This window comes from Hippopotamus amphibius, chromosome 4, assembly GCF_030028045.1.
Source record: "Hippopotamus amphibius kiboko isolate mHipAmp2 chromosome 4, mHipAmp2.hap2, whole genome shotgun sequence".
Classification (NCBI taxonomy): Eukaryota; Metazoa; Chordata; class Mammalia; order Artiodactyla; family Hippopotamidae; genus Hippopotamus; species Hippopotamus amphibius.
In genome coordinates, this window is record NC_080189.1 from 155,682,254 (window position 1) to 155,817,279 (window position 135,026).

A 135,026-nucleotide genomic window follows, 5' to 3' on the forward strand; every position below is an offset into this window, starting at 1 on the left:
TCCACATATAAGTGATATCTTACATTGTCTTTCTCTGACTTATTTCACTAAGCATAATACTCTCCAAGTCTATCCACGTTGTTGCAAATGGAAAAATTTCATTCTTTTCTATGGCTGAGAAGGAATCCATTGTGTATAAATAGCACATCTTCTTAAAGGATCAAGAGGTACAAACTTCTAATTATAAAATAAGTATGTCATGAGAATATAATGTACAGCATGGTGACTTTAGTTAATAATATTGTATTACATATTTTAAAGTTCTAAGAGAGTAAATCTTAAAAGTTCTCATCACAAGAAAAAAAATGTAACTTTGGTGACAAATGGTAATTAGACTTATTGTGATGACCATTTTGCAGTGTATACAAATATCAAATCATGTTGCACACCTGAAACTAATTTGTTATATGTCAATTACACTTCAATAAAAAAAAATCTCTAAAAAAAAATACATCTTCTTTATTCATTCATCTGCTGAGGGATACTCAGGCTGCTTCCATATCTTGGCTATTATAAATTTATGCTGATCTGAACATTGGGATGCATGTATCTTTTCAAATTAGTATTTTCTTTTTTTTTTTTTTTCAGATAAATACCCAGGAGTGGAATTGCTGGGCCATATGGTAGTTCTATTTTGTTTTTTGAGAAGCCTCCATACTGTTTTCCATAATGGCTGCACCAATTTACATTCTGCCAAACTTATCATTTATTTCATTTTACATACCTAATTTAATTTTTATTAAAGGCTGCGTGTAACAACTGACTCACAAAAATCTTGGGAATTTTACAGTTGGTTCAGAGACAGTTGTTTACAAAGACAGCATGAGCAGACACTGGCACAACACTGCAGGTAACTGGCTCTGGTCTCCCTTGAAAAAACCACATTTGTTTCCTGCAGTGCAAATTGCAGTTGTATTCTGTAAGAGGTAAGCAGGCTGGGTCCTGCTACTTAGTAACTGTGGCCTTGGCCTTATCTTTAACCTCTCCGTGCCTCAATTTCCTTCTACAAAATGGAGATAATAGTATTAATACCGACTTCACAGGTTGCTGCAAGGATTAAAAGAAATCACGTATGTAAAGTCGTTAGCATAGTGTCTGGCAGACAGTATGGTGTACTTAGTAAATCCGCACTGGCTGCCAGAGCTTCATAGCCTTGCCTCTGCCTCCCTGGACAGTCTGAAGAAGGGGGCCACTCAGTGCCTCATCCACCTGCAGTCAGAGGTAGCAGAGCCTGTCACACAACCTGCCTTCCCACCATTAAATCACTTGAAAACAACCCATCAGGGCAGCCTTGAGAAAGAAGGGGGATGGGTGTCAAATGACCTCGAGCAGCATGGGTGGGGGCTGTGGGCTGGTAGTGTCTGGAAGGGCCTCAGGCCACCACTGCCTCCAGGGCCTTCCTCCTTCCCAGCTGACTGCCTCCCAGAGCCACTGCCCAGCCCTCAGGGCAAAGGCCAGCGAGAAGAAGCAGGAAATCAGGCTGGCTGGCACCTGTGGAGGGGGCAGCTGGGCAGTTCTCATCTGAAGACACAGCAGGTAGACGCTCTCCTTGCTGCCTTGGCGTATCTTGAGTGTAAGATAGGGCTGATACTTTTACCCTGCTTACCTGGTCTGTGTTAGAGATAAAGATGTCATCAAAGAGTTGTCAGTGCTCCAGAACAGCAGGGGGGTGGGCAGGGAATCATGGTTGCCACACTATAAAGCCCTGCTCTGACCTCTGACCTCTGTACCACCCCCTCTCCCCCGTCCCCCAGATCGGTGGCCAGCAGGGACTGGGCCACCAAGCCTGACTCTCACAGGTTCCTGACGTGTTGGAGCAGAGGTGCCACGGTTGATGCACAACCACCTGAGCTCAGGGTCTTCCTCCCCAGGAGTGGGAACTGACTGTCAGCTCCAAGTGCCCTGCCCTGCCCGGCTCACCCACCTTGGATTCTGACTTTCTGTGGTGATGATGGCTTGAATACCTCCACCTCCCCTGGGGTCAAGTGGGTTTACTTGTTTACTTTCACTGGGCTTTGAAGCCTGCCTAGGGAATCTCGAATCAAAACAAGAAACCCCATGCTAACTCCCATCTCAGGTTAGGCAAGCCACAGTCTGCTGGACGCCTCGACTTCCTTACAGGTAAAACCAGAGGATAATAATGTCTCACTCTCTGGGGAGGTTGTGCAGATAAAATGAGCTGGTGTGCAAGAAAGTTCTTTCAAAAAGATCAAGAAATATGTAAGGACCATTTGTGTCATTATTTACTCTTTTTAAAAATTGGGGACAGGAGAAGCCATATGATTTATTTGAAAAAGGGTGACTTTTGGAACAAATAGGAATGATTTCTGGTTTTGCAGTGCTATGTAGTTTTTTTTTTTAAGATTTATTTATTATTTTATTTATCTATTTATTTTTGGCTATACTGGGTCTTCGTTGCTGTGTGCAGGCTTTCTCTAGTTGTGGCGAATGGGAGCTACTCTTTGTTGGGTGCACGGGCTTCTCAATGCTGTGGCTTCCCTTATTGCAGAGCACAGGCTCTAGGCGCTCAGGCTTCAGTAGTTGCGGCACATGGGCTCAGTAGTTGTGGTACACGGACTTAGTTGCTCTGCAGCATGTGGGATCTTCCTGGACCGGGGATCAAACCAGTGACCCCTGCATTGGCAGGCAGATTCTTAACCACTGCACCACCACGGAAGTCCCCTGCCAAGGGCTTTATCATGTAGATTGCCTCTTCTTCCTCTGGAGACTGGAGAGGGTCCATGTGACAGCACCTCACTGGTGCTGACCAGAAGATTCCAAACTGGTTAGGGTTATATTTACGGTGAAGGTCAAAACTGCAATTAGGTTAGGTATTAAATCTAGGTTTGGTATCGTGGGCATTAGCACAAGTGACGCCATTTTGGGCCTATGGGTTTTCTCCTTAACAGGGCTCAAGGAGGAAAGAAGGCAGAACAAGGACAGGCTTATGGAAAAGGAAGCAGCAGCCACAGGTTCTGTGGGGCTCAGAACGGGAGGGTTCTCTTGGGATGGGTGTGTGTGCATGGCGGCGGGGCCGGAGGGGGGAGGGGCACGACACTCTGCTCGCTTTGTTTGAGCTACCTCAAAAATTCGATCTGTTAATTCACAGCACTTTTCCAGAGAACCTACTATAACTAGGCTAGGCGACAGGCCCTGAGAGGGTGTCCAAAGGACATCTGAAAGGAGAGCCTGCCTGACCCAAGCTGCAGCAGAGGCTGAAGTCTCTGGGTCCAAGCGCAGACTTTGGCACTAATTCTCAAGTAGGACCGCCTCAACATTAATTGAGCACCTCTGAGACAGGCTGTGCTCAAGGCCCTGGGGCACAAAGATAAAAAGTCAAACCCGTTGTCATTAAGAGGTCACAAGCCCTGTAAACACACACAGAGGACTTATCTCCTAGGGCCGCAGTGGGATCACCTATAGATTGCTGTAGCTATAAGGTACACAAACTGCTCGCATAGTCTATGTTGCGAAACAGCCCCAGGAGAGGCTCAGGATGGGAAATAAAGTGAAGCGTGTGGCGGGGTTCCAGCCCCGGCTCTGCCGGTCCTCACTCTGAACTTAAGTTTTCTGAACCTTGAGATCTGTCGCGTGGTTTCAGTGTGCTGAGGAATCCCTGAGTTACGCCTGTTAAAATAGATTCCAGAGTCCAGCCGTAGCTTTTTTGAATCAGAACGGCTGGATGCGGGACCTTAAATCTGCATTTTTACGCCCGCACCCCCAGGACGACTCTGAGGTTGGTGGGCTCGCAACATAGTTGGGGGAGTAACCGCTTAACAGGGAGACGTACCGCTTAGCGGCAGGTTTGGCGAGGGAGTCCTGCGCTAGGAAGAAAACAGGGATGAATGCGCCTCGCCCACCGGAGAGCAAACCAATGATTTGCAAATAATAGTAATCCGATAGTCCAAATAAAATCCGAATAACCCAAATAAGAATCATACAAGTAACAACGGTAAAAGAACTGGAGAGCGCAGCACAAACAGGTCGCAGTCTCAGTCTGTAGCACCGCCGGGTCCACGCCAAGAGTCGGAGTGACGGCCCCTTTAAGAACCCCACCCCCACCCCACGTCTCACCTCCCGCGGGGCGTGCGGGCCGCCCGGCGGCGCGTGCGTGCTGGCAGCCGTCTACCGGCAGGGCCTCCCAGCGGGGCGGTCGCAGCGGCGCGGTAGCGGCGCGACGCCGGCGCTTGTTGCGTGCGCGCCTGGCCCCGCCCCTCGCCCGCCCCTTCCCCTCCCCCTCCGCGGGCCGACCCCGCCCGCGAGGTACAGCTGGACGAGTGACGCGCGCACTGCTGCCGCCGCCGCGTCTGACGCGTTCCATCCTCCTAAGCCGGCGACAGCCCCGTCCCCTGCCTCCCGCCTCCTCCTCCCGAAGCGCCGGCCAGTGCCAGCCAGCCAGGGGCACGTGGGGTCTCTTCCAGACGCGAGAGAGCTGCGGGCGCGCGCAGGCGGCGGAGCGGATCCCAGCGCCGCGGGAGCTGCGAGCGCCCCCCTCCCGGAGGTGGCCGCGCCGTCCCCCCGGTGAGTTGTCACCGCGGCCGGGGGGGGGGCGGCGGGGTCAGGCTTTGTGTCCCTGGCGCACCCGGCCTGCTCGTCAGGGGCGCGGGGCTGGCGCGGGACGCCGGGGAGCCCGGACGGCCGCTCCGCGTCTGCCGCGCTCCGCGCTGCCTGCGCCGGCCGCGCTGTCCCCCAGACGCGCGGAGGCGCTCCGGGGGCCGGCGTGGGCCGGGAGGGCGGCGGGAAGGCCGGCCGGCTGGTGGCCGGGAGCTGGGTGGCCAGGGTCGGGGCGCGCCGCCCGGGCCTCGTCGGGCGTGCGGGGTAGCGCTCCGGCCCGGAGTTCAGGGCGGCGACCACACTGTGCAGGTCGCTGGAAAGGACGTAGGCAGAGGCTGGCTGTCTTTATTGCTGTTACTGGGTTCCCGTCAAGCCGACTGAAGCTGCGGGTCCCGCGCTTGGGGCAGGGTTGGCTTAACGGTGGTGGACGTCCGAGGACACCTTGGAGCCCGGCTGTGCGAGCGCCGGAGCTTTCTGGAGCCCCCGCGCCTCGTCAGGTCTGTAATCGCAAAAACTTTTCTTATTATCCGGGCTGAGACGCATCGAAACCACTTCCTGTTTGTATGTAGACTTTCTTTTTTCACTTCTGGTTTTTAGAGATTTCAGATATTGGTGAGCGTCTGACCCTGCCATAGGGTTGTTTGTGACTGTGGGGCTGCCAAAGTGGGAAAAGTTACCTGTAACGAGATCAGGAGGGGGAGGTGGTCTTGGGGACCGTAAGACCCAGGAGAAAAAAGGCGTCGAAAACAAATCTTTAGCCGGTTCGAGGGAAGTTCAGCAGAGAGGCCCGATGCTGCTGTTGCCATAGAATGTCCCCTGGTGGCAGGCGGCTCGCTGGGCTCAACTGCTCTTGCTAACTGGGCTTGTGTGTGCTCTGTGCAGAGGTGCAGTAAAACTACCCAGTTCAATTAAACTGTAGGCATTTACTCCCTTTCTAGGTGCTTCCTCCCTTTCTAGATCTACCGAGGTGGCAAGTGTGTCTTTCCATCCTTTGCACTGGTTAATTCACTTCTTGTTCTTTTCATTGCTCTCATTTAAAAAACGTGTATGAATGGGGTAAATGTATAATAAACCTTTTCTGTTATGGGAATTCCACAGCCAAATTGTCACTGTCTAGTGGAGGCTAGTAGAGACATGTGCTTGGCATCAAGTTTTGAATTTTCTTTTTTATCTAGATGCATATTCAATCAAATGAAAATTTGCATAGTTTCGGGGGGGGTTCTGCCTTCTACTCAGTAGAGGAGGTGTTTAATAAGGCAAAAATAATAACAATAACGGTAAAGTTCTTGAGGATTTACTGTGAACTGAGCTTTGTGCCAAGAACTTTACTTTCTTGACCTCATTTAAGAAACAGCAAACTTTTGTGGTAGATTTTGTCATTATTCTCGTTTTTTGAGATGAGAGCAAGGCCAAACAAATAACTTGCCCAAGGTCACAAAGGTAGCTCATAGTAGAGCCCTCACTCTCAACTACTAAATTATACTGATAATTTCCAGTTTGCTTACCATTTGGTAAAATTGAAACTGGAGTCTTTCTAGAATCTTTCCAAAGCACTGCTTCCTCAGGCAGTTTGTCAGATCGTGCACATCCTTATCTCTTTCTCCAAGGTGCACACTTATGGTATGGTTTGCACAACATTTGTGTGTTCATTCATTTTTTCTTTTATTTAGTATAAAAGTATTTTAGACATATATTTTTTACATATTTTTACACACATTTATATACATATATCTTGTACATATTTTTATACATATAGTCTATATCGTAAGTATTGTGACACAGAATATATGCCAGGCACTGTGCTAGGTATTGGGGCTACTGCAGTGAACAAGACAGAACCTTGCCAATTCTTATGGAGTTCATGGTTTTTGAGTCCATTTATTTTGGCTTGTGTTGTTAATTTTCATTGGTGGCCGTTTGCTGCTTAAGGAAATTCTGCCCAGTGCGTTAAATAGAGGATAATACTGGTACAAGCCCTGATAAATAGAATTCCCGTCCACAGGGTGGCCTTTTAGATATTGTAGTAGAAATGGCATATGAAGCCAAACCTTACCTACAGCTAGACAGGGACAGGTCCTTGGGTGCTCAGAGTAGGACCTGCCTCTCTACCCTGCAGTGCTTAAACCCTGAGAGCAAACCCATTGTCAAATGGCAGAGTTCAGCTTATTTGCTGAGACTTGCCTTCTCAAAGCCCAGAATTTGGGCAGATAGAAAGAAGAGGAAGAAAGGTGGAGTGAGGTGTTACAGATGCAGGCTGGCAGATGCAGAGACCTCAGCACTTTGTCTAGTTTCCTGGCAGGTCTCCATTATGTGGTGATTGAACTTGTCCTCTTATGTAATGGTACATCTCCTGGCAGGGGATTTCCTCCCTTGCCATTGCCAGGGCAGCAATTCCTATAGCTACCCTCCCCCTCCACACACACACACATGCACCCTCCAAAGGGAATAATTCACCTGGCTTCTTGGAAGTAAGAACTTATTTCAACATTACTGCTACTCAGCATTGTTTCACTTCCTCTGTGTTTTTCCCACCTCCAGAAAAAAACTTGCCTTATATTTTAAATCTTTCCTTGTACTCTTTTTCCACATTCTTAGCTCTTTTGACAACCAGGTAACTACTGCTATCTGTCTGTGGGCTCAGAGAATTACAGTATTTTTAAAAAAATTAGTTATGTAATCTTCTGTACCAAAACAAGTGAAGTGGGGAGGATATCTTTAGCAGACCTCTTTCAGGCAGAGAAGAAAGGCCAGAGAGAGCACATGTACTTGTCTTCCCCTCTAGTTCCCCATCCCCCCCCCCCCCCCTCCCGCCGGGACGATTCACCAGAGAGGCAAGCAGCAGGGATGTGATGCCTGCTTACAGGCCTGAAATGCCTACTTGGGGGCCCGAATATCTGCAGACCCACTAGGCCCAGCTGTGTAATTGCCACGTATGAAGCATTTTACTGAGCTCCTAAAGTGACATGTGATCTCCTAGTGAAAGCTGACAAGCAGGATTCGTTTTTCCTCTTTCGTCCACCTAAACGGAAGGGAGGTCTTGTGTAGAGGGCAGTCCCTCAAGCAGTAGGAGAAAGATGAGAAGGAACAAGGAGAGGAGGAAGCCCAGTGCCTTTACTTTTTTTATTTATTTAATTTTTTTTTAAACTTTGAAAGCAGATACTGCTTTGGTGCAGACTTGAGTTTTGAGGTTTAGGACACTTGGGTTAAGGGTAAGCATTGGGACAAATACTTGTATGATAATAGAGACTCTTTCCCCTGGTTTCTCCTCAAGATGGCTTCAGTCTAGGCGTCACCCACATATCCCACTGTGGTGAGGCCTCGCTTAATGGAATGGTTTTTAAAAAATTAGTATTCTTAAGTTATGTTGCTGCATTGCAGGAAACTTGGAAACCAGAGCAGTGAGAAATGATACCTGTAATGTGGTAGGGCTTTTTCCCCATTGATGGGAATGAAGGATGTGGCTCAAGGTTGGGGCTGGGGGGTTTGCGATGAGTATTTGAAGCTGCTGACAGCTGTGAATCTGAGACCAGTGAAGCAGTTTCAGGACAGCACAGGGGCGGGGTGGGGGGGGGGCGGTGGGTGACCGTCCTTGAGCATCAAGATGTGCTCACTCGTGCCCGGGCTGGGATTCAAGGCAGCAGCTATTGTTCCCTTAGATGGCTGTAAGTTCCAGTGTCTCTGTGTAAATGAAACCTTTATCTGAAAAAGTAGAGGTATTGGGGAAAGAGGCACCTCTTACAAGGGTTAGATTTTAGCCATCGAGCCTGTTGGGCACCTGTGGATGTTTCCTTTTTCTTGTGCTCACCTCTGTCTGTGAAGCTGTCCTTTTTCTTTCCCTTTTAGTTCTTTGGCCTAGAAACCAGCAGGATTCCTCTATTTGCTCTCTCATCCTCTGGTTCTTACCTGAGTATGAAAGTCTTCACTCTGTTGGTAGACCTCGCAGTGGTGCTGAGCTGGGTCATTTCAGCTGTGAAAGGCCACCCATGCCGCTGTCAGGGTTAGGAGACAGTTGAGTCTCCGTGAAGGTACTGGTACAGCAATAGCAGAAAATGCAGCAACTGTGGTGAAAACTGAACAGGTTTCACAGACTCTGGTGTTGCCAGTGATGTATTCTCCCTCTCTGGCTCTTCTATCTCGAAAAAGGAAAATAGCCACCCTTGAAGCATCTGAAGCCCTGTGCCAAGAATTCATGCAGTACTCCAGAAACAGGATGTTATTGAAGCATTTTTCTCAAGCAGAAACAGATGTAGTTCCCTGGTACTGTCGCCAGTGTTAGTGGATCCTTAAAATTATCTGATAGCAGTGTGCCCTTAAATGTACTCCCCCTTCCCACACACATATACAGTTATTATAATTTTTCTGGCAGAACCCCGTTGCTTGATTTGGGGAAAGTGAGCCTGGGATTCCTGATGATAGTAATAGGTTCCCAGTGGGTTTGCAGACGGCAGAGGTGGTGACTGACAGTTCTTTATTACTCAGAAGAGGATCTTCTGTGGTGAAAGATTAAATGACTCAGGATTCTTTCCTCCTGTGGTTGGAGATTGGACACAAAGTCTGAGACGAGGCACAAATAGGGGCTTTTCCCCAGCTTCGCCTTTCTTGCTATCCGTTTTTAAGGAGGGGGAAAGTCTAATCTTTCCAAATCCAGCCTCCTGCCAGCAGTGACTTGCCTTCACCCACAGAAGTTTAAGAATAGAGCATGAATTGCCCTGTGTGTAGACTCTCCTTGCTGCAATTTTGGCTGGACTGCAGGCTTCGGTTTCTGACAAAGCCAGGAAAATGAAACTAGCTTCTGGGAATAGGAAAGGAGGAGTGTTTATCCTATTCTTCCTTCTTTGGGTTGTTCTTAGTTTGGGTTGTTCTTAGTTGATCTCAATAAACTAAAGTGGATGGAAGTTTAAAAAAGGGAACTTGAAAAAGAGAACAAGGTGGTTTTGCTTATTTTGCATTTTAAGTTGTAGTCAGGGCAAACTGAGGGAAGACAGGGTTTTGTTTTTTGTGTGTATGTGTGTTTTAATTGTCAATACACTGGGAGAAGATTACAGAAAGCTTGGAAAGTGGTAGTGGTGGGGGGACCACTATGGTTCTACCACCCTAACACAAACATCATTTCCATGCATCCTACTTTTTCTTTTAGTTAGTAGTTCCTGTACATTCAATTTTGTATTTCATTTTTTCATTTAATGTTATAGCATAAACATTTTCCTATAATAACATATAACCTTTATATTATTTTTAGTGGCTTTATAAAATTCCATCAAATAGATCAGCTGTGATTTAAATACCCTCTCTTATACATCTAGATTATTTCTAAGTTTGCTCAAGGAGATTTTTTTTTTTGGAGGGGTGATTTTATTTTGTCATATGATTTTTTTTAAAAACAGCTTTATTGAGACATAATTTATATATCATAAAGGTCATCCATTTAAAGTGTACAAGCATTGGGGGCTTCCCTGGTGGCACAGTGCTTAAAAATCCGCCTGCCAGTGCAGGGGTTGGGTTCAATCTCTGGGCCGGGAAGATCCCACATGCCACGGAGCAACTAAGCCCGTCTGTCATAACTACTGAGCCTGTGCTCTGGAGCCCGCGAGCCACAACTACTGAGCCCATGTGCCACAGATACTGAACCCCGTGCGCCTAGAGCCCGTGCTCCACAGCAAGAGAAGCCACCACAATGAGAAGCCCACACATCGCAACAGAGTAGCCCCTGCTTGCTGCAAGCAGAGAAAGCCCACACGCAGTAACGAAGGCCCAACACAGCCAAAAATAAATTAAAAAAAATTTTTTTAAATGTACAAGCAATGGATTTTAGTATATTTACAGAGTTGTCAAACAATCACCACAATCTAATCTAATTAATTTTAGAACATCTGCATCACCCCAAAAGAAATTCCATTAGTAGTCACTCCCTGTTCCTCTACAATCCCCCAGCCCAGGGGCACCACTGATCCACTCTCTGTAGTTTACCTGTTTGGACATTTCATCTGACTAGAATCATTCAGTATGCAGTCTTTAATGAGTGCTTTTAACTTAGCATAGTGTTGCTGAGGTTTATCCATGTTGTAGCATGTATTACTCCTTCATTCTGCTTTACTGCTGAATAATCTGTTGTATAGATATACGGTGGTTTGTTTATCCATTCATCAGCTGATGAACATTTGGGTTGTTTGTTTTTTTGGTTATTGTTGATAATGTTGCTGTGAACCCATGGGTTTTGTGTAGACATGTGTTTTCAGTTCTCAGGGAGATATTTTAAAAGTTGCATCCATATTTCTATTTTTTTAGAACATTTATATTTATTTATTTATTTATTTATTTATTTATTTATTTTTGGCTAAGTTGGGTCTTCATTGCTTCACACGGGCTTTCTCTAGTTGTGGTGAGCGGGGGCTGCTCTTAATTGCGGTGCATGGGCTTCTCAGTGTGGTGGCTTCTCTTGTTGCAGTACAGGCTCCACGTGCAGTCTCAGTAGTTGTGGCACACAGGCCTAGTTGCTGTGTGGCATGTGGGATCTTCCCCGCCCAGGGACCGAACGCATGTCCCCTGCATTGGCAGGTGGGTTCTTAACCACTGTGCCACCAGGGAAGTCCCCATATTTCTGTTTTAGAGTTAACGTTCTACTTGGTTATGTAGTTTGGGCAAGAACAGTATAGCAGAATCTCTTGGTCCTTGGTGTTGAAGGTATTGCCCTGAATTAAGAAAAAAGTGATGTGTGTGTGTGTATACATATATATAGTGTGTGTGTGTTTAAGAAGTTATAACTCTGCAGTAGCATTGCTTCCAAATCTTCGGTGCAGAACTTTAAACAGTAGTGAGACTTAACAGATGCATTAGTGCCTAAATTCAGTGCACATGTACTGCTACTTTAAAAAAAGGTTGGGGAGAGTGGTTTCAGCATGAAGCCTCAGCTCTAAATTGCATCATTGTGTCTTTTGGAGAGAGTGTTAGCATGAACCCCACAGAGCCTTCCTTATCAATGTAATTTATAGTTTTCAGAAGTTCTTCCTTTCCTTATGAAAAATTTCATGCAGGAGTTCTGTGCGCTTGCTTGGAGGTGGCTGCTAGGTTGGGGAGTGACATGTTTACTGAATAGAGAGCCAGCTGGTGAGGTGGGGAGGGAGAGGGGCTGTGAGTGTGGTTTAAACACAGGTGTGAGAAAGAATGTTCTTTAGAACAGCTCTTATAGGCTCTTCCTGGTGGACCTTAGTTGCACCCGAGGTTTAAAATATAGATCATGCCAGACACAAAGAGGAACAGATGGTGCTGCTGGGAGTGTCATTTCCTCTACAGAATCTACCCTGGGTGGTTTTGCATCATAGCAGCCTCCATACTGAAATAGTGCAATGCCTCCTTTTGCCCTTGTCCTAATTGGAACTCCTAGCATTTGTGATCAATAGCTGGTCTTGCTTTTTCCTGCTCCTGGATCCTACCAGAAGCTCTTGAAAGTGTGCATGTGTAGGCCACCTAAGGGTCAGAGGGGCGAGATGGTTCTACCTCAGAAACGTGGGACACAGGGCACCATGCCCTTTGTTCAACAAGCCAGACAAAAGCTAGGAAGTTGAATTATCTTCCCTTGCACCTGTTTCAGGTTCCTTTATCTGGAGCCAAGTCCAAGTACCAGTTCTTCCAGAAAGTTCCCGTGTGTGTGTGTGTAAATTTATATGAATGCAGCCATAACTTCCCTGCCGCTCTTCACTGCCAAAAGTTTTAGATTTGGAGTGGGCTCTACCTATTAATACAAGTTCTGTTCCCAAGTACTAGGACTCTCAAAAGGCTGAGTGAGGAGACAGGACTCTTATCTGCAGATTCGAATGCTTGACTGTAGTATCCAGATGTTACCAAAACTTCTTGCACAGCAAGCCGAGCGTGTGACCAGAGAGAGCTCATGAAATATTAGAGTTGGAAGGATGGGACTTGGAGGATGGTCTCATTTTACCACTCACCTTACTTTATAAAATAAAATAGAAAAATGGGAAATGGTTGCTCAGAACTCATTTCCCTGAGTGATGACAGGGCCAGGGGAGAAGCCAGGGCTGCAGATTCCTAGTCTGGTGCTTTTAATATCCTGGTGCGATCAACTTCTTTTCTCTGGGCCTGTTCCAGGAAGGGGGATTGGAGCCCAGAAGGGTGTATGTTTCATATTGTTAGGAGCAAACTCCTGTCCTGTCTGTGATTGTGGTTTTGAGTCTAATAGTGAAATTACAAAAGGGAATGAGTCTTTATAAATTCAGTTCTTCTTAAGAACAACTGTACTTAAAATGGGAGTTGTGCTTAGGCTGGGCCTGCTTGACTCTTTAATCTCTGTACTGTGCTTTCTTACAATTGAGAGAACACCCCCTGACTCCAGGGCCGTGGGATGTGTTTGTTCTCTGAGTCATTTTCCCCTTTGGGTCTCACTTGCCCAAGTGGGACAGTGGCAGGTGCTGGTGGCATCCTAGATGTAGTAGGACCACCCAATATTTGAGAACATGCTGTCTGGGAGGGCTGATGGCCCCTCCCTCCTACCCCATTAGCAGACTGAAACTCTTCACAACTGTGTTCTGATTTCCTCAGGTTTATTATATGGGTCAGCCACGCATCCAAATGCAGTGTGAACACTCGTCTCAGTGTCTCTAACCAGCCAGGAAGGAAACAGACTTCTTGGGTTGAGGTGTCGTATATGCTAGCTTTCTCCATCTCAGAAAGCCAGTGAGCAGTTTTGTGTTCAGTAGGTGTTGTTCTTTCAGTTGGCATGCTCAGGGCATTTCTAGAGAATCAATAAATGTCATGTTGGCTGTCCACATCTTTATCAATCCTTGATTCTCATCCACCCCCAAGTAGAAATTTTGCCATGGGAAGGCCATCTACCTCCTCATTTCAGTCCTGTGGGGATTTTGCTTGTTACACAGCAGGATGGCAAGAAAAACAGGCTCTGGGTTTCATAAGATTTCATTGGTTCATCTTATTTTCCCCTTTACATGCACCTTCAAGTCTCATGATTTGTGAGCTGAAAATCAGGTTGGGCTGTGACATCATGCTGGTGGGAGGAGGGTAGAGGGTTGCTGCAGAAGCCAAGAGGAAGGAAGGAAGTCTAGTCATTTGTGTGGCAGGTGTTTAGTGAGTGCCTGTGGTTGTTCACACTGCTAGGTATGCAATTGTAGACAAACAACAAAATGGATACAGCACTTGCCCTCATGAAGTTAAGAGTCCGGGAGAATATCCACAGGTTATTTAATCTGACGGTAGTGTTGGAGGAATCTGTTGTGTAAAGCAGGCTTTCAACTTGGCTACTCTGAAGGAGTGGCTCTGGCTTTTTCAGGGACGTTTGTAATCACCCAGGAAGGGGAGGAGGGCTTGAAAAAATACCCTTGGAGAATTTTTCCTGGCCTCCCTAGCAAGAGAGCAAATTGCCTTTCTCTGCATAGCAAGCTCGGTCTAGGATTTTGGAGTTTGGTCTGGTGTGAGGATTCCCGTTTTCCAGCTGTACTTAACCAATCAGTTTTTTTTTTTTAAACCAGTCAGTTTTTAATATGGGAATGTTTTCTGACCCTGAAATATCTTTTTTTTCCCCTTTCTTTTTTCAGTTTAGAGAGAGAGGCGGGTGTGAGTTCAACAGTGAGAAATTGGGAGAAGGGAAAGAAAGAGGGTCAGCGGTGTGAATTCCTTAGGGAATCTTTTTTTCTCCATTTCTTTCGCACCTCAATTTTAGATACGTTATCTTGTGGTGTCTCTTCCTGAATATATCTGGCTTTGTAACCTGCTGGGGGCGGTAAAGGACCTAGTACACTACTGGCACAAATAAGGGTCCCAATAAACGCACGTCCCTGTATGTTTTACCTCTGTGGGTAAGCCGTCTCCTTGTAGGCTCAGGTTCTAGGCTGAGATTGAAAGTTCCCTGAGGTCAGTGGCTGTCTCGTTCACTTCTTTATACTCCGCTTCTGGATTAATTGATTGGTTGCAAAGGATTGACTAAGTATAGAGGATTAAAATAAAAAAGGTGAGAGGGCAAGATGACTGAGGCCGTGAGCCTTGATGACAAGGAATGAAAGAGTGGCATTATTGATGAAATTCTAAAAAGAAACATTTGGAGGGAGGCCTGGTTGGAGTGAAAAACAAATATAAACAAGGTGATAAAAAGCTGTTAACATTCAACCAAGTTCACTCAGACTGGTGGCAGGAAGAGAACCATGGCTCAGGAACCATGGAGGTGGGAGGAGAAGGAAAGAGAAGGTGTTGGCTGTTGTCCAAAATATTTTAGCAAGGCCAGTCAAAAACAAACTATAGGAACCCTTACTGATTTTGATCTGAGACCAGAGAGTCACACCTTCTAATTTTCAGGTGCAGGTCTTTTTTTCTGGAAAATTCTGTCATTCTTTTATTTTTTTTATTTTTTTATTTTTTAATTAATTATTTTTTGGCTGCATTGGGTCTTCATTGCTGCACATGGGCTTTCTCTAGTTGCGGAGAGTGGGGGCTACTCTTCGTTGCAGCGCCCGGGCCTCTCATTGCGGTAGCTTCTCTTGTTGCAGAGCACGGGCTATAGGCACGCAGGGTTCAGTATTTGTGGCACATGGGCTCAGTAGTTGTGACGCACAGGCTTAGTTGCTTCGCAGCATGTGGGATCTTTCTGGACCAGAGTTCAAACCCCTGTCCCCGGCATTGGCAGGCAGTTTCTTAACCACTGCGCCACCAGGGAAGCCCCTGTCATTCTTTTAAAAGCCTCAGGAGGCATCAGTCATACCCTAAATCCAATTTACACATGTGCATCTACTGGTTTGCCCTTTTTTACATATATGTGTGGCATCCGCTGTGAATCTGGTTGCAGGCAAGGAAGTAGTTAACACAGGATGGCTTATTTCTGTTTGTTCTCCAGAACTGAGCTCTACTGGGGGCGGTTCTTCTGCCACTGGAATTATAAAATATAATTGTGTGGGTCATCTCCATTGAAGGTCTGTGCATGCTTTTAAAAAATCACATCTTTGAAAGAAGGGCTGCTCTCTGCAAATGCTGACTGCTTTTCTTGGGATGTATGTGAGTGACAGTGAACAAACAGATTTCAGAGCCTTTGGTGTTGGTAAAACTTTCTGAGGATGGTAGCGAGTAGATGTTTGTCCAGCCGTACTCTGAACTCACTTATTAATTGAACAGGTATTGGATGCTCTTTCCCATATAATCATCTCCCCACAGGGATTCTTTGAAGCACAGTATAACCAAGGTTTTGAATTGTTCTGCAGTGTTTTGGTTAGTCTTTTCCCCTCATAGATTTCAAACCCTTTGAGGAGGAGAGGGGTAATTTAAGTTTTCTCTTCGTTTACTTATGTGGGCTGGGCATTCATATTAATAGCAATAAAGATTTATTTTACAAAGTGTTTTCACGTAAGAAATCAGATAATTACTGTGAGGAAGGTTTCAGTCCCATTTTACAAATGGGAAAGCCAAGGCCTTTGGTAACCAGCGGCCATTTAGCATCCACTGTGCTTGTAAATAGCGAAGCTGAGTCAGCTGGGGTTGGGGCTGAATCAAACATTAGAATCCTGCTGGGAAATAGGAAAACTCCTGAATTGCAGACTGGATAAATTTTAACTTGTGCAGGAAAAGCAGTGTGACAACCCGTTTCCTCGTCCCTACCCCCATCTCAGCATAGGTACTCTCAAAGGTTGGTATGTTTTTGTGTACTGATGGGACAGAGATGTGAAAGTATGTGTAATTCGAAAGGGCAAATTTCATCTCGTAACGAAGGAAAAAAGCATTCCCATATAGTCTGATAAGATTTTTAGTTTAATTTTTTGGAGGAGCAGGGAGGCCACAGGGGCAAAACTCTGGTATCTAGAAACCCATGCGGTTTTCAGGTTATTAGAGGGTCGATTTGGGGGTGAGCCAGAGCAGAAATTCCAAATTCCTTGGGTTCTGAGGGCTCTGTGATGGGGATTTTGAGGGCTCTGCAATCTGTATCAGGGTTGTTGCTGTCTTGTTCTGTCTTTCTGCAGGTGTGTTCTGATTCTAGGCACCAGCTGTGGGTCAGGGCCTCCCTGAGATGCCCCTGCAACTGTTTGTGTAAGGGGGACTGTCTTCACTTCAGAACTCCTAAGGGCTCCTGAAGAGTTGTCTGTTTTTGCTCACAGAGGGATCCAAGGTCTCCTGTAGGCCTGGCTTGACTTCCTCTTCCCCATTGTCCTGTCCTTACTTTCAGAGGCAGAAGGTGAGCCTGTGTGGGCAGTGAGAAGGTTGGAGGTGAAGGTTCTGCCTCAGCCAGGACAACTTAGATATGAAAAACATAAAGCATAACCCAGCGCTGTGCTAGTGTTCCTGGGGCAGGGTGTGCTGGGACAGCCTGTCTGTTTTTTCCATTTGGTTGGGAAAGTGGAGAAGTGAGCCTGGCTGTGGGCCAGACAGAGTTTCCCCCTTTCCAAAGGGATGATTGTTTCGAGAAGTGGGTACTGAGTGGGAGGCAGTGGAGGAGAGCGGGCCTTGGAATCAGACTTGCCCTGCTTCCCGTCTCCGCTCAGCCACTTTCCAGCTGAGACCTTGAGCAAATTTAACCTCTCAGACGCTCAGTTTTATCACTTGTAAAATGGGGATGATAATATTATTACTACCTATCTCTGGAGGGTTAGCTACAGAATATTAATGATTACCTGGAGTGGGAAATTCTGGGGTGATAAAGGGTAATCGGAAACTGTGACTTTTTTTTTTTCTTTGATACATACAGATCTTCATGGCTCTTTTATTCCAGCTCGGTGGTTCCATTGTATAATGTCTGAAACTTTCTTTTTGTTTCATTTGAATTTTCACTATTGGCATGTATAACTTAAATAATTGAAATTATTTTGAGAAGTAACCCCTCATGGGGTTGTTATGAAAATCAAGTAAAATGGGGTAGTTACAACACTAGGTACAGTGTCTGACAACTAAAAGATACTAATGGCAGTTTATTTGGGGAAGAAACGGTATTAATTAGTAGTTGACTCACTTTTTGTAGTGTTAGATTTTCTGTCTGGCTTGTGTACTTTGGGTACGTCTCTTTGTTAAGCCCCAGTTCTTTAACTCAGAATGGGGGTTAACATTAGTATCTGCTACATATGGGGGTTTGGAGGAGACATTGAAAGCAGCTAGCCTGGTACCTGGCTCATAGTAAGTGCTCAGTAAATATTATCTGTTGTCGGCTGTTATCCTCTCAGTTACCCTGGAAGTGAGGTGAAAGTGATGCCCACTTTAGTTACAGAATGTGAGGCACAGAGTAGTTTAGGACAGGTGTCCTGTCTTGAGGCCAGGTGCTGAGTTAGCAGCAGAAATGGTGATGCTGATGCTCATGTGGCCTGTCCGTCCGGGTAGTAAACCAGGGAGGTCTCACCGGTGGGCAGACACGAAGCACCAGCCAGGGCTGTGGGCGCGGAACACGCTGCTGGTCTGGACGGCAGGGGTTATTGAGGGTCAGTTTGTCCGAGGAGGAGAGAGGCCAGTTTAGGACCACGTCCTTTTGCTACTTTCCAAAGTAGATGGACCACATCCAGATTGACAAAAGGGAGGGGCTTGTTTCCTCTTGCTTTTCTTTTACATCCTCCTGGCTTGTCAGGTGGTGGGCTTCTGACCACTGCCTTTGTTGTGGGTTCAGTCTTCTCAGCGCCTGCAGTCTGGCCTTCTCTGTTAAACTGCCCTGCTGCTGGAGCCCACGCCGGCAGCCTCCCAGCCCTTCTCCTTTTGTCCTGGAAGGCCAGCACAAAGACGCTTGGCCTCTCTTGGGGAGGCCTCTCTCCCCACCACTTTGGTACTGCCCATGACTTCCTACCTGCTTCTCAGCTAACTGCCTGTCTTTGCAGCTGTTTGGGTGAGTTGAAGCCAGGGTTCGTAGGAAGTCGCTTTTGAGCTTTGCTGTGGGCTTCTGTTCTGTGTATTCACATTTTGAGAGGAAAAAACCCTGAGTGATTTCTGCCCAGAGATCACTCAGGGTTTCCAGAGAATGAGAGATTCTCATCTCCAAACCAAGTGGTGGGGCCAGAGCTGATCATGCCCTAGTTTCTCACCTTGGGTTTGTACGGTATGCATCTCACCCTTGCCTTTTCAGTGCTCTCTTTATGTATGAGACTTTACCACATTTGCCTTGCTCCTGTATTCACAAGGGTCATGATATACTTACCAAAAATTGGTGAACAATACAGGCCATGCAGTGTTTAAAGTTTTACCAACCCGGGTTTGCCTAGTGGACTTGGAAGGAGTGTGCATATTTGTACAGACTCTTGTACTTGATGGTTTTTATCCTGTTTTCATGTGTTTCAAATACACCCTTTTCCATTTGCATTTAGTGGTGGCTGGTGAACCTTGTAGTCCATTTTTTCTTTGGAGTATATTCTTTCTGTAGGTGCTGGGTTCACATTTTAAGCTTAATTCCCCATCAGGATCTGAAGAGTAGGCCTGCTCTTGGCACCACCAGCCATCACTGCGCCTCGAGACAAGTCTGCTCTGACTCTCAGGCCGCTTTCTTTTCCTTATTTATGGTGGTCTGAGGCCTCTGTGAAGTGCATCACAGTGTTTCCTGTTGGCTTGGCAAAAGGAAGATATTTGGAGGAGCTTAAAGACCTCGTGGAGGGGACCCTCTTACTCCTAGCTAATCGCAAAATAAGACTCTTCAGTGGAGAAGCCGCCCTCCTACCCAGTTTATGAAAGCCCGTCTGAATCAAGTTGTTCCTGCTGTGTGTCATGTTTCTGTAGTATTTATCTAGTTTTTGAAGATAGACTTGCTTAAATTAATTCTAGTTATAAGGGTGTGCCTGGGAGTTTTGGAGGAGATACTTACAAAGCAGTCAAGCTCTGGGTTTCTTTCAGGCCTAATCGTGAACTGGCAGGAGCAGCCCTAGGGCTCCTGGCAGGGAGGAATGGCACACTGCCTTGGAGCTGTCATCTAGGATGCCACCTTTTGGGAGCCAAACTGCAGGCGGTTCCTGGCCTGTGTGAAGTTGTGCCTGGGTTTTATCAGAAATGAACCAGATGGTGTTTTTAGCAAAACTGGCAGATGTTCTTTCTGTCAGAATTAATTTAAAAATTTTACATGTGAATGTGGAATTATGGGAATTTTCCTTTTGGGGTTTTAGTTGCATGTGGAAATACTACCCTTACTTTACAGAGGCCTTTATTTATCTCCTGCTTCTGGCCAGAAGTGACTCTCAACTCTGTGTCCTCCCATCCCCTCTGGTTACTTTCCTCACCAAATGGGTCATTTGTGGTGGGAAGATAGAGATGACCAGTCCTCTTTTTAGTGTAATTTGAAGGTTGCTGATGGGGCCGTGTGCCCAGAATATGCCTGCTACACAGATAAAATCGGTGACTAACACGTTTGCCATTCGAGTCACTCCTTTGAGTTGAGACCTTTGGATATAGTAGGTATCATCTACAGAGTGAGTGTATCAGAGTCACAGAGCCCAGGAGAGAAGGAAGAAGAAAAGTCCTGTGGGGTGTGGGACAAGGCAGGAAGTGTTGAGTACACACTCTGTGCCAGGCCCTGTGCTAGATGCTCTACCTGGGTGGGCCCGTCTTCACCTTATAGATCAGAAAGCCAGGCTCTGAAAAGTTTACTGTTAGTTGCTGTGTGGAGCTCGAGCCGAGGTTGGAATGATTCTAAAGTCTGTGTTGTCCTCATAGCAGATATGTGGATTAGGAAGCTGGGGTGGAGGATGAGGTGGTGAGGGAGACAGAAAACAAATTCCTGGAGAGAAGAGGACAGGGCCAGGGGGAGCCGCTGTGGAGGGGTGCTGGGGAGTGGATGGTCCTGGGCGAAGGATGTGGAGAGGCTGGTTTGCAAAAATAATCTGAAGTGGAGAAAAAGAAGAAAAAAAAAAGGGCTGTGGTATCACTTGGAGGGAGTGTACCATTGGATGATGGCAGCTCTTCCCTGAAGGAAGCTCCGTGGAGTTTGTTCGGGGTCTGGAGGACCAGATAGCGTCTGTCTTTAGGCCGGTGGCAGTTGGGTGCCGCAGGAAGCCTGCTGGTCCCTGGGCATTTGTAGACTGGCCTATAACTCTACTCAGAAGCAACTCCCATTCCAGTTAGTGAAGGCAGCATGATCTGCCTTTGAACCACCACATTTCTTGATCCCACGTGGCCCAGCAGGAGGGGCTGGGTAGTGTGCCTCTGTTACCCTGATTCCCTGCTGCCTCAGAGGTTGTGCAGGGACAACCTGCCATTTCCCTCTAAGTGACCTCTGGCTGCTCCCTCTCCTGCAGCTGCTCCTTTTCCTCCTGGGAATGAGATGGGAGTCAGCACAGGGGAAGTTAGCCCTCCTGTCTCTGTGTTCAGGGTAGCCAGGAATTCTCTAGAACAATGATTCTGATTTGTTTCCCAGCTCCTCCTTGCCATAAGGCTGGGGTAGCTCTGTTTATAGCACAGCCAGCCCTTGCTGTAAACCTTCAGTCCAGTTCAGCCTTGATTTATTGACACCTGCTGGCATGTGTGTGGGGAGTGGTATCCAGAGATGACGGAGACGGGTCTCTGACCCGGTGCCTGGGACTGGTGAGCAAACCGCTCATGAGTAACAGGTCATGTCAGTTCCTTTTCCTTATAGCAGGAAGCATCCAGAAACTTTAAGCCCTAACTTAAATGGTTATTGTGAGGGCTGGTTGTAGTAATAATGAATTGAGACTGCTTCAAAAGTATAAAATCTGGATTCATGCAAAACCTTCTTAATATTACAAGGTGGAGTCATAATAAAAGGTAACACGTATTGAGTGCTTTCTGTGTACCAGGCACTGTTCTAAGTGCTTTATGTATATGTCTGTTTAATCTTCACAGCAGCTCCAAAGTAGGTTGCTTATATTATACCCATTTTACATTTGTGGGAATTGATGCCAAAAGAGGATAAAAAACACCTTTCTAGGGTGGCAAAGCTGGTAAGTAGCAGCAGAAGCAGACAATCTGAAGTCTTGGCTGTACTGTGCAGCCTCTGTGAAGACCCTGAGGAAATCAGAGAATAGAGGGGGTCCCACCTCAAGGGGTGGCAGCAGCCAGGACTTACCCTCAGAGACCAGAAAGGATCAGGGAAAGGTCAGCCTTGTTCCCGAGAAAGCATTAGCATTTCTGTACAACTTAATCAAATTACCAAAACCGTTTCCGAACTTGGAGCCATCCTTCTTGGATAGTAATGCAATTGACATAGATAATTTAAGCCAGAGAAGAAGGACTAAATTGGTGAGCTCACATATGTGGATGAACACTTACTAACTCTAAAACACAGAGAGGCAAAACCTTAAAGCGAGTGCATCTTTATTCAATTTACAAGTGAGTGCAAAGACCTAGGCAACATGCTTTGTGTTGGGACTTTTAAAAAACACACGTTTAAAAAAAGGTAACTCTTCCCCTCTCAGCCTTTTTGTGTTGAAGTTTCTATTAAGGATGTCTGAATTTGGTCATTAATATGCAGTGTAGGGGACTTCCCTGGCGGTCCTGTGGTTAAGACTCTGCCTTCCAAGGCAGGAGGTGCAGTTCGATCCCTGCTTGGGGAACTAAGATCCCACATACCAGTGGGGTACAGCCAAAAACTTGAAAAAAAAAAAAGCAATGTATCCATTGTTTGCAGTTATATTTCAGAGGAATCAAACTCATTTTGGGAGCAGCTTCTAGCCAGGTTATTTCAGATGTGGAAGATGAGGGGCAGATCACTTCCTCAGATGATGTGGGTCTGTAAAGAGAACGTTGGGAATTAAAGTCTCTGAATTCCTGCTTCCCTCTACGCCATTCTATCAACAGCTTTCTTGATGTGGGGTGCCTAGGACTGAAAGTGATTATCTGTTTCATTAGCAGTTCAGAGGAATTAGCCATCAACATCTAAGGACCTAGTTCTCCAGTCCCGCAGTGGCTTCAGAAGTTTCCTAGATACCCCAAAGCAGTGTTTCTCAAAGTGTGCTTTAGAATCACCGGATCCACCCTATACCTGAGGAGTTCTTGGGGCCCTAGAGTTGGTCTGCATGTTAAAACATTTCCCTCTGCTTAGGTTCTGAAATAGATCTGGGAAGCCAAGTCCAAGCCCACTCAAGAGGGTACAGTGCTGCAAGCAGCAGTGTGAACAATCTTCAAAGCTTCCTGTTTTCTTTTTATAGTGAGTGGGAATTTTACCTCTTATTCCATAATACATCCAGGATAATTTTATTATTTAAAATGAATTACATTATCTAACATGGGATTGATTTGAACCTCTACCAAGATTATATGCTTTGGGGTCAGACTGCTTAGTTTGGGATCTTGCTGTCATGAATTACTATCTCTGTGACCTTGGACAAGTTATTTAACCACTCTGTGTAGAAATGGAGGTAGTAATAGTACCTACCTTTGAAGGTTCTTGTGAAGATTAAATCAGATATTAGGTGGAAAATGCTTAGATTCATGTGCAGTGATTAGGCAGCCAGGTTGCTGGTAGTAATGTTGTTATTACCACCCCAGTTACAGAGTAGAGTCCTGCAAGGTGACAAAGCATCCCTCTCCCATTGACACAGCCAAGCCACTGGCATATAAAAAGGCCTTTTGCCATGCATAGGACGCCTAAACCAAGCACTGGGAAGATGCTTTGTGGTAACATATTCTCAGCTTTAGTTCTCTGAGCCCCTGTGTGAAGGGTGTGGGTGACTGTTCTCAGGCAGTCAGGATATGTCACAGGTGGGAGGGAAGCACTTGTTTAGAAAATGTCAGAGAATCCACCAAGTTGTTTTAACCAGCAACTGTTTGTTCTTCATTCAGTCTGCACTGTTTTTTCCCTCTTATTCTCGTTTAATGGTGAGGAAAGAGGGCTAATGTGCACTTTCTCTTTGTAATGGTACACGTCAAATTTATTTCCCCCATCAACTTACTTATTGTCACAGAATTTAAGAAATCGCAAGTTCTACTTGTTTCTTGGAGAAAGATTAGGAAATACAGGTGACTTGTAATCACGGAGGGAGAAAATCACCACTGTTTACCTGTTATTGTGCTGCTTCTGTCCAGGATGCTCAGAGATGGCAGTGGCCGGCAGAGTGTCAGGGTTCAGAGGAGGGGCCGCATTTCTGGGAGCCAGGCTGGCCCTCCTGTGGCTCAGAGCGTTACACTGGGCAGCTCTACTTTGGGACAAGTGCTTGGCAAGCCCTCAAGTGTCATCTCCCCTTGAGAGCAGTTCGTGTGGAAGGGCAGCTGCTTGTTTCCATTGTTGCTGTGTACTCGTGTTTTTGGCTTGGTTCATGTTGATCCTGCCCTCCTGATTGTGCGCTCATTTTCACACACCCACACAGGTAGGGTGGGGTCTTTTTTTCTCTGTGGGAACTGGTACTGGCTCTCAGGGTTGATAATTTTCCATCTCTTGCCTCTGCTTTGCTAAATGTCGTTGGGGAGGCTCTGCCTAGGAGGAAAATTCATTGGGTAAGGAGAACACTGCCTCAAGGTTTTATTTTATTTTATTTTATTTTTAATTTATTTTATTGGCTGTGTTGGGTCTTTTTTTGCTGTGCGCGGGCTTTCTTTTTAGTTGTGGTGAGTGGGGGCTACTCTTCGTTGTGGTGCACAGGCTCCTCATTGCTGTGGCTTCTCCTGTTGTAGAGCACGGGCTCTAGGCGCGTGGGCTTCAGTAGTTGCAGCACATGGGCTCAATAATTGTGGCTCATGGGCTCTAAAGCACAGGCTCAATAGTTGTGGTGCACGGGCTTGTTGCTCTGCGGCATGTGGGATCTTCCTGGAGCGGGGATCGAACTCATGTCCCCTGCATTGGCAGGCGGATTCTCAACCACTGCGCCACCTAGGAAGCCCCTCAAGACTTTTAAAATGTAAAGCCTCCTCCCCCTTTTCTCCTCTTCCCAGAATAAGAGCTGCCAGTAAAACTTTAGTGCAGGACTATTGAGATGTATTTATTACTGTTGTGATGAACCAAGGAATTGTCAGCTCCTTATTGATCTCCTTCACCCCCTTGCAGATGGGAATTACAGGAAATCACAACTAGCATAAAAAACTGTGGGTGGATGGGAAGGATGGAGTGTGTAACCCTCATTCCCAGAAATGGGCAGAATGGTGGAGCTGACTGACCTTAGCATTAGGCAGTCGTTGGGCCAAAGCATGGCCTGAAGATATGTCACCATCTGGGAACTGAAACCCGAGTCTTCCTGCTCCCTGACTTGGTTTCACTGTGATTCCCCTCTTCTGAGCCCCTCCTGTCTTAGTAACCAGCTCCTGCCAATTCGTTCTGTAGGTTTCTGTCACCACCACTCTGGCCCAGTCCTTATCATCCTGTCTGGCCTCCCAGGCTGCTTTAATCTCTCTTGCCAGGTTCATGTCCAGTGAACATTGTTATTATCTCAAGTGAGACTAGGTAAGAGAATGCAGTCCTGTGTGTGTGGAAGGTCACATTACCATCCCTTCTGGGCGGCGGTGCTTCTTGAGGGCGAGGACCGAGAATTCTGGTGCCTCTCACATAGTAGGCCTTTATAGTAAATGCTTGTTGAGTTGGATTAGGTCATGTTTCCTGCTCAAGAACATTCATTGGCTCCCCACTACCTTCTGATACAAAGCTGAATTTCTCTGCCTATTTTTCATAGCTGTATAATCTGGCCTTATTGTAAGTATTCGGTTGAATACTCATTCAGTACTTTGTGGAATGACAGAGTCTGCTATGTGATAGATACCAGGGAAACCATAAGAATTGTCCCTTGCCCTGAAGGATCTCAGATGGATTTTTTTTCTTTTCTTCCCTGATTCTTGACTTCTTTCCACACCCCTGCCTTCCCTATTTATCATGCTTACTTAAGCCTTCCAACCCCAGAAATTCCCTCTATCTCCACACTTATTCAGCACTCAAGGCTTTCAGGTCAGATCTCCCTTCCATCCTTTTTAAGGCCCTCTTGAATTGTCTTGGTACAAATCCATTTCTGTCTTTTTTTTTTTTTCATTATTTTTGCCATAACTCACAAGTAGTTGCTGCTTGTTCTCCCTTATTTTCTAAGATTCATACCTCATGATTTAGTGGGGGTTTTTTGTTTGTTTGGTTTTGGTTTTTGTTTGTTTGTTTTTGGCCTCACTGCAGCATGCGGGATCTGCAGTGAAGTGCGGAGTCTTAACCACTGGACCGTCAGGGAAGTCCCGATGTAATGTTTTATTGCACCCACATAGAATACTGAAATAGATACTCTTGCCTTATTGTGTGCCTCGATCGTTTGCTGTCAGGGTAGGCAGCTTCTCCAGTTCCATGGAAAGTTACTGGGTGGCTGGGGCCTGTGCTTTCTGTGCATTTTGCAAGCTTTATATAGAGTGGACAAAGGTGGAAGGTGGTCTGAGAATGCTCTGCAGCTCCTAGCAGGATTTTGGATGACCTGGAGCAGAGCAGGGGCTGGAGGCTGGAGACCATCAGGGAGTTTTAGAGCTCTGGAAGTCAAGACCTGAGAGAAAATGGAAAGGTCAGGAAGGATCAGGCTTGTCCCCCAAGAGTTTGTCCCACTCCAAGATTCTCTTGAAACCCTGGTTCATATGGAAAATAAAATGTGTTTATCCTAGAAGTTGGCCAGTGTTCTTGGGGAATTGTGGTGAGGCCAGGTGCATGTGTGACGAATCCTTTCAAAAGGAGGGTGTGAAAGGTATCTGGCATAGGGAAGCTTGTAGCTTAAGGGAACAGACCATTAGGGGCAACGGTGAGCAGACAGGATTTAATTTATTTGTATTAATGGTATTTGTATTGATTCCTCTGGGAAGGTTAGGGATTTAAATATATACTGTAAATACGTTTTTTTCTTTGCCTTGTCACTGATGGAGTTTATGGCTTCTGTTGCATTTTTCCTTCTAATAGAATCTTGCATGAAATTAAAAGCAGTGTCGTCCTCTTCTGACTTGGACAGAATTATAAGTGTAGCACTGACTCCCCGCCCTCCCTCTCCCACCCACCTTTTATTTCTCAGATCCAGCCACGACTGTGAAAACAGGTTAGTAACGTCTGTGGGCTGGGACCAGTTTCAGCCAGCTAAATTCCCTGTAATCCAGTCTAAATCTGAGGGGCACACCTAAACTTACTGGAATTCTAGGTAGGAAGTGTGGTTACGGAGGCAAAGCCATTTAATTTTAGCTTGCATGAAAATAAAACCAGCTTGAATTTTCTTCTCACAAACTTTCTCTGAAACACTTCTTTAGATCTTTTATTTTTTTGCAAATGGGTTTTGGGGTGCCAGCCTCATTACTTGTGATGGAGAGGTATAATAAGCCAGTGGGTGATTTCCCAGAATCCCAAGCCTTTGAAAACTGCTATTCCTTTTGGAAAGTAGTAAGTGCAGAAGCCAGACTGCCCATCTCAGATTTATACCCTCTTCCTATTCTCTTCTCAACTAGTAAATATGTGGCTTCAATCTGCCTAAAGACATAATGTCTTAAATTTGTTTCAGTGTCTGTAGCAGTTTGGTAATGAAGTTTAATGATTATGATGATGATCGTGGTTATAATAATAGACAGCAGGTAGATTGAGTTGTGAACTAGTTCTTTTAAGGTTCCCAGGGAGAAAATCACTAACTCACATTATATGTCAAGGTCTTAATGTCGAGTGGAGGCAGAAGCATCCGTGGAGTATAGAGAAATCATCTGCCCAAAGGTTACCCTTTAGACAAGTGCTTTGAAGGAAGTTGTGTTTTTTCTGTTTGGAATAGAGTATGTTGCTTCTTTTGAGAAGCCTTTTTACAATAGCATAATGGTTTCTCTGGAACTCCTAGCAGGACTCTTTTTCTGCCCTCTCCTGTATTTACAGCTGCTTTTTCCCTAGGGAAGCATTCATCTGTTTTAAAAAGCTAAGAGAGAAAACAAGAAGTTCCCTCAAACAGTGAGGTTTGGAAATCAGAACTGCATTTGCCTTTCAGGAGGGCAAGTTCTAAAGGGTTGTTGTTTGCATGGAAGAAAAGGAAGTCCGACTGTAGTGTCCCAATTCCCTACCCTTACCACACACGCCCCCAACACCCCTCCACCCAGAGCTTCCTTGTGGCGATGAGAAGGAGTTTGGGACACAAGCTGCCCATTATGGCCCTTTGTCGTACTAGACCAAACATTGCTTTTCAGCCCCTGAGTAAGTCACTTTTTGGCAGGCTACTTTTTGGCCCTGAATATCCATGTCCAGGGTTCTGGGCTGGTGTTGGCCCTGAAGGCCAGGATGAATCTAAGGGGATTGCACTCGAGACTGGAGTCAGAAGCGGCATCTGAGGGCATTTAGGACAGGAAAGATTTCTGATCATTAGGATGCTTTTGTTATACTGATGCTTCAAGGCCTTGGAGCTGGGGTTTGCTAGGCATTTTGATGAGGTTAGTAAATCAGCTTAACCTCAGTGCCCCTAGCCTCTTTCCACCCAGTTTCTAACCAGATAGCTGGTTGTGGACTTGGATCTTTGTTTTATGAGAAGAAGAGGAATTCTGCTTTGCAGTTGAATAACTGTGCCTTCTCTTTAGGTTCTGTAGAGGGTTACATTTGAAAAGCTAATATGTGTTTTCTTCCACTCTGCATGCGCACTGATCCAGAGTGGGTTGCAGGCTGGAGGTTGGGGGACCTTTATGGAGCAGGTGATGTTGAAGGGGATGTTGAGGTGACAGGACAGCTGGTGCCCTAAAGCTCCAGTGGCCTGGCCCCCTGGCTGATGGCCCAACCCCCAAGGCTAGGTCATCAGAGGGGGCTTAGGCTTCGCTGAAATGACTGCTTCTTACAGCTAGGTTAGTGTGACCAGGCAGAGGAGAGGGTGGGTTTCCTGGGGAAGAGGGTGGGAGTCTTAAGCCAGTCTGGTTTGGCAGTAACGGGAGACTTGCCTCCATTTCTGTGTCAGCTGCTAATTCCCATTAGCTCTCAGAACAGCCCTTTTTCATTTCCAAACACTCCCCCCCCAAAACAAAACAAAAGAAAACAAAACAACAAACTACAGCCGACCTTAATTGTTGCTGTGTGTGCCTTCTGCCTCCATTCTGGAAGAGGCAGGTACCTACTCTTGTGTCACGCCCGCCCCCCAGCTGCTCTGGCCGCATTGGAGTTCCTGGAGACTAATGCTGCTGGACTTTCTAATCTGGCAGAGGCCTGGGCGGGAACCGTTACTTGGGGGCTCAGAATGGACAGAGCACAGTGAACAGTGCTGGGGCTGGCACTCTGTCTGAGAAGGTTCAGTGGTTAGATTCTGATGAGCAGATATTTGGGGAACCTTGCTTAGTGAAGAGTTGGGAGACCTTAGTTTTGGTTCAGGGCACGTTATGATCCTCCCTAGGCCTCAGTTTCTCCCTCTTAACACGGATAGGTTGGACTTCAGGCTGTACTACGTTAGGATCCCAAGACAGCCCATGAGTCTGCTCCTGGTAAAGAAGGTGACCAGAGGCAACAAAGGTGGGTTCAAGAGAACCTTGGATAATGCTTGAGTTGTTTAAGAGGCTCTCATCTCATCTCTGCCGGCAGAGCACTGGGTGACATTGACCACCCTGCCCCTCAGGGTGCTCTTCCCAGGGGATGCTTCCACCTGGGTTGGGCCTGGACTTTGCCCTGCTCCTCTCCATCTTCCGCCCTGGGGGAGGGGCAGGCAGGCACGTGCAGATGGCTGTCTCTGCCAGCTGCCTGGGGCTGGGCCGTCTGCTGCTGCTGTCAGCGGGTGGGGTGAGGGGTGAGCAGCAGCCTAATCTCCTCCACCGCACTGACTGCTCAGCACAGTCCAGCCCCCTCCCCCCACATTCTGTCCTCTGTTATGCTACCCTTCATCATGGTCTTGCTTTGTTCCAGCTGCCCCCACCCCCAGGAGAACCCTTGCTGCGTTTTTGTTTACTCTGTGTGTGTGCTTTGCCCTTTAGCCCATGCCCCAAGAATCTTTCTATAAAGTAAGACAGCAGCAGCAGCAGCAAAAAAAACAAAAGAAACTTTAGAAATGAAACTTTGGACCCCTGTTGGTCTCTGTTGAGATGCAAATGATGAATCTCTTCCCATCAGAGCCTGTACCTTTGGGTTCACCATCCACTTTTCCATCCCTCCTCGTGGGGAATCTTTCAACGGCAGGGGTGGGCTGAATCACTCGCTCAGAAAAGCTCTGATTTGGCCTGTGCTTCAAGCCTTGCTTCTTTCTGGCCTTGTGTGGGTGTAGGAAAGAGGCAAGGAGAAAGGAATCTGTCCCTATAACTCTTGGTGACTCTGGATTTGAAAGTTCTGAACTGGTTGTGTGTGTGTGTGTGTGTGTACATGTGCACAGGCTATGCAAGAAGGTGGGTTAGGGTAGAATGTGGACACAGCCTTGAAAATCATCTTTATCAGGGAGGAGATGATAGAGCAGGGTGTGGAAGGGCACAGTGCCCTAAACCAGGACTTCTCAAACTTTAACCAGCATAGGAGCCACCTGGGGAATCTTATTAAAATGCAGATTCTCATTCAGTACCTCAGGGGTGAAGGCTGAGATTCAACGTCTCTGTTAAGCTCCCAAGTGATGCCAGTGCTGCTCTTCAATGGCCCTAGTCTCCCCCTTCTCCTCTTAACACTGATGAAAAGCATCGACCTGGGAAAGGCAGGAGGGAGGCTAGTAAGGACTTCTGCATTTTAAACGTGAGGGCCTGGCCTGGACTTTCAGCCAGTGTCTGTAGAGCCCTTTCTGGGTCGCTTGTACCTGAGCTCCTGGCTTCTCTGGAGCTCCCCCTTGGCCCGTTTGGTCTCCACAATAGAACAACCTCTGTCCTTTAGAGGGTGGATGTGTGTACTCACGACTAGGCTGGGTCCTTCCCCTTTCTCTTTGGCTCATGATAAAGCCAAAGCTAGCATTTCAAGTAGAATTTTAGAGTTGGAAGAACTCTTAAGTCATCTTTTCCAACCCCTCTATTTTACAGAGGAGGAAATAGGCCCAGAAAAGTTTTGTGACATGTCCAGGCAGTGTCAAACAGCTGGTGTCAGAGATGGGGTGAAAACCCAGAAGTCTGAACTCTTAAGCTCCTCTCTCGAGGGACGGTAAGCCTGAGTTAGGAACTACAGGAGGATCAGGGGACAGGTGGTAGGACAGGAGGTTTTCCAGTGGTGTGAGGGAATTTGCAAGACATGCACATCTACTGGCATCTGGTGCAGCTCAGTGCTGACCCACTCTGGCCAGGATTCTCAGCTGCAGCACGGTTGACATTTGGGGCCAAATTCTTCATTCTGGGGGATTGTGGGATGTCTTGTAGATTGTGGGATGTTGAGTGGCATCCCTGATCTCTACTCTCTAGATGCCAATAGCACCCCCCAAGTTATGACCATCAAAAATACATCCAGGGCTTCCTAGGTGGCGCAATGGTTAAGAATCCGCCTGCCAATGCAGGGAACATGGGTTCGATCCCTGCTCCAGGAAGATCCCACATGCCACGAAACAACTAAGCCCGTGTGCCACAACTGTTGAGCCCATGTGCTGCAACTACTGAAGCCCACATGCCTAGAGCCCGTACTCTGCAACAAAAGAAGCCACGGCAATGAGGAGCCTGCGCACCACAACAAAGAGGAGCCCCCACTCACCGCAACTAAAAGAAAGCCCATGCACAGCAAAAAAGACCCAACAGCCAAAAAAAAAAAAAAAAAATACATCCAAATGTTGCCAGAAACCCTGGGACTGGGGTGGAGTGTAACATTGCTCCCCGTTGAAAATCACTAGTTCAGGCAGTAAAGTATTTTGGGAAGGAGAGTCCCTCTTGGGCACCTATAGTGGTTTTTTTTGAGAGTGTGGTAGTCTCAGAGTTACAAAGAAAGCATAAAACACAGATGGGGCCCCAGCCTTCCTGGGACCTCATAGTTTAGTGGGGAGACCAGACCTACCAATGCCCGGAACAGATAAATTGACATTTTAATAGTCCCTCCAGGGTAGAGCCCCAAGCTGGACTCTGAAGAATGGGGTGCCAGCCCAGGGTACTTAATGAGGAGGACATTGTGCTACCCTGGGCTGGATTGCATAGCTAAGAATTGAGTAACTCTCATTCAACTCTTTTTTTTCTTTTTTTAATTTGGTTGCGCTGGGTCTTAGTTGCAGCAGGTGGGCCCCTTAGTTGTGGCATTCTAACTCTTAGTTGTGGCATGCATGTGAGCTCTAGTTCCCTGACCAGGGATCGAACCCGGGCCCCTTGCATTGGGAGTGTGGAGTCTTAACCACTGCACCACCAGGGAAGTCCCTCTCATTCAGCTCTTCAGTTACTCTTACCTACTTCTCAAGGAGCATTCTTCCATTCTGAAAAAAACATTTTATCTGAATCTGAAAAGGCCAGACACATTAACTAATAGATGTGTATACTTGAGGAGAGGGATGCCTCTACAGGCCTGATGCTGGTGAGGCTAATTCATTCCTTAATGAGATTTACTTTTATTCTTTTTTTATAAATTTATTTATTTATTGGCTGCGTTGGGTCTTTGTTGCTGTGTGTGGGCTTCCTCTAGTTGTGGTGAGCGGGGGCTACTCTTTGTTGTGGTGCGCTGGCTTCTCATTGCGGTGGCTTCTCTTGTTGAGGAGCACGGGCTGTAGGTGCATGGGCTTCAGTACTTGTGGCACATGGGCTCAGTAGTTGTGCTCTAGAACATAGGCTCAGTAGTTGTGGCACATGGGCTTAGTTGCTTCGCAACATGTGGGATCTTCCCAGACCAGGGCTCAAACCTGTGTCCCCTGCATTGGCAGGCAGATTCTTAATCACTGCACTACCAGGGAAGTTCTGAGATTTACTTTTTGTTTCTTGATTTTCTTCTGCTATTGGATGAATCCTCTGATAGACCGTTCTTGTCTCTTTTCCAGTGCATTAAGGAATTTGACTGCGTAAGAGCTGTAGACTGTTATGTTCTGAGTACATAGGTATAAAACATGGGTAAAACATGGCTCTGTATGAACCTAGGCAAGGGTCTTTACTCCTTTTTACTCTTCACAGGATACTGTACTTGCCACTGAGCTTCCATCTTGTGCTCAGCACAGGCCTCCCTGAAAAATATTACTGCAGAGCACAGAAGGCATTCGTGATGGGAGCTTCATAGTTCTTGTCAACCTTTCCTGAACCAGTATCAGACTGATTTTGTCCCAGTGCCTTGAACATGCTGGTCCATTGCCTCCTGGGTTGCATTGTTTATAACAATAGACTTGCTGTAATTCTTTGTTCCTCTGGCTCCATTGTCTCTCCTCCTACTCCCTCATGGATGCTTTTAATATTTTCTCTTTAATGCTAATTTTCATCATTTTGATTGTGATGTGCATTGTGTTTTCTTTTTGTGCTACTTCTTGGGGTTTGATGAGCTTCTTGAATCTGTGGGTTTATAGTTTTCATCAAATTCGGAAAATTTTCAGCCATTGTTAAAAAAATTTTTTGTGTGCCTACCCATGTGCCCTCCCTGCGCCCCAATCGTACATATGTTGTTAGGCTGCTTGATATTGCCACCCTTCTGACTGATGTTCTGTGTATATCACTTTGGATAGTTTCTATTGCTGTGCTTTCAAGTTCATTAATTTTTTTCTTCTAAAGTGTCTAATCTGCTAATCCCATCCTGTATGTTTTCCATTTCAGATATTTGCGTTTTTCCCTCTAGAAGGTCAGTTTGAATCTTGTTTATGTCTTCCATTCCTTTCCTCATCACGCTCATGCCCTCCTCTTCTTTCTTGAGCACACTGTGTGTTTGTAATAGATTTGAACATCATTGTCCACTAATTCTATCATCTGTGTCATTCCTACGTCTGTTTCTGCTGTTTGATTATTCTCCTCGTGTGACTGTATGTCATGGTTATAATTTTCTGCCTCCTTGCATGCCAGTTAATTTTTGATTTGAAGGTAGACGTAGTGAGTTGTGTGTTGTCAGGTGCTGGAAGTTTTTGTATCCTGTTAAAAACTTTTCAGCTGTGTTTTCAGAAGCAGTTCAGTTAGTGCTTAGAATTGGTTTGATCCTTTCAAGGCTTGCCTTTCAGCTTTGTTAGGGTGGGTCCAGAGCAGCCTTTAGTCTAGGGCTAGGATGGTCCCACTGCTGAGGCGAAAAACAAACCCTTGTGAAGAAGATTCCTTCCAGTGCCCTGTGGATTAGGAGATTTTCTCCACTTTGGCTGGTGGCAGCATGTAAATTTCGGGCTCTGTGTGAGCGCTGGGGGTTATACTGCCTATTTCTTGCCTCTGGTTCTTTCCTCAGCCTTGCTAGTTTCCTCAGAACTTGCACAGATCAGTATACTCAGCCTCTGCAGATCTCTGCAGTTTTTTCTCTTTGCAGCTCCCTCCTTTCAGTTACTTTTGCCCTGTACATTTTTTTTTTTTTAGTTTTTTTTTTTTTATTTTTTGGCACACGGGCTTAGTTGCTCCGTGGCATGTGGGATTTTCCTGGAGCTAGGATCGAACCCGTGACCTCTGCAGTGGCAGGCGGATTCTTAACCACTGCGCCACCTAGGAAGCCCTGCCCTGTACATTTTAGCCACCTTGGCATCCCCAAGTTCCCCACTCTGCCTCTTTAACTCAGTGAAATTGTTGAACTCTTTCAGGTTTTTTCTCCCTACTCTGTGGCCTGAAGATTCCTTTAGGGGATTAGCTGGGGCACGAGTAGGACTCGCTGCATTTCTTTCCCTTCTTTCAACGATCACTGCCCTGTGCTGCCTGTTGCTGAATGTTTGCTACCCTAATTTCATGTATGAGGAAACAGAGGCTCATAGCAGGTAAAGCAGTACACCTAGCACCCCTAAGAAGAAAGAGGCAGAATCAGGATTTGAACTCCCTTTTGTATGACTCTAAAACCCACATCGTGATTGATTCTGTAAGTGACTGTTTCATCTCCTCCTTCGGGCTCCAGCTTACTTCCCTGTTTTGTCTTTGACACTTTAGCTATATATCTCCCATGTGTTTTCACTTTTTACCTCATTGTAGTTACTTGTGTCTGTATCTTATCTCCTCCAGTAGACTGTGAACTCTTTAAAGGTAAGGGCTTTTCCCCATGTTTGTACCTTTCATGGAATCTAGTACAAGTAGGTACTCATTATGTGTGGTGAATGAAGTCAGTAAGCTCCTGAAGAAAGATGTATGTTGGGAATGAGGGAGATACCAGATTACCTTATTAATGTATGGTGTTTCTTTTTTATCTATGTTTATCACAGTCTCTCTTAACATCTTCTAAGATGATACCTGGACTTTATGAAGTTCTTCATTTGATACCTCTGCCTGAACTTTGACTAATTTGAGATAACTTTTGAGTCTGTATTTGGAGATTTAAGGAAATATTCCTTCTTGTGAGTTAATCAGATTCCTTTCTTCTCCGGTCCTGACTGAGAACCCCACATGGAGGGAACTGGACGTATGGTTGGAGATAGACTTAGAGCATGCAGGCCTTGGTGGAGGGGCTCTGCACAATGAGAGGGTCATGTAAGGGCAGAGGTGGGGCTGGGGCGTGGGACTAATCAAAGGGGAAGGAACAGGAGGCAAGTTCCTGCTTCTCATTTTTGCTTGGGGCCTTGCAGTCCAACCTTGACAACTCACAGGAAGTTTGGGTAATTTGTGAGGAGGAGGACAGGAAGAGTCATGGTTTGGTTGTAAATTAGGAGGTGTCTTGGAACTTACACAAGATGGAGAACATTTGGAGCCAGAGGACGGTGTCTTGTTTGGTCTAAAAGTATACCTCACTGGGGCTGTTAAGCTTCAGTAGATGGACGTGAAGAACATGCTCTTGGAATCCTGAACCTGAACCTCAGGGGAAGATACTCAGCTGACATTTGAGTAGAAAAGGAGGGAAATGGCCGAAACTGTGACCATATTTACGGAGAATCTTAAGACCTGAGAGACATTAGGGAAAGCTACTTCTCTGGCCCTGCCATTAGGTTGACTGTTTCTTCTCACTCATGAATGCTACAGAAGAGGTAGCAGTTTGGAAGAGGGGTGGTGAGGTGGAGAGGCATTTGTTGTTGTTGAGCTTTAAGGAAGCAGGCAGGTCTTAAATATTCATCCCCAGTGCCTCCCTAGCTTTGGCAACTGTAGTGTGTGGGTGTCAGGGACTCTTGATTAGGGTGGGGGTGGAGGGGTGTCTTCTGGGCAGTTCCGGAAGCTTTAACTGAAATCCTTCAGTTAACTGAGAAGGTGCAACTCTTAATATACAAACTCCCTCTAGCCATCATGCAGTTTTTCTTCTCCCTTCTTTTCCAATTCCACTCCTCCTTCGATTGTTTTGCTGTTACTGTGTCTACTTTCTCACTTTGAATTCATGTGAAGGTCAACATGATCTGTCCTCACCACTCTAATAAACTGCTCTTGAGGAGGTCACTAGTGAGATCCTAGTGGCCAGATCCAGGGGGTAGTTTTTAGTCTTTATTTACTGGACCTTTGCTGCATCTGCCACTTCCCCTCACATCCTCCTTGAATCACTCTGTCCCTCCCTTGACAGCTGTGATGCACAGGCTACTGGTTTCCTTGTGCTTTTTGGAGTGTCTTTCATGGTCTCTCTTTCCTTGATGTGCCGCTTTAAAAAGTTAGTGTTCTCCCCAGGATTCTGCCTTGACTGTCTTCTCACTCAACACTCTCACCTAGGTGAGCTTATCCTCTGTTTCGCATGGTCTCAGCCATCACTTTCAGGCTGATCACTCCAGGGCTATATCCCGAGTTCGGAGTACCTCGTAGAGTTCCACACCCAGAATTTGTCTGCTAGACCTTTCTACCTGGATATCCTTCAAGTACCTACAATTCAGCCCATCCGCGAATAGCCTGAACTACGTTCATCACATTCTTCACCACCTGCTTGTCCATCTGTGTTCTTTTCCACCCGTGGTAGCTTCTGCCATTTACCCAGTCACGGGCCAAAAACCTAGGTGTCATCCTTTATTGTTCTCACTCATCCCATCCTATTAGTTTTTGGCATCTTCTACAGCCTTTGGCACATTATGGACGCTGAATGAATAAAATAAAACGCTTATTAATTTTATCTGAATTTAATTACAGTTTAGCACTTTGGCCTTGATAAAGCCAAACACTTCTGATTACATTCTAACTTTCGGGGAAGGGCATTTGATTTTTGACCACATTCAAGTTATATTAAGGAGAAGGCACATTTTTGTTTAAAACGGAAATACTTTGTGGGGGATTAGTCATTATTAGAAACGGGTGAATTGGCCCCGTGCTATCATTTAGGGCTCCCAAAGTTGCTGCTCACAGTTAAAGATGAGGCGGATGAAGTCGGGTTGTGCTGCCCAGGAGGGCATTGTCCTTCATGAACATAGGAGTAGAGGCAGCAGTTGTGGGTGAACTCGCCACTTGCCATGTGCTGTGGCTTTTATAAAAAATTAATTTTTTATTGGCTGCATTGGGTCTTCATTGCTGCATGCAGGCTTTCTCTAGTGGCAGCGGGGGGGGGCTACTCTTTGTTGTGGTGCATGGGCTTCTCGTTGTGGTGGCTTCTCTTGTTGTGGAGCACGGGCTCTAGGCACGTGGGCTTCAGTAGTTGCGTCATGTGGGCTCAGTAGTTGTGACACACGGGCTTAGTTGCTTCGCATCATGTGGGATCTTCCCACATCAGGGACCAAACCCGTGTCCCTTTCATTGGCAGGAGGATTCTTAACCATTGCACCACCAGGGAAGTCCCAACCTGCAGTGGCTTTAATGTGAGTCATAGATAAGACTTTCCCCTGGGGAGGGTAACATGCCCCCTTCAGCTCATTGATGGATTTCCTTAATTGTATTCTAGTGTTTCTAACATAAACATTGAGGATGTGTTTGTAACTGTCATGCTTCTCCAAGTTGATCTCCCTTCTTTTCCATTAACCCCTTTAAAAAGAAAAAATAGAAAAGAAAATTAAAAAAAGAAAAAAGGAGAAAGTGACTTAAAGAATCATAGGACTTGGGGGACTTCCCTGGTGACGCAGTGGTTAAGAATCCACCTGCCAGTGCAGGGGACACGGGTTCTATCCCTAGTCCAGGAAGATCTCATGAGCCTCGGGGCACCTAAGCCCGTGTGCCACAGCTACTGAGCCCATGTGCTGCAGCTACTGAAGCCTGCTGGCCTAGAGCCCGTGCTGTGCAACAAGAGAAGCCACTGCAATAAGAAGCCCGCACACGGCAACGAGGAGTAGCCCCCGCTCGCCGCAACTAGAGAAAGCTTGCCCGTAGCAATGAACACGCAATGCTGCAAAAAAAAAAAAAAAACAACGAAAGAAAAAAAGAAAAAGAATCACAGGATTTTGGAGCCAGAGAAACTCTTCAAGTAGTGGTCATCTACCTCAGCCCTTCCATTTTCAGATGATGATGACAGTAATGACAGATGGTGATTGACTATAACACCTACCATTCTTGACAACTTACTGAGTGCCAGACACTCTGCTAAGTACTTGATATGTATTTCCCATAACAGTAGCCCTAGGAGGTAGCTGTTATCGATGCTATTTTGTAGATAAGGAAACTGAGGTCCAGAAAGATTGGATAACTATATTGAGGTTAAGAGGATGCTGAAGCAGCTATTGTGCAGACAGATTAAGCATCTTGCTTTTTCAAGGTCAGTTTTTCCAGTTAGAGGCAGAACATGAGTAGAATCCAAATCCCCTGACCTTGAACTCAGTAAGCTTATATTTTTGTTTTCACCTGAGAATTCATTCTCTGTGGTCATTTTTGCCTCATTTCTCGCTCAACGCCTTTTAAGTGCAGTGAAATTTAATGAAGTAGAGGAAAGAGTGGTTTAGAGTTGGGGTTTTGGGTGAGTTTTTACAGTTTATTTTTAAATAGGCAGCATTCCCAGACTGACTGGGAATGTAGCAGAAGGCCTGAGAACCAGGAAGTGACACAGACCTGTTTATACCCTCCCACTTGGGAGCCTTCGGAAAGTCATCCACAGAGATGGTAAAAAGTAAACACAACTGCTTTAGCCAGTTTTCTTGGGTTTGCTATTTTTGACCTGGAGGAGGTGTTTCCGCACAGCTATGAGTACATACTTTGAAAACCAAAATCTAGCACTGAAACATCCCCTTGAGTGAAGGTATATAGACAGATATTTATTTCCTGTTACCGGACAGCCAGCATTCAGTGACTCTTGGCAGACAAAATTATCACTGTTTATTTTTTCCACTCTCCCTCTGCCATCCTTTCGGTGAATTGTTCTTCCATTTTTTTTTTCTTTATAATTAGCGCCATGCATGCAAAACTGCCTTGAGAGCTCACTAAGTCTGTGCTTGATCTTCAAGGTTCAGCTCAAAGCTTTCTCTTTCATCTCCCCCTACTCCCAACCAGAAGCCTTTGTTCTTTTCTCCTCTGTGTTCTCAAAGCACTTTTTTAATTTAAAAAAAAAAGAAAACAAAAAACCCCCAAACACCAAAACCCCTAGTAACAGTTTCAGTGTTCTGTAGATAAACTTGTAATTCTTCTCAGGTAGATTGTGAATTCCTTGAGAGTCAGAACTATTACCCACTTCATCTCTGTGATCACCCAAGCCTTGCACTGAAGACAGCCAGTAAATATTTGCTGAATTGCAGTATAGGCACTGCAAACACAGAGCCCTAAGAAATCAGATTTAGCAGATCAGCTTCCCAGACTTTATTTGCCAAGTGGGTTTTGAAGCCTGCTCTACTCAGCTCTGATGGGAACCAAGCAGAGGGCTGTGATGACACATAGATGCATCTCTGGGTCCAGGAACCAACCACAGCCACTTCTGCTAAGCATCTGTTTTGCTACCTGGCAAAACTTGAGGATTTATATACCCTTTTCCCCTCCTGTTTTATATCTGCTGCTACTTTGCCATCTTGTATTTCCTATACTGATTATGGGTTTGGGGTTTATCTTTTTTTCCCGTTCGGTGAACAAATACATGTTGAGCACTTTGGGGCACAGAAGGAGGCAGAGTTGGTGCTCTGTAGGAATTTACTACCTGCAGTAAATGTAGGCTACAACAGTTAAGTAACTGTGGCTGGGCCCTGGGGAAGGATATGATTGGTTCTCCCAGTCTTCTAGGCAGTGATGCTAGAGGTTCAGAAGAGCCTTCCATGCTTGTGAGCTCAATTGATGAGTTTTCCCAGAGAAGATGCAAATAGGCTTGACCTTGTATTTGGAAAAAAAGAGCAGGGAGCCCTTTTGCAATAGGAAAGCAGGAGGAGCAATGACTTTTAGGCCCCTTTGATTCCATTTATCTGTGAAATATGCATAATGACACCTATATAATGAGGTAATGAGTGTGTGTGTGTGTGTGTGTGTGTGTGTGTATCTCAGACATGTAAGCTTTGTGCCCTTATCCTTTCCTGTAGCATGTTCAGGCTAGAAAACCTCCTTGGTCCCTCTAGACACAAATATCACTTCAGTATAGTCACATACATGATTATTTAATTTTGGGGGGAGGTAGTGTTAAGTTCCTTAAAAATGTATATATTTTGGAACTCCATGGGAGAGATCTTTGGAGGTTCAGCTCTTGGCTCTTTCATCTAAACCGTTTTGAGTCTGGTCTTAGGGCATGTGTTTTCAGCCCAGCTGAAACAGTGCCCTGTGGGAGTCTAGTGTGGGGCTCAGTAACATCCTCTTAGAGCTGGAAGGGGCCTTCCACAACACTAATCTGAGGGCCCCGTGTTCCAGACACTGCCCTGATCCTTCATGCTGATCTCATTTCCACCTCACAACAGCCCAGTGAGGTGGGTATTATTTATCCAGTTTATAGATGGGAACTGAAAATAACTTGCCCTAGACCACCTAACTAGTAATATGCAAGCAGACCAGAGATTCTGGCCCAATCTGCTGTAATCTTTCCAGGGATCCAGCCTCCCTGAGAGAGATGTGCTTGAACTGTTTCGTTTTACTGATGAGGAAACAGAGGCATCCAGAGGCGAACGGATTGGTCCTAGTTTAGCCCATAAGTCTAGTGAAGTGGTTTCCTGCCTTCAGGGTCGGAAATTTATGGCCTGAGCCAAGTTCCTGCCCACAGGCACTCTTGCCTTCTCTCTCCTTTTCTCTGTCCTGTCTTGAGTCTGTCTTATTTTGTTCTCTTGTGTCCTTCCCTCTGCATTTTCTCTTTCTCTCTGGGTCCCTACAGCTCTGCAGTGATCCTTGTGTGTGCGTGTGTGGAGGCTGGAGCTTTTTTTTGTTGTTAGATGTTTGTTATTTTTGGAAAGCACTTTAGGAACACTGTGTACAGATGGCCTGTACGAATGTGCTGATGGATTGATTAAGCTCTAAATGGAAAAGTGGAGTCTCCTGAGTTTGCTGCAGTGCAGAGGGAGATAGATGCTAGGATAGGTCTTGGGCGATGTAAGGGGAAAGGACTGCTCTGCAGAATAAAGAGGATGGATCTAACATTTCTTCCTTCTAGTCAGAGCTTTTGTTGACTTATGTTTTCAGAGGAACTTCTGGGCTCCTCCTTTTCCCTAGAAGACATTCCAGATTCCTTAGAACTCAAAGGGCATTTGGGGATCATTCAGGCCCACCCACTGAGGACTGGGAAGAATGATTGACTCACGTGAGGCCAATCCACAGTTGGTTGGTGGAGCTGGGACTGAAGGGCTTTCTCCTGCATTCAGGTCGATGCTGCAGTCATCCTGCTGCTAGGTTCTAGAAAAGAGATGTTGGAGACCATTGAGGAGAAGGTTTGGTGTGTCTGCTGGTGTCCCTGCTGTCTGAAGCCTGAACAGTAGCGTAGGGGGAAAAGTGGGACAACAGGAGGATGTAGTGAGCAGTTCTGGGAGAATACAATGAATATCGAAGCAATTCAAAAAAGCCTCAAGCACCTACCCAACCCTGGCCTCAGTGGTTTCTGAGAAAAGCTGAGGGTTATTTTTGTGATTTGTAGGAGGTAAAGTTTAAGGAGACTTTGATGTTTCTGTCCTTTGGGCTTTGGAGCTGGAGATGAAAAGGAAGTGAATAAAGTAACATTATGGCTCTCAAGGATCTCAGAGTCTGATCAACTTCATGCCTATTGAAGTGCTCAGCTGTTGGTGGCACAAAAGAAAGGGGAAGATACAGAGGTTAGCAAGATTGGAAGGAGCCATCCCCAGGAAGGGAAAAAGTGACATCTAGAAGTAATGTAATTTTGTGATTTTGTGGGGGAGGAGTGGGAGGCGTTAAGGTCTGATAAACATTTAGATGTCTTTTGCTGAGGTGGCCGAGCTCTTTCAGGGTGAGTGGGAGTGAAGAGGGGAGGCCTTGCAGGGAGAAAGGGAGAGGTAAGGGAGGGCCTCCTAGCAGGTTATTCCCTTCTCTAATCACACCCTGTGGGGAACTTTGGACCCCGAGGAATTATCTTATCTCCACAGTCTGAAATGTAGTGGTTAAATTCTGTTCCAACCTCATGAACCGTTCTTTGTCTTCACCCATCACATGGTAGTGTTGGGGTTGGTGGAGATGGTTAATCAAAGCAACAGTCTTATTCTAGATTATCCACCACCACCATCCCCTTTCCAGAATAGTCTTGAGGCAAGAAGAGGATTTACAGTGGTTTTACCTATCCAGTTCCCTCTCATAACTAATGGAGAGATGGCCATAGTTTAGGAAATAATCTGTCCTGAGTTTTAGGTGTAAACTGAGGCTGAGCTCACAGAGCTGTAGAGAAACCCACCCAGAACCTGGGAGCCAAGCGGGACTGAGTCAGGACCCTTTACTTCACAGAGGAGTGCTCGGTGGAGTGTGACATGGCTGCACCTCCAGCGGGCCTGGGACATGCTCCACCTGCAGGGCTAGGCCCGAGGGCAACCCGGCGCGTGGGCTGTGGAGATCTGGGCCCTGGGTGTCTAGGGGACTGGGTGCCCTGGCTGCTTCATGGCTCTCCACCTCCTCGCCGACTGCTGCTGCCTCCCTCGGCTGTGAGGCATTTTTCAAGGTGACTCTAAGGATACCTTTAATCTTAAGCAGGCTCTTTGGTTAATCTGGAAGCATCTGTGACAAGAAGTAAGCAAATTATGTGAACTTCGAGCTCATGTTAGAAGTTCTCAGCACCAGAAGCCGGCCATGCTCGTCAGCATCGTTTCTGTGAGCAGTTTGTCAGACCACCGCCTGCTGTTTTGGCTTTTAGGCTAAGACTGTAAATAGAAGGACCTGAGTCTTACCAGTTTGCAGAGCAAGCAGTCCCTCAGATCTTGTCTCTTTTGAGCCTCACTATAGACAGGTGAGATATTCAAAGCAAGCAGCAGCTCCATTTTACAGATGAGGAAACAGAAGCAGAGATGCGGGAAGGTTCTTCCCCAAGTTCAGAGCTGTGGCTTCAGGATAGTGTCCTTCCTCTTGGAGGATCATTCTGGGCAGGAAATGGGTGTTCATGACATCACATTCAGCAGAGCACAGTCACTCAGCTTTTGACGTTTTGGGTTCACAGAGTGGGGGAAGGCTCGATCTTGACCTTAAGGGGCTGGCAGTCTAGCTCATGGGGGTCTCCTTTTACCACAGGGTGTTGCGGGGGGGCAGTATTAGTCCCAAGAAGGAAAATCAGAAGGTTGAATACAGATTTTCCATGACTCCTCCTCACCCCATGTTTTGGACGGGAAAGCTGGCTGCTGGGGGAAGAGATGGGTTATACAAAGAGAAGCATGGTTGCGCTGGAGAATTCTGTGGCTGACAGAGACCTTAGAGCCGTTTTTAGATGTGAAAACAGAAGCCAGAGAAGAGTGTCATTAAGTACGTTCATAACGTTGAGCAGCCATCACCACCGTCCATCTCCATAACCCTTTTCATCTGGCAAAACTGAAACTCTATACACATTACACAGTAACTCCCTGTTCCTCTCTCCGCCCAGCCCCAGCAGCCACCATTCTACTTTGTCTCTAAATCATAATTTTTTTAAATTAGCGAAAGCAGTCACTAACACACCAAAGGAATACTGAAGTGAATTGAATTCTTTTTTTTTTAATTACGTTTTTGGCTGTATGTTTCTCTAGAGGTAATAATGAATACTTAGTCTTAATTTGTTATGTGTTTTTCTTTTCACTTGGTCTAAAGCCACAATTCAAGGACAGGTTTTATTTTGTTTTTAAAATTCTGTGTTCAGGGACTTCCCTGGTGGTGCAGTGGTTAAGGATCTGCCTGCCAATGCAGGGGACACGGGTTCGATCCCTGGTCCAGGAAGATCCCACGTGGTGTGGGGCACCTAAGCCCGTGCACTACAGTTACTGAGCCTGCACTCTAGAGCCCGTGTGCCACAACTACTGAAGCCTGCGTGCCTGGAGTCCCTGCTCCACAGCAGGAGAAGCCATTGTAGCTAGAAGCCCACGCACCACAACAAAGAGTAACCTCCGCTTACCACAACTAGAGAAAGCCTAAGTGCAGCAACGAAGACCTGACACAGCCAAAAAAAAAATACAAAATAAATAAGTATATAAATAAATTTGTAAAAAAACCCAAACAATTCAGAATAATAAATTCTGAAACTGTAGACATATGCATTTAAAAAAAAATTCTGTGTTCAAAGTGGATCCTTTCTTAAAATGATTAGATGTAGGACTTCCCTGGTAGCACAGTCGTTAAGAATCTGCCTGCCCACGTAAGGGACATGGGTTTGATCCCTGGTCTGGGAATATCCCACATACCATGGAGCAACTAAGCCCATGTACCACAACTACTGAGTCTACATGCCGCAACTGGAGAAGCCTGTTCGCCTAGAGCCTGTGCTCCATAACAAGAGAGGCCACATGCAATGAGGAGCCTGTGCACTGCAACGAAGACCCAATGCAGGGGCCCCCCCCGCCCCAAAAATGATTAGGTTAGTGTGACCCTTTCTCCATGGTAGCTGGGTTTTCCCATTTGGGGTGATACCCAGGGGCTGTAGGGATTCACTTTTCTCTGTATTATTTCTGAAGCACTAACCCTTGGCTCAGCCTTGCATGTAAACATTCCTTGGCTCTCCTCTATTCATCTTTTCTCTTTTCTTTGTAGAGCCCCCATTTCCATCACCCCATTTGTTCTGCACTTGATCCGGTCTTAGGCTTCGTGGTGGAATTGGTCCCTTGGCCCAGGTAGCTGCTTAAGGGAGGAACCAACTGTTCCTTTAAAGCAGAACACGAGCTCATGTGTGCGTCTTCTCCCCAGTTCCATACTGGCTCCTCCCCTCAGTATTTATGAGTTTGGCAGATACTTCTGCCTGCCTGTCAGGACCCAGGCCCTGTGCTGGCTTTTGAAGAGTCCAGGTTGAGTAATTCACAGTCCCTGCCTTCCAGGAACTTTGAGCCTAGTGAGGTGAGATAGATACACATATAATAACCTGATAGAGGTACAGTCAGGGTAGGGTGCTCAGGGCACTTTGGGAGTAAGAAGAGAGTTAGTTCTGCTGGAGGCGGGCATGACGTGTCAGAAAAGAATTCCTCCAGGAGATGACCCTTGTGCTGAGCCCTGAAACTGACTGTATTCATGGCAGAGAGAGCAGTCAGGTTTGTTGGAGTGCCAATCAGTTTGTTGAGGGAGGAGACAGGTTGCTTACAGGAATGCCTTGCTACATTAATTTTATTCTGTATTTTATCTCTTTGAATAGGTCGTGCGTATGCAAGGTACAACACTCAAGGAGATGGAAAGGGAACACATATGGTGAAAACTGTTTTCTTCCCCGTTAACCACTAGTTCCCCTCCCTAACAGCACTTAGTAGCTACCAGTTTTTTATGCATCAATTCAAGAGAGAGACTTTCAGTGCATACGTGTCTGTGTGTATATGTGTGTCTGTGTCCTTTAAAAATACATGCATACACACACATGGTTTTCTTCACATACTAATTTTGGAAGTCATTTCGTATTAGTACAGACTGAACTGCCCAGTTCTGTTTGTTTATTTAAAAATTTTTTTTTTGGCCGCATTGTGTCTTCATTGCTATGAGCGGGCTTTGTCTAGTTGCGGCAAGCGGGGGCTACTCTCTTGCGGTGTGCGGGCTTCTCAGTGAGGTGGCTTCTATTGTTGCGGAGCACTGGCTCTAGGTACAAGGGTTTCAGTAGTTGCGGCACATGGGCTCAGTAGTTGTGGCTCAAGGGCTCTAGAGCGCAGGCACAGTAGTTGTGGTGCACGGGCTTAGTTGCTCCGCGGCATGTGGGATCTTCCTGGCCCAGGAATTGAACCCACGTCCCCTGCATTGGCAGGGGGATTCTTAACCACTGCACCACCAGGGAAGTCCCCCGATTCTTTCTAAACCACTGCGTGGTATTGTATTATGTGCCTATATGACAACTTATTTCACTAGTCTGCCTTCAGTCTTGTGCCAGTACAAATAATGTACTGGATATCCTGCATATGTATCACTGCACACACATGATTTCTGAGGACAGATTATAGAAGTAGAATTGATAGATCAGAGAATATGTGCATTTTGGGGACAGATAGTCTCATGGTTCTCCAAAGAGCTCTACATTAATTATAAATATGGAATGTAAGATGTTTTACCACTTGGTAACCCTCCCTGCTGTGCCATTCCTCTAAAATCCTTGCCAGAGTGATCTTCCTAAATGAATTTGGTGTTGTAACTTCCCTGTTTATAATCCTCATAAGCTTCACGTGGTCTTCAGAATAAAGTTTAAACTTAGCCTAGCCCCTGCCTCTGGCGTCTGCTGGGAATGCTGGGTGCCATTACTCCGAGCCACTTGTACTTGGTGTCTTTGTTTCCTTTTCCATTAGACACATCCTTTAGCAGTCTGTTCAGCATCCCCTCCTGTGGGTAATCTTTCCTGACTCCCTCCACTCACGCACGGAACACTAAGCATCACCCTGATCCAGCCTCATCCATTCACTGCAGAAGTATTTGTTGTGCACGTGCTGTGATGTGGCACAGGCAGGTGTCATTCTTGATGATCCACTGGTTCTTGGCCTGGGGGGATGATGACTGCCTGCTTGGGTTACCTGCTGTGTCTGCATGTACACAGGCGGCACCAGGACCCATTACTAACTGGCTGGTGGCCATGGACATATCCTTTAACTCTTTGGATCTTGGTTTTGGCATCTGTCAAAAGAGGAGGTGAAGCTTGATGACCTCCAAGGTCCTCAATGCTCAGATCTTATTAATAATAATGACAGCAACAGCCTCTGGTGTTTCCTGAGGACTTGCTAAGAGCCAGGCACTGTGTCGAGCACTTTGATCCTAATCCTTACATCAACCTTATGAAGGCGGTGGTATGGTTACTGTCTCCATTTTACAGATGAGAAAACTGAGGCTGAGAGAGTAATTTGGCCACAAGGCCATAATAAAATAAATAGATTTGAATTCTGGCATTCAGATTCTACCATTCTTAGCCACATAACTGTTTACACATTCTGCACATTTACACACACATGGTTTTGTGTACTGTTTGGGGTCAGTTACAGACTCCACCTCCAGACCTCTCCATGAACCACCCCTGTTCTACAGCTGTAAAGGCTCAAGTTGGAATCTGGATAAAAGCTGGGGACAGAGGACTGCTGCAGTCCCAATTACTTGGGGGTAGTGGATGAAGACTCAGTGGCTAGCTCTGTTCTTGAACCCCTGGCTCCTGCTCATTGAAGACCCTCAGAGCTGCTTTTTCTTTGGACTGAGATAATTCATATTGCTGTGTGCAGTTAAGTCTCTTCAGAGGGGTGCATAGGCCTGAGGCAAGGCTTCATGCATGGATTAAAGTCAGGTCTGGGTGTTATCCCTCGGGGCATCCTTTATTAGGGTTGTAGATGGCAGGCTCCCTTATCTGTTTACATAAAACCTTATTGGAGAAGGAGGCGTATATGGAATTTAAAAAGGAAATGTAACCTTATTTGGAATACCTGTTATAAACTAGGATAAATGAAATCAAATGAGTTAACTAAAATATAATAGGCCTATATCATAATGTATCATCAACCCTTCTTGCTTTCCTGAAGGCAAGTAGCAAAAAGTCCATAAAAGTCTTGATCCCTGATTTTTTTTTTTTTTTTTTTATTTTAAGATACTGGTTCCTATTCTTCTTAAGTCTGAGCTGGAGTGGATGGTAGGGCTAATTAACAGTTCCAACCCGTTCTCCCCTCAGTGATTGTCAAGTACAGCCAATGTATGGGGCCTCTGGGGTCACAGGTGTGTTGGGTGAGCCTTGATTAGTCCATTTTTGAGATTTGTGGCTGTTGAGTCAGAGCCAGATCCTCAGGGGCTCATCCAGCCAAGCCCGGGGCCCTTCCCGCTGCTGCATTCCTTCTCTAGGCGGTGTATTTCTCCCTTTAAGACACGTGTTCTCTATTTTTTTTTTTTTTTCTTTTCAGTTAGTTGAACTTGCTCTGAGTCCGGTGGCAAAGCCAGACTCTGGTGTAGCAGCTCTGTGTCAACAGCCATCTCTCACCTCCTCTTTGCTTGAGCCTCAGAGGCAGGCAGCAGGGCAGAGCTGCGGCCTTTTCTGAAAGCTCTCCAGGTGAGCTGGCGCTTGTCTCCTCCTTCTGTCGCAAGGACCTGGCGCCCGGATACTGACGCCAGTGGCAGCTTACTGCGGGCCTTGGTGTTTCCCCAGGGAGGAGTTGAAAAGCCACTTATGTGCTTGTCTCTCCTGGCAGTAGGAATTCAGTTGCTAGAATTGTTTCAACTTTGTATGTGATTATGGCTTCCTTACCATAGAGTGCCTGCTGTAACTTATGGCTAAAGTTTTCACTTATGTTCTTGTTTTTGGTTTGTTTTTTCATAGGTGAATCTACCCAGGGCTGACTTCAGAGTTCTTACTTCTGGCTTTTAATTTTTTTCTTTTTAAAATACCTTGGACGGATAAAAGATGTGCCATGGCAGGATAGCACCAAAGAGCACCTCCGCGTTTGCCGTGGCCTTCGTGGGACATGGAGTGTTTGTTCCGCTGGTGATTCTTAGCGCCCTCCTTGGAGACGGACTCGCCTCAGGTGAGCCGCAGCCTGCCTCCTGTGTGTGGGAGGGAAGAGACTCAATGCCGTTGTTTCTCCCGAAGCCTGGGACAGGGGATTCTCTGTCTATGGAGCAGTTAGTGGGAGAGCAGAGGGTGGGGGCTTCTGTGCTGTGATGCAGCAGGGAGCCAGTCCTGGGGGGAGAAGGGGGGCTGGCGCCAAGGAGCCTAGTGAGCCAGCCCGAGGGGGGTGTGTAGGAGCCTGCCAGGGATGACATTACCACCCCCTCCCCCGACTCTAGTCATGGGTGGGCCGGAGGTGTAGGATACAGGGTGTGATGTGCAGGCTTTGGAGTCCACTGACCGTGTTCAGAGCCTGTTCCTGCTCCTTGCTGGCTCTGTGACCTAGAGCGAGTCTCTACTTCTGTACGCCTCAGTTCTCTCACCTGTGCTATAATGGCAGAGTTGAGTAATTGTGACATAGACCACGTGGCCCCCAAAGCCTAAAATATTTACGCTTTAAAATATTTGGCCCTTTGTAGCAGAGGTTTGACGCCTTACTCCCAGCCCAGAACAAACAGTGCTCCATAAGAATGCATATGAGTGGAGTGACTGTCAGAGAAGGAAGGAAGGAAGGACAGGGCAGAGCTAGGATGGACCTCAGAGGCTGTGCACTTGCCCAGGGTTCTCGGGTCAGCTTATGGCAGTGCCAGGAGCAGAACCTCGCCCAGTGCCTGGTGTGCTCCCACCACTGTCCTTTTACAGGGCTCCGCTGGGGAAGTGGTCCCGGCATGTTACGTGGCAGTCTGAGGGCAGAGCATCTGCTTTCCGTGTCTGGCGTCTTCAGCCTGTTTAGTTGCACTAAGCTATCCCCTGTATTCCCACTCTCTCTTTTATGGGCTTTCCCCCTTCCTCCTCCCATTCCCCACCCCATTTTCGAACTACCCACACCTTCCCAACTTTCCATTCAAGGTCTGAAATCAATTATCAGGGACTGATGGTTCCAGACTGGCTGGATAAAGAGATTATTATTCTCCAGTACGGAAAAATATATGTCTGTAGTGTGGGCTCAGACCAGGATGGGAAAGTTGGCTCTGTTTTCTTTCCCTCCCCCATCTGCAGAGAATCTTTCCTCCCCTGCCACCCACCTCCACTCCCCGTAAAACATATATACGGGCACAGAGCAGGGTGCAGGCAGGGAAAGGGGTTTCACCATCCCCTGGTGCACTACTTCGATCTAGTGCACCAAGCTGCGATGTTTTTCCCTCTCTCTGGAGTGGCTTCCCGAGGGAGGAGGTGCCCACACCTTGGCCTGAAACCCAGAGCACACCTGTACAGCCGTGCCTGCCATGAGTGGTGTGCCAAGCAAGTTTACCAAGAAGCCAAGATTCACAGGTACTCTGAAGTCGAGGAAAGGCAATTCAGGTTAGGAAAGGTCTCCTCTTCCTTTTCCTGCATTTCTTACCTGCTTCTGTAGCTGCCCCTGAATACCCACTCCAGAGGCATTTTTAAATGAGGTGCTTGTTACCCAGGGAGCTCTAGTAGATATGCGTGTGTGTCCTGGCACATTCATGACTGTGAGAATCCCACTGGACAGAGGTCAGTGGGCATCCTCAGGGGGTGGGGGTGGGGGGTTGTCTGCACAGTCTCTGGTCATGGTCATAAATACCACAGTCACCCATAGTCTTGGTCATCATCTCTCAGGTTTAGAAAAAAGAATCATGTATGAAGAGGCACTTGAGAGTTCTGGGGTAAAGTTCTAGGGTAAAGTTGCAGATGTCCTGTTCAGAGTTTAGTTTTCTTTCTTGGTTCCTCTTATCTGCAGCTCGAGATTTGAAGTTGTAACAGAGAAGGGGTTACGGAGGCATTGAGCTCAGCTTGCCCCTTGGTCATGCCTTTAGCAGAGATGGAGAGAGTTATTGAATGTTCCATGTTTCAGGGCGGCAAAAGGAAGCATGTCTTATTCTTCACACCTGGTCACAGCATGCCTGGGAAGACCAGATTTAAAAATAAGATCTGTGCTCATACTACCCAACTTGCCTTTCTTGGGCTAGAGAGGAATTAGGATCCCAACTGTGTAGCAACCTCTCCCAGATCTCTTTACTTGTGACCTTAAGAAACTTGCTGTATGTATGACCTTAGGTAAATCTTTTGACCTCTTTGTGTCGCCTGTAAAACAGAAATAAGGTACTTAAGGATGTTAGGTTGTTGTTTAGACTAATAAAAATGATTGGAAGGCACTTGGCATATAAAGTGCTCAGTATAATTCCTAAATAATAACAACAGCAGAGACGGTATGTGACCTACTGTTGAGTCATGCTGGGCAGGAGACTTCATGTGGATGACATCCTCTGCTGTCTTTAACAAACAAAACTGGAGGTGTAGAGTCACTTTTTGGGTTGGGGGGAAGTGTCAAACTTGACCATTTGAGGGAGGATTGATTGCTTCTGGAATCCCTTTTTGCCTTCCATGTTTGCATGGCTTGATGGACTCACCCCAGCTGCTCTGCTGACTCATGTAAAAAGCTTTTAATTTTCATTCTCTCTCTGTTCTGAGCATATATAGTATTTTACTTGTTTCTGATTTTTTTTTCTTCTTTAAAATGTTGCCATGACGCTTAATGGCCACGTTAAACATCGCACAAACACCTAAAGCAGGGAAGGCAGTTGCTTGCATTTCTGTGTGGCAGAGTGAGAAAGCCAGGCAGTTAGTATTCATTGAAGATGGAAAATGTTGAGAACCTGGGTCTCGGGGATGATGTGGCTTTGGCCCTTAACATTGCTGTGGCAGAGAGATTGTAGGCAGGTGGCCCTGGCTCACCTCACCGTCTCTGAAGGGACCTGGAGTCAGAGATAACATGCCACTGAGCTGGGAAGAGAGGACGTGTATGGAGCGTCAGTTGCGTTTCAGGCTCTGTGTTATCATCACATTTGAAGCTCGCGGCTTTCCTGTGAACTTGATGGTCATGAAACTGTTTTACGAGTGAGAGACTGAGGCAGAGGGAGGTTAGGTAACTTGCTCAGAGACAGACAGGTGTAGGTGGGAATGCTGGCTGGGATTTGCGCCCAGTCCGTCTGACTCTGTTGCCCGTGCTCTGCTGAGAACCATACTACCTGTGCTGAGCGGCAGGTTCCCTGAGACCTGTTTCTTGTTTTGCTCTGTTGGAGCACTCAGATCAACCTTCAGAGGATAATCTTGACAGGAAGAAAGACACCATCTGGTTTCTTCCCTGGATATAGGATGCAGGAGTCATCTCTGGGTCACCGTGTTTACCTCTGTGGTTGTTTTTGTTATTATTGACAATGGCCCTTGCTTTGTTTGGGTCCCAGTTTAGGTGCACGGTTTGCCAAGGCAGTTCTATTCTTGGAAAGGAACAATAGGGACCACAGCAAATTGTTTGCTAAATGAGGCTGTAGTTCCCAAAACATCCACAGAGCATCTTCCTGTCAGCTGCAAACCCTGCTGACGACGTGATGTAATCTCTCCATGGTGTAATTACCATGACTATAAAAAGACTTGGGGATTATGGTAGGAGGCTGGATGGGTCATTATAGAGCTTGCTGAACCCTGGCATCGTGAAAAGACATTGAGAAATTACCTTCTGCAGGCTGATTGTTGTGCCATGTTTAGAACATGGCCAGCACATGGTACAAGCTTTGCACTGTAACTTTCGAACAAAAGAAACGGGGGGTCCACCAGACGGAACACCTCAGTGGCTCTCATCTGGGTTAAAGCCCTCATGAAACACAGACTCCCCCTACCAGACAGAGGTGCCCCACTACCCTGTCCTTCATTGCAGGCTTAGAGGTTATCCTTACCTGCCCAACTCTTTCTGCAAAAGGGGGTCACAGGGTGCTAATAAACAACAACAAACTAGGGTTCGTGCTCAGAGTTTTTAATTATTCTAGGTAGGTTTTCAGGTGAATTCTTTTCACCACCTCTTACCCATTGGGAGATTCCTTTCCTCCACATCACCCCAGCAGCATGGACCTGGGAGCATGTGAGCAGCCCTCCCATTCCAGGTGACTGGTGCTGGTGTAGCTGGCTGTCTGGACTGTGGCCAGATCAGGAGTGACCTTGGCCTGCCTCGTGTTTAGCTTTGGGGCCCAGAGGGACAGCAGTGTTTAGAGACAACTTTTCCATGGTATGGTGTGACTGAGAGAGGTGCTGGCTGCTGGTTTCTCCTAGCCCTGTTCACCCACCACACCTTAAGCCAACCTAAAGCATGAAATCTGAATTTACTGGAAGAGGAGGGTGAATACCGCCTCTACTCCTGGCTACCTGTATTACCTTGGATAATCTTCCTGACCTCATTGTTGATGTTTCCCTAAGATAGGGAAGACAGTAGATAATCTTACTTAATATGATTATGTGAGGATTAAATAAGATAGTATATATAAAGCACTTAGGATATTGACTGGCATGCAAAGAAGTAATTGCCAGGTTTGAAGACCAGATTCTAGCACCAGTTGATACTGGTCTACACTTCAGACACCACAGCTGATTTGCTCGGGTTGGAAGGTGCTCCTTGTTTCTTCCATGTGTCTTGGATTCTCTCGGATTCAATTCAGTACATCCTGAGTAGAGTGAGACATGTACTGCATGAGTTCTTCATAGTTCACAAGTCCCTAATTCTCAGATGACACGTGCTGGCATCTCATGTGAAGCCAAGCAGAAAAGAGGGGCAGTGGCCCTCTGCGATGTTAGTGCTGAGGGGTCCGCTGGGTCATCTCACAGTCAGCCCTTCCCTTCAGTGAGGCTGTGCTGGGGGCATCTCAGAGCTGGCATTCCTCAAAGGTGCTGTTTGTTAGGAACTTGCAGAGGTTTTTTTTTGGAATCTTACAAATTTGAGAATACCAGGGGTCTATTCTCTTAAAGAGGTAGTTAATTTTCATTTCATCAGCACAGTGATGTATGTGGTTGAAGGATTTCATTTTAAAAAATCCCGAAATACATCTGGGAGAATACAGCATTAGAATTAAAAAATAAGAACTCTCTTCTCATCTCTCCATTGTGGTCGTGCTTTTGCCTCACCCTCCTTAGCTATATCTGACAGCATTTCTTCTTGTAAGAGCCTTTTTCCTACCTAGATTCACTTGCTTCCCCAGAGACAAGGTTTTTCCCTTGTTTAACTTCTTTAACTTGTTATCTTTGCCAGTAGCTAAATCTTTTAAAAGTACAGCAGTTTAATCATTCACAATTCTGGGAAGTAGTGTGGGGAACATACGCAGATTCTCTTCAAGGTTTATTCTTTGCAAAGCGTTTTTTCTTTTCAAATTCGCAGAAATATTTTAGGTGTTTTGATTAAGGAGGGGAAATGTGTTTCAAGACGTTATGGCCAAATACTCCCTCAGGATTAGAAAATAAGTCTGCTCTAACCTTCGTTATTCTGAGTAACCACTGACACTTTATGAAATACAACAGGCCTGACCATCAGTTCTTCACGTGCAGTGGACACGTGTCTCCCTGGGAGAGGGCGGGACCTGTGTGTTTATTGCCACTGGCTGGAGTTCTGACAGCTCAGCCCTGTTGACGCTGGCAGTGGTGGGAGGCACCAGAGAATGTCATTGGGATTGTCACACACCGGACAAGGACTGAGTGGGCGTGCGGAGCCACCCGTCAGTATTTGCCGAGCACTGATCTCGGCACCATGTGGTGCGGGGGCCGACAGGAGAGAAGCCTTGGATGTTTCTGCTTCCCAGTTGGCCTCATTACTTTGGAGGCCAGATTGCAGAGGACGCAGTGGTGTCTTGAGCCAGTGCAACCCCACTCAGACTCCTGATAACCATGCGTGATTGCTCCGAATTGCTGATTAGTGGTCCATGAAGTTAGCTGGTGACGTCAGGAGGTTGTGTGGCCCTCGGCTTTATACCTGTCACACAGCAGACCCCTTCAGTCTCTGATCTTTGAGGTCTTCTGTACACGAGCCACCTGATCTTAGGTAACGTTCTTTGTTCTTGGTTTTGAAAGTGTTTGCACGTAAGCTCCTTGAAAGCAGAGACAGAGTCCTTTGTAGTTTGTGATCATCCCAGAGGGGCTCACTGCCGGCAAGATCGTGCAGGATCATGGCCTGTCCTGTGTGTGAGGACAAGCAGGACGCGTCCACGGCCCTGTGAGCAGCAGCAGCCTGATCTGTGGTTCCCCATGAGATTCTGTCCCCAGCCTTCTTGGGAGTGGAGAAGGCTGTGAAAGTGTCTTCGTGCCTCAGGGGATGCAGGTGGTGGGGTTCTTCTGAGGAAAAGGAGTGGGGCTGGGCAGCCTGCCCAGAAGAGTTCATCACAGAGTGCGCTAACTTTCAGCCGGAGTGAGGATCTGTGAACCCAGTGTGGGTCCCCTTAGGTGATGAGGAGGGAGGAAAGGTAGGCTTTCATTACCTGTGGGGAGTGAAGTCATATGGAAGAATGCATGTGAGCACCGTGCTGGCTCTAAAACTATCCTGACATTGGAGCGGGGAGGTAGCTGGCGTGGGTTTGGCTTCGCTTCTCCACCCACGGCTCCCTCTACCCCTGGCCCTAAAGTCAAGGCTAGGGGGACTCGTCATTCCCATTTCCCTGAACATTAGCACCTTCAAGCCGGCCTTCACATGGTTCTTTCGGTGGCTAGATTCCTGGGGCTGGAATCCCACCACCTCCCCTCTGTCCCTCCCTCCCGTACTTCACTTCATCCTTTAAGATCAAATTTAAAGTCACCTCCTCTGAGACACCACCCATCCCCTTACCACTAGAATTAATAGGGTCTGAAGGAAGGAGAGTAGAAGCGCTTGGTCTCAGTCCTTTCTCTCGGAAGGAAGTCAGAGAGTTTTTCCTATGAACAGGATTCCAATTCCTAGAACCTTGACTGTCTGATTATTTGAAGGGATTGGACAGCTCGTTAAGATTTGTGGAAACTGTAGCTTTGGGGAACCTGAACCCTTTGTTCTGCAGGTCATGATAAACCCTACAGACATGTTCCAAACCCTAATGACCAGGGTTGCTCTGGGACAGATTGGGTTTGGTGTTTTCATAATCGACATCAACTCGTTTAGCAAGTGTGTGTTGGTATAAGGTGGGCAGGGAGGACAGCCAGAGGTGGGTAATGCCGTGGGGGCTTCCTGGGGCCGGGTACTGGGCTGGCTCTTGGTGAAGTCACCACTTGCATCTGGTCCTCAGCGTCAGCCTGTGAGAGGTGGGCGGCTGCCGCCAGGAGCAGTACTCTGCACCGGGAGGAATGCGGACGGGGTGGTTCAGACTCTGATTTACCCACAGTGTTGCCAAGCTTCTGCTGAGTGCTGCGACTGTGCCAGCGCCCGTTCTGTAAGATGCTTGCTGTGACCAGGGCAGTCATTGCTGCACTGGAACATACATGGGCTGGGCTCCTCGTTCAGGTGGGGGTGGTTGTGGAAGGCCTCTCTGAAGGGGAGGAGTCTACGCCGAGACCGAGGCAAGCAGGGGAGACAGGGTGGCACAGGAAGGTTGAGAAAGCAGTTGAGAAAGCAGTCTCTTGGGGCCAGGTAGGCTGGTTTGAATCCTCGTTCTGCCGCTAGCATGTTGTATAATTTTGAGCAAGTTTCTCAGCATCCCTCAGTTTTCATACGTGTGGGATTGGGATAGCATACTTACCATATGGGGTTGTGGTGTTACCATCATCATGCTATTACGTGGCACGGCAGTCAGCATGCTGGGGGCAGTCTGGAGGGAGGAGAGGGAGAGAGTGAGTTTCATGTCTGCTGTGCTACCTTGGCTCTTCCTTCCTTTGGAACTTGCAGTGTTGCTTTTGTTGAAACTTTGGAAATCCAGTATACTCTATCCTCTAAACTGGTTTGCCTCTTACCCTGCTGGATGAATGCGTGGTCTCTTCTACTTTGCTGGAGTATGTTTGGCAGCTGGAGTTTCAAAAAAGAAAAAGTCTGGCCTTAGCCTAAGAGTTCAGAGAATTTGGCTGAACGTCACCAAAAGCACAGTTTAGGGGAACACCCCAGAGGGGTAAGCTGTTGCTGGAGGAGGCAGGTAGGTCCTTCCTAGCTGAGTTGTCAGAACTGTGGAGGAGGGAGGGGGTAGAGGAGGAGGAGGAACAAGCTTGGTGTTAAAGATCAAAGGGTTAAAGAAAAAAACAAACACCAGTTAAGGAATTAAGGGTTGAATGAGTCTAAACAGGCAAATGAGGAGGGCTGGCAGAGGGTGCTGATCTTGGTACAAGTTGTGGAGAGGATGCAGATGAGGGGAATGGGCTCCTTTTCGTCTGTGGGACCAGGAACGTGACTGGCTCACTGAGGCTGCCCCTCCAGGTCGTCACTCAGGACGGGCCCTTCATCTTCTGCCTCGGCCCAGCCAGCCCATGGGCGGTGTGCCTGACAAGGGTGACTTATTTCAGCCAGTCTGATGCACTGCACAGGGTCCCATGTGGATCTCCGCGTCAGGGCTTCCACAAGGAAGTTCCTAATGCTCGGGAGGGTAGAAGAGAGGAGAAGCAGCTGGCCGCAGGCGTGCGCAGGTGTCCAGGACCCCTCAGCTGGGGTCGGGCTGTCGTGACTGGAGCTGTTGGGATGAGGACTCTCTGTGGTTTGATGTGTTCGGGGTGCTGAGAACTGTTGTGTCTTCCGGCAGAGATGTGTCTGCAGGTTGGCCTTGCAGCATGTGGGGATCTTAATTCCCCCGACCGGGGGGTGGAAACAGTGTCCCCTGCAGTGGAAGTGCAGAGTCTTAACCCCTGGACCGCCAGGGAAGTCCCCCTCAGTAGTGGAAATTCTGTTACCAGTAATGGCAGACCCTGGCCTTGCAGGAATAATTAAGATTGTGAATGATAGGATTTGGTGAGATAATATATGTGAAAATTCTGGGTAAACAATAAAAGTCTATTTCAATGGAAAGGATTATTATAATGCCTTTTTTTTTTTTTTTTATAAAGAGAGTATCTTTTCTGAGTTGCTCAAAGCACTTGGTTAGTACTAACTGGTTAATCCTTCGTCTGTCCTTGGGCAGGAGGCTGGCATTTGACAGCCCCCTTTGTGTAGGAGATCAAACTAAAGTTTCCAACAGAGACCCAAATCTTGAGACTGAAGCCCAGATCTGTGGAGTCTAAAGCTTGGACCTCCAAATGTGAGAATTCCTAACTCTTGAAAATAAAGAAGGTAAGAGGAGAAATGGGGGATCATTAAAGAATCTTTTTTTCACGGACATGGTCGTGTCAGACCAGGTTGTCATAGTCAGGATTTCGAGAGGCCTGGAAACCTGACATCTGTTTCCCTCTGGGAAGCCCTGGAGTCCCTATTGGGAACGAGGGCCTGGTGTAAGCTAGAGGAGCCGAAGGCTAATCACGGCAGGTTTGGACACAGGTTCTGCTCTGTTTAGGGCACGGTTGGCGATGCCTGAGGCACCAGATACTGCAAACCACAGTGCCAGCCGCCTGGTACACACCGGTGGAAACCCACTCACCAGCCTGTTGTGTGCCAGGATGTGTCGGGGACCCACAGCAGGTGCTCGTTGTACTCTGCAGGTGCCATAGTAAAGCCCCGTGGAGGGGGCATCAGGCAGCTCCCTGAGTGGCTGGCCCAGATTTCCTGCAGAACAAGTGCTGCAGCCTCCATTGGGTGGGATGGCATCTGGGCAGATCAGGGTCATGTCAGCTCTCCAGTCAGGAAGAGGCCTGGGCCCTTTGGCCCACTGTTGTCCCTTCTGAAATCTGGTCTCAGCAGTGTAGAGCTGGCGAAGGGAGGTTCCATTTTTGTGCACAATTCTAGGTAAGGCCATTCAGGGTCATCAAGATCTTTCTCCCCAAGCCCGTGCTTTCTAGACTTTGGTCACAGCTTCAAGGACAGTTTGTGTACTTTCTTGTACAGGGTCTTGAACCTTGGAAGCAGGGGAAGGTGCTGAGTTGGGAAGCTCCTCCTGCCTCCAGTGGCAGCTCTCTGGGCTCCTAGGCTTGAAGTTCAGATCATTCCGCTGTGCCGGTTAAGAGTCACCTACTTGTGAGAGAAGCAGCAGACCGAATCGTGTAGGTTATATGCACCACTGGGTCTCAGATTTGAATGTGCATTGGAATCCCCTGGAGGGCCCCACCTCCACCTCCAGTTTGTATTGGATTGGCCAAAACGTTCATTCAGGTTTTTCCATAAGATGTTGCAGAAGAACCCGAAAGAACTTTTTGGGCAACCTGATATTTTCACTAAGTTCTTACAGACGACAGCTGATGGTCAGAGGACCACACTTTGAGAACCACCAGTTTACACTTGGGCTGAACAAGTGGGCTGAACACCAGCCCCTGCACCAAGTCTAATGAGCAGTAACTGAAGGCCCCTTACTTTGCTCAGGTGTGAGGTGAGGATGAGACCAGCTCTCCAGGGCCCTTTGAGCTTGGCTTCCGGCATTCTTCAATGCCTTCTCTGATAGCTTCCTCTGCAGGGTCAGGAACTTCTGCCTGCTTGTTACTTGTTTTTTATTTTTAATGTGTGTGAAAACTTCCACGCAGTTCTGAACCAGAACCCCATCTGGAGACTGGCTTTCTGAAGGTGAAACTAGAGAAGTTTAGAAATCGGAATCACTTTTCTTTTGAGAGTGTCTCTGGCTTCTGCAGTTATGCTGCTCCCATGAAACTGCCCGCAGAGGAATGACTTGGCGTCCTTGTCAGGGGCTGATCCTTTTCCTCCAGATCATCACACGTGTCAACCGCAGTGCTTCCCAGGCTGTCTGATCAGTTCTCATTTCCAGGTGTTCCTCCATCCCCCACTGCCTGGCACAGTGCTCAGGGTCAGCCTATGAAAATATTTGCTGGCGGACGGGCTAGAGGCCTGTATCCATGTGCCTCTTTTCCTTTCCTTTGATTTCTTCCTTTGTAACTTCATGTAACTGTCCTCCTTTGCCCTCCTCTCTCTCCTCCTCTGTGCTTATTTTAACTGCTCTGCAGTCTGGCAGAGCTAGCTGTTGATGTTTGTATGTTGTGTATGTAGGGGTTGGGGTGTGCCTGGGGAGGTCACAAAGGCCCTACATAAGCCATCTGTGTGAGGGGCACATCCAGAGCTCCCCAGTCTTTTTCCTCTTCCCTTGTCTCATTTGCCCACTTTGTCTGGGGTAGCTGTGAGTTACAGACTGTTTTCGTCATCCTAGGGGAGTTTGCTGTTCTTCAGATTGAATTTGACCCCGTTTACAGCCTTTATTTCCTGCTGTTTGTATTGGCAGGCTAAAGGACTCCTGACGTGGAGAAAATTAGCATGTCCTGCCTCAGAATCATTGTCTGGCCCTGTCTCTCCAGCCTTTGTCTGAAGGGGCAAATGAAAGATTTCCCAGCCTTGGCTAATTGTCGCCTAGCCCCTCTGGTCCTGTCTGGGTGGCTTTCAGACAGCTTAAGTACTGGCTAGCCTGAGGTCCGCCTTGAAACAGGGAAAGATTGAGGTTGATTTAATTCATTTTAAGTGAAATCACCAGCCTTTTGATGGTTCCATTAATTTCCTCCCTTCTGAATACCCTCATGCCAGCAGTAATTGGAAATCCTGACTCTGCTTCTCATTTCCCCCACTCCCCTGCTTTAATCTGAGGCAGCTGGATACTGCACTCTGCATCTTCATTTACTAGAAGAGCGATTTGAGGATGATTGTAATGACCGGCTTTAACAGTACTTCCAGAAGTTGAGATTGCTGCTGTTCTTCAGTTCACACCCACTTGGGGGCCTCAGGCTCGCTCACCTTACTCCTGTAGAACTCTGCTTAATGCCTGGTGTGCAGGTGGGACGGGGTCCCTGTGAGAATGTGCTCTGTACCAGGTAGTGTATGCAGGCTTTTCCTTGCTCAACATTTACAGAGCTCTTTGGGTGTGCCAGGCACGGTCTAGGTACTGAGTGTTTCCCTGCCCTCTCCTCCCTGCCCTGGTGGCAGCACAGAGGCCTGAGTAGGTGAGGTTCCAGCAGGGCAGTGACTAACCACAGACCTGGGGAATTGTCTCTAAGGCTTTCGCTGTGTGTTTTTATGGTAGCAATGCCTATTTCAGTATTTTCCCTTTCTTGGTTCTAAAGACGAATAAATAATATAAACCGCCTGCTTAGATCAGAGAAACAGTGGGTAGCAATAGCTGTAACAGCTTACTACTGTTGGCAGTTGACAAAATGTAAAAGCACTTTCTTGTATATCATGTCATATTGGTGTCCTCACAGTAACTTATCACAGCCAATAAAGGATGAAGCTGGATTTGAACCCAGGTCCTCCCATTGCAAATGAAATACTTTTTGTACTACATAGTGTGTGTATGTATGTTTTTAACACTGACTTTCCTATGCCATTGTCTTTAGCATTATTTCAACCACTTAAGTGTTAAGAAGCTATTCTGTATGCACTGGGCCCTCTGCCAGAAACTGAGGTCCTCACAGTCTCACTGGGGACAGTGATAAGACAGAATACACCTTCATTTCCCGTGAGTGGTTCAGGTACTGAGTGCTGTTAGAAAGGAGAGAATTAACCCTGAAATCATCCAGGAAGGCTTCCAGAGATCTGAGACCTACGCTGTGCCTGGTGGGAAGGCAGGATCCAAACCAAGGGAGAACTGGGAAGGGGAGTTTGGTATTTGGCCACCAAAGGCTCTGGGATACAGAAAAGCTGCTAGGGTTTGAGACCTTCATCAGACTTAGAGAACTAACATCCTCTGAGGTGATGCTTTCCCAACTTCACTGTGCTTTTAAAATCAGATTCACATACCCGGTGGCCACAAAGAACTATTCAGTCCATCTGGAGTGCAGCCCAGCAATCTGCATTCTTTAAAAGCTGTTAAATAATATCAAACAATCTCCCAGCCCTTTAGCTCTCTTTCCTGAAGAGAAGAAACCAAGGGTGCAGGTTTTATTTGTTCCCTTCCAGAGGCAGAAGTATTTAACACACTGTTGCAGGTGGTGAGGGTGGCCTACACTTTGAGAAACACTGTACCCTAAGGGAATACCCTCCATATTGCAGGAAGCATTAGGGATTGGGGATCTGGGTTCTGACACCGTAGAGGCCCCATCCCTGAGGACTAAGTGTTGAGGATAAACTAAGGAGGGAAGGGAGGAGTGGTATTAAATGATGTAAGTAAAGCTGACTGTGACAGCAGCTGGGTCAGTCTGGCTGCTCACTTGAATTGAAGGCAGGTGCTGGGGCCATTGAGGGTGAGGACCTTTAAAACAGTCCATGCTCAGAGCTACAGCATGTGCCTCTGACTCTTAAGAAAAGCATTTTTACAGGTGCTGTTTGGTAGCTTAGCTTTCCGGTGGTGTTGGGGGTGGGAGCAGTCAGGGGTCAGTCAGTGGTGGGTGGAGGAAACTTGTTTGGGATTAAGGGTCATATACAGTGGGAGCCCTGGGAAAGGTGATCCACTGTCTCCCATAGGAGTTGGCAGTCTCGGTGAATCTTAAGATTTCTGTGTGTATTTTGGGACCAGATGGGAACTAGGGTGGTTGTGAAGATTAGAAAACTTACCAGGTTACTAAATACCCTGTTAAGAAGAGACATGCCTTAGTTTTGAGGTGTTGTGAAATACCTGTAGTAAATGTGCAATATGTTCCAGGTAATAACCACTTTAAATCTATTGCTCCATTCTTGGTTTTTCAATGAAAATGTTCAAACATTAAAAAAATACAGAGACTAATATACCTGGGTACTTTGCACCCAGATATAATAATATTTTGCCATGTTTGCTTCAGATCTTTTTCTCCAGAGATATAGCAAGTATCCTAAATCAGTGTGTATCCTTCCAACCATGCCTATGTTTTACATACTTAACACATGTATTTACATATATTTTTCTTAAGGGCCCTCAGTCTGTGGTGGCTGAATTTTAGTGGTGTGTGTGTGTGTGTGTGTTTTGTATATTACATGTACAAGTTTTACATACTTATACATGCATTACTAAGCGATACAGGATATTATTTTGTTTTAAAGTGCGTGTTATCTTCTGTAGCCTCCTTTTTTCATTCAACAGTGTTTTTGAGATTTAGCCACGTTGATACGTTTGTTTCACCTACAGTATAGCATTCTATTGTGTTAATATACCAGAATATTTGTAACCATTCTCTCATTAATGAACAGATAGGTGGCTTCAGCTTTTCACTGTTAGGAACAATACTGCAAGGAACATCCTTATACATGTGTCCTAAACATGTATACAAGGTTTCTCTGGCATATATACCTAGCAGTGGAGCTGCTGGATGATTAGAAGTGTACAACTTCAGCTTTCTGTATATTGCCAGGTAGCTCTCCAAAGTAGTTGTCTGAGTTTTCGCCTCTAGTGATGCATAAGAAAACTCTTAGTTCTTCACATGCTTTGCAACAGCTAGTATAGTTAGACACTAATTTCTGCCTACCTGACGGACATAAAATGGAATCTCCGTGTGGCTTGAAGATAGTCAAGTATTTCCTTGATTATCTTCTCCCAGTTTGCAGATTATTTTAACTTTCTCTGTGGCAGTGGTTCTCAAGGGTCGTTGGGGTCTTTTCAGGAGGCTGACAAAGTTGAAACTATTTTCATATTAATATTAAAATGCTGTTTGCTGCTTTTGCGCTCATTCTTTCACAGGTGTGTAGTGGAGCTCCAGAGGCTACATGACGTGTGTTGACACACTCACGCTGTTTATTATTTTAAAATGAATTTGTAAATAAATAATAAAAATTTGTTTTATTTTCAACTGTGGTATCTATTAATAACTGTAACATGCAGACAACTTTGGGTTTCCTCAGGAATATTTGACAGTGTAAGGGGGACTTGCGAGCAAAGAGTCTGAGAACTACTGCTACTTTATTCATATTTTTTCTTTCTGGAATATGTTTTCTTTTTTTAAAATTAGTTTTTATTGGAGTGTAGTTGATTTACAATGTTGTGTTAGTTTCAGGTGTACAGCAAAGTGAATCAGTTATACGTATCCATATGTCCACTCTTTTTTAGATTCTAATCCCATATAGGTCATCACAGAGTACTGAGTAGAGTTCCCTTATTAAAGGGAACTTATTAAAGTTTTATATACAGTAGCATGTATATGTGGAGTGTGTTTTCTTTGATTTGCTTAAGAAATTCTTTCCAAATTTCATAGCGATGGGGTCATATTTTCTTCTAGAAGTTTAGGAACATACTTTTGTGGGTGCTGTCTGCCATTTCCCAGGCCCTTCAGCTGCTTAATTTTACACCTTCTCAAAACATTTGTGTAGCCAGAATAGAACATTTCCACACCTATCTTTATAGTAGAATTTTTTTTGAGTTTTTTTTGGGGGGAGGGGGGTGGGCTGGGGTAGGAAGGGCTGGAAGGATAGGCGGGAATGTAGTCACCTTTTCCAGACCCCTTTGTTCAAGATAGTCACCAAGCATTTTGCAGAATACAGCAGTGTCTCCTCGAGATGCTGTACACGCTCATTTTGGATCCTTGCATTCATCAGTTCGTTGCAACTTAGTGTCCCAAGGACCAGAACTCACCAATGATGGGAATTCTGGAAGCGCATCCCCTCTCTAAAGCCCCCACTTTCCCACTGGACATTTGAGTTCCCGTTACGAGAAGCACTAGCTCTCTTCTTCCTGGTTGCATCTGGGCTGGGCTGGGTGGGTGGGAGCAGATGGGCAGGCAGCCACCAGGTTAACTACAGTCGGGTATAAATGGTGGCCCCCTCCAAAAAAAAAATAACACTGATGACATCCAAGGCCTCATCACGTCTCACCACACTCTTATTGATTTCTCTGTCTCCACTGTATTCTCCACCTCCCTCCCCTCAAATCCATCTTCCACCCTGACGCCAGAATAACTCAAGATCTCAGACTTGGCATGATATTTCTCCCCTTAAACAAATGAAAACAAACTCAGGGCTTGCTATGATGCTGCTGTTACGGTCTGTACCCCTTAGCGACGTAACCTCATCTGTGCCTTCTCTCCAGCCACTTCCCTAGCCTGTGCTCCGTCCCGGAACTTCACCAGGCGTTTTATCATTCCCATAACACACCATCGAAGGTGCCCCCAGTGCCTAGTTTATGCTGTTCCCTCCATCTCAGATGTCGCTCCCCATCTGTCTGTTAGGGGAGAGCGTGTTTGACTCTCAGACCCCACAAAACTCAAATATAAATGATCCCTTTTTCATCTTTGTCTCCCCACTAACTCAGCCTTTCCAATTAAAATGAAGACTTGGAGTTAATTTCTTTTAGTCTTCCTTTCACTTGTGGCATTGTTAGGGGGCAGCTGCTCCATCTCCACCCCTTCCCCACAAGTTCCTTCCCCATAAATTCTGTTTACCAGGTTGACTCCTGTCATTGTGCATCCCAGTTTTCTAGTAGTTGCAGAGGGGATTTTTTGTGTGTGATTAAGGAACTGATGTAGACATCCTAATAAATTGTCTTGCAGCCTGTCTTGTCTGCAGGGAGGGAATACACTGAATAGACAGATGAAAGCACCTAGTCCCTCCCTTTCCCTATCACCAATTTAGTTATTGCTCATTTTGAAAAATAATACATCGAATCTATTTTAAATCAACTGGCATATTTTAAAAGGGATGCATGAGTTGTGTGTGTGTGTTAATGCTGCCAGCAGAAAGGCCCTGCTCAGGGAAAGAATTCTCATGGTGCTGTTTTTCCCATTTAGGCACACCCAGCCTCCTGCCTCCCCTTCAGCAGCTTAAAAAATAAAATTTCACCAGCCCTGGAAGTCTGTTAGAGATGCAAATTAGCTAGATTAACTTCTGTTTTCTGAAAGAGCTTTATAGCAGATATCCACATGGGTACAGAGAAAAGGGGCCCCCATGTGAAAGACTGCAGGCCTGCGTGCCTGCTGTAAGAGGTTGGGATGGAGACCTGAAAAGGGCATTCAAGTCAGAGACTGTAAGCTTGCAGGAGCCTTCTCTACATCATTATTGTGTCTGAAAGAGTTGACTTTCTTTGGCAGCTTGTTTATGCCCTTTCATTGGTTCTTGAGAATGGTCCCTAGGTAGGTTGGGAAAGTAAGACAGCAGAAGGGGAAGAGTTGTTCTTTGGCTCGTGTTGCTGCTGAAGGCAAAGCTAGGATTTGATCTGTTTGCACACTGCCTTCTGGTCCATGCAAACAGGCCAGGTGGGCATGAATTCTCAAGTTCAGGGAGGTGGGGTTATGTCAAAGAAGTGAGGTCTGAACACGCAAATGCTGGTTAGTAGGTATGGAAACATTAGGTCTTTATATGGACATGGACATGAGAGGTTTCCTTTGTAGGTGATGCTCTTCTTCTTATTTGAAGAGTGTTGTACTGTTTGATTAGTGGTAGTTATAAAGATGAACTGTGAGAAGTTAGGTAAGCCTTGCGTATCAAACACAGTGATATGAATTTTCTCCTTCTACTCCAGTTTGCTCATGCCCCCTCCCCTGAAACGCAGACACTCTGGAATATGTGAGAAAACAATCCTTATAATCAAACCTAATGTATGAAATACAAAATCCCTCCCTGCATTAAAAAAAAAAGTGTGGTTATTGCAGAAGGATTTTATCATCCAGAGGAATCATTGTGCAGTTATCTTGTGCTGTGCAGCTTGCCAGATCTTTATTCTCCGACCAGGGATTGAACCCAAGCCCTGGCAGTGAAAGTGCCGAGTCCTAACCACTGGACCACCAGGGAGTTCTCTGTGCAGTTGTTTTTAAGTAGAAGTATCCCTGGTGTATGTGAAATACTGCATTAGCACCCAGCTTTATAGGGTCACATCTGTTTAAGGAGTGTAAGAGAGGAAGAGAAGATGGGGGAGCACCCAATGGCACCTTGGGCAGTATGAAATGAGGCATTAGGTTGGACCTCCTGCTCTGAAAACCTGCTGCGTTCTACATCTGGCCATAAGGATTTGCCTCCTTTTCCCCCCTAAGGCTTGTCTCCCCTGTTCCTACACAGTAGGCTTCTTTGCCAAGGATGAGGAGCTTGGATGTCAAATCCTTTCTCTCTGCCCTGGCGAGGAGAGCTGTTTTATTTGTTTTCCAAGAAGCCTTTTTGCACTTGGGGAATTTTTTCTTTTCTCTTATGGGAAGTTGCTTCATCATTTCCCAAAAATATACTGCACCTCTTGTTTAAACAGGGTGCCCTTGAAGAGCTTTGGAGCCTGAAGCGGGGTGGGGGTGTTGTGAAATCCTTTGTTTGACGCTTTGATGCAAGCTGGAATGCTGGCTGTCTGCAGGCAGAAGTCTCAGAGTTTGCCAGGACTGGGTCCAGGGGTGGGGTGTGGGAAGGAGAGGCTCCCTGAGAAGCAAGAGCTGGGGTCATTTTAAGCATTTAAATCAGTCCTTGTTGTGAGAGGTATCAGCCCTCTGGACACTGGCTCCATCAGGTATTTGTCCAGTGCCTTCAATGTGCCCAGGCTGGTGAAGGTGGGTTCTCTGTTCTCTTGAGATGCTCATGGTACCCTGGAGAGGCAAGACCAACTCACCCATAGCAATGGTGAACAAAAACTGTGGGGTGAATTGTGTAGCACTTTTTAGTTCAGAGAAAGGAAATTAGAAGAGGGCACTAAGACCAGGCCTTGCACTATGGGAGGGATTTGAGTTGATGGAGGGAAAGGAAGGATATTGAGAGGGGAAGAAGGAGCTGAGATGAGCCAGAAGGCCCATCTGAGTCCACAAACGTGGGTGAGTAAGGCCAGTGCAGGTAGTCCGTGGGACTTGATGTTGGAGAAACGGTTCAGACCAAATTGTGGCGAGCCTGGCATATCCAGGAGAAACATTTAGACTTATAGAAAGAAATTAGCAGCCTTTCAGAGATTCTGAGAAGAGAGGATCATTAGGAAAAATGTGGTTTGGGAGAATGTTAGCTGACCCCAGAGCAAGTTAGAGTGTGGCTCCAGGTGGGCAGTAGGAGAACCCCAGCTCTATCCACAGTTCTAGGAAGGAAGCCGTACTTGGGCCTTGGGAGTGAGGGATGGCCTGGTAGAAGGCTTCTATCTTGCAGGAGCACAGTCTCACAGTGCCTGTGGCCTCTGGCCCCCTGCAGCTCGCCCTGGCAGGGCACAGCAACTCAGGGCATGAAGTTAGTGCTGGCTGAGTAGGACCAGCTATTAGGTGCCAGCTCGAGTTGAGCTTTGACCAGGCCCAGTGTGGAGGTGATGTGCCCTGGTGGGCCCAGTGGAGTGAGGCACAAGGCGCAGCAAGTTCCATCCCTCCAGCTGGTCATTTTAGGATGCGATTGACCAGGGATGATTGCTCAAATCCAGGTGACCCGAGTCACCTCATCCCTAATCAGGAGTAAAAGAGTGCTGTTTCCAAAATCCTTGCCAGCGTTGAGTACTAGTACCTTCCCCTGTGCCTTGCACCCCCCTTAACAATTTTAAATAAGGAATTTGGGTAACTTTGGATTGTAAATAACATCAAAGAGGATCAGTGAGAAAGTGTTCTTCAAAATATATTATCTAGTAGCAGCTCTTCATGAAAAACAGAAATTGAGAAAAATTTTTGTTGAGAGTGTATCAGTGGGGACAAACAAGTGTAAACACATTATGCTTATCGCAAGATCTATTAATTTTCAGTAGAACGAGGGAAAAGTAAATGATTGCCAAGGAAGGTACTGCATAGTTCGCCTAAGTCAGAAGAGGAATGACAGTTTTCATACCAGTGGGCCTGACCTGCCACTGCCCGCTGACCCACCCCAAGCTCCCAGCATGGACCCATGGCGTAGCCAGGGCAGACGTGGAGTTTGCAGCCCTGGGAAGTGAGCAGTTCCTCTTTGGGGGTTATCCCAGCCTGTCTCCAGGCCAGGGTGTAGGCCAGGCAGAGGCTCCGCTGTCAGCCTTGGCTCTCTCCACCGAGGGTTTTGGGGCCCTGGTGCAGGGGAGGTGCCGGCTTAGCCTGGAGCAGAGCCTTCAGCTTTTACCTCATGTTACTGCCTTTAAAGACCAGTGCTTTCTTCCCCTTTTTGTGAAAGCTAAGGCCCCAGATACTGTGTTTGGATTGCTGTTAGAGAAACTGCTAAAACCATTCTGAGTAATCACTTTGTTACAGTTAAGAAACAGGGTGGTCCCTGAAACAAGGTTTGACTCTAATGGCCCTGCCCACATTTGCAGAAGGCCAGCTGTCTTTGTGCTTGTTTTTCTCTGTCCCTCTGAGAGGTGAGACTAGCTGCGAAAATTGAGGGGATTGTGGGGGGAGAAGAAAGCAGGAGGCCCAGAGTTCAGAATCAGTTGCTCTGCAACTTCTGTGCTCTATGGTTTCATTTGGTTTTGCACAAGGGCCACGAGTACAAATAGACTAGCCCCAGAGGATCTCCCACCCACTTGCGTGGAGTCCGTGAAGCACATGCATTCTGTTGCCCATAGGCCAAGTTGCTCCCAGCAGTGGGGAAGGAACTATTATTGTTCTGCTAACTTTATTTCACTGCAAGGTCTGGCTGGAGGCATCTGCAAAGACTCAGGATCCCCGATTGCACGTGTGACAAGCCTTTTCCATCAACAAGGCAGAGAGGCCAGGGAAACCCAGAATGAGCTGTCATCCTGAGTAACAGGCCTGTGGCAGGTGCTGACTCGCTGGACTTCCCTTGTTGCTGTGCAGACCTCTGTGCCCTGGCTGCAGTCCTGGCTTCTTTGTGAAGTGCAGGTGTGTGTGTTGCTGCGTGCCAGTGGTCCTTGGACGCATTCCTCATTTGTATCTGCGCCAACCTAAGAATGTATTTTCTCTGGGTTCACCAGAGTGATTCCGGGCCTTTGGGTCTGGGGGAGTGAGGGCAAGGGGTCCAAGTTTAATACCTTGTGAGGTGGTTCTAAAGCAGTGCTGAGCAGTCAGCTTTTAAACATTTGTCTTAGGAACAACCTGTACTTTGGTACATTGTAAATCGACACCCAGTCGCCTTTGGGTAATGAGTTTGGACATTGGTGCAGCAGCTGAGAAAGAACCTCTTGGGCGGTGGGTCTGAGGTGTGGCCGCCTGCCAGCCTACAGCACACTCTGAACAGCCTCACTGACTCCATCTGTGCAACCGTGTATTCTGCAGCAGTCACTTGAATTTTTGGACATTTATTCTCTAAGGATGAGTTGAAAATGCGAAAATGACATTGCTGATGGTAGTTATAAGAAGGGTAGGTCTTCTAAAGTTGCTATAATTGAGGGAAAGAGTTTGAAACTCAGTGAGCATGCCAGAAGTAGGGAATCATTAGTGTCAGTGGAACGCTTGCTGACTCTAAGTCAACAGCTCTGTTCAGTCGTGAAAAGGAAAAAACACAGTTAAAGAATACTGTAAAAAAAAATGCCCAAGTTATGTTGTCCAAGAGTGTAAAAGGCAGAGTATAATTAGGCATTTTACCATCTTGTTTGGCTTTCTGAGCACACAACTTCTTTATAATATGTAAACCTGTTATTTGACTTTGGGGGTGGTCTTTTCAGGGAAATGGGGAGACTATCTATAACCAGGTTCTGCTGTAACCAAGAACTGTGTGAAAACAAAGCCCTCTTTGTGAGTGTGCAAGGCCCTTCCGGAACTGAGTCTGTCCTTTGGAACACAGTCCATATTGACCTACTCTCTTGATGTATCAAGGCCTTTCCGTCTGCATTGGAGTCATTTGTATGCTAATTTCTGTCATCTTTTTTCATTTAGATACTTTTAACCTATGATTTTAAGCTGTCAGATGGGCTTTATTTAATTTAAAAGGCTAGGCTGCGCAGACATTGCTAGCCTTCTCTAACTGGGAGAGCCCCAGGTTTGCGGAGGTAAGAGAAAACCAGCCACTGAAAATAAACCAGCTCCTAGACTGTGAACTTTTTTATATACTCCAGTCTCAGTCCCTGACTTTATGGGTATAGAGTTTTATTTTGTGTGTGCTTTAATAAGCAACTAAGTTTTTAAGAAAAAATAACCGACATCCCACACCAGGGTACCATTATAATGGAAAGAGAAAAATCTCCTTAATTACAGCAGTGTTGTGGACTTCTCCCATGCCTGGCTGGCCGTGGCATGGAGTTGATAAGCATACAGTGTCTTTCATACTTGCCATTACAACATGTTAATTAAGAGAATTCAGCTGTGGCACCAGCTGGCGATGTCTGGCTTTGTGGAAGATTGCAATTAGATGCTTTATTTTCTATTTTCTCTTTCCCCTTTCAACTTTGGTGGAATGCCTTTGAGTAGGGGCTTTTCGTCTCAGCAGTATAAATACTTTAATGCGCCTAATTATGTAATCATACACTTACACTGCTTTGTGTACACACACATCGTTTTATGGATTTTTATCCCCCTTTCCAGTACATGCAGCACCTCGCCTGCTTTTTAGTTGGCATGGTGGAGCCAGACTCCTCTGTGCATTGGGCAGGAAGAAGAGGCGGGCCAGCGGCGGTCAGGGGTTTTCCTCTGATTATGATCTGTCCCTCTGCTCCGTCCCCCGTTGACCCTCTCGCTGACACTGATGAGTCCTTTCTCTCTCAAATAATTAGCATCTCAGTAGTTTCCTAGCGAAGTCAAGGTAATTTAAATGAAATTGGACTTTATAATACTGTATCTTTCCATTAATTTGCAAGTGTAGTCTTTCAAAGTGTGTAGTGTTATTTTTCCCAGTTCTCTATTCTAGGCAGGCACAGGGCAGGAGTCTGGACATGAGAGCTCATGCGTGTGGGCACAATGGAACCCATTGATTTCTGGCATTCAGCGTGTGCAGAGAGGTCCTGTGACCCCAGCTGTTAGGCCAGGACCTGGGAGCAGCTGCTTTCTGAGATCCAGTCCTCCAGGGATAGGCCATCTGCTGCCATGTGAGAGAACCCTGGGAAAGAAACCAGCCTCAAGATATCTTTGTACTTTTCTCTGCACTAGTCCCTCCAGTTTTTTTTTTTTTTTTTTTGACTCCCCTTACCTTGGCAGACTTATGAAGCATGGTGCATCTGCACTGGGAAACTCACATGGCTTCCCCTTCTGTTCTTCCCCTGTGTGCAGTCCCCCACACCAGCACACCCAGCTCCATTGAAAAAGAGTCGCCAGAGTAGGCAGGGAGGTGTAGGTGACTGGCTTCTTCAGCTGAATCAGAACTGTAGAGCAGGCTTTCATTTTGTTAGTAGTAACATGACTTTGCATTTTAGGACTGGGAAGGTCCTTAAAAGTCTCATTTTATGAAAGAGGAACCCAAGATTTTTTTCATTCCTTAGCTTTGTAGTTAGGGCAGCAGCCTGATTTTCTACATTTCCAGCTATCTCCTGCTAAACCTTGCTGCTTTCCACACACACCGCCTCTTCTTGCCTCTGCCTTCGCTCATGCCCTTGTCTCCCCCTTGCATGTTTTTCCCCACTCCTTTATCCCAGTCACAATCCCATAGTCACAGTCTTTTATCCCATAGTCACAATCCTATTTCCCCCTCGAGCTGGAGTTCTGTTATTTCTTTCTTCCTTTCTGATCTCTTCCTCATTGGATTAATATTTCTTCAGAACCTCCTACTGTAGCCCATATTGATTTCTAACGTGTCTATTGTGGTTATTTATTAGACAGTAAGCTCCTAAAAAATATAGGATGGCCTGTATCTTTGCCATCTTCCCAACCTTCCTTCCCCCATTGCCTGCCACAGTGCTTTGGTGCTTATTAAAAACTTGTTGAAAGAAGGAATGGATACGTGTAATTCTTATGGGATGTTACTATTGTTATAACATACATGGGGCTCCTCTTCTGTATCCCCGGAGAGTCTGAAGTTTCCTCAGGGACAGAGCCGCGCTCTTGTATTTCTGGCACCAACCTGGCACCTTAGTAGGTGCTCATAGATACGTATGTGTTACGTTGAGGAAGGCATTCCTATTAGGAAAGTGAAATCCAGAGAGAATAAGAATTAATGCTTGCAAATGTTTTTTAGCGCTCTTTTGGGTGGAAGTCATTCTTTGGAAGATAGAAGATTAAAGGGTATTTTCTGTTCCCCTGTGTGACATTTGGACACAGTTATCTACTGACGCACAGAATGGGTGAGGCTGCAACCCGCAGTGTCTTCTGACCAGGAATCTTGACTGGTCAGTCATAAGTGGCTTGCCAGGGTCAGGGATCCAAAGACTGAGAGAGGCCAGGGGAGGCAACGAGAGTATGACAAATAAAAGCATGGTTGAGACTCTACGCCCGAAGCTTCACTAATCTGTTTTGAGGTCGCTCTGTTTAATGATCAGTGAGTCTTGACAATTTGTCAGAGCCAGGCTAATAAAATCAAAGGGGAGGCAAGTCCCAGACGAGTGAGAAAGCACCTTCAGGGCCAGGGGCCCTGCTTTGGACCTCACCGTGGGTTTCAGTGGATTCACAGGAGGTGAGAGGCTCTCCTGTCTTCCTTGCTGCCTGGGAAGAGGAAACAGATCTACTAGGAGTACTCTGGCTCCATCTGGTCCAGAAAGTTAGCAAGACCCACAAGTTGAAAGTAGGGAAGAACAAGAAAAACCTCTGGGCGGATTTGACTCCCCACCGCCCTTGATCAACTGATGATAGCACAGGGTGAAAAGTTTCCCTTCTAGGAGATGCAGAGGAGACCAGGAAGGCTTGACAAGCTCCTTTTCCTGTGGTGGTTATGTGAGACAGGGTGGTTTAAACAGGTGAAGTGTTTGAAGAAGAGGAAGACTGTTCAAATGAGTGGACTTTGTAACTTTTGACTCTATCTTCTCATGTCTGTTTGTTCCTTTTACTTGTTGGTTTAGAGGTGATAAAGACCCCTACCTAGCCCTAGCTTCATTCTCCATGCCACTCACCCCCCTCCAAGAAAAAAACACCTTTTTTTCCCTTTTATATTTCCTAGTCTCGTGGTAGGGTCAGCCTGACACAAGCCCCCGCAGAATATACAGGGCTCACTTCGTGTCCTGCCTTAGACACATAGTCTGTTATTTGCACCTTGTCTGTCACAGGGAGACCCAGTTACATCTGTTTTTTCAGAAAAGATTAGTTAGACCTTTACCCCTCAATTACTGGTGAGTATTTTTCAGAGTGTGGTGCTTGCTGGTTTTAGGCCATCCCCCGAGCTGATTTTTGCTACCTCAGCTGATTTCTGCCACCATCTGTGGTTAGAGTTTAGCAATTATTTCCTTTCATTCTTTGCCGTTGTGTGGGCCTCGGTAAGTAGCGGTGGCTTGTTGGAGCACCCGGCGAAAGCAAGACACTGCCTGACTCACTGGAGGTACATGGCAGAGGCTGTTTATTTGGGGCTTTGGCAGAGCTGCCCCAGTGATCCCGTGTATTCTGGGCGGCTGGCAGAAAGGCAGCCCTCTGTCTAATTCTAGCTCGCATCCCTGTTCTGCGTTCAGTGGCAAGCTTCCTTTCATATATTCCTCTAGGATGGCTTGTGTTCCCAGCTGAACATGCCCCCACACCCTCTCCCACTTGCAGCTTTGGGATCTGTGCTCCGTAAATAGCTTCACTGTTTGTAATGCTCAGAGATGAGTCAAGGAAACTGTCTTGCCTTTTCCCTCCACTTTTCTGGAAAAATGTGGCCTCACTTGAGATATGAGCTGAGTCCTCTGGGCACAGGTAGACTCACCAGTCCACACTCTTCTCCAAACAGGAATCACTGCAACTTTTGTCAAATGGACCCCACTCCCATGCTCTACTTTTGTAGGTCTTGGGGTAAATTTTTCTGGTGGTGTCTGTAGTCAGGGAGCTTCCCTGTAATAGGGAGAAAGGCAAGCCAGAATGTGAATCCAGACTCTACTACTGGGTGGCTGTGAAACCTCAGGCCACTACTAAATTGTTCAAAAGCCTCACTTACCTCCCTCATAGGACGGGAAAACTAATTAGAACGTCAGCTTTAATAAATGTTAATTCTCTTTGTCATGTCTACCCTGTTGGACAATTTGTTTTAAATTTAAATTTGTGTTTCTTGAAGGCCTGCTGTGTGTGCCTGGCACTGGATTTGGAGTAAGGCGATTCCATTAGATGGTAGAATTGAAAATGAAACCACAGCTCTGAGCTTTGTAGCCAAGAGTCCAACCCTGTTGTAAACTCCAAGCCAGACTCCTAAGTTAATTGTCACTGGCTTATCAGTTATCCTTCTGAGGTTGGATGGTACCTTAAGCAGCTGACTGGGGACTTCCTCCAGAGTACCAGCCTGCATCCTCCTAGGGGTGGGGAATTCTGAGGGCGAGAGCCGCGCAACTTCCTTAGAAGATAGGACGAAGGGGATGAGACCAGGAAGTATCAATAGCAGTTGCTGATGAGGAAAAAACAAACATTTGTTTTTGCTTAATCTTTTAACCCTTTAACTACCACTCTCAAGGGAATGTAGTATCATTTGTTAATACACATGGAGTGGCCTGGCTCCCTAGCTCTCCTGGTGTCCCACCATCCTGGGGGTGGGGGCGGCGTACACTTGTGGGTGCTGCTCTGTAGGTCACTGCAGTGGGTGGGGGGCTCTAGATACCGTGCGACCCGGCCCTGGAGCAGCAGGAGAAGGAGGGTGGTCTTCCTGCCTGCCCGTCTTACAGCAGTCATACAGTGTGGGGGTGGGGTGGGGGTGTGGTCCCAGCTGACAGCATGTCCCTGAGCTGTGAGAACAAGAGGGGGTGAAGGAGTAACAGGCCATATGGAGGCCATTTGGCAGCCAAGAGCAGCCCGGGCTCCGTTGAGAAGAGGAGTGGGGAAGGGGCTGGCATATTACTGAGCTGGAGGAGGGGCGAGCAAAGCCAGCCCCTCCAGAGTATTCATCCTACTCTGCCTTCTGCCTGTCCCCTCTCCAGATATCTGGAAATTTCTAAAGCAATCCTTTTTTCTTTTCTTTGCCAGATTCTTTGCCCTACCCCATTCCAAAAACCAGAGGTAAGAATTTAGTTTACAATGTGAAAATAAATGTAAAGAATTTGTCCGTGCCTGCTATGTGTCAGGCATGATGCAAGACAGTTTTAGGTACATGATTTCATCCATCCCTTCAAACACTTCACAGAGGTGGGTATTGGGAGTCGGGCTCAGAAGAATTCAGGCAGTTGACAGGGTTGCAGGGCAGGCCCCTAGGTCAAATGCAGATTCATCCATCAGACCACACTCTGACCTTCACAGCCCTGATCCTGGTTGGCTGGGAGTATATTTTCATGGGTGGATGCCAATTTAGAGAACATGAGATGTACCATGCAGAGGGACTCTCTTTGCTGTGAAACAGTGCAACTCAGATTGGGACTCAAACCTGTGTGCTGGGACTTGAATCCATGTTCTGGGATTCGAACCCAGCCTGAACCCAGATTGGGACTTGAACCCAAGGTCTTTTAATTGAGATCACACACCTGGTCTCAGGACTTAGTGAAGCTCAGTTCTTGATGTCTCATCACAGAAAGAATTTAGTGAGACAAAGAGATAGGTAAGAAGTGGATTTATTTAGAGAGAAAGACACTCCCCAGACAGTGTGGGCCATCTCAGAAGGCGAGTGGCCCCAAAATATGGCGTGGTTAGCTTTTACGGGCTGGGTAATTTCATAGGCTAATGAGTGGGAGGATTATTCCAACTATTTGGGGGAAGAGGCGGGGATTTCCAGGAATTGGGTCATCGCCCACTTTTTGACCTTTTATGGCTGGCCTCAGAACTGTCATGGCGCTGGTGGATGTGTCATTTAGCTAGTGCATTACAGTGAGCGTATAATGAGGCTTAAGGTCCACTGGAAGTTGAATCTTCTACCATCTGGCCCTTTACCAGGTACTCTACCTGCATGATTGTGATGAATCTGTAACAGCAGCCCTGTGAGATACATACCTTTAGTGCCCCCATCTTAAAAATGACGGAACTGCGGCATAGGAAGACCTGCCTGAGCCCACATGGTGGGAAACTGTCAGAGCAGTACACACCCGGGGTGCTCTCACTATAGGCCCCGGGCTGGTAAACTCTATCCTGTGCTGCTTAGTTCTCTTTGAAGACGGTGTCCTGGAGCAGGTGACCTTGGACCTGAATCTTGAAAGATAGGTGGGGTTTCAGCTGACCCTGCTGACCCTGTGTACTTTCAGGTCAGGGTTTCCAGGCAGAGGAACAGCACTTCTTCTTTCAGAATGACTAAGGACTTTGATGGCCGCTTCCAGGTGACAAGAGTTTTTAATGTTTGGGGCAGCGTTCAATAAAGAAAATGTTCTTCCTCCTTGTCGGCTCTGACCTGGTGTGGCTGGCATGTTCCCTCTCCTGTGAGGTGAGGGGAGTGAGGGACGCAGGCGTAAAACAAGAGGGACAGGCTCTGAAGCTGGGCCCACTTGTGAGCTGCAGGTCCCTGGAGCAGGGTTTGAACTGGGCCCCTCTTAGGAAGGTGGCGCTGGGGCCTGAGAGGAGCAGTGGGGGCAGCCCAAGTCGCGCTGGCTGAGCCCCTACCCCGGCTCCAGGGCCACACCCTGGGAAAGGCTTGAGCGCCCGCAGCTCCCCCCCCCCCGCGTGTGGGAAGTTCTCATGAGAAAAAGGATCCTGGCTGGACAATGGGCTTCCTGTCTGACTGCTGGGAAGGTTTGTCTTAGAGGAGAGGAAGGTTGCAAAATGCATGAGAAATCGTCTCTTGCCTCTCGCTGGAGACTGTTTTAGACTTTTGACTATTTGAGTGGGGTCAGGAAGGCAGAAAGCCTTGGTTCTCTCTTGAGGAACTGACCTCCTCCTGCCTGGTTCTCTGCCCCCACCATGCGCCTGATGTAGCAATCTTCCCTGACGCTGGATGCGGGAACTTCTGCACAGACAGGATGCTTCTCCTGGAGCCTCTCACACTGTGCTCAAAACCACAGTGGCTGTAGGACTTTGATGAAGGGGTCTTGGGAGGTGGTGAGGCCGGCATCCACCCAACTTTACACAAATTTGCAAATGGCAGGCGAGACCTCAGAGACCATCTGGTTCAGTGCCTTCATATACTGAAATTTCGTCCCGGAGAGACCAGTGTCCACAGGCAGCACCCAGATTGTCTTTGTCGCTGGGCTGCTCTCTCTGTGGCTCCCTTTCCAATGGGTGTGGGAGGAGAAGCTGGACTCCGAAGCCTTGTTACTGCCCAGCCATGGAGTGGGAAGCCAGCCTCCCTGGGTTCAAATCCTGACTCCGCCTCTTACCTGCTGGGTGACCTCAAGCAAGTTTCTTAACCTCTCTCAGTTTGCTCATCTGTATAATGTTATAATAATATGTTTCTTACAGGATTTTTGTGAAATTTAAATGTGTTAAACAGTAAAGTGCTTACTTAGACTGGTACCTGGCATATAGCAGATGATCAGTGAACTGAGATTTCTGGGAGCTGTTATTATTACTGAGATTTCTAAAGGAGGCCTCAGAAGAAACCTTTAGACTGTAGTCAGATGTGATACCCCACCCACCTTGTGTTTGTCTGGAATGCCCAGTCCCAACTCTCTTGGGAGGCTTTCTAAGGAGTGTCACCTCCCCTTTGAACTAGCGAGCTCACACCTTTCACAGAGTAGCTAGGTGTTCCGAAGGCCCCAAGCCGAGTTCCCCGGGGGATGAGCCACAGAACGGAGCCTGGGGCCCTGCGCTCCTCTGCAGGCCCACCTTGGCTTCATGGGCAAGCCTGCAGCTCAGGAGCCAGAGCAGGTGTCGATTCATTTAGAGATGTGTGGCTTTGAGCAAATATTACTCAGCTCAGCTAAGCCTCCTTGTTCTTATCTATAAAATGGAGAAAATATAGTACCTTCTTTGTGTAAAGAGAGAGCTCAGAAGAGTACCTGGCACATGTAATGATGTCGTTTGCAGTAATTATTATTTTCCTTGTCTTGTGTCCAAAAAGAAACCTGCACATTTGAATACCTTCTTTTCTGTTTTTGCCTTACCTTTTTTCTGGCTGTCTCTGCTCCTAACAAACTGTTGAGGGCTAGAAGTAGAAATTGGACCGTCATATATCAAGAAAGTGTTTTGAGAGCAAGCACATAAACAGTGCTTTAAAAAAAAACAACCTGAAGGAACCCTCAGTGCTCCGTGATGTCTTCACCTGCTATTTAGCTTCCTTTCTCACACCCAGTCGTGTGGTCTGACCCTTCCCACTGTTGTCAGATCCCAGCTTCTGTGCCATCCAATACAGTGGCCCCTAGCCCCGGGTGGCTGTTGAGAACTTGAAATGTGATTAATCTGACTTGAGATGTACTGTAGACTTACTCTGAAGAAAAGAATATATCTCAGTAAAATTTTATACTGATTATGTGTTGAGATATCAAAAATGTATTTTGCATATATTGGTTAAATAAAATATATTATTAAAATTAATTTCACCAGTTGTACTTTTTTAATGTGGCTACGAAGAAAATTTAAAATCACCTGTGTAGCCGCGTCATATTTCTGTTGGACAGCATTGTGCTAAGTGTGTGCTTCCCATCCATTCCTTCCTCCCCTTTCTGTCTTTTCGCTTCAGTTTCTCTTTGTCCAGGCTGTCACCTTCCTCTGGTTGCCAGCAGTTCTCAGATGAACAGAAAAGATGTCCCTGCCCAGAAGGACACCCCAGGCCAATAGAAGAGCTCACCTTGAACACTTCCTTCTTTCATTTACAGTAGAGCTGGCTGTGCACGTGTCTGTGTCCTGTAGACGTTAAACTTTTTTTTTTTTTTTGGCTATGTTGGGTCTTCGTTGCTGCATGCGGGCTTTCTCTAGTTGTGGCGAGTGAGGGGCTACTCTTCGTTGCAGTCTGTGGGCTTCTCAGTGTGATGGCTTCTCTTACTGCAGAGCACGGGCTCTAGGTGCACAGGCTTCAGTAGTTGCAGCACACGGGGGCCCAGTAGTTGTGGTGCACGGGCTTAGTTACTCTGAAGCATGTGGGATCTTCCCGGACCAGGGCTCGAATCTGTGTGCCCTGCATTGGCAGGCGGATTCTTAACCACTGTGCCACCAGGGAAGGCCCTAGACTGTAAACTTTTTGAGGGCATGGTCCTGTCACATTTATTTCTGTGGCCCTGCTAGAGTGACTTGTGAGGAGAGGCTCACTGTAGTCGTTTGCTGGCGTTACAGCCGCACAGGGACACGTATGATACTACCTCAGCTGTGTCCCTGATGACCACAGCTGCCGGGTTGGTGTGCTGGGTTTGGGGGGAGGCGCTTTCCTCTCCCCTGAATTCTCAGGAGAGCTTTTCTCTGGCCATCCTTTCAACACCTTCACTAAGCAGCTACTTCTGTGGGCCCAGTTGTGTCCTAAATGCCACTGCACTGGTTTTAGTGTAAAATGACATTATTTCAGACCTGCAAGTGAACACTGACAGTTTCTTAAGCCCTCAGGCACTGGGTCCAGGAGTATAGTGTTTTCTTGATAAGTGACATCAGACAGAAGCCTCTTTTGTTGAGCTTTTTTAACTGCACTAGTTGTTTACATGTCTGCTTCCCCTCCTCAAGTTGATCTTCACACTCCCTGCCCCACGTCTAGTTTTAAAGGGGCTCAAGTATTTGTTCAGTTTGTTAAACTGAACACCTTGACCCTGGTGCCGTTCCCGGAGCTTGTTTTGATTCTCTTGTTACGGAATCGTATAGAACTTTGTTTTGTCTTTAATTTGTCTCTTCCTCCTAAAAGTCTGGTCCCCAAAATGACAAAAGCAAAACACAGAGATGCTGATTAGGGGTTCTTGTTGGTTTCTGCTGGTGCTGTTAGGCTGTGGGAACTCTGGGGCAGAAGTGTCAGCCATGTTGCTTTGCCTATCCTCCATCTGCACCCTCACCAGCTGGTTGATGGTCTCTCGCTCAGTGACAGCAGTGCACGAGGCGCTCTGTCGGGGCCCCTGAAGAATTACCTCGCTGCTTCCTGTGCTTGCTGGAGACCTAAGTGGCTGTAAGAGATAATGGAAAGCAGAGAAGGAAGCTAAGGAGAGCTAATTGATTTTTTTTCTGTAAAATTTCCATCTTCTGGCTTTCTCCCTCTCTTTTTAAAATTGTGCAGCTTTGCCAAATCAGATGAGTTCATTGTCTTCTTGGGGCTAAGAACAGAGCTTGAAACTCCCTCTGAGGACCTGGGGTTGTCAGAGATCGAGGCTGATGTACAGATTAAGTCAGCCTCTTGCCCAGAACAGTGGCTTCTGGAAGCCGCTGAATGATTTATTTGCCCTTCCTGATGTTCTTCCCGTTCCTGTGAACCCCAGGCGTCACTGAGAGGGTCCTCTCCAACACCTGCCTTTTGCCAAGGCTCTCCCACTCTGCTGTTTGATTGGGCAAGAGGGCCATATTTTTTTCCTCACATTCTTGGAGTCTTAAGACAATCTTGCCTTTTTCTAACTTTTCCTTCTAAGACTTCCCTATTTCTTTCTTGGATCTGGGGCAGTCCCTTTGTGACATTGAACCTGATGTACTCTAGTTTGTTTCCTTTGTATGATCCTCATAGATGAATATAAAAGAACTTCTGTCCACTTTATTTCACCATGTGGGGGTTGCTCTACTGTAGACCTACCCTAGAGTCTCTCTCCACCTCTGTCCGTCTTATATCAAATTCAGCTCCTCTTGTAATTCTGCCCACTGAGTATAGTATAAACACCTTCTGTTGAAACCAAGGCCCCTCTACAAGATGGTTGCATCACAATATTACTACAACTACGACTACTACTACTACTATCATTATATTTTATTTACTTATCTGGCCAAACTTTCTTATGCAGCCAAGCTAACCTAGGCTACCTGATGATCTCTGGGCTTAACCTACACTTTCCTGTTTCAGTGCATTAGCTTCAAACTACCACCTCCTTTCCTGCTGAAATCAAGCCCCATTAGAAATGCCACTTCCTCCATGAGCCGTTCCTAGCCTTCCCCACGCAAGGTTGATCTGTCCTGCTCTGAGTCCCTCTCTTGTGGTGCTAATTCCATTCTTTGACGTGTGTTAGAATAAATCTTTGTGGAGTATCTTTACAGAGAGGCACTGAGTGACTTAGGGAAGGAGAAGGGCTTACTTTTCATGTTCACCCTCTTACTTTTTGGATTTTGTACCACGTATATGTTTCCTATGATTTTTTTTTCTATGAAGGTATTACTTGCATAACAAAGACCAGTCTATAAAACGTTAGAAGAAAATATTAGAGAGTATATTTAGAAAAGTGTCCTTACACAAGACACAAAACCCAGAAGCCGTGAAGAAAGCAACTTTTAAAATACATATGTGGACTTGTCACACCCCTATTTGGCTACAAGTACCTGAAGTGCTTATCTATTTAGCCTTTTTCAGAGCATAGCACAATGATCCCTACACAGTAGTCAGTAAATACTGAGTTGGCCATCGGGTTTTTCCTTACCATCTTATAGAAAAACCCGAACAAACTTTTTGGCCAACCCAGTATTCGTTGACTTGAAATGAAATAGAATTGTTAGTCACCTCTATGTAGATCTCACTTTTTGCACTTATAAAATGGGTGCCAGGTGATGTCCAGGGCCCCTCTAGAGATTCGTGAAGATGTGGGCTTTATGGGCAGGAGTACTCAGCAGAGCAGCCCTTCGCCTGGGACCGTCTTCCCCAGCACACTGGACCTGTGAGTGGGTCCTGCCTGCTTTTGGGAGCTGCCCCCGCCCCGGGTGCTCAGCATTAATTGTGCTGAGGAAATGAACCAATTAGACACAATCCGAGGAGAGCCAGGGGATCTGTGGCAGGTTTGTTGCCCTGAACAAAAGAGGGAAAGTGTAGAGGGTAAAGCAGTTTGCTGAGGTTCCTTTGGGAATCCAGCTGGCCAGCTCTTTGAACTACTTGGCCGGAGTTTAGAGAGGCACCAGGATTGTGATGCCTGTGTCTCCCTGCTGGCCCAGACTCTGGGTGAGGTGGGTAGCGTGGCAAGAGTCTAGAGAAGGTGTATCCTTAGAGGGTACTGAGGGGGCTTATTTGGGCTCATCTGCTAGTTACAGAGACACTGCCCAGACTTCTCTGGATCCCTGTGGACCTACCCCAATGTTCTAATAGCTTTAAAAATGGAGTCTTTTCTCCCGATCTCAGTGATAAGCAGCCCAAGGGCAGGGAGCCATCATCTCTTTTTGACTTAGTATTCACCCCACAGCGTGACTGGCGGTCATGGTGCTTGATTGTAGGTTGAAGGGAAGTGGTTATTTGGTGAGAGAGTAGTGGGCGGTCCCGTGAAGGGAGAGCACGTTATCTCAGACAGTCAGAGACTCCAGGTCTGTTAAAGGAAGTGAAAAAAACAAACCTAGCAGTTCTTATTCCCACACTGATGTCCTTGTGATAGTCATCGTGCAGACAGGGTATTTGTCAGCAAAACCAGATGTCCTTTAGAGATTTCCATCTTTCCTGCGTTAGTAGGGCTTCTGGTAAGTTGAAGTTTGTGGGTACCTGACCACCTGCCAGCATGTCTGCTCCCCCAGCCCAGCCTTCCAAATAATGATCCCTTAGTGCCCCTTCCCGCCCCTCCTGTTTTTGCTAGGCACACCCACGATCCACTGCCTGGGGACTTCAGTTCTGCAGGGTCTGTCCAGGCTCAGAAGGGGAGGCCGTCTTTTCCCCAGGCTGCCCAGGCCCTCCAGCTTCTCTGATTTATTACCGCAGTGTATCTACACCAGGGTTCCCACCGCACTTAGGTACCACCGCCACCTCCCTAACTAATTCCTCCCTAATTCCAAGCGGAGGTAACCTTGACATACATACTCTTTAAAGGCCCGCTCACTCCTGGGGTGGAAGCAGTGTCTGCTGGTGGGAAGGGCACAGGTTTTAGAATCAGAAGGCCTGGCTCTGCTGCCAGGTCTGCCTTACACTGGCTAAAACTCATTTAACTTTTATGGGCCAGTGTCCTCATCTTCAAAGGGGAGAAATTCTAACTACCTCATGGAGTTTTCAGAAGGAATAAAGAAGGTAAGAGGTGAATGAGGTGCTTTTAAAACTATAAACAGTCCTACCTGAATGAAAAATATGGGCTTTACGAAGTGATAGAGACGAGTGATGCCAGTGACCACTCTAGTCAGGGAATGGGTGGCCCACGGGGGCTTGGGAGGCCTCCCAGGAAATGCATCAGAAATCCCCTCTGGTGCCAAGAAGGCACATTGTTATTACACGAAGGAGTCCTTTCTGGTATTGATGTTGGAAACAAGGCTAATGATTCCCTTTGTGCAGGTTACTGGTTTTTGTCAGCTGTCACTGCAATTCATTGTGTATTTCGGTAGACTTTATTAAAAGCACATTATGTGAATGGCTTTGTTCATTCTTTTTTATGGCCAAGTAATATTCCATTATACATATGTACCATGGGTGGACCTGGAGATTATCATACTAAATGCAGTAAGTCAGAGAAAGACAAATATCATATGATATCACTTACGTGCTGAATCTGGGAGAAAAAAAAAAGATACAAATGAACTTATCTACAGAACAGAAACAGACTCACAGACTTAGAGAATGAACTTGTGGTCACCAGGGGGAAAGGGTGGCAGAGGGGGGATAGACAGGGAGTTTAAAAAAAAAAAGAATATGTACACAATTTGTAATCATAAAAAAAATAAAATGCTGAAGAAGAAACCATATTGGGTGCTGGGTCTCTGTAAGTTCAGCTTTGTTGAAGTCTGCTGTTCAGTGAAGGATGCATTTCTCCCAGATGCAGTGGGGAGGGTGGGCGAGGGGCACTGTTGCCAGCCACCAAGCCTCCCTTGTTTCCAGCATGCCTCCCTCTGTCGCTGGCAACCTGAACTTCCAGAGTTTGGCCGACAGCCTTTCCAAGGGGCTCGCTCTTTGCTCCTGGTGTGTTTCCTGCTGATGCCCTTGGAACTGCCCCTCTCTGTCGCTGATGGCAGTGTCACTGGAAAACCTCACCCCGTACCTCGTCTCTCCCTGTCTTTGCAGTGTGTTCCCTGCCCCCAGAGCCAGAGAATGGTGGCTACATCTGCCACCCCCGGCCCTGTAGAGACCCCCTGAACTCAGGCAGCGTCATCGAGTACCTGTGTGCTGAAGGCTACATGTTAAAGGGCGATTACAAATACCTGACATGTAAGAATGGCGAGTGGAAACCAGCCATGGAGATCAGCTGCCATCTCAACGAAGGTCAGTTTGGCAGATGAGGGAGGGGTGCTACTGGGCTTCTGCTTTCTTGTAACTCCCGGGAACTGGCGCCCGCTCCCCCTGGAGCACCCTGTGCAGTGGGGCAGTATGGCCCCTCTGAGGCCCTGCAGCCTCCCTTCCTTTGGGATTTCATGTCTTTGTGAAAGACATTTGGGTTGCTGTTGCGTGTCCCACTGCGTTTCAGCTGAGCCACCCTGGCGTCTGCTGTGCTGAGTGAAGTCCCTGTGATGCTGCGGATCTCTCGTTTGCCTAGCCCAGTGCTGCTGACCTTTGACCGTGTGCTGCTAGCACATGAGCACAACACGAGCACCTTCTGTGGTGTCTCTTTTATATTATTTTTCCTTGAATGGAAGTGTCCTTTTTTGTTGTGGAGCTGCAGTCCAGCTGGACAGAAGGCCTCTCCCCCTCTGCCTCCTCCTGTCATGCATGACGGGAAATCCAGCTGCCTGCGGGAAAGGGTGTGTCATGCAGCCATCTTTGTGCTTTTCACTCAAGCTTCAGGGCCGTGACACCCCAGAGAAGGGCGGGGACCGGCCTGAGATTTACAATTAAAGCTTCAGGATCTTAGAACAGAGGGTTATTACAGCCCCGTTCTTATAAGTTTTCCTGCCACATGGGTGGGGCTTCAGATGGTGGAATGATGTGTGCATTTGAATAGTTCATGTCTTCCAGCTTGCTATTGAGGACAGGATCAGATGGGGTTTATAAAGGTAAGACCTCTAGGGATAAGTGAGTTTAGGTGTTAGATGGTCCTCAAAGGTCCACAGTGAAGGGAATTTTAGATTCAGGAATAGAATAGGGAAGTGTCCCCTTTCACTGATGTAAAAGCCACTTTGCACAGTTACTCTGAAAGTGGCCCTGGCCATACATAGTATGTCTCAGCGTGGCACCATGCGGGGGCCTTTGACAAGGTCAGCAGTGGGGCTTACATTCCATGTGTCTGGGTACAAAATGCTTCTGATGATGGCTTGTTTCCATAGACAAAGACGCCCACACATCACTCGGGGTCCCCACGCTGTCCATCGTGGCTTCCACTGCCAGCTCTGTGGCACTCATTCTCCTCCTCGTGGTGCTGTTTGTGCTGCTGCAGCCAAAGCTGAAGTCTTTCCATCACAGCAGGTGAGCCCGGTGGCCGTGGGTGGCAGGTGTCACTGGGGGTCTGGCCTTTGACTGGCAGAGGGGTGCTGGTGGGCCTGCCAGCCTCTGGACTGTGCCCACCTAGGGAAAGGGGAGGGCCCTACCGTGTGTTAAACTTCCAGATGTGCCTGGCGCTGTACTTTTGCTTTGCATACATTATCTTAATCCTCACAGAATGGTTGCAGATTAGGAAACTGAGGCTCAGAGAGGTTAGGTCATTCACTCAGGGTCCTCCCTCTAGGTGGTGACAAGGTGAAATTTAAACCCCAGTCTGTCTAACTCCAGTGCCATGTTATTTCCCCAACATCAGTGGTTCCCAAAGTGTGGTCCCAGCAGTATCAGCATCACTTGGGAACTTGTTAGGAATGCAGATTTCCAGGCCCCGCCCCAGACCAACAGAATGAGAAACTGCGTTTCACAGGTGCTGCAAGTGATTCTGATGCAGGTTCCTGTTTGTGAGCCATCGCTCCCTCTTCCTGGTCCCCACTCCTGGATGCACATAGAGGCACCTGGGGAACTAAAAACAAATGCCAACACGTGGGCCTCCATTCCCAGGTGTTCTGATTTATTTGGTTTGGAGTAGGAGCCTCGAATTAGTTTTTTACAAAGCTCCCCACGTGGTTCTGACGCACAGCTAGGATTGGCAGGCGCACTGCACTACACCATTACTAGAAACCGAGGAAGTGGTTTTCTTGCCGGCCTTTGTCACTTTCCTTTTTCCAGGTGAGTGCACTAGCCACAGATCATCCCAGACTGGATAGGTGAGGTTGGGGTGGGGAGCTGGCCCCCAGTGGGTCGCTCAGGGTGGACTCTCCCAGGCTGGCATGGCCCCTGCACCTGCTGGGGTTGTCCTGGCCCTTCCTCGTTCCCTCTGAAGAGAACAGCTTATGTCTATCCACAGCCCTTCTTCAGTCACTGTCATCAGGCACAGGCACGAAGGAACAGACAAAAACTGCATTAAATGAAATGCTTCTGTTTTGGAACGCACAGACAAGGATCAGGCTAAGTTTAATCTCTGTGTACTGTGCGTGTGATTTTTCTTTCTTCTTTTATTTTGTTTTGCTTGGGGGAGGGGGTAGCCACTATTTTTAGAGATAGTTAAACAGTAGAATAGAGGGGATTTAGAGGGGACTGTTTATTTGAAAGAATTGGCTACTTCCACATAAAGTCAAGCTGATCTAGTCCTCATTTCATCCAAATTAAGTAGTATTTTCCCCTTTGAGTAAACTAGTCAGTGTGTTCAAAGTAACTGATTTTGCCTGACTGAAGTGGAAGGGAGATTTGGTTTTCATTATAGACCCTGTTTAAATTTGTACGTCTGTTACTTTTTAAACAAAAAAATTTATTTTGAATAACAAAAACACATGCCAGAATGCACCCTGCTTTCAATGCCACCCTGCCATCAAAGTTTCCGTTCCTTCCAGAAACGTCTGAGCACTTTCATGAGTGCCACGTCTGTCGTCCTCACTGTATGTGTGCCATTTGAACTGGGTAGTAGAGATTGTTATCTGCAGGTGCAGGCGAGGAAATTGAGGACGAATAATACAGTCCAGCAATAATAATAATATGGTCTGGCCATAGACCTTGTATGTCTCCTGGTGTGACACACAGAAGGGGACACGACATCACAGACGATGCCGTGGTGTGTAGTGTTCTAGGCAGAGACTGACCTGACTCTGATCCCAGGGAAATGATTAGACAGGTCCAGGTTGTAGGACATTCTGGGAGACAGCTGGCCTGGACTTTATAAAAAATGTCAGTGTCATGAAAGAAAACGATAGTGAACTGTCACAGATTAAAAGAGATGCAGGAGACAGGACGACTAAATGCAATGCATGATCCAGACTGGATCCTGGATGAAAGCAAACAAGGCCGCAGCTGAAACAGAAGATTTATATCACCGTCTCATTCCAGTGTTGTTTCCGGGATATAAATACCGTTGTAGTTAAATAGCAAAGGGGGTTCTTGGGAGGTGTGTGCTGACTACTGTCTTAATTAGTAAGAAACAACTTACTTTCAGAATGGTTCAGAAAAAAAAAAGTGTGTATAAAATTAATCCAGAAAGAAAGTGTTTGTGTGAATAAATCTCACAGACATAATGTTGAGTACACTAGGAAGGCAGACACACACACACACAGTTATTGTCTGTCCCATTCCTGTAAAGATCAGAAGTATGTAAAGCTAAACTGGTGTTGAAGGGTTCGTGTGTAGGGCAGTAAAATTTCTAAAACAAAAGTCAAAGGAATGATTTTCATGAAAGTTAGGATAGCGGTTACTTTTGGTGGTGAGGTGATAGGAGTGGACGTGGGGGTGGTGGGGTGGGGGGAGTGCTGACAGCGTTCTGTTTCTTGACCCAGGTAGGGGTGGTACACCAGTGATCCCTTTGGAATAAATCAGCTGTACATTTTTCTTTGTTGGTCTAATGTTTGTGTTATAATTCACATATTTTTTTTTTAAGTTTGCAAAGTTAAAAAAGAAAATTCTCCAGTTTTCAAGTCCAGTGTCCCATTTCAAGACCACAGTGCATCTTTTCCTTCTCCTCTTTTTGAAAGGAGCTTTATGGAGATGTGATTTACATACCATACAGTGTACCCAGCCGCTCGAAGTGTACAGGCAGGGGTGTGTTCATAGCCATCATTCTCCCACTTTCCTGTGTTAGCTGTGCTGAGTGAATGGCTTTATTTCTGGGTCTCTAGCTTCCTAGTTTTTGCACAGGACCGGAGGGCTTGGTGCCTGTGTACCCAGAGGTTAAAAACACAGTCTCTGGAAGCAAGTGGAATGGATTCACATCCTAGCTTCCTCCCTTACCAGCTGTGGGACTGGTTAGGTTACTTAACTGCTCTGAGCCTCATCTGCATTCTTGGTGAATCTCTGCCTGCAAGGACTCAGGTGAGGACTCAGTGGGATTAACGTGTATAAAGCCCTTCGTGCCGTGCCTGGTACATAGTAAGGGCTCAGAAACGGTGTTGTTGGTACTGTGATGTTTACTTGTGCGTGTATTCTGATTCTTCCTTTGTACTTCCCTCCTCTGGATGCAGGCGTGACCAGGGGGTGTCCGGGGACCAGGTCTCCATCATGGTGGATGGAGTCCAGGTTGCACTACCGTCGTACGAGGAGGCTGTGTACGGCAGTTCCGGTCACTGTGTGCCGCCCGCCGACCCCAGAGTGCAGATTGTGCTATCAGAAGGGTCTGGGCCCAGTGGGAGGAGCGGGCCGAGGGAGCAGCAGCTGCAGGACCAGGGGGCCTGCTCCTCTGCAGGCAGAGAGGAGGAGGCCCCGGGCCAGTCCGGACTATGTGAAGCCCGGGGCTCTCGGGGCTCGGAGACTGTGATGGTGCATCAGGCAACCACCTCTTCCTGGGTGGCCGGCTCAGGGAACAGCCAAGTGGCACACAAAGAAGCCCCAGATTCAGAGAACAGTGACATACAAAGCCTCACGTCGGAGGACTACACAGATGGTAGGTGGTCTGTGCTGATCGTAACTTATTATCTGCTCAGAGTCCTTGCTGAGAGTGAGGAAGGACTGTGAGCCTTTCTAATAATTGGTGTATCTGGGGGCAAAGAAAGATAATTCCTGGGGGATTATCCTACAAAACAGGATTTTGCCCTCGGAGCCCCAGGTAGGCCTTTGGGCTCTGTGTAAGGAGACTTTTCTGTGTTGTCTGTGAATTTTAATAGGTTTGGCGTCTCCAAAACTATTCATGGCCTCAGGGATAAATGCTGAATCAAAGGGTAGGCAGCTAGTTGGAGGTGGGAGTGGGGCCTGTCCTCTTGTTATAATTTTTATGTTCCTTAAAGGACAGGAATGACAAGGGGGTGTGGGGTCTTACGACAGAGAAAACTGGAACCTGTCTCTCTCCTAGAGCAGAGCATTCGGTTGCTTCATTTTAAATAGGAGTATGCCAGGTCCTCTGCTAGTTGGGGTTCTTGCACTACATCAGTCAAACCTCACAGTACCCTGAGAAGTGGGTATTATTACCAGTCCCATTTTACAGATGAGGAAACTGAGGCTCAAAGAGCGTAAGTCACTTGCCCATTGGTAAGTGGCTGAGCTGGGATTTGAAGCCAGATGGATTTGCTCCCAAGTCTGTGTTATAGCCCCATGGTCCCATGCTGCCTCCCAGGTGACTCCAGATCCTTTATTGCAAACCAGCCAGAGAACAAAATTGCCACCTCCTGACACCTCTCCGTTTACTGGAGCCTGGGGAGTCGAACATTGGGATTGACTCGGTCACTAAAAAGCATCTTTACATACAATCCAGATGTGGTTCAGGATGCAGACTAAACCTTGATACTTCCTTATAGAAAGTGAGGACTTCTGTACTTAGCACCACCCCCACACATAGGTTATCGAGTTGGTTGCAGGCTGAGCCTGAGCTGTCTGGGGCTGACAGTACTGAAGGAGGCCGGGCCCTTAAGGCGTCAGTCTAAGCCGGGTGACATATGAGTCAGCTGAGACCCAGAGAGGGAGAGTGATGTACTCAGGATCACACAGCTGGAGGATGGCTTTAAGGAGGAGGTGAGACTTACTAGGGCTCAGTAGCCTAATACAGTGAGAATAAGGATAGAAAGAGAAGCAACTAAACCAACAGAGTTAAAGCAGAGAAGAAGGTTCAAGGTGGTAGGACCAGAAGGGGTTTGAATACCAGACTGAATGTTCAGGTTTTGTCACACAGGCAGAGGGAGACATGAGCAAGGAAGGCCTAGAAAGGGGGCCTGTGAGTAGGGTGTTCTATTTCTTTAAACATGGGGTCCCTGCAGCGGGGTCAGGTATGCTGCAGCGTCACCCACAGGAGGTAACCACTGTGATTTCCGTCCTCCTCTGCCCGCAGATATCCCACTGTTGAAAGAAGCATGAGGGCTGCCGCTGGCTTCTCTCGTCTCTGCCCTTCCTCCCTCTCCTTGTGGGTTTGAGCACTGCGTACTCCAGCCGCCCTGCCCGGATACCTGAGCTGCCACCTGTGTATCTGTGTATCTCTGTATCGCTGAGGGCCTGCAGGCCCACCTCGCTGGAAACTCAAGGAAGATTCTTGCCGTCTGCCTGCTGGACAGCTGGAGGAGCTGGCGTTTTGCCTGGCCCAGCCTTCCCATCTGTGTTGGGGACATAGTTGAATGCGCCAGATTGAACCCTTCCTTTCCCTGAGCCTCTGGGTCCCCTCCAGCCGGCTCCTCGGTGGCAGCCAGCTCCTCGGTGGCAGCCCCCTCCAGCCCACGTGGGCCTGAGAGCGCTGTTTACTCGTGCCTTCCTCCCACCCCGTCCAGCTCCCCTGTCACGCAGGCTTCTTGCTTTCCCGCGAGTCTCCGTGGCTGCCCTGCCGCCTCCTGCCACACAGGGGCCGGGCCTGTCGCCTCTGGGGGCTGGCACCGCTGCCCTTAGCAGGGGCAGGTCTGAGAGTGACTCGAATCGGGGCAGGAGTGTGGGTCCCTGGGCCTGCCCTTGGTTGACACCGGCGGTGCATTGCCTTGGCTGAGCATGGAGGCTGTGGAAGTCACGCCAAAGCCGTCCCAGCGCCTGGCTGTCCTAGCTCGGAGGTGCCGGCTCCTGGCCCTGTTGTATTTCCAGGAAGCATCCAAGGGAGGGCAGGAAGGTGGCTGTTAATGATTGTCTTCCTAATATGCAAATTCTCACGTCCTACTTCCAGCACCCGGCCATCCTGGCCTCGGTTTTTTCTCTCTCCCTGGAGTATAAGGGGAAGCTGCATGCTGCCCCCTGGGTTTGATCCTGCGCGGCTCCGGCTTCCTCGCCGGCCGAGGCCTGAGGCGCATCATCCACGGGACGGGAGCGTTGCTGAGATGCCATGGGATGCCCATCTGGTACTGGCAGTTGGGGCCAGTTGCCCCGTTCCGGGTCCGTGGTGAGGGAAGGGGGCCTGAGAGGCACTGACCGCGTCCCCAGGCAGCTGCAGGCAGCTCCGCCCCGGTCCTGAGGGTCCTCCCCGCCACAGTCACGTGCCTTAGTAACCATGCCCAGGGAGCGTCCCGCTGCTTGCCTCGCTGCTGCTTTTCCTGCTTCCGCCCTCCCCCGCCGCCCCTCCGCTCGTCACAGCTGACAGACAGCTCCCCGGTCTCCCCGGCACACAGCCCCAGCTTGCTGGGGGGGATGGTTTGGAAGCGGCCTGGCTCCGAGGCCCTGGTGTTGAAGGAGTGGGCTCAGGGCCCCGCCGGGGCCGCTCCCTCAGCCGCGTGTCCCGTGCTGGCTGGGCCGGGGTGGCAGAGCTCAGCCGGGCTGCTGCCTCTTCAAGAGATGTGGCATTAAGGAGGGCTTGTCTGTGTTTTGTTTTTGAAGCACTGCCCCTCTGCTCCTCCCCATTTGGAGTGGTGACAGGAATAGAGCCCAGTATGTGTTCAGTTCCTGACCTAACAGGGTAGCTCCTGGCGCGGGTGGCCTCGGAGAGGAGGGGCGGGCGCGAGCGGCCTTCTCTCAGCCTCCTGCCTCCACTCTCACACACGCACTTTACTCCCCGCTTGCTCCCGGGCCTTGGCCGCCCCTGTAGTCTTCCTTCCCCTCAGGTGAGGGCAGTGCCTGCTGTGCCTCTGTCTCGCCCCAGCCCGAGAGGCCTACGTGCCGTGCGCACCGCCTCGGCGGAGGTGCCGGAAGGAAAGCGCAGAAGCCTGAGGGAGACAGGACGGAGCAGGGCTGTCCTTGGCCTCAGAAGAGGCCGTCTCCAGAGACGTGCCTGCCAGGCGTTGCTGGCACGGGGCCCGTCTGGAGGGGAGGGTCCCCACAGCCCCAGCCGCGTCACCCTGCGGGGGTCCTGTACCACCCACAGGGCGCCCTTGTCTTCCTCCAGAAGAGAGCAGGGACCGGTGGGGGCGGCGGGGAAGGCACCCAAAGTCTCGCTGCTGAGCTGGCAGCTTTCATTCCCCGATCTTCCAACACCTGAATTCTCGTCTAGACTGTTTTTTTAAATGGAAGCTCTTACCCTTTTTTATATAATTACTCTGGGTTTGTCACCCAAGAGATTGCACTTTTTGTTTGCGGTATAATTCAGCCACAGAGGTGACCGGCTTGGCGCTTGAAAAAATGAAAAGCCTGCCATCGAACCCTTCTTCCACCTCGCCTGCCCGCCCTGGGGATCACAAGCCCAGACTTGCCACCTGGTGGGGAAGGAAGGAGAGTCAGGAGCCGCCCCTCCCCCCTCCCCCATGTCACTGGCTTTGATGGGGCCCGCCTCCCTGAGGCCTGGCCTGTGGGTGCAGAGCCAACCTTGCCCTGCTGCTCACCCTGGTGACGGCTTCCTGCAGTTAGTTCTCTTCTTCCACATCGGCTGTGTGCTGCTGTTTCTAGAGCTGGCCTTTGTCCCTTTTGAAGGATCAGGGCCTGCACAGCTGCCTTGGGGCCTGGCTGAATTGACAAGGTGTTACCAGGGGCCACCAGAGGACCCCGGAGCAGGTGGGGAAAACTGCCCACAGTCTGGCTTCCCAGGCTCGCCTCCGGGGGTCCAGCAGAGGACTTGTCCAGGAGAACAGTCAGCACGAAAGGACTTCTAAAAAGGGTGGGGTTTTTTGGGTGATTTGTTTGTTTGTTTTTGCATACGTGAGCTGACTCAGTGCAGGTTTTATATCCTGGCAACTTGGAGTCACATTCCAGTGACTTTCCAGGGCCAGTATATAGTGAAAATCACTTAAAATTTCCATCCGTTTCAATGCCTTAGTTCAGCGGTAGGCTCTGTCTTTTGCCATTTTTGAGTTTTGTGTGCTATGTTCCCATTTCACTGGATGTGAACCGTGAAATTGGCCGAGTTCTGGCCACTTTGTGAGGTCTTGGTTGGTTTTCTGAGGCATTTCAGTGTACATCCTACTAACACTCCATTTGCAAACAGACCTTCACTCATGTCGTCATCCCCATTCTTCCTGCCCTCCTCCTCTCCCCTTCCCCCAGCTTTCAAGCTCTGTGGAGAAGCTGGATGGCAAGACAGACAAAGGTGTACTTTTCCTGCTAAGTTAGTGGTGGCACAGGAATCCTAGCACTCGGCCTTTCCCCTCCCCATCCCAGTGGAGCTCAAACCACTTGCTTTCTACGTAACCATGTCACTTCCATCCCAAGGGAATATCCTTACATAGAGAATGGAAAATGCTGCAAACATTTCTAGATCCTCGCCTGGTTGTTTTTGTCTTTTTGTTTTCCCTCCTTGAGAATAAAGGGCCCAGGAGGGAAGGGACGCAGGCTTGACAGCTTAATTCCAGATGTGCTTACTGAGGACAGAGGCTGGGAGCTTCTCTCATGGAGCCTGCCGGGGCTCCTGACGCTCAGCATAGGGCCTGTCATTACTGTTGTCCAGTGAGGGGCTCGGCGAGGATTGTTTGTTTGGCGGGTGTGCGGACCGAGTGGTAGAGTAGCTGGTTCCCAGGAGAGGGAAAGGCAGGCTCAGCTTTCCTGGGAAGCAACTCTTCTTAACCACCAGTTAAGAATCTTATAAAATTTTGAACGAGAACCCCAAGGTTGAGCCCACTGCTAGGAGATGGGGAGGATGCAGGGGCAAAGCGCTCAGATCACCAAGCAAGGAGAGAGGGACGAGGGTTGCGAGGCGGCCCTCCGCCCCCTGCCCGGGCTTCTCATCGCACCACTATGGAATCTCTGCAATGGTTTCACATGACACACACATCACTGACTGTGCAGGATGTCACTCAATCAGTTTGGGTTTGCTTTATTTTATTTTATATATATATATATATATTTTTTGGTATCCTGTACATTGCAGTGGGTGTGAAGATAGTATTTTAATATTTGTACAAAGTTTAATTTAATTTTAATTGTTCTATGTATATAACTGCATTTCTAAATAATAATAATAAAAAAAAATTCTTATGAAGGCCGTTGTGAGAGCTGTGATCCTTCCAGAAAGTTTTTGCAGAAACTCTTCTATGATCAGGAGCTCAGAAAGAGACGAAGCACTGTCTCTGGGGAGAGAGGTGCCTGGTAGAGGAGACGGGATGAGGAGGTGGTTTGGGGTACAAGGAAGAGAGACCACAGACATAAGTGGAAAGACATCATTTCTCTTTTTTCAGTGCTCTTAGTGTGCCAACCACTGTGTCCAAGCTGGGATTCGGCAGTGAGCAAGACCGTGAGTTTGGGGCCTGCACCGAATTCCTAACGTGTCGGGAAGGCAGACAGTTACAACACTGTGCAGTGATGGCAGTTACGTTGCGGGGCAGTCAGAAACACTTTTTGGGTGAAATGTCGTGTAAGCTGAGAAGTGAAGGGCCAGAAGCGTGAGGCTGAGGAGCAAGACATGACCTATATGTGGGTGTGAAGGCAGCAGAAAAGCTCATTCAGTTTGAAAAACTGAAAGGAGTCTAGGGCAGCAGGGCTGAGGGCAGAGCTGCTCAGGATGGGTCCAGGGAGGTAGGCAGAGGCTAATGGTAGGAGGCCCTGGCCAGCTGAGCTGGAAAGTTTCACTTCATCCTAAGGGCAACAGGAAATGCATTATGATTTTAAGTAATCGAATGACTTAGTAAGCTCTGCTTTTTTTTTTTTTTTTTTAAACTCTCTTTGTTTCTTAAGAAGAATGAATTTAGTGGGGGGATAAAACATACATACCTGGAGACCGTGTAAGAAGCTTGAGCAGCTAGGTGAAGGCAACACCATTCTCTGAGATGAGGAAGTGGAAGGCACAGTTTGGGGAGGGGAAATGATGGAGATCTAGAGATGAAGGGGCAGAGGATTTGGAGGTGAAGCGGTCGTTGCCAGGTAGTAGAGGCCAACAGTACTCTAGCAGTTGTTGCAGCAGGTAGCAAGGGTGTGAATAGAGGGGTGTACTGGATACTTTGGGATAAAAAATCAGGCCACCCTTAAATTTGCCCTCTGGGTAATGGTCAGGATGTATTTCTCTGACACACAGTGTCATGTGGGAAAACATTCTAGGGGCACCTGTGCCAAACACCCAGCCTCAGCCTCAGAGCACCAGTCCTCAGTAGGGTCCGCACAAACATCACTGCCTTTCATTGCAAGGAGGGAAAGAAAAGAGTATTATGCCAACTTTTAAGAATAATGGTGATAATAGCTGATCCTTAAAAAGCACTTACTCTGTACCAGGCAGGGTTCTAAGTACTACGTGCGGATACACTCACAGAATCCACGTAGCAGCTCTACAAGGCAGATGCCATCCCTGCCCAGAGCCCCAGACCACATAGAATGATAGTGAGGCCTAAAGAGGTGAGCTGAGTTGCCCACGGTGGAGCCAGGATTGAATTCAAACCCAGACAGCACCGCTGGAGTGATTCCCTCCCCTGCCCAGTTCCTGCCTCAGCAGACTCTGCCTGCCTCTCAGGGCCCTCACCCCCTTCCTCCTGCCTTTCAGAGTCTCTGTTCTCACAGTGCGCGTCAGGCAGAGGAAAAACTCTAATTTCAGGGCAGGGAAATGGCACACTGTGTGTGAGGAAAATAAATTACTCATCTCAAAGGATGGGAAGTAGACACCCCTGTGTCGGAGGCATTTAAGCTATGCCGAGTGTGATAAGAAATAAATTCACGAAGCAGCAGGAGTTGTTCTGCCACGAGAAGAAACACAGGAAAGGCTGCTTATTTCAGTGAGAGGTAAGTCATCTCCGTCGTTGGGAAACAGGGACAGAAACATGTCCCATCAGGTAAGGGATGTTGGGAAAGGGAGTCTTGTCAAAACGGGGTCAGCCACAGGCTTGTGGCCTTCCTCTTGATGACAGGTGAGGGGGACTAAGGTATCAGCCCACAAAACCTGCAGATCGGCTTGGGGAAGGGCTGTTTTTGAAGTGGTTGCCTCTGATTCGAAGTGGATGGGAGGAGAGAAAAGGAACTTCCTGCCCTGCTGCTGAACCCCTACCTCCCAGTTTGGAAAGTTGACACCCCCTAGACAAGAACAAAAGTAGTAACAGTCCACTGGGTGGAGCTTTCTCAGACTGCTTAAAATATCTTTACTCCGAAGTAACACATGTTCTTTTCAGAAAATTTAGAAAGAAAAGTCACCCATAATTTCACTTTTACTGGCAGTGTTGTTCTAATCTCATAAAATTTCATTGATGTCATTTTGAACAGTTGCATAGTTTTCTATCATATTGATAATTTGGACATTTAGGTTGCCAAATTTTTTTTTTTTAGTTCTTATAACCAATGGTTTGATACTATTTTAAATTATTTCTCTGGGATAAATTACTGAAAATGGAAGTGCTAGATCAGAAGAAACACACATTTTAGAGGCTTTTGATATATCTCAAATTGCCCACCAAGGAAGTAATTCCAAATTATACACTCATTGGCAGTGTTCATTTTCCCAACAACCTCACCAGCATGGGGAATTATAATTTTTAAAAATATGCCAGTTGAAAGAAAATGGTACTTTGATTCACACGTGTTTCATTATTCCTGAAGTTGAATTTTAAAATATAATTTGCTTGCTTTTTATAATACATGTATTGAAAACTGTCCAGGTTTGACGTCCAAGACATCCACGTTTGAGATGAAAAATCAAAACTGCAAGTCCACTTCTAAATTAAATAATGCGTTATATATAGAGAGCGAAAGATAGATGAATTCCTGAGGCAAGGAATTAATCTGAACCTGGGCAAGACATAACATGTTCCCAAGACAGGCGTGGGTCGCTGCGCTAAGCTCCATGGTGGTAGAGGAGCATCAGAGGGCTTGGGGACCATCCCATCCCACTCCCAGAGGTGAACAGCTGTTTGGCATTTCAGATTTCCCATGATTCTCCACGGCCCCCAGAAAAGGAAATTTCACAACATAGGGATGTCCTGAGCAGCCTGTCTTGGGCAGCTTGACCTGTTCCTGAGCCTGGGGTGGCAGATGCTTCTCAGCTTGGCAGAGGACTTCAGGGGCTTTAGCAAGTGTGGACTTCCCCATGGCGGAGCTTCCTTGGGGGAGCAGGTAGTCTAGCCTCTAACAAAGGCAGCCTGCTTGCAGGTTCAGCCTGCTGGCTGGGGCTGAGCATCTGGGGTGATTTGGGGTGTATGAAAGAAGGACTTTGGCTCCACACAAACACATCAAGCATGGGGTCTGCTGTGTCTTCTGGGGTGGTCCCTTGAAGCCCTTGAACATCGGCTCCAAAGACTTTTAGCGACTTTGGTGCTGTAGCCTTTCTATGGAATGGCTTTCCCATTCCTGCTCTAATCATTTCTTCATTCATTTGCTAATTCAGTCAACAACAGAAAAAATTTTTAGGGTTAATTTTACACAAAGCCTGATACCAGATTCCAGGGGCACAGCAGTGAGTAAGACTCAGTCTTTGCCTTCAAAGAGTTTGCAGACTAATAGGGGAGAAAAGAGATTAAACTGCTGCCTAAAACTTAAGACAGAACTTAAAGAAAGAGATCTAATGGAGCACCAGCAAAGTGCCTGGGGAGTGAAGAGGGAAGAGTTAATTTCTTTGGGGCATTTGCCTTATATCGTGAAGGATGAATTGTATTTTAATACTACAGGTAGGGGAGTAAGTCAACAAGAAGTTGTGGAAACAACAAGGTCCTATGATAAACCGTAATGGAAAAGAATTTGAAAAAAAGAATGTATAACTGAATCCCTTTGCCGTACAGCAGAAATTAACATAACATTGTAAATCACCTATACTTCAATTTTTTTTTAAATATTAAAACAAAAAAACCAAAACAAAACCAACCGAACAAAAAAACCCAAGGTGCTGGGAGTTCCCTGGTGGTGCAGTGGTTAAGAATCCACCTGCCAATGCAGGGGACACAGGTTCGATCCCTAGGCCGGGAAGATGGGCAACTAAGCATGTGCACCACAACTACTGAGCCCATGTGCCACAACTACTGAAGCCCGCATGCCTAGAGCCCGTGCTCGGCAACAAGAGAAGACACCTCAATAAGCCCATGCGACTACAACAAAGGGTAGCCCCCACTCGTTGCAACTAGAGAAAGCCTGCATAGCAATGAAGACCCAACACAGCCAATAAATTTATTTATTTAAAAAAAAAAAAAAAAAACCCCAAGGAAACAAGGAGCTGTGGGGTGGGAAGTGTAAAGAGGACTCTCCAGAGACTAGAGACCTATAGGAGCAAAGGCACCAGCACATAAAATGATGAATCATCTAAAATTGCCATTTTTGCAGGTTAATAAAAAAGGTCAGATATGGGCAATTTCAACCTAATGCTTAATTAAGATCTGCCCAAATTAGAAATGCCTTTCTTTTCTGGGTTGATTGAACTTTATTTCAGCCACAAGAAAGGAATTTCAGGACACCCATAGACAAACGTCTGGGACTTCTTGTCCCAGGGTCTATTCCCTACAAAAATAGAGCGCTGTGAGCACAGCTGGCTTTTTGGTCCCAATCTGCCAGCCCCTGTCCCTGCCTGCAGGGGGCGTCTTCAGAGATGGCGTGAACAGTTCAAGTCTCCAGCACAGGGCCTCTTCGCTTGCTCTTTGGGTTGGACAACAGAAGGGACACCCACTGCTTGCAACCAAGTTTCTGCCAGCAGCAGCCAGGCAGCCATTCCAATGTTAAGAGGTGTTTTGCCCTTTCTATTGTTTTCCTCAAGAAAAATTAAGGGACAGTGGTTCCATCCAACTACGATACTCTTTCCTTGTCAAGTTTCTCTATTTTTCATTAGAAACATTCAAAAATAAGCTATCTTATAATGAGTAATACATGTTAAAACATCAGAAGTAATTTTTTTTTCACCTATCAGATTGGCAAAAGAAAAAGCTGAAAGGTAGCTAGTGGGAGTGTAAATTGGTACATTCTCTATGGAGAGCAATTTGACAACCACCACCAATTACAGTGCAGTTCCTCTTCCCTTCTACTGCACAATTCAATTCTAATGCCATTACGTGGGGGCAGAGGGACACAATCAGAAAGGGAAAAGAACAAACACAGTGAACCCTGACGTGTCAGATGGGAAGGGTAGGTTTTCATGGTTTCAGTCTACATAAAGAGATACAGAAATATAGATGTAATGCATGTATATGCATGTACAGCCCCCCCCCCCCAACCCCGATATTCCCTAGCTCTTTCCAGAGGGTTTGGGAGCAGTGACACTTCAATAGCAGTGAGCACACCTAGAGTTCAGATCTTGGCTTTTAAATACTCTTTTCCTCTAAAAGGAACCAGGGCTCCTAGGAGAAATGACCGTTTCCAGAGTCCAGGCAGCAAAATTACTAGATGAGTCTGCAATATTTTGCTATATCAGAAAGCAAAAAAGCCCCTCGAAAAATGATGGGAACGTGTCCAAAGGACTGCCACTTGCAGGGGCTTCTATTGACCAAATCAGGAAAAATATGAGCATCAAAATAAAGTGATGATAATAAGATTATAATCCATTGAGTAAAATAGGAGACCACGAGTCCATATAGATAAACAGAAGCCTGGGTAGACATCACTTCATCCAGTGGGACAAATCAAAGTCACTCACACCTAATAGAATGCAGTGAGAGAACCCAGCATCACTTCCATAACACACCCACTGAAATGCAACCTAAATCTAATTGTGAAAAAAATGAGACAAACTCAAGTTGAGTGATATTTTACAGAATAAGTGGCCTGTAGTCCTCAAAATGCCGAGGTTGTACAAGTCAAACGCTGAGGAATCGTTCCAGAGAAATGCAAGGCATGATTCTGAATTGGATCCTTTGGCTGTAGAAGACGTTATTGGGACAACTGGCAAAACGTGAATAGAGTTTGAGGATTAGATGGTAGTAATGTATCCATGTTAATTTCTTGTTCTGTTGGTCGTATTGAAGCTATGCAGGGGCATGTCCTTGTTCCTAGGAAATACATGTTAAAGGGAATCTGACAATATACTCCAGAATGGTTCGGGAAACTCTGTAAATTAGTTGTTAAATAAAAATTATTTACTTAAATTTAAAAATATGACAGTGTACTCTTTGACCTAGAAATTCTACTTGCAGAATTTTTCTGAAAGATATCCTTGCATAATACATGGACTATCAATTGTATACAAGCTATTCATTGAAGTTGTCTAGTAAAGCCAAGATGTGAAAATAATCTAAATAATCATCAGCATAGGCTGGTTAAATACCTAGAATACATCTGAGCATAAAATGAATACAGGAAAAAAAAAAGAGAATAAAATATCTCTGGACTAATCTTCAGGATACGTTGTTGTAAAGGAAAAAAAAAAAAAAAAAAAAGCCAGGTACAGAAGAGGGTGCTGGAACGCTATAATTTGTGTACAAAAAAAAGATTTTTTTAACGTGTCAATGTGCATCCTTTTCTGTGCACAGAGGATCATTCCAGATACGGGCAGCGTTGGATGCCTCTGGGGAGGGAGAGTGACTTGGGAGGATGGGTTATTTTCTACACCTTTTGTACTTTTGAATTTTGCAGCAAGCAACTATGTTACCTGCTCAATAAATTATTTCTTAAAAAAAAAAAACAAAATGCATGATTTCTAGGTATAGAGAAAATATTCACAAAGAATTTTGCAAATGTCTCATATCTTTTCTTTTGTTACAAATTAGTAATCTGCCTTCTGGGAAGGGACACACAGCTCCTCAAAGAGCTTTGCTTAAGAACAATAAACAGTATTCATTGCCTGTTATTTCCATCTGACTTCCTGGAGAAAATACAAACTATTGCTTGGAATCTTTAGTGTTATGAACTGAGCTGTGTCCACCCCCTCAACTGCATATGCTGAAGTCCTGACTCCCATTACCTGAGAATGTGGCTGAAATTGGAGGCAGCATCTTTAAAGAGGTAATTAAGTGAACATGAGATCAATAGGGTGGGTCCTCATCCAATATGACTGGTGTCCTCATAAGAGGAGGGAATTTGGACACACATATACAGAAGGAAGATGATGTGGTGACACAGGGAGAAGATGGCCACCCACAAGCCGAGGAGAGCAGCCTGGAACGGGTCCTTCCTTCACGGCCCTCAGAAGGAACCAACCCTGCTGACATCATGATCTCAGACTTCTAGCCTCCAGAACCCAGACAATGAACTTCCTTTGTTTAAGCCACCTGGTCGGTGGTACTTTGTTACAGCAACCCTAGCAAGTTAACATAACATTCAATTTCCAAAGGAGGCTCTGACCAAGGCCCTCTCCCACAATGACATATCCAGGGGGTGGACAGGAGTCCCGCGTGGAGGGAACTAGTGAGGGAAACAACTAGAAAGGTAGGACAGCCCCAGCTGGAGCAGGACTTTGCTCTTGAGGATTTGAGTGTGATTCCCTAGGCAAGTGGGGGCCATAGAAGGATTCTGAAGAACAGAAGGACAGGCTCTGAGATATTAGAAAAGAACTTGGTGGACAATGAATTAGAGTGGAAACCCAACCAGGAGGCTGCTGCAGGCATCCTGCTTAGAGAAGGAAGAGCAGCGCTCGGATGGTTAGAGCAGGAGGTGGGCTTGAGTTAGTGTGAAAGAAATGAGACCATTGCTCATGTGTTTGGGAAGATCGTTCAGGTTAAGAGGTCTGAGTTCTCTGTGGTTGACTGTACTGTATGGAAAGGAATAAATAACAAAGTTAAAAAAGACTGTACAGGTGACCCTTGAACAACACGGGTTTGAACTGTGCTGGTCCACTTATACATAGATTTTTTTCGGTAGTAAACACGACGGTACTACACTATCTGAGGTTGCTTGAATCCACAGAACCTCGGATATGGACATTGGGCTGAAAAGTTATACTCAGATTTTCCACTACTGGGCGTGGGCACCCCCAACCCTTATGTTGTTCAAGGGTCAACTGTACATCTCTGTGGTGGGGAGGAGAAAAAGAGGAAGGACAGAGAAATGCACGAAGGGCTTTGATTGGAAGGAGTGTGTCCAGAGGGTGCAGGAGTGTGGGGCTGAGGGACCGGGACCCAGGGAAAGGTCCATCACCCTTGTCCAGGGGAAGAACCAAAGCCTGTTCTAGGGAATTGCTTCTGGGGTGAAAAAAGAAGTGATTGGCCTCCTGTAGGAAGATGTAGGGGAACTCAAAGGACCAGAATACAGCCCACATGGGAGGGCAGAACCCAGGAAGGTGGGGAGGTGGCGGCAGGAACCTGGCTCCTCTGATTTCTCCACACAGCGACTCAGACCCTGAGGCTAGGAAGGATGGTTTGCAGGCAGAAGATCTGACGTCCTCTCTCTTACAGAACAAAAGCCAATTCTCTGGGAATAACTTAAAGAAGTTGATGTCTGTTCCTTGGCTTGACTTGGGAGCTCAGCCCACGGGTGAGGGAGCTGGGATGGCTCAGCATGCTGGCGCCATCTAGTGTCGGACTAGATGCTGGTCCTCTGCCTGTCAGAGAGGGGAGACTTGGGCCAGGTGGATGGGATAAACTGGAAAGCTGAGATCCAGTGTGCAGCAGAGTTTTGGGCACCTGTGGCCTCCTGGGATGGTGGAGAGGGAATATGACTAGGAGTTCATGGGCAATGAACCTGGGACTCTGTATTAGTTTCCTAGGGCTGCCGTCACAAATCACCACTAACTGGCTGGCTTAATGCAATAGAAATTTATTCTCTCACAGCTCTGGGGGCTCGCAGTCCAAATCAAGGTGTCAGCAGGGCCTTTCTCCCTCTGAGAGCTCTAGGGGGAGAATATTTCCCTGCCTCTTCCTAGCTTCTCGTGGCTGCCAGCAATCATTGCTGCTTGTTGGTTTACAAATGCATCCATCCCATCTCTGCCTCCATCTTCCCTGTGTCTATGTCCAAATTTTCCTCTACTTCCATCAGTCATCAGATTAGGACCCACCCAATCCAATACGACCTTATCTTAACTTGATGACATCTGCAAAGGCCCTATTTCCAAATAAGGTCACATTCACAGGTGCTGGGGGTCAGGACTTGAGCGTATCATTTTGGGAAACAAAATTCAACCTACAACAGACTCCTTTCATTCAACAGATTTTCCCTGAGCATCTGCGAAGTGCCAGGCCTGTGCTGGGGGCTGGGCTTGTGGAGCTGAAGGCGTCCTGGAGGTTTTCGTGTGTGGCTCTGTAATAGTCTTGTCACTGATCTGTGGCCTCCTGGTTCACCCTGGACTCCTCAGCACCCAGCAGGGCAGGTCCAGAGACTCAGTGTTTCACTGAAGTAGGAAAGGAGGATGGAGGAAAGGCAGGAGAGAGGAAAGACAGGCTGAGGAAGAATGAGGAAGGAGAAGACACAGGGGAAAATGGGGAGGGTGCAGGACCACTGGCTACTGCTTTGTAGAGCAGGTGACTTTAAGCTGGGACTTGAGTTTGCTCAGCAGAAAAGAGGTGAGCAAGAGAGGGGCCTTCTGGGCTGAGCTAAAAGTGTGAGCAATGGTCTGGAAGCCTGAAAGAGGCTGTGATGTTGGGGGAACAGAATAGGGGGGTATTGGTGTGGCCAGAAGGGAGGGTGTGTGGTGGGGATGTGCTGCTGAGTGGCATGGACCAAGAGACTATGCTCTATGGTGAAGGGCTGGGAGGGCCATTCTCATGGCTTTAAATACTCCCCTGTAGGTGGAGTGGCACCCTATGAGGTTTTAAAGCATGCTCTAGGTGTCATAATTACCAGGGGTAGAGACTGAAGCAGGCTGACTCATGAAAAAGGGGTCCAGAGGGCCCCTGTGATTGGAAATATCCAGTCACAGAATTGCCTCCACCTTCTGACAGCACCTAGTCCAGAATAAAACCATAGTGCCTTGAAACTTACCCCAAATACTTAATGCAAGCTTCCACAACAAGCCCCTGGTAGCATCTTCTTACTGAGGGGTACTGCCGAGACCAGCTCGGCGACTCGAGGTGAGTGACGGGTGCCGCAAGCTTGAAGAAGACACAGACACAGACTGAAGAGAAAAGTGGGACCGGTGGGCTCAAGACCTCTCCGATCAAGAGCCCTGCTGACTCATCCCAGGTTGCTTTTATTGAGTTCGTGGGCTAACATTCTCAGGTTACATTCATAAACAATCAAAGGCCTCACATGACTGAGGCAATTATCTTTGTTTACTTCCTGGGTCTGAGTTGAGCAGGTGTGGATTTGAGCTGGGGGTGGAGAGCAAAACAGCCCTGGGGGCAGGAGACCTCTCTCAGATATTGGGGGTCTGTGCCCCACCCGTGTTGGCCCCTCTGCGACTGTGCCTGTCTTAGGTTGTCCCTCCCTTGAGGAATCTTACCCGTCTCTGGCTAACCAGTCATCCTCCAGGGCCAAACACGGTGATATAAGGAAGGCTCTATGCACCACCCCTGTTGGCCCCTCTGCGGCTGTGCCTGTCTTAGGTTGTTCCTCCTCTGAGGAATCTTACCCGTCTTTGGCTAACCAGCCATCCCTCAGGACCAAACAGGGTGATATTAGTCTCCACGCCCCGCACCCTCAGCTCCTCCACTGCTCAAGCAGGACATTCTGAATCCCATCGCTCGGCCCACATACGTTAACATTTTCAAGGTTTCAGAAAGGTTCCCGAATGTCTTCCCACAGGGTACAAGCTCCTTCATGGCAGCAAATACCAAGAACCCCTGTCTGTGTGACTTTAGGTGCATCCCTCACAGGCTGTAGCTGTGTGCACCAGCATAGCTAAGTGTCTTTTAATTTCTAGTTTGCTGAGTATCATTAATAAGGAATGAATGTTTAATTTTATCGAATGCTTTTACTGATAAAAAAGATAAGATGTAACGTGTTTTTCTTTAATCTGTTAATATAATGCATTATATTGAATAGTGATAGAATTGATTGCTATTAAACCATCCTTATGGGACTTCCCTGGTGGCGCAGTGGTTAACAATCCGCCTGCCAATGCAGGGGACATGGGTTTGATCCCTGGTCTGGGAAGATCCCACATGCTGCGGAGCAACTAAGCCTGTGCACCACAACTACTGAGCACACACACTGAAGCCCACGAACCTAGAGCCCATGCTCCACAGCAAGAGAAGCCACCGCAATGTCAGCACACCGCAATGAAGAGTAGCCTCCGCTTGCCACAACTAGAGAAAGCCGGTGCACAGCAATGAAGACCCAATGCAGCCCCCCCAAATAAAGTTAAATAGTCTTAAAAAAACCCAAACCATCCTTATATCCTTGCTAAACCCAACTTGATTATGATAAGAACATGTCACTGTGCTATTTCTGTTTAATTGCCATCTAGTGCCAGTTAAAAATTGTTGCTTACCATCTGGTTCTGCAAGAATGAAATCACCAGGCCCCACCGTCACTGACCCTCAAAACACCCTGAAAGGAGCTCGAGGTGGAGATCAAGCATGAGGCCCTCTGTGCTTTGAGAAAAGCTGGCAGAACAGGCCTTCAGGAAAATAGATATTTTCAGGAGATTTTATAAGCTCAATTTCTTGCATCCTCTCATATCTAGAAAAGGACTAAAATGATGAACAGAGGCATCTGCTCCTTGTGACTAGCACCAACCTTCTGCCAAAATGTGTGCCTCACCCCATGACCCCTTCACTAAAATCGCATATATACCGACACCCCCATCCCCAACACACACACACTTCGGAGCAGTTCTTCAGAGCCATCTGAGACACGGTCTCCGGGGCTGTAGTCCTTATTTGGCCCCAAATAAAACTTAACCCACAGCTCTCATGTTGTGCTTTTTTAATCTCAGTCGACATATATTCATTAGTGAAAATGGTCTGAAATTTTTTCTTGTCCTTGTTTGCTACCAGAGCTGTACTAACCCCATGAAACAATATTTTGTTGATGTCCCTCTTTTAAATTTTCTGAAACTGTAGACTATAGAGTTTATTGGTTCTTAACAGTTGGATAAAACTGACCTATAAAACCATATGTGAAATTTCCTGAAGGATCATTGATTTAATTTGGTTTTCCATTTTATTGAGATAATGTTGATAATTTTTTTCTAGAAAGTTATCTATTTAAATGTATGTTTTCCAAATTCATTGGCATATAGTGGTTTTTTTTTAAATTTTATTTATTTATTATTTTTTGGGGGGTACACCAAGTTCAATCATCTGTTTTTATACACATATCCCCGTATTTCCTCCCTCCCTTGATTCCCCCCATCCTCCCTCGAGTCCCCCCCACCCTCCCCGTCCCAGTCCTCTAAGGCATCTTCCATCCTCAAGTTGAACTCCCTTTGTTATACAACAACTTCCCACTAGCTATCTATTTTACAGTTGGTAGTATATATATGTCTGTGCTACTCTCTCGCTTCGTCTCAGCTTCCCCTTCACCCCCTGTCCCCCCCAAACCTCGAGTTCTCCAGTCCATTCTCTGCATCTGCATCCTTGTTCTTGTCTTGTCACTGAGTTCATCGGTACCATTTTTAGATTCCGTATATGTGAGTTAGCATACAATATTTGTCTTTCTCTTTCTGACTTACTTCACTCTGTATGACAGACTCTAGGTCTATCCACCTCATTACATACAGCTCCATCTCATCCCTTTTTATAGCTGAGTAATATTCCATTGTATCATATAGTGTTTTGAGTTTTAAATTTTTACTACTTATAATCATGTACCCTTTAATATTTCTCAATTCCTAAAATTGTTTACTTGTGTGACTTTCACCTTCTTCTTGAGCAATCTCACCAGAGGCTTGTCATTAGTTTTATTTGTTTTAGTCAGGTTTATTAACATCTATTGTTTATGCAGTAACATTCACCATTTTTAGTTTTGACACTCATACACTCATGTAGTCACCATCACAATCAAGACTGTTCCATCACCCCCCTAAGATTCCTTTCTATTCTTTGTAACCACCCCTCTGCCACCCTAGCCCTAGCCCCACTGATCTGTTTTCTGTCTTTATTAAAATTTTGCTTTTGCAGAATGTCATATAAATAGAACCATGCATTATGTAGCCTTTTGAGTCTGGCTTCTTTTACTTAGCATGATGCATTTGATTTTTGTTCATGTTGTTACATGTGTCAGTAAGTCCTTCCTTTTTATTGTCAAATAGCATCCCATCATATGGATATACCAGTTTTATTTTTCATTCACCAAAGGACATTTGAGTTGTTTGCATTTTTTTTTATTTTTTTATTTTTTATTTATTTTTTTTTGGGGGGTACATCAGGTTCAATCATCTGTTTTTATACACATATCCCCGTATTCCCTCCCTTCCTTGACTCCCCCCCCTTGAGTCCCCCCCCACCCTCCCTGCCCCAGTCCTCTAAGGCATCTTCCATCCTCGAGTTGGGCTCCCTTTGTTATACAACTTCCCACTGACTACTTTACAGTTGGTAGTATATATATGTCTGTGCTACTCTCTCGCTTCGTCTCAGCTTCCCCTTCACCCCCCGCCCCCTCCCATACCTCGAGTTCTCCAGTCCATTCTCTGTATCTGCATCCTTATTCTTGTCACTGAGTTCATCAGTACCATTTTTAGATTCCGTATATGTGAGTTAGCATACAATATTTGTCCTTCTCTTTCTGACTTACTTCACTATGTATGACAGATTGTAGTTCTATCCACCTCATTACATATAGCTCCATCTCATCCCTTTTTATAGCTGAGTAATATTCCATTGTATATATATGCCACATCTTCTGTATCCATTCATTTGTTGATGGGCATTTCGGTTGCTTCCATATCCTGGCTATTGTAAATAGTGCTGCAATAAACATTATGGTACATGTTTCTTTTGGGATTATGGTTTTCTTTGGGTATATGCCCAGGAGTGGGATTACTGGATCATATGGTAGTTCTATTTGTAGTTTTTTAAGGAACCTCCAAATAGTTTTCCATAGTGGCTGTACCAACTTACAGTCCCACCAACAGTGCAGGAGAGTTCCCTTTTCTCCACACCCTCTCCAACATTTGTTGTTTCCAGACTTTGTGATGATGGCCATTCTGATCGGTGTGAGGTGATACCTCATTGTGACTTTGACTTGCATTTCTCTGATGATTAGTGATGTTGAGCATCTTTTCATGTGTGTGTTGGCCATCTGGATGTCTTCTTTGGAGAAATGTCCATTTAGGTCTTCTGCCCATTTGTGGATTGGGTTATTTGCTTTTTTGGTGTTAAGCTTCATGAGCTGCTTGTATATTTTGGAGGTTAATCCTTTGTCCGTTGTTTCATAGGCAATTATTTTTTCCCATTCTGAGGGTTGCCTTTTAGTCTTGTTTATGGTTTCTTTTGCTGTGCAAAAGCTTTTAAGTTTCATGAGGTCCCATTCGTTTATTCTTGATTTTATTTCCCTGATTCTAGGAGGTGGGTCAAAAAGGATGTTGCTTTGATGGATGTCATAGAGTGTTCTGCCTATGTTTTCCTCTAGGAGTTTGATAGTGTCTGGCCTTACATGTAGGTCTTTAATCCATTTGGAGTTTATTTTTGTGTATGGTGTTAGGAAGTGTTCTAATTTCATTCTTTTACATGTTGCTGTCCAATTTTCCCAGCACCACTTATTGAAGAGGCTGTCTTTTTTCCATTGTATACTCGTGCCTCCTTTGTCAAAGATAAGGTGCCCATATGTGTTTGGGCTTACTTGTGAGTTCTCTATTCTATTCCATTGATCGTCCTTTCTATTTTTGTGCCAGTACCATACTGTCTTGATCACTGTGGCCTTGTAGTATAGTTTGAAGTCAGGAAGCCTGATTCCACCAACTCCATTTTTCCTTCTCAAGATTGCTTTGGCTATTCGGGGTCTTTTGCGTTTCCATACAAATCGTAAGATTTCTTGCTCTAGTTCTGTGAAAAATGCCATTGGTAATTTGATCGGGATTGCATTGAATCTGTAAATTGCTTTGGGTAGTACAGTCATTTTCAGGATGTTGATTCTTCCAATCCAGGAACATGGTGTGTCCCTGCATTTGTTTGTGTCGTCTTTGATTTCTTTCATCAATGTCTTAAAGTTTTCTGCATACAGATCTTTTGCCTCCTTAAGCAGGTTTATTCCTAGGTATTTTATTCTTTTGGTTGCAATGGTGAATGGGAGAGTTTCCTTAATTTCTCTTTCTGCTCTTCCGTTGTTAGTGTATAGGAATGCAAGAGATTTCTGTGCATTAATTTTGTATCCTGCTACTTTACTAAACTCATCAATGAGTGCTAGCAGTTTTCTGGTAGAGTCTTTAGGGTTTTCTATATATAATATCATGTCATCTGCAAAGAGTGACAATTTTACTTCTTCTTTTCCAATTTGGATTCCTTTTCTTTCTTTTTCTTCTCTGATTGCTGTGGCTAAAACTTCCAAAACTATGTTGAATAATAGTGGTGAGAGTGGACACCCTTGTCTTGTTCCTGTTCTTAGAGGGAATTCTTCCAGTTTTTCCCCATTGAGAACGATGTTGGCTTTTGGTTTTTCATATATGGCTTTTATTATGTTGAGGTAATTTCCTTCTATGCCCATTTTCTGGAGAGCTTTTATCATAAATGGATGTTGAACTTTGTCAAAAGCTTTTTCTGCATCTATTGAAATGATCATATGGTTTTTATCCTTCAAGTTGTTGATATGATGTATCACGTTGATTGATTTGCGTATATTGAAGAATCCTTGCATCCCAGGGATAAACCCCACTTGATCATGGTGTATGATTTTTTTAATGTGCTGTTGGAGTCTGTTAGCTAGTATTTTGTTGAGGATTTTTGCATCTATATTCATCAGTGATATTGGTCTATAGTTTTCTTTCTTTGTGACATCTTTGCCTGGTTTTGGTATCAGGGTGATGGTGGCCTCATAGAATGAGTTTGGGAGTGTTCCACCTTCTGCAATATTTTGGAAGAGTTTGAGAAGGATAGGTGTTAACTCTTCTCGAAATGTTTGATAGAATTCGCCCATGAACCCATCTGGTCCTGGGCTTTTGTGTGTTGGGAGATTTTTAATCACTGCCTCAATTTCTGTACTTGTGATTGGTCTGTTCATGGTTTCTATTTCTTCCTGGTTCAGTCTTGGAAGACTGTATTTTTCTAAGAATGTATCCATTTCTTCCAGGTTATCCAATTGATTGGCATATAGTTGCTTGTAGTAGTCTCTCATGATGTTTTGTATTTCTGAGGTGTCCGTTGTTACTTCTCCTTTTTCATTTCTAATTCTGTTGATTTGCATCTTCTCCCTTTTTTTCTTGATGAGTCTGGCTAATGGTTTATCAATTTTGTTAATCTTCTCAAAGAACCAACTTTTAGTTTTATTTATTTTTCTTATGGTTTCTTTCCTTTCTTTTTCATTTATTTCTGCTCTGATCTTTACGATTTCTTTCCTTCTGCTCACTTTGGGGTTTCTTTGTTCTTCTTTCTCTAGTTGCTTGAGGTGTAAGGTTAGGTTGTTTATTCGATCATTTTCTTGTTTCTTAAGGTAGGACTGTATTGCTATAAACTTCCCTCTTAGAACTGCTTTTGCTGCATCCCATAGGTTTTGGGTTGTTGTGTTTTCGTTGTCATTTGTTTCTAGATATTTTTTGATTTCCTCTTTGATTTCTTTAGTGATTTCTTGGTTGTTTAAGAGTGAATTGTTTAGCCTCCATGTGTTTGTATTTTTTGCAGTTTTTTTCCTGTAATTGATATCTAGTCTCATGGCGTTGTGGTCTGAGAAGATGCTTGATATGATTTCAATTTTCTTGAATTTGCTGAGGTTTGATTTGTGACCCAAGATGTGATCTATCCTGGAAAATGTTCCATGTGCACTTGAGAAGAAAGTGTAGTCTGTCGTTTTTGGATGGAATGTCCTATAAATATCAATTAAGTCGAGATGGTCTAATGTGTCATTTAAAGCTTGTGTGTCTTTATTGATTTTCTGTTTGGATGATCTGTCCATTGATGTAAGTGGGGTGTTCAAGTCTCCCACTATTATTGTGTTCCTGTCGATGTCCCCTTTTATAGCTGTTAGCATTTGCCTTATGTATTGAGGTGCTCCTATATTGGGGGCATAGATATTTACCATTGTGATATGTTCTTCTGGGATGGATCCCTTGATCATTATGTAGTGTCCTTCCTTGTCTCTTTTAATAGTCTTTACTTTCAAGTCTAATTTGTCTGATATGAGTATTGCTACTCCAGCTTTCTTTTGACTTCCATTTGCATGGAATATCTTTTTCCATCCCTTTACTTTCAGTCTATATGTATCCCTTGGTATGAAGTGGGTTTCTTGTAGGCAGCATATAGAAGGGTCTTGTTTTTGTATCCATTCAGCCAGTCTGTGTCTTTTGGTTGGAGCATTTAATCCATTTACATTTAAAGTGATTATTGACATGTGTGTTCCAATTACCATTTTCTTAATTGTTTTGGGTTTGTATTTGTAGGTGTTTTCCTTTTCTTGTGTTTCCTACTTAGAGAAGTTCCTTTAGCACTTGTTGTAAGGCTGGTTTGGTGGTGCTGAATTCTCTGAACTTTTGCTTGTCTGGAAAGCTTTTGATTTCTCCCTCAAATCTGAATGAGATTCTTGCTGGGTAGAGTATTCTTGGCTGTAGGTTTCTCTCTTTCAGGACTTTCAGTATATCCTGCCATTCCCTTCTGGCCTGCAGAGTTTCTGTAGAAAGGTCAGCTGTTATCCTGATGGGTTTTCCCTTATATGTTGTTTGTTGCTTTTCTCTTGCTGCTTTTAATATTTTTTCTTTGTGTTTAATTGTCGTTAGTTTGATTAATATGTGTCTTGGTGTATTTCTCGTTGGGTTTATTCTATATGGGACTCTCTGTGCTTCTTGGACTTGGTGAATTATTTCCTTTCCCATGTTGGGGAAATTTTCCACTATAACCTCTTCAAATATTTTCTCAGACCCTTTCTTGTTTTCTTCTTCTTCTGGGATACCTATAATTCGAATGTTGGTACGTTTAAGGTTATCACTGAGGTCTCTGAGACTGTCTTCTAGTCTTTTTATTCTTTTTTCTTTTTCCTGCTCTGTGGCAGTTATTTCCCCCATTCTATCTTCCAACTCACTTATTCGTTCTTCTGCCTCAGTCATTCTGCTGGTTATAGCATCTAGAGTATTTTTAATTTCAGTTATTTTGTTATCCATTGCTGTTTGTTTTTCTGAGTTCTTATGAACTGTTTCTTGTACTTTATTTTGTTATTGAGATTTTGTATCATTTTTACTATCATTACTCTAAATTCTTTTTCAGGCATTTTTCCTATTTCCTCTTCATTTATTTGGTCTTGTGGGTTTTTTTCCTGCTCTTTTGCCTGCATGGTGTTTCTTTGTTTCCTCATGGTTGTCCAAACTTTTGGGGTTGCTTGTCCTGGCGATAGAGGTGTTTATAGAAGACTGTCCAAGCCTCAGACTAATGTCCAAGTATTGGATTAAACGAATGTTAAGTCTAGGTAACACATACATATATAAGACACACAATTACTGAATCTGTTAGGACATAAGGCTCTAGAAAGACCTGACAGAACCCCAGTGTGCTATCAGATATTCAAAGAGAAACCCAACAGAAATTGACAACTGAAACAGAACAAATCAGAGACAAAAGCAAAAGCAAACAAACAACAAATAACACCCTACACATACAAACATCAATCCAGGGAGATTTTGTAAGCTAGGATCAAATATAGAAAAGAGCTGGAGTACCACCAGAGAGAATGGAGATTCTCAGAATGTAATTAGACAACTGTGCTAAGAACTAAGATAAAGACAAAAGCCTAATATTAAATACCAAGGCAGTGCATCATCTGGCGAATAGAGCAAGGAGTCTGAGCAGACCGACAGTGTTGCTTATAAGTATGTTAAGATAAAATAAACTTAAAAAGGCTGGAAGAAAGGGGAACAGAAGAGCGTACTATGGTTGGAAATATGCAAATAAAAAGAAAGGAATAGAAATGTATAAAAAATAGGGATGAAAGGAAAGTATGAGAGATATTTTGTCCGTACTACCAAAAACTTAGCTAGATATAGAAGTATATAAAAAGGCAAAAAAAAAAAAAAAAAAAAAGAATAAAAAATATCATTAAAAAATTATGTTATAAAACTTGTAGATCCCTTAGGGCTAAGATCGTATTTAATAAATCCAAAAAAAAAAAAAAAAAAAAAAAGAGAGAGAGAGAAAGAAAAAAAAAAAATCCAGAACTGATCCCAGAATGGACCAGTTCAATAGGTATTGATACTACTATTTCTGTTTCCTTAGCGTCTCAGCTGTAAGTGTGCTTCTCCTTGCCTTGGGTTTTTTTTTTTTTTTTTTTTGCGTTATTCTGTGACCAGCAGAGGTTCCTTTATTGTTCGTCTGTAAGCGTCGGTGTGTTTGGAGGGAGAGGGTACAATAGTGGCGCCTTCTCCTGGGAGTGAGTGAGCAGTGGCGCACTGTTGTTTCAGTCAGGCTTGGAGGTGCCTGTTGCAGAGGGCGCTGGTGGCTCAGGCGTAAACAGAAAGTCTTAGAGTTGGGCCTCTCTCGGGGTTTTATTCTTATTGATGCTGTTGTTGTTTTTTTTTTTTCTCTCTCGGCAGCCTCCCTGCTGCTGGCGTTGCAAGGGGTTTTAATCTAGCCTCGCCCGAGCGCCTGAGAGTGCTTGTTATCCCTGAGCGCCTTAGGTGGCCCGCAGGGCGTCTCTCCACTGCCTGTTGCAGAGGTGCCGAAAGAGAGGGAGAGGCTAAGCGCGCGGCTCCTCCCCCCCGCCCGGGAGCCTGCAGCCTCCAGCCGCCATCATAGCCGGGCAGCTCTCAGGGACGGGCACTCCCTCTCTGCGGACCTCCTCCCTCCTGTCCTCTCGGTCCGTCACCCTACCGGCAACAATGTTTCTCCCCCTGAACCAGCTCTCCGGTTCCCACGCTCCCGCTCCCGGACCCTCTGTTCAGCCGCGGATCAATGTCTCGGTCCGGGAACGCTGAGCTGCATTGCGGACCCTCCGTATGTTTCTCACTCCCTCCCGTCTGCCACAGCTCCGCCGCTTCACCCTATTTGAGCCCTCGTAGATGCCTCCCTACTGGCTATGTCAGGCTCCCCGCAGCCCCCTCCGGTGTCCGAGGCCGTCTGCTGGTGTTCAGCTGGCTCTCTGTGGGAATTACTGTGTCCTTCCGTGCATTCCCAATGCATCTGTGGAGAGGGATGCACTCCATGTCTCTCTACTTCGCCGCCATCTTTTTCTCCGAGTTGTTTGCATTTTTGACTAATGATGTTGAACATCTTTTCGTGTGCTTATTTGCTATTCATTTGTCTTTTCTGGTAAAGTGTTCAAATATTTTGCCCATTTTAAAAACTGAGTTGGGGTGGCACAGTGGTTAAGAATCCACCTGCCAATGCTGGGTACACGGGTTTGATCCCTGGTCCAGGAAGATCACACATGTTGTGGAGCAACTAAGCCCGTGCACCACAACTACTGAGCCCATGTGCCACAACTACTGAAGCCCACACGCCTAGAGCCCGTGCTCCATAACAAGAGAAGCCACCACAATGAGAAGCCCACACACTGCAACAAAGAGTAGCCCCAGCTCACCACAACTAGAGAAAGTCCATGCACGGCAACAAAGACCCAATGTAGCCTGAAACCCCCCAAAAAACCAAAATAAACAAAAAAATGGATTGTATTCTTATTGTTTTGAGACATTTTCTATTCTGTATACAAGTCCTTCGTCAGATATGTATTTCGCAAATATTTGCTCCCTGGTTTTTTTGTTGTTGTTATTCATTTGTTTTTTAACTTTCTTAGCAGTATTTTTCAAAGAGCAGAAGTTTCCAATTTAAGTGAAGTTCATAAGTTAAAAAAAAAAATTAACCAGCTTGGGGGTTTGTCAATCCCTCTCTTTCTGTTGCTTTGTTGTTGTTGCTGTTGCTTTCTATTTCATTAATTTATCATTGTTGTTTCATTAAAATTTTTCCTTCTTTGGTCTTAATTTAGGTTTATTCTGTATTTCTGTTTGGCTTCATGTGTTGGGCACAACTTATTTATTTTAGTTCATTTTTAGTAAGTGCATTTAAGGCTACAAATTTCCCTCTAAATACCACTCTAGCTACATTTTGAAAGATTTGGTTAAGTAGTATTTCCATCATTCAGTTTTAGATAAGTGTGAGTTGAGAGTAAATTTTTAGGTTTTCATATATGGATTAAAAACACTGTTTTAATTATTGGTTTTAAATTTAATTTCATTGTATTTAGCGGAGACAGTGATTAATATAACAGATTATTAGAAATATCGAGATTTTCTTTGTGAACTTATAACTGGTCAGCATTTGTGATGATTTTTTCACACTTGAATTAATATATGCCTCTATTTTTTGGTGTAAGGTTCTGTACTCAAGCAAAATACTTTGAACTGAGCCATAAGTTCTTAACTATTAGCTAATAGTATTATTATTTTCTATTTTATACTTTTTTTCTGCATGATCTATCCATTTACGACAGAGACTGTTAGGATCTCCTACTAGGCCTTGTGATTTGTCAGTTTCTTATTTTATAATTATGTCAGTTTTTGCTTTCTAAAACTTAAGGCTATCTATTTATTAATTATTACTGTATAACAAATTACCCCCCCCCCCCAAACGTAGTGGCTTAAAACAAACAATACACATTTACAGTCTCAAAGCTTTTGAGTCTAGGATTCAGAAATGGCTTAGCTTGGTGATCCTGCTTTGGGGTGTCTCATGAGGTTGCAGCTGTCAGCTGGGGCCACTGTCCTCCGAAGGTGATCCCAGGACTGGGGGACCTGCTTCCAAGTTCGTGCACGTGATTGGCAGGTGGGTGCATCAGTCTCCCCTGATGTGGACGTCTCCCGGGCTGCTGGAGTGTCCATGTGACATGGCAGTTGGCCTTCCCCAGAGCAAGGGTGTGCAACACAGAAGCTGTGATGTCTTTTATGATGTGGCTTCTGGAACCACATACCCCATCATATTCTTTTCATCAGAATTAAGTCACTAAGCTCAGCTCATATTCAAGGCAGGGGAGTTAGGCTCCACCTTTTGAAGGAAAGAGTGTTAAAGAATTTGTGTGTATATTTAAGAATGATTCAGCTGTTAGTCAATCTACCCTTATGATGTCCTCTTTTTTTTTTTTTTTTGGCTGCATGGATCATACGTGAGCCTCCTGCAGTGGAAGCACGGAGTTGAAGCTGCTGGACTGTGAGGGAAGTCCTGGTATCTTCTTTTCTTAATGGAATACTCTTTTATTATGTACTTTTCCTCTTCATACCCTATTAACTTTTTTTAACACCATATAGTTTATTTGTCTATGTTAGGTTGCTAAGCCAGCTTTTCATCCCTTTAGTTTCAAATTTTCTTTCTGGTTTTGTTTTAGGTGTCTCTCATGAATAGCATGTTATTGAATTTGCAGGACTGTGATCTGATCTGGTAAGTTCTTCTAATATCTGAATTTATTATGTTTATCCTCCTTAAAATTATTAATACATTTGGATTTATGTCTACTATCTTATTTTGTATTACCCTTTTATTGTTCTTCGCTTTTACTTTTCCTACTTTCTTTTGGATTGAAAGTGTTATCAATTTTCTATAGTCTCTATTTTTCCCTTGTCTACTTGGGAAGCCATAAGATAGTATTTCCAGTTTTTAGAGGTCACCAAACTTTTTCAAAAAAAAATTGAAGTTATTATTTCCACCTACCAACGATTTCACAGACCTTTGCCTGTCTTGAGATTTTTCTTTTTTAATAAATTTATGTATTTATTTATTTTATTGGCTGTGTTGGGTCTTTTTTGCTATGCGCGGGCTTTCTTTCTAATTGCGGTGAGTGGGCGCTACTCTTCATTGTGGTGTGCGGGCTCCTCATTGCCGTGGCTCTTCTTGTTGCGGAGCATGGACTCTAGGCACGTGGGCTTCAGTAGTTGCAGCACACGGGCTCAATAGTTGTGGCGCATGGGTTCAGTTGCTCCACGGCATATGGGATCTTCCTGGAGCAGGGATTGGACCCGTGTCCTCTGCATTGGCAGGCAGATTCTCAACCACTGCGCCACCTAGGAAGCCCGTGTCTTGAGATTTTAAAAAAACCTCTACTTTTGTCATACACTTCTAATTTTATTGCTTTGTCATCGAAGTATAGTCTGAACGGTAAGGACCCTTTGAAATTTGTAGTGGCTTCCTTTATGGCTTACTATGTTGTTTTAAAGCTTGCATATCTCAAAAAGTATGTGTCTTTCTTTTTTTCCGGGGTCGGAGTGCTATGTATAGCTAATAACTCAGTCCTTTCACTGTATTGCTTACCATAGAGCAGTGTGGTAATATTTCAAAGTGCAATTGTTGACTTACCTATTTGTCCCTGGGTTTTGTCAGTTGCTGCTTGCCCTGTGCCGAGAGGCTCTCCTGCACTATCACAGACACAGGCCACATTGGGTTTTCAGTGTGCTTATTTAACTTTAATGCCAAGCTCTATTCTTATTTGTTCCATTTGGATGGTTGGTTGCTCAGGCACGTGGTCCTCCTCTTCACATTAAAATTAAAATCCTGGTGAAGGTTAGAAGTGGGTTCAGGTTAATAAAGTGGTGGTCAAACACTGAAAATGGATTAGGTAATGGGGGACAAACCTGTTTCTGAACATTTATAGAGCTTTCCGACATCTGTGACTTCATGTCAGCTCCAGTGAGAGAGAGAGTGTAATGCAATTTGTCCACCAGGTGGCGTATGAAGGACAGTTTGGAGCTCATTTTCACCCGTCCGATTCTGGCAGGAGGATCTCAGTAAGAAGTACAAGGAGTGGGGGATTTTTCAACGAAAGATCAGGACTCCACAGTCAATAAACTCTCTCTCTCTCTCTCTGTATACCAGATCAAGAACTTCTAATAACAGAATGTATATAATAAGATCTGGATTGGATCCTCTGCATCTTCGTCCCCGTCCCCTCCCCCCGCCCCCCCAACAGGAGATAATCAGATAATCAATTCAAAGGATGAAACAAAAAAAATGGTTTGATTCATTCATTCATTCAGAAACATTTCTTCATGTGTTTTTTCCCCTTTTGTTAAAAAACAAAACAAAACAAAACCGGCCACCCAAACATAAATGTAGTTAAGGTATTTAATCCATTACTTCTTTCTGTAATGTAATATTTATGATTTATTTTATCTTTTATTAGTCATCTATTTTATGCATATTAGCGTATATATGTCAACCCCAATCTCCCAATTCATCCCACCACCTGTGTTTTATTTTAAATTTAACAGGGATGATTTTATATTCCTGCTGCTGAGAAATATGATGCGTTCGTTGCGTTAGTTGTTGAAGCAAAAAATCACTGAGTTGCAATTACATGATCACCCCCCCACCCCAATTTTTGTTCCCTTAGGATACTTCTAATTTGTTCCATACAGGTACTTTGAACCATAATTATAAAGGTTCTGTTGCTATGTTGAAACTGCTTATAATACGGCAGGCAACAGAAAGAAGGCATGAAATAGAAGATCTGCTGTCATTACAGCCATGTAAGGATGTATGCTCATATGGATGTAGGTTGGACGGAGAAATAAACATCTGGTTTTCTTAAGGGACTGGAGTTGTGCGTGGTTTTTTCCTCTATTACAAATCATACATTGTTGCTATAATAACTTCATAAGGAATAAAAAAGTGAAGCCAAAAATATATATACTTTGCTATACAAAGCTTAACATGAGACAAACTTCACTGTCTGTGTTTCTTTTCTGGCCATTCTTATTACGTGCATTTGTTTCGTTCTATGATTTTTTTTTCCTCATCCCATGATTCTTGATGAAAATAATTTTGTTGTATAGAAGAGGATGGCTTTCAAAAATGATCTTCTTTAGTGGTCAAATGTATCTGGTCTGCCACTGTTGCAGCCTGGGTCTCCTCTGCTGCCTGGAAATAAGAATGGGGCTGCGTGGGGGGAAATGGGGGGGGGATGAATTGGGACACTGGGATTGACACATATACACTATTGATACTATGTATAAAATAGGTAACTAACGAGAACCTACTGTATAGCTCAGGGAACTCAATGCTATGTGCTAATCTAAATGGGAAGGAAATCCAAAAAAAGGGGAATATACGTATAGGTATAGCTGACTCACTTTGCTGTACAGAAAAAACTAACACAACATTGTAAAGCAACTATACTCCAAAAAAAAATTTAATTAAAAAAAAAAGAACAGGATTGCGTGAGGGTTAAGTGATCTGTAGCAATTAGTTGAAATAATCACTTGACATTTATTCAGACTTACATGCATGAAGTTGAGAAAGTCTTGCAAAAGGAGAGGGTGTGTCTCCCCAGACCTTTCTCTGGGTGGTGCCCCGTAGTTGAAGCCACCTGCAGGAGTGGGAACAGGGCGGCTTTGTTGCTGGTGCCAGGGTGGTGGGCGAGGCACCTCCTGGCCTCCCTCTGTGGCCCTCCCTGCGGCTGTCACAACAAAGGTGCTGATTTTCCTGCTGCCTGGGGGCTGGAATCAGCAGGAGAACTGTGTCCATTCAGCTTGGGAGTCAAGGTCGGAAAGAAGGAGAAAGGTGAAGCCTTCAGAGGAGGGACGACTCAGGTTAGCCTCTCCCTTCTGGACAGACAGGTCTGGCGGGGGCGGGGGGGGGGGGGGGAGGTGCAGGGAGGAGAGGGCTCTGCTGGCCTTGGCCAGGTGAGTGGGGCGGGGCCTCAGGGTTTCCCACCTGGCTGGTTTCATTTCCCATGGTGCTCACTCCATAGGTCCAGGGCTTTTCCCGAGGGGCCAGCACAGCTCCCAGGACGTCTCATCCCTACCAGTCTCACCTTCTTGGATCACTTTCCAGGCCTCTGCACTCAGCCCGAATATCTGTACTCTGTCCTCCCCACCCTGAGGATAGAGAAAGCCCATTTTACAGATCGGGAAACTGAGGCAGAGCTGTGTTATCTTCAGAATAGGAGAATTCCCTCAACCAGCCAGAGGCAAATAGCCTCATGTTCTGGGGAAAATACAAACAGCACAGGCCTCATTGAATCATTAGGAGCTGGAGTCTTGGTCTGAGAGGGAGGACTCGGTGTGATCAGTGGTTAGACTGTGAGTTCCCTAAGGAGGGGAAGTGGCTGGGTCATCTCTGTCCCCCAGGGGCCTGTGCAATGGCTGGCTCCTAGCTGAGGATCAATAGGTGATGGTAACCACCTCTAGGTCAGAAATCGTATGGGAGAAGCTCCAGGCAATCCTGTGAGGCTGGTGTGCTCACTAGCCCCACTTCACAGCTGGGAAATGGTTCAGAGAAGCTAGATAACTGTCTAAGGTGAGCAGGTGGCTGAGGCCGGGATCCACATCTGTCACAAGCATCTGCGGTGATCCTGGGACAGGTGGTCCCTTACCTTGAGGAAACGTTGTCCTAAGGACCTAGGCATTTCCTTTCTAATAAGTCAAGAGTATTGGCTTGAGCCTGATTTGACCACAGTTGAGTTCAGTGTTCCCAACTGATGGCAAGGTGGCTGGCCTGGGCTCAGGGACCCCCCATCCTTCTCCAGGGCTCACCCTAGCTAGCTGTGTGACTTTGGGTCAGTTATTTGCCTTCTCTGGCCCTTAATTTCTTTATCTGTAAAATGAGAGGATTAGGCTAGTCCAGTAATTCTCAAACCTTTTTGGGTTTTTTGGGGACTTCACTTCCCTGCAGGACAAACGTCTCACACAGCACTTTCACTGCCTCTAATAGCCTACATTCTCCTCCCCTCACTTCTCTCAAAATAAAATGATTTCAAGAGCCACTAATGGACGGAGACCCACAGTTTGGAAATATCTGGACTAAATGATCTCCTGACATTCTGTGAGTCTATAACCAAGGGTCTATAACCTGTGCTCAAATCCCCCAGGGCCAGACTGCTGGGGTGTGGGGAGGGGGAGGGGATGACTTGGCCACGGGTACCCACAGCCAAAGGGTCTGCAGGCAGATCTTTAGTCCCAAAATACAAATTTTTAGGTGGAATCCCCTAATGTTTAATTGTTAGCAATAATAACTTTGGTTTTAGACCAAGTATTAGAAGTTTATTTTGGTTTTTAAAAATTGCGCAAGCAAAAAAAGAAGGAAAAGAAAACAAAACGCCTGAAGGGCCAGAGGTTTTAGTTCTCTGTGTAAAGATCAATCCTCTTTTTTCTCCCCCCACCTTTGCTGGCCTGTCCTGAGTCAAATCAATTCAGTGGGATCACACAGAAAGGCCTGGGTGCTAGAATAAATTGCATGTTTGCTTAATTCACTGCCGGGCCCTTCCTCAGCACCTAGTCTCCTTTGCAAACACCCCTCACTTGAATCCTTGAGTTACTCTGTACTCATGTGGGCGTGTGTGTGTGTGTGGGAGGGGAGAAGGGTGCCTTAGGCAGGAGCAAGTTGGAAATGCTCCCTGGGGAAACCTCTCCATCCCATCCCCATCCTGAGCATCTGCGGGCACCCATGGTCTGCCTCCAACAGGTGCAGAGGGAACTCCTCCCACAGAGCCCAGGTGCTAAAGACAGGCTGGGACATCCAAAGCCTAAGCAAGAGGCAGGAGGAAGCCAGTAACCGTGGCTTCTCTGGGAGGGGCCCTGCAGCTGTGCAGAACAAGCTGTCCCCCTCACTCTCCCCCCCCACCCCGCGCCAATATTCCCCTCTGCTTCCCCCTCCGCTTCTGGTCCTGCCCACCTTACAGTAGGTTTTCTAGAGTGGGGAACACCTATCCTAAATCTCCCAATTGGTCTTCTGCTCCAAGCTGGCCACTCACCTCAATCTCCCTAACCCTGGGGTTTGGTCTCAGAAAACTAAAGATGGACTGTAAGAGCACACTATTACCTATTTTTAAACATAATTACCGGAAATTTCAACAGGCGCAGAGAGAATAGCTCAATAGACCTCCATGTACCTATTCCTGTGCTTCAACAGTTATCAATAGTCTTTCAATTTTGTATAATTTTTTTTTAAATGAGGGGTTGAAATTCTACTTATTGACAGGAAAAGATGTTCCTGGTTTATGGACAAAGGCAGTTTAAAAAGAATAGTCAAGTGTAGCATCATCCCAAACGTGTTAAAATGCACTTTTTGGCATTTGAAACTGCAGATTAACCACGAGATAAATTTGTCCAGCTGACTGCTGCTGAGTCCTTAGTATCTGTGGCCTGTTCTGGTGGCTTCTTTCAAGAACGTTTGTCCTGCTTAGAGGGACAGGGTGAGGCAACCTCCTGTTCTGGGCCGAGAGAGATGCGCAGCTGTCACACTTTCGCAACGCGCTAGTCCCCCACTCACTGTTATGTTTCTGGTGCTGAAAAAACCTCACAAAGAGAAAAAGCCGCCAGGTTTTCAGTAACACTGCAAACGAAATTCATAAATGGCAAGCAGTTACTTAAAGTCATGGTATCAAAATCTGAGTAAGATGTTTGTGGTGTATTTTTGCTAAGTGAAAAAAAAAAGTTATAATACGGCCGAGAGGGTAATTCTCATTTTGATTTGGCAAAAGGACAAATGCCTTAAAAAAAAAAAAAAAAAAAGCCTGGGAAGGTGGCCTGGAAGGCTGTCTACACATCAGTGATGGAAGGATGGGGGGGCGCTTATGGGGGTGTTTTGGATTCTTCTTGCTTATTTGAACAGTCCACTTTTTCCCCTACATGCGTGTAGAAACATAAGCAACTTATTTAAAAGCAATTAAACTATTCAAAATAAATAATTTTTATTTTACTAATCCCAGTATCAATCATCGCATTTGAAAGCAGGAAGTACTACCAAATATATATATATACACACAGGACTTCCCTGGTGGTGCAGTGGTTAAGACTCCACATTTCTGCTGCAGGGGGCACAAGTTTGATCCCTGGTTAAAAAAAAAAAAGAATTAACACCAACTGGGTTCCACACTCAAACAAAGGTCCAGACAGAGCTGGGAGAACCTGTCTGACAATGACAGGTTGAGGGAGGGCACTGAAAACTACTTTGTTTTCTCAGGTGTGAACAGGAGTGCAGGTGGGGGATCCAGGCATGGGCATTGTATAGAAAATACAAAACACCCAACAGGACGTGGGGAGACTTTGGACATTGTGTGCGTCGGCGGCACTTTGGACAAGTAGCCCTGACCCAGTGCAGCAGGGTTGAAACGAGGGCTTGGCTTCTGGTAAAATAAGATTCTCTTCTTCAAGGAGCCTTTAGGTGATTTGCGCATGAAAAACAAAACAAAGTCCAGAAGTAAAGCCCTGAGAGAGCAAAGACAGAAGTCTTAGGTAAGGCAAGAAGTGGTCACTGGTAAAAAGAGAACCCGTGGCTCTGGGCAGGGCTGGGCACTCCTAGACCGGGAGCCTCTGTGGTGCATCTACAGGGAGCAATCCCGTGTGGGCTAAGATTTAAAGGAAAACTGTCCAACTTTTAACTGGCTGCAGTCCATGCAGCAGAAGGAAAGGATGACTTTACAGGAAACCTAGATGAATAACTCTAATGCTAACTATGTTCCTACCGACAGTAAGAGCACCTGCCATTTGTTTATTGAGCCGTTATGATGCACCAGGCACTTTGCATATATCATCTCACCTAACTCTTGTTACCACTAGAAACCATAAAACCAACTGCGTTATTTGACATCAACAACATAGGGCTGAGAAACCCTGTTCTCTAAAATCCATGGAGGCTCCGTGAGAAACTTTACTACTTGAAATCTTTTCCATGAGAAAGGAACATCCCTTTCTTGCCCAAAGGTTCTGAGCCATGCAGGTCACACAGCAACTGTGATTTCCAACCTAGGTGCAGACCTTGGGATAAAGGGTTTGGAGACGCAACGTGCCACATGTAGCCTCATTTTGTAGTAAGGAAACGAGGTCCTGCATTCACGTCCTAGTCCTGGTGGTAGTCAGAGAAAGTTTCTAATAGCACCTAAACAATTGCTCCTTTTGAATCATTATTACTTTCTTACCAATGACACCCTTGTTATTCCACTGAAGGAAGCTTTCTAAAAAAAATAGAAGGAAAAAAAACCTAATTCAAAAACTCCTTTCTTGACAGAGACATTTTAAGAGGAAATAATAAAAATGTTTAAATCTCTGCTGTCCAATATGGTAGCTGCAAGCCATATGTGGCTCTTGAACACTTGAATAAACACAACATTGTAAATCAGCTATACTCCAGTAAAAATTAATTTAAAAAAATTGCTGAAGTGTGAAATACACACCAGATTGCCAAGACTTAATATAGCAAAAATTTAAAATATCACATTAATAATTTTATACTATTTGCATATTGAAATCATAATATTTTGGAGATATTGAGTTAAATGAAATATATTTTTATTTATTTATTTTTAAAATATTTATTTATTTATTTGGCTGCACCAGGTTTTAGTTATGGCACACGGGATCTTTGTTGCCACATGTGGGATCTTTAGTTGTGGCATGCAGTATCTTTTAGTTATAGCACGCAGGATCTAGTTCCCTGACCAGGGATCAAACCCAGGCTCCCTGCATTGAGAGTGCAGAGTCTTAGCCACTGGACCACTAGGGATGTCCCAAAATACATTTTTAAAATTAATTTCACCTGTTTCATTTTACTTTTTAAAAAATGTAGCCACTGGAAAATTTATGTATGGCTTACATTTGTGGCTTTTGTTATATTTCTATTGAACAGTGCTGGTTTAGATCATTGTCTTACTGGAGGCAAAAAAGAGGAGAAAAAAAGAGAGGAGGGGGAGGGGAAAGGGAGGAAGTGGGGGAGAGGGAGAGGGAGAAAGGAAGGGAGAAGGAAGGGGGTGGGGAGAAGGATGTCTGGTTAAAGATTATCAGAAACCTCCTAGGAGTGGTTAAAGGTCTGTAGGCTCCTCCCAAGACCATGGTAGGGTGGTGAGGTTCCAGAAAATGTACTAAAGCCTGTTAATGTGTATCAGAAAATTGCTCAAGTGTTTTATCAAGAAAGCAAAATTCTTCTGAAAAGGAACTTATTTACACCAGACCAGAGAGTTCCACTCCTGCCTAGATTTGGGGCAGTTTCTTTTTCATCCCCCAGAGAATATGATTCCATGGGCCTGAGGGAGGGCCCAGAAATTGCATTGTTAAGCAGACCCTCCGATTGGGTGACTGTGGTTGTTCTCTGAGTTTGAGAGCTGTTGACTTAGGAGGTGGTTGTATAGGCTTGGTGACCCCAGTGGAAGGAAGGGTACACAAAAGGGCCCTGAAATGAGTCTTTGAGAAAAACCATCTTCTTCACAGAATGTCACCTGAAGGGAAGTCGGGGAGAGGCTTCAGGGTGAGGTCAGGTCTCCAGTTTCTGGAGGTAGGGTAACTGCCAAGACTCACCCCTTTAAACCTAGCCCCCTGTGCTCATCTGTTGAGTTTGATGGGTTGGGCCTGTGGTCTTCTGATTTTACTGTTCATTTAGCCTTTAAACAAACTTTGAAAACTATGTACCTTTTCCCATATTTTTAAGTTGACATCTAAAATCTTTCACCATCTAGTTAAATAGTTGCAAAGGATGTAATTTTGGGTGTAATTTCAGTATTGACGTTTCAAAATAAAACTATTAGATCACTTTTAAATAAATCCATTGGGATCTGCATCTCATTGCAATTTGATACCCATCATGATCCATTTTAATATACAGGAACCAGCTCTTCTAATGAGACAGAAGTGTATACCATTCCTTTTCTTCCTGAGTTCACTTCCATTCCACTGCCCCCATAGGATTTTACCCCAATATAATATGTTTTTATACCTGAAAGTATGTTTTTTTTAGGCCGCGCCATGCCATGTAGCACGTGGGATCTTAGTTCCCTGACGAGGGACTGAACCCGTGCTACCTACATTGGGAGTGCAGAGTCTTAACCTCTGGACCACCAGGGACGTCCTATACCTGAAAGTAATTTTAAACATTCCATCATATTTCTATGTATGAAAATTAGGTGTGTAAATAAAAATTTTAAAAAATTTAATTGCCTGTGATCAAAACAGCATAAACATATTACAAACATATTACAAATTTTGATAGTTATTCCATTTCAAAAGTAATTTTACTGGAAATGCATCTCTTAATGGGGCAGACAGGGCTATTTTTTCCATATATGCTTGGATAAATAATATTCATTGCAAGAAAGAGACATCTATATATTTAAGTGCTGAAGAACATTGTTTATACAGACAAGTCGATGGGAATGGGTGGAGTTTTGTTGCCACTCAGTTTGTGAAATTCTTTCTGAGTTATACATAAAAAACCTTTGTATGAGTGATCAAAAATGATGCTTAATGAAGTGTTAGCTGGCAACCTGGCTATGTCCGCCTCCAATTGATTTGAAAGCAAAGGATTGGAAACCATTTGATTGACAAAGGATTTGTAATCCTGTTATTAGACACATTTTTTTTGATACCTACCCAATAGTATTTCTTTTTATTTTAATTAATTAATTAATAATTATTTTAATTTATTGGCTGTGTTAGGTCTTCGTTGCTGTGCACAGGCTTTCTGTAGTTGCGGAGAGCAGGGGCTACTCTTCATTGCGGTCCTTGGGCTGCTTATTTCCGTGGCTTCTCTTGTTGTGGAGCACGAGCTTTAGGTGCTCGGGCTTCAGTAGTTGCAGCACACAGGCTCAGTAATTGCGGTGCCTGGGCTCAGTAGTTGTGGCACACGGGCTTAGTTGCTCCATGGCATATGAAATCTTCCCGGACCAGGGCTTGAACCCATGTCCCCTGCATTAGCAGGTGGATTCTTAACCACTGCACCACCAGGGAAGCCCATCCCCCAATAGTATTTTTAATGATCCCTTTGGTGCCTTGGAGGTGATCCTCTCCCACGGACAAAAGAAAGTTAACCTCTCACTCATACCAAATCCTTGTCTAGTGGGAAAGGGGCTGTTGGAAAGGAGATGCCTGGGCCAACAGGAGAGTTCACAGTCAGGTCAACTTGGGAAAGAGTTCACATCAAAGTGGAGGATTGTCACAGACTGAATGTATCCCCCGAAATTCATATGTTTTGATCCTAACTCTCAAAGGCATGGTATTTGGAGGTGGGGCTCTAGGGAGATTATTAGGTAATGGGATCAGTGATATTATAAAGGAGAATTCAGTGAGCTCCCTTGCCCCTTCACCCATGTGAGGACACAGTGGGAAGACGGCTGTCTACGAACCAGGAAGTGGGCCCTCATTAGACACCTAATCTGCTTGTACCTCGATCTTGGACTTCCCAGCCTCCAGAACTGTGAAAAATAAGTGTTTGTTGTTTACAATCCACTCAGTCTACGGTGTTCTGTTATAGCAGCCCACACAGACTAAGACAAGGATTTGAATGGCAGGTGGATCTCTTGAAATGAAATTTAGTGCCCAGATATCCCTTGGGAAGTCTTGGTGTGTTCGCCAGGGGTTCATGTACCCCAGATATTCACACAAAGGCAAGCCAAGGGCAGTAGCTGAGAACTTGATGTAAAGATAACTCGACCCACTGGCAAGGAGGTGGCAGCTGCTCCCTGGTATGTTTTGTGGTCCATCACACCCAGAGCTGCCTTTCGGTTCAGCTGGTTTCCCCTCCATGGGAAAATGGCTCCTTGGCCTCTTCTTCCTGTTTATGTGACAGATTCTTTCCTTAAACTTCTCTGGGTACGTCCTTAACTTTTCTTCGGCACACTTCCAACATTTATTGCTTTGTCATGGTAGTAAAAGTTTGAGCTCTCTGAGATAAACAGCTTGAGTTCAATTATTTACTTGCTGTGTGACCTTTGAAGACTACTTTCTTTTTTTTTTTTAAATAAATTTATTTATTTATTTATTGACTGTGTTGGGTCTTCATTGCTGTGCAAGGGCTTTCCCTAGTTGTGGTGAACGGGGGCTACTCTTTGTTGCAATGTTCGGGCTTCTCATTGTGGTGGCTTCTCTTATTGTGGAGCACGGGCTCTAGGCACACGGGCTTCAATAGTTGTGGCAGGCAGGCTCAGTAGTTGTGGCTTGTGGGCTCTGCTCTACAGCACAGGCTTAGTAGTTGTGGCACAAGGGCTTAGTTGCTCTGTGGCATGTGGGATCTTCCTGGACCAGGGCTTGAACCTGGGTCCCCTGCACTGGCAGGCAGATTCTTAACCACTGTGCCACCAGGGAAGTCCCTGGAGATTACTTTCTCTAAACCTCATTCTTCTCTTACGAAAACTTGTTTTGTTTTGAGGTTTAAGGGATTTAATGCACACAAGATTCTGAGCGCCGTGTCAAGAGCAGTGGGTACTCAATAAATGCAAGCTGGTATTATTACTGACAGCTGCCCTGCATTTGGTCTGTCTTTTAAGTCTTCTTGGGACATGTGATGCTCATAGAATGCTTTGAGACTCAGAAGAAAAATCAGTACACAGGTCTCAGGCCCTGTTGTTCCATCATGTTAACTCTGCTCCTTATTGGCCCTGTTTTCCTGGGGAAGGTTGGGTCAGAGAGGCCGTGTGCTGAGTTAGGGCTGGGGGAAGTCAGTGTTGAGCCTCAGGAAGGAAGGGGAACACCCACAGTGTCCAAGCCCCTCAGCCTGAGCTCAATTTCACCTTCAGCCTCTGCTTGCCAAGGCTGTACTCTGTTCACCCCTCCAATCCACATTGAAGGTGACCTTGGCCATGGAAAGAGGTTAGACCGACTTGCGTTTGAATCCTGCACGATTACTAATAGTTATCAAACTTGGGAATAGACCTCTTGGAACATAGCCCCTCTGCCATAAAATAGGCTCTGCAATACCCATCTTAGGGTTAATGTGAAGCTCAAAGGAGATACACCTATGAAACCCCCGGCACAGCATTTGACATGTAGTAGACCCCCATTATTCCTGAATGCTACCAGGCACAGTAGGTAATTTTTAGGGTATCTTCCTAGGGAAACTCACTATGTCTAACTAGGCGTGACTCAAGCAGGCAAGGTGGTTTCACACACACTCGCCCGAGCAGAGCCTGGTGTAGGAAGACAGATAAGCCGGTTTGGCCTGCTCCGGTGGAAGGGTGGTGGGTGGTTGTGAGTTAGATCCAGGGCACACGAGGGCATTTTGAAGTTGAGCCGCTTGTTTGTTGACATTTGAGGTGTCAGCCTAGTTTACAATCCCCCCTCTTAAACTCATCCTCATCTATGAGGTGGGCTCTCTGATGGCCATGCTTGTGCCGTGGGACATCATCTCCTCTGATTGGACCCAGGATACACACCTCACCCAAACTGGGCTAATCAGATTTTCCTCTCCAGGGAACTTGGAATTGGGATGAAGAGGTTCCACTCTCATGCTGGGATCTGCTTGTGGATGGAAGAGATGTAACAATTGGGTGATATGGTGTGATCCTCTGCCATGTGAATGGAGAGGGCAGGGAAAGCCAGTCTGCAGGGAGACAGGAAATGAAATAAAAACAAAACCAGAAAACATGCAGGAGAAAGGGAGCCCGTATTCCTAAATTCTTGACTGTTCCCACTTCCTGTTTCCAGCCTCCTTCTCAGACCTGGGCACATTCTTGCCCTTGGATTTCATAAGACACTTCTTAGTCCTTAGTGATGAGCCTCTCTTTTGCTGCTTGCACTGGATAATGTTGAATGTTAAGCTACTCCGTGCTCAAGTTACAGAAGCCAGTTTGAGCTAGCTGACACGAAAAGAGGAAATCAGTGGAAGGTGCTGGGGCATCTCATGAAATTCGGGAGGTTTGAATCAGTTTCAGGAAGTGTCCGCATCAGGGCGGCTCTGGGTACATCAGCCACAGGCTGGGAAGCCAACGTCTTCCCGGTACAGTGCCATTAAGCTGCCTCAGTGTGGGGTGTTTCAGTTCAAAAATCCAAATTCCTGGGGTGGAGAGAACCTCATTGATCTGTGATAAGGAGGTTAGGGGTGCCTGTGGGGGTAGCTCCGGGCAGCAGTAGTATAGCTGCTGAGAGAATGTACTCTAAGGACAGGACGTGCTGCTCCCCAAGAACAAGGAGTGGGTGCTGTTCGGCCAGCGCAAATGACGCCCTGTGCAAGCTGGTTCCTAAAATTTACCATGTACGGGGAATTGTGCTTCTTGCTGAGCAGGTTGCAAAGGTACCTAAAACAGGGTCTCTGACATCAAAGAATTTATAATCTGCCCACAAATAATAATATTCCAAGACAGCCTGTGACAGCTGCTAAGGAGATGTGCACAGATGAAGTGCCACAGGAGTTTAGAGACAGGTGAGATGCCTTTGAGCTGCGGGGTCTACAGCCCAGACTCCAGGCCATGTCAAGGTGGGCAAACGACTTACTGAATGAAACACTGAAAATACACTTAACATGCCTTATAATAACAACCAGAAGGAGCATGTATTCACAAATAAATGCTAAACGCAATAAAACTAGACTGTTTCTGATGGACTAATCCAGAGTGCGTGAGCCGTGCTAACACATGCAAATGCACCAGAGTCCTGTCCGAACTTGAAGGCAAATTAGTCCTATCGCTATACCCTTGGTCCCAGCCTAGACAGTAAGCCTCTGGTCAGCTAGTCTCCCCAAACCCTTGTCCCCATAGTGTTCGTGCTTGGGATTTTCTGGGCTGATGGCCTTTTCTCCACTGGTCACTGGAAATCTCCGTCCAAGACAAACACATTTTTAATCTGTTCACAGAATACTCCCTCCGTGTCTTTTCCTCAACAAAAACCTGGGTGGCTTTTTAAATTTTCCTGGTCGTATATATGGGGATTCCTTTCAACTTGATCTGCTCTGACCCATATCTGTCTCCTATGCTTCAGACCTATGGGTCCTGCTGCCTGATGGAATCTCCTTCCAGGATGTTCCAACTCAACTAACCTCAGTGAACACATGGGCTTTACCCCCTCTTCCTGTATCCTCTACTGCGTCCACGCTACAGCCTGGAAGTGAAATTTGTCTCTTATCACCCTTACCCTCCATGTCAAATCCATCACCAAGTTTTTATAATTTGCCTCCTCAATATCACTCCCATTTGTCTCCTTCCTTTTCCACTGCTCCATCAATCCCGTGATTGACTTAATGCACAACTGCTGGTTTTGCCTCACTATCTGTGTTAGTTATCTACTGCTATGTGATCAACTACCCCAAAACAACAGTTTGAAACAAGTATATATTATCTCCCATAGTTGCTGAAAATTAGGAATCTGGAAGAGGCTTAGCTGGGTGGTTCTGAGGGTGACTTCCAAGGCTGCAGTCAAGCTGCAGAGCACAGGCTTTAGGTGCACAGGCTTCAGTAGTTGTGGTTTGCAGGCTCTAAAGCACAGGCTTAGTAGTTGTGGGGCACAGGCTTACTTGCTCCACAGCATGTGGGATCTACCTGGACCAGGCATCGAATCCATGTCCCCCGCATTGGCAGGCAGCTTCTTAACCACTGCACCACCAGGGAAGCCCCATAGTTTTTTTAAAACATAATTACGTTTTTATTTTATGTTTTAATTCAAGTATAGTTGGTTTACAATATTGTGTTAGTTTCAGGTATACAGCAAAGTGATTCAGTTTTATGTATATATATATATTTCAGGTTTTCCATTATGTATAGGTTATTATGAGATATTGAATATTGTTCTCTGTGTTATACAGTAAATCCTTGTTGTGTTTTTATTTCTAATCAATGATTTTTCTTCTTCCAGTTTTAGTGAGGTATAGTTGACATACAGCACTGAATAAGTTTAAGGTATACAGCATAATGATTCAACTTACATACACCACGAAATGATTATTATAATAAGCTTAATGAATATCCATCATCTCATATAGATACATAATTAAAAAAAATTTTTTTTAAGCCACAGTCTTTTAAAACTGAACTTCCAACATTTTCACTTTTGCCATATCCTATTGGTCACATATACCAAACCTGGTACAGGTGGGAGGGTATGGATGAATACCAAGATATGAGGATCCTTGGGGGTTATCTTGGGAGCTGGCTACCACAACATCCATTTACCCTTTTTGTTGCATAAAACAATCTCTTGTTTTTCCTTTGGGGAATCACCCCTCCCCTACTGGTAAGCAACAGTTTGAGGGGAGCTGCCCCACCCCCATTTCTGGTGAGGGTCCCCATTTGCAGTATGGATTCTGCTTAGCTAAGGCCCATATCAGCATATTTTGCTGTGGATTGAATGCTTACGTCCCTCTAAGATTCATATATTGAAACCCTATCCTCCAATGTGAAGGTATTTGGAGGTGAGGGCTTTGAGTGGGTTAGATTAAGTCATGAGGGTGGGGCCCTCATGATGGGATTAGTGCCCTTATAAAAAGAGGAGACACAGGACCTCTCTTTCTCTATGCTCACATCAAGGAAGGCCCTATGAGGACATAGCAGGAAGAGGCCTCTCACTGAGAATCTGACCATGCTGACACCCTGTTCTTTGACTTCCAGCCTCCAGAACTGTGAGAAATGAATATTTGCTGTTTAAGCCATACAATCTGTGGTCTTCTGCTATAGTAGCCTGAACAGACTAAGAGCCAGTCACTCTGGCCTTCGTGATAAGGTCAGAGATGAACAGATGACCCAACTGAAAGGCAGTGAGACGTTAGGAAATGTTTGCTAGAGCTTCTGGAAGGATCTAAGATGCTTCAATGGGAGATCCTGGAAGAGATGTTCTCTCTTCCTCTGGCCTTGGTGGTGTGATGTTGTGAGGCTAGGGCTGCTGGCATCTTGCTAACACAAGGTGAGCCTGCTTGGGAATGAAACTGATCCTTAGAGGAAGTTGAGCCAAGAGATGGATGCCAGAGACACTGCTTGAGCTCTGGATCAAACCAAGCCTACAGCTGGGCCTGTCTGTAACTTGCTGAGTTATACTAGCCAATAAATAAACTCATTTTTTAAGGTGGTTGTACCAGGAATTCTGCTCCTTGCCATATAAAAAGTTCTGACTTTGGCCACCATCCCCCTCACAGTTCTCCCCCCTAAAATATAAATTAAATCATGTTTTCTTCTTGCATAAAATCTTGCAACACCTTCTCAGTGTCTTCTGGATGAAGTCCAAGCTCACTAACATGATAGTTGTGACCCATCACTCTCCTCTCTGTCTCCACCTTCAGCCTCTTCTTTCCTTGCTTCCATTTTATACCACACTCAACTATTTATACCGTGTGCCCTGCTGTTCTGAAGAGGGTCTGGGAGCACACGAGCCTTAATCAGGAATCAGGGTGGTGGAAACCATCAGAGAAGATTAGAATCAGCCTCATAAGATCGCCTGGAAGGGGGTTGCTAAGAAAAAAAAAAAGATTATCAATAAAGCAAAATCTGGTGTTAAAGAAATCCTTCACATTACATTAGATAAGACTGATAAAACTTTAAAGAAAAACTGTGAAAGAAAACTATATAAAGAAAGCCCAATATGACATTTCCAAGTAAGACTCCCCCTCCCTCATAAACAAATTTATAAAATGGAAAATAAAATGATTGTTTAAAAATAGATTGCCTGAAAAAAAAAAATAGATTGCCTGGAAGCCCCAGACCTAGACCCAGAATCTGCACCAGTTCCTATGTGCTAACATTGGAGATGCTGGGCCTTTCCTGGTCACTGGCTTTCCACCAGGATCCACGTGTCTGCTGCTCTGGTTCCTAATAGTATCTCACTGGGGATGCAACAAGATCTCCACAGAGCTCAATGAGATGGCTTAATTGCTTCACCAGCAGGATATCTGACCCCAATTCTCCTTAGCCCAAGGCCACTTGCATTAAATTCTCAATATCCAAGCTCTTAAATAAGGAGACTGCTTATTGGAGGTACAGTGATCAGGAAGAAGTTTCCCATTCCCTTCCACAACCCTTTATCCAAGAGTAAGTTATTTCTTCTGGACTAAACTTGGCCCCCTTCTGGGTACTCTGATTTATCAAACAGATAAATGTCAAGTGTTCTTCACTGCATTGATCCTGTGTGCCGTGACTCTAGTTATCGTACTAGGGAAGGAATCATTTCCAGGATTAGGACTGATCTGGGGGAGGGGGTCTCTTTCTGGGGGTATGTGTGAGACAGGCTGGGACCTGGAACCTGGGACACTTTGCTGCAACACTTGCACCTGGACAAACATTTCCTCAAGCAACAAAATACAAAGAAACTATAAGGGACTAAAAATAACTGCATGCATGTGCAGTTGGCAAATTATAGACAACAAGATACAAAAAGCCCAAAAAGCCCAACTGCCACTTCTGAAGAGCCTGGAGCAAAAACAGGGTGTCAGGAGCAAAAGCAGGGTACTGAGCATGCCCCCTGCACTCAACACCACTGAAGGGGTGGGCAAGCCACCTAAGCCACCCCTCCAGCCCAGCCCCTGGACCTGCCCCTACCCTCACCCTTTAAGGAAAGAGCTCACCATCCTCAGTGAGCAAGCAAGCAGGGGACTCTGTTGTCTGTTCTCGCTCCCTCCTGCTGCACCGGGGCCCCAATAAAGCCTTGCCTGAATTTCTTTTCTGGCCTCTTATCAATTTCTGTTGATTAAGAAGGCCAAGGGACTACCCTGGTGGCTCAGTGGTTAAGAATCTGCCTGCCAGTGCAGGGGACACAGGTTCGATCACTGGGCCGGGAAGATCCCACATGCCGTGGAGCAACTAAGCCCATGTGCCACAACTAGTGAGCCCACAAGCCACAACTACTGAAGCCCGTGCGCCTAGAACCCCTGCTCCATGACAAGAGAAGCCACCACAATGAGAAACCTGCGCACTGCGACGAAGAGTAGCCCCTGCTCGCCACAGAGAAAGACTACACGCGGCAATGAAGACCCAATGCAGTCAAAAATAAAATAAATAAATAAATAATAAAATAAATCTTAAAAAAAAAAAAAAAGAAGGCCAAGAGCCCTGGTGGGTAACATGTGTACCCCACCACAATGGCTCTGTTAGGAATTGGTATATGGAGAATGGGTATTCTGAGGCTTCCTTCCTTCCTTTTTTCTTTTCTTCTTTTTTTAATGAGTGGTTAAATAACATCTATTTATTTTCTCACAGTTCTACAGGCTGGTCCCAGTGTGGTCAGGTTCTGGTGACAGCCCTCCTCCTGGCTTGCTGATGAGGATTTCTTGCTGTGTCCTCACGAGGCAGAGAGAGAGCTCTGGTGTCCATTCCTCCCTTACAAAGGCACCAGGTCTATTGGATCACAGCTCCACCCTTATAATGAGACTTTGCTCTGGATATCAGAGACGGAAAGAGCCCAGTAGTTGGTCAGTCCCCAGTTCCCGACAGCTTGGTGGGTGGAGTAGATAGATGTAGAGGACAACCAGCATTGGGGGGTGGTCCTTGGGTAGAAATGGCACTTGTCCAGTTGTTTCTCTCTCTTTTGTATAAAAGAATGGTTTGGCTTTGGGATGTTTGTCTTTTATATTTTACCTGCAGAGGATTTGGAGTCATGAGAAAGAAACTTCTATGTTCTGGAAGTCCGTCTCATTGGTTTTCTTTGTTACAGCAGTTTAACCTCTCCTTTGATTTTTGTCTCTTCTGACTCGAGAGATAGGGCTGCTTGGATCACTCATTAGAGCTGAAATATGT

The 135,026-nt window shown here is 46.0% G+C and overlaps 1 protein-coding gene across 7 annotated transcripts; it reads left to right on the forward strand.

Moving 5' to 3' along the window:
- The first annotated feature begins 4,273 nt into the window (after positions 1-4,273).
- Positions 4,274-93,846, forward strand: SUSD6 (sushi domain containing 6). 7 transcript variants are annotated; one of them, XM_057731663.1, is made up of 8 exons: positions 4,649-5,051; positions 44,855-44,907; positions 47,975-48,179; positions 74,741-74,773; positions 83,688-83,885; positions 84,884-85,022; positions 88,079-88,497; positions 89,872-93,846. In XM_057731663.1, exons 3-8 carry the CDS (start codon positions 48,059-48,061, stop codon positions 89,895-89,897), a joined length of 936 nt encoding a protein of 311 aa, XP_057587646.1. In that variant the 5' UTR covers positions 4,649-5,051; positions 44,855-44,907; positions 47,975-48,058; the 3' UTR covers positions 89,898-93,846. The 7 variants fall into 7 exon arrangements, with proteins under 7 accessions (XP_057587642.1, XP_057587649.1, XP_057587646.1 ...); XM_057731665.1 differs by lacking the exon at positions 4,649-5,051 and adding an exon at positions 26,395-26,540; XM_057731659.1 differs by lacking the exons at positions 4,649-5,051; positions 44,855-44,907 and adding an exon at positions 4,274-4,521.
- The last annotated feature ends 41,180 nt before the right edge of the window (positions 93,847-135,026 follow it).

Excerpts from the sequence above, each read along its gene's own strand:
- SUSD6 (XM_057731659.1), top strand. The coding sequence starts at position 48,059 with ATGTGCCATGGCAGGATAGCACCAAAGAGCACCTCCGCGTTTGCCGTG. Across the intron at positions 74,774-83,687 it reads CCCCATTCCAAAAACCAGAG|TGTGTTCCCTGCCCCCAGAG; the intron begins GTAAGAATTTAG and ends CTGTCTTTGCAG. Across the intron at positions 83,886-84,883 it reads CAGCTGCCATCTCAACGAAG|ACAAAGACGCCCACACATCA; the intron begins GTCAGTTTGGCA and ends TTGTTTCCATAG.